Source organism: Mytilus galloprovincialis, chromosome 9, assembly GCF_965363235.1.
Source record: "Mytilus galloprovincialis chromosome 9, xbMytGall1.hap1.1, whole genome shotgun sequence".
Classification (NCBI taxonomy): Eukaryota; Metazoa; Mollusca; class Bivalvia; order Mytilida; family Mytilidae; genus Mytilus; species Mytilus galloprovincialis.
The window spans coordinates 62,810,015-62,939,471 of NC_134846.1; the positions used below are offsets into that span (position 1 = coordinate 62,810,015).

The 129,457-nt window shown below is 31.9% G+C and overlaps 3 protein-coding genes across 4 annotated transcripts; 2 read left to right on the top strand and 1 right to left on the bottom strand.

Annotated features, from left to right (window-relative positions):
• The first annotated feature begins 12,277 nt into the window (after positions 1-12,277).
• On the top strand, positions 12,278-76,330 carry LOC143045567 (transmembrane protein 94-like). Of its 2 annotated transcripts, XM_076218168.1 has the most exons (29): positions 12,278-12,424; positions 18,262-18,491; positions 22,685-22,836; positions 23,545-23,738; positions 23,874-24,025; positions 25,173-25,278; positions 27,586-27,672; positions 27,855-27,968; positions 29,066-29,233; positions 29,794-29,953; positions 31,513-31,565; positions 45,242-45,307; positions 46,867-46,988; positions 48,802-48,895; positions 49,194-49,302; positions 50,679-50,781; positions 51,215-51,376; positions 52,210-52,396; positions 52,839-52,922; positions 53,961-54,434; positions 55,052-55,151; positions 56,524-56,632; positions 57,071-57,245; positions 57,538-57,783; positions 60,350-60,477; positions 65,810-65,907; positions 70,113-70,206; positions 70,981-71,145; positions 74,705-76,330. In XM_076218168.1, exons 1-29 carry the CDS (start codon positions 12,422-12,424, stop codon positions 74,775-74,777), a joined length of 4,008 nt encoding a protein of 1,335 aa, XP_076074283.1. In that variant the 5' UTR covers positions 12,278-12,421; the 3' UTR covers positions 74,778-76,330. The 2 variants fall into 2 exon arrangements, with proteins under 2 accessions (XP_076074283.1, XP_076074284.1); XM_076218169.1 differs by lacking the exon at positions 27,855-27,968.
• A 3,533-nt stretch (positions 76,331-79,863) lies between these two features.
• LOC143045570 (small ribosomal subunit protein uS7m-like) lies at positions 79,864-93,750 on the bottom strand. Its single transcript, XM_076218171.1, has 6 exons — positions 93,640-93,750; positions 86,638-86,799; positions 85,885-85,948; positions 85,166-85,336; positions 84,003-84,140; positions 79,864-80,051 (listed from the first exon to the last, which is right to left on the bottom strand). Exons 1-6 carry the CDS (start codon positions 93,711-93,713, stop codon positions 79,968-79,970), a joined length of 693 nt encoding a protein of 230 aa, XP_076074286.1. The 5' UTR covers positions 93,714-93,750; the 3' UTR covers positions 79,864-79,967.
• Positions 93,751-93,991: 241 nt separating this feature from the next.
• LOC143045571 (serine/threonine-protein kinase/endoribonuclease IRE1-like) lies at positions 93,992-120,050 on the top strand. The gene is made up of 22 exons (XM_076218172.1): positions 93,992-94,147; positions 95,602-95,710; positions 96,567-96,603; positions 97,079-97,224; positions 97,619-97,747; positions 98,777-98,819; positions 99,582-99,643; positions 100,331-100,390; positions 101,874-102,060; positions 104,778-104,859; positions 105,559-105,679; positions 108,051-108,283; positions 108,594-108,723; positions 110,082-110,172; positions 112,509-112,638; positions 113,792-113,951; positions 114,547-114,740; positions 115,477-115,618; positions 117,134-117,261; positions 117,951-118,074; positions 118,490-118,557; positions 119,429-120,050. Exons 1-22 carry the CDS (start codon positions 94,079-94,081, stop codon positions 119,600-119,602), a joined length of 2,619 nt encoding a protein of 872 aa, XP_076074287.1. The 5' UTR covers positions 93,992-94,078; the 3' UTR covers positions 119,603-120,050.
• The last annotated feature ends 9,407 nt before the right edge of the window (positions 120,051-129,457 follow it).

Below are 129,457 nucleotides of genomic sequence, written 5' to 3' on the forward strand. Positions count from 1 at the left end.
CTCTATTTATTCATGAATATTAAAGAATATGAGGTTATCCTCTCTTTTGTTCTCCTCAACTTTATCTTCTAACATTGTAACAATTGTCTTTGTGATAAGTGATGGCAAATTGTCCTTCAACTCATTCACTACTTTATTTTAGGGGACGACCATTTGATATTCTGGGGGGGGGGGGGGGGGCAGGAGGATTTGTTTTTGATTGGTTATTTATTTTTGTAAACTAAGAGGACAGATTATTCATTTTCTGCACTATTGAAGCAAGATTTTTCATTTTCATTAAAGCAAGGGACTGATTATTCATTTTCACAACTATATTTTTGATATTCGAAAACATACAATTTTTTAAATGATTTGTTTATTATAAATAATACATATAGTATAGTCAAGTCATTATGTACCATTAAATTGGAATAACCATCCCCTTCTGCAGAAATGAATCTTTTAAATTCCCAACTGTATATACATGTATTGCATACATACATAGTATTAAAGTTTAGTTATAACTAGGCACTTTTTAATGTATTGGCAAACATATTACGCCGAGCGGAGCGAGGTAAAAATTTTTTTGAAGGGTTTTGGAGCCACTGAAGGCCGAAGAAGCTATAGAACAAATGATGCAAAATAATGCTTTCTGGGTGTTCCGAAGACCATTTCATAATCTGAAAATGAAGTTTTGTTTTAATAATTTTTTGACAATATTTTGGTCTCAAAGCAAAATGTATAAATTCAGTGTAAGACTGAAGTTTCTAGGGACAACATCAAAAGACCAATGTGCATGATAAAGCAAAAATGGAATTCACATAGGTAAGCCTGTGGCTGCTGTTTTTTTTTTTTTAAACTCATGATCAAGTTCATAACAAAATTACTAGATTACAAAAGGAATGTTACACTAACAGAATACAGAAGGGCAATCAATGAACAAAAGACAAATAAATAAGAAACATTGATCCCGAAAAATCAGGGCTATAAGTCTGAGGGAAAACAGAACTTTCTTCTTGCAAGCCCATGAACACAATTTGATATGGAGACAAGCGTTTGGTTTTGAAATTTTCTACATGTAGTTACGGCCCCTGTTAAAATAAAGGTGAGGTAAGGTTTCCTGAGACAATATACCTCAAGTTAAATGAAACCAATTTTCAGACATTTCAAGTATATTTAAATAATATTTATACTTTTGTTATTAAAACATTTGGGAAGTGTTTCCCGATTTTTTTGGGGAAAAAAGATGAAATTATGAAGAATCTGGTGCCATCTCATACTTTCGATTAGACCTGCTGAGTTATTTATTTTCTATACATTGCAAGTCAGGTAATTTATTTTCAAACTACCACAGAACAAACCATTTATTTTTGTGATTATCAAGGCTGAGTTATCTATTTTCAAAATCCTCCTGCCCCCCCCCCCCCCCAGAATATCAAATGGTCGTTCCCTTAGCCCTACTATATTCTCTGCTTGACTATCAAGTTTTATATAACATTTACTCATGATAGTGCGTAATACTGTGATTTTTTTGGTCAAAATCACCCGGCCATTTATGCAAAGCGGTAATCATTTTATACATCTTTTGGGAGGCACCCTTGCATGGCTTACAGTACCACTATATCGTTTGGGAGGCAGGCTTGCATGGCTCAGAGTACCACTATATGCTATCAGTAGACTTCTGTAAAAAGTCATGATCACTATTTGGGACTCTTTGGCATTTTATGTGGAACCACGTCTCACAAAATAAAACAAATTGAAGCCTTATCTGAGCTCGTTACAACTGGCATATTCCTGAATTGATAGTTATTTTCCTTTGTAGAAAATGGAGGATTTTATAATGCTAAACCTCTCACTTGTATGACAGTCACATCAAATTCCATTACCGGTATATTGACAACGATGCGTGAACAAAACAGACATAAGAGGTAAAATTGTCAAAATAGGGGTATAGCAGTCATCAGCGTGTCACAATTTCAATCAGAACAAAAACATACACATATTTAACAAAGAAGCACAAAAAAAGCATATATCAAATTTTTGTATTTTATTTAATTATGTAAAATATCTTTAGCTAGTTAATGGTGATACGAAGAATGTTAAATATTATGACATAAAGGTTGGGTAATTAAAATGGACGTATTTAAAGTGTATGTTGCGTGAAATTTCCCTGAAGAAAACATTGAAATTAACTTATACTTGAATCGGAACCGAGTTGTGAATTCTGAGTTTTTGCTGACTTGAATCCTCAAATTCCTGAACGAGTCCGTATTATAACTGGAATGAGTGTCCCGAGTTCAGAAATATAGATTGAAAACAGAATAAGTTACTAATAAGGTATTTTCGGCCAAATAAAGTATGCTACAGTTACAAGAAATATTGTACATATTTTAGACTACCAAATTAGTAAGTCATGAGTGTGGTTGTTAAATTGATTGATTGATAATTGTTTAACGTTACTTTAAGCACTAATGTGCTATTTCGTGGCAGTCAGTTTTTGTTGATGGAGTACCCGGAAAGAACCACAGATCAGCGGTAGGAAAACTGACAATCCTAGTCAATAAAGATTGGAATTAATTTCACCAGCCTCTTGCCGAATTCGTACTCACAGTACCAGTATTGACAACCTAGTGGCACAGTAGTTCGGCTACTTAGACTCCTTGTCTACCGAGGTCAGTGGTGGTTTCTAAAAGAAGTATAAATGGTCAAATACCAATATGAAGAAGGTGGTGTTTTAAGTAAATCATTTCGGATGTCTCTTAGGGATGCCTGTTCTCAACGAGTTGCCCGGTGGCTCGAATACTTCGGCTTCATCTACCATAATAACTAACTTCGTGGTACCGGTATCCTATCACTCCCTTCTTGTTGGGTTGGGTTGCACTTGGTGGTTGGTTATACATAAGTTACCTTGAATATGACACATTTAGATCATCATACTAATGACTATAACTGCCGTATTCAGTTTGTTTACAAAACTTTTTGGACTTCAAAGACTCTGAACAACATGCACTTTCTAATTTCTAAATGTAAAACCAAAAACTGCAAAAGATGCTAAATTTAACTTTCTTACTAAAATTCTTGATTTTCAAGAGGCTTCGATGATCTGAATTCTTAAGCAACAAATCTCGTCTTAGGATTGGAGTGTAACACTTGCGGATTGCTATTATACGTCGGTCAAAGAAAGAAAGGTTTAATAAACGTATGTGCGGCTAGAGCTAAGACATCAGCAACAATGCTAGCGATATTGTTTGTCAGCATTTTAATCAGCCTGGTCATTCAGTCCTTTCTATGCGAATCCCCATCATCGAAACAAGACGCCGCAAGACTAACAATCCTCATCTTGCAACACCTCTTCATTGAAAAAAGACTTCTGGATTCGACATTTGAGAACTGTGACACCAGAATGATGGCGGTAAAGGAGTTCTGACTAGTTGGTCAGTAGCTTGGTGATCGTGGTTAACTCTTCCTCCTCCACGTAGACGAAGTCATGGTCATCGTCATTAATATGCATCATCTTCTCGCCTTGATGTCTCTATTAATAACCTGCTGCCAATTATACATAAATGGCATTGGATATTCATCACATTTTTACGAAGCTTTATTCACTATCTCTTTGAAAACTTCATTTTCTGTACAGCTGGAAACTTTAATATTATAAGCAACTCTGTTACAAACCCCCATTCAAAACAAAACGAATTTAAAGCTATCATGTTAGATATCGTCAGTCACAGACTTTTCAACCCATTTCACACTGGAAAGATGGAAAGGAGAGGAGATCCCCTTTAAAAGTTTCCTCTGTCAATAAAGGTCTTGGTGCCATCAAGTTGGGCAATCCCCTTCGTCATAGCTCAGATCGCTCGAAAAAATCCTCTCCTTTTTTTAGTCCTTTACCAAACCAATTTTAAATAAAATATTTGATTACAAACACAGTGATGCAGAATATCAATATCGACTACTTCATGTCCTGATTGTACCTACGCTAGTTCCCATAAAACTGACCGTGTTATAACTGGTGATCTAAACATGAAACTGAATGACATGAAGTCGTAGATATTGGTATTCTACAACACTGTATTTGTAACTGAATATTTTATCTGAAACACAACGAATAACTCTCTCAAGCAAAGTTTGCCTTATATGGATTTGGCTTATTTATTTTGGTTATTATATAACTCTTCAATTGTTTCGATTCTCATAAATCCTTGGCTTTCAAAAATTTCGCTTTGAGCGTTCCGGATGAAGGTAAATCCAAAAAGCGCTTCGGAATTTATTTCACGTGTTTTTTTCATTTTTAATATTATAAGCAATGGATTAACACAATGATGACTGCTGTTCCGCAATTTTCAACAGTATAACCCATTATAATTACATGTTTGTTTATTTTCCTCACACATTTGTCAATATAAGGGAATAATATGCGAATGTCATACAAATGAAAAGTTTAGCAGCTTTAAGACCATGTTCATATGAAAATGCCTGTACCAAGTAAAGAATATGAAGAATATAAAGCTCGTTTGATGTGGTTGAGCCTTGATTTTGGCATTTGAAATCTAAATTTACAAAAAATCCGTACACTGAGGAAAATTCAAAACGGAAAGTCCATAGTCAAACACCTCCTTCATTTAACAAGTTCCATACACCTCTAGTGAGAGCTCCACCATTGTGTATACCCACAATTTGGTCAGAATTTGATTTGAGTGTATGCCGTCAGACAGCAGATTGTAGTTCTTTCTGTATCTACGTTGGTCTTGCTTTTAGGTTTATTGGATATAATTTGGTCTTGTGAGAACCGCGGCGCTGTAAACGTCTTTCTATCAAGCAGTTTTAATTGTCTAATATAGTAATCGACTTGATAACACAGTTCTTTGTTTAGGATAATTGCTTGTGTGACAGAGGTTTACCCTTTTATCTTTTCTATGACAAGTGCTGGATAGTGCCCCTTGTTTCCTTCCTTTTTTGATATTATTTCTTGTTCTGATGCCATTATATTTTTTTAACTACAAGGGACGTTTTTGTTGTTTTTGTCTTGTTGTTGTTTTGATCTGTTTTGTATTTATCTTTATTCTTCCCTTCACTGAGTGCTTTGTTAAATGTAGGAACCGAATAATATGGACAGTCAAGAAAAAATATTGTGACATATTTATATCGTGCAAGTAATCTGTTCTTTAATTCTCTGTAGCCTGTTAATATTGATTCTGTATCCTGATAGGGGTAATTTCTTATATATATATACTTTCCCTTTGTCATGATTTCACAAGTGCCAAACCAGTCTAGAATTATTGGATATTTTCTTTTAGTTCTTCCAATTTCGAAGGAGTCTCTTTATATGTTCTTCAGTGGCGGATGTACTTCCGATCCTGGCTACAACGTGGAACAAAGTGGTCCCAGACAGTTTCCTGGAGAACCACTTTGTTCACGCTTAAACCCTTGTTGTCCGTGAAGAGTATGATTTCTTTTGTAAGGCCCTGCCCTTTGAAGAAGTTATAAACCATTTTATATTCTTTGATGATTTTATTCACTGACATGAAGCTCTAGTGGTTACATAGTGTCAAGTTAGGATTTCAAAAATTTAAAATTAAAAAATCCAATATAGCGGCAATATGCCTAGTGTCAATGCGCAGATTCAAAAAAGGTGTCACGCTACTCGAACATTAATTAAACCATATTTTAGTTTTATATACAGTTATTTATGACTTATTGTATGAAAATACTTTACTTATTTGACAAATGAATCACAGAATGCACACTGAAAACGTATCTTTTTTTACTTTTTGCTGGAGCAGAAAAAATCTCGACCATGCCGACCAGAAGTCACGTGAAGTTTGAGCAACAGCTGTAAACTGTCAGGAATACAGAAAACCAGCATACTGTTCTCAACGTTCTGTTCATTGTCATAAAATATAAACTGTTGTTTGTTGGTTGTTATGGTACATTCTGCTGGCATTGTGACATCTGCAAAGCTCTGGAGGAACAGGTGGTGCTGAACGCTGGTAACGCATATTGCTTTTACAGATCTCTTCTCTGGGAATCATTACTTGGACATCATCGTAAAATGTAGATATAACCTGGGCGAAGATATGACTTGGTTTGTCTCTAGTGAGAGCAACCTCTCCTTTCATTGCGTACCTAGAATAGGTTAACATTTTGCTTATATCACTTGGGTCATGGTTGTGTGGCTGGCTAGGAGTTGGATTTTCATTCTGCAATGAAGTAGTAATAGACCATTTACGTCAAGTGCTGGATCGCTTGATGAATTTCCACCATCGTATTGTCTTTCTGGTTTTATGCTTTGATATACATGTACCCCTTGTAGCAAAGTTTGGAACCGTCTTTTTTGCTTTTGATTACTTTCATATATTTTACTTTAATTTGAGTCAAATTAAGAAATTCTATATTATGACTTGATCATATGTTATTGTGATTTTTGTTTTTCTATAGCTGTCTTTTTTACCCATAACATGAGAATCCTTCAATGTTAAACAAACAAAGCATCCCCATTAATAATACTTAAGTAATTTTACAAAATGTATTGATAGTAACTGTTGAGATTAGTTACTGGCTTATTGTGGCACCTCTTTATTTGTTGTATTCCTTTCACATACCGGTGGAATACAACTCCGGTTCATTATTAAAAAAAAAAAAGGAAACAAGAAGCTTTTCCTTTACTTTTAAATAATTTTATATATTGTGACTTTTTTTCTTGTGATTTTTTCCTGTGACTTTTTTTCGTTTACTGTTGGTCAATCTATCTTTGTATTTCCGCACTCAGTCACAACTTTGACTATTACGTGTCGTTGCATGTGTGGCTTATTATCGATAAAAAAAAGAATTATTTTGTTTCAGTTAAATTAGTTATTACGTAATATTGGTGATCAAAAAATGAAAAATAAATGATGACAGTGATTTGATTAAATTCTTTTGCGACTTGTTTCCCTATGTATATTTCTTGATAAAACTATGTACATGTTATGCAGTGTTTTAAACCTTTGTGAAAGAACAGATATAGAAACCTGCTGTAAGACGTCGTCAACTGTTGTACAAAGGAAGTAGGTTCCATTGTACAATTGTATGCGGATAAAATGAGAATATGTAAGATTATTTTATTTTGTTGGATTTATTTATAGTGGTTGGTTTGCTTATTGAAGACCCATTGTGGCCTTCGGTTGTTATCCGCTCTTTGGTCGGGTTGTTCCCCATTTCCATTTTAAATCGATGCTTATGTCTTGTTCTGCTGTCTGATTTAATGAGAAGATATTTAGGGTAGATTGCGAAATGTTGGTGTATAATTGTATAGAAAACCTCTAGTCTAGTTGGTATTCGCCTCAATTGTAATGTAGGCCACTGTAGGTGTTCGAGCATATTTGATATAAAGCTGGTATTGCGGTATCTATTACATTTACAGTATAGCTAGCGTCTGTTCGCTGGACCATCTCAATTTGATTTATTTGATTTTTGCTGTACGGGTCCCAGACACAAGAGCTGCACTCAAGCTTAGTTCTAACTAACGACATGTGGGCACTTTCTTAAATTTGTTTGTTACGTTTTAGAAAATTTAGTTGGGGATTTGCATTTGCTTTTATAGTCTCTACGTGGTCATTCCATTTGAGATCTGATTGGATGGTTATGTCTGTTAATATTTTGTAGCTGTTTCAGTTTGAAGAATGTTACCAAGGATATAGTCATGGTTGACTGGTTTCTTTTTTGTGTGTGTGATTCTTAGTATGGAGCGTTTGTCTGGATGGAACGACATTAACCAGTCATTTTCCCATTGTGGCGCTGAATCTAAGTCCTGTTATAATTTGGATGCATCATCTTTGTTTTTGATGTTTCTATAGATGATGCTGTCATCGGCAAATAACCTTAATTTCTGTGTCATTTTGGTCTCTTGTGGACAGTTGTCTCATTGGCAATCATACCACATCTTTTTTTTTATAATTAGGGTGCTATGTTGTAAGTATTCCGGGAAATCGTTAATATATATGAGGAATAAAATTGAACCAAGGACGGTACATTGTGGCACTCCAGATGTTATCCCGATTTTTTCCGATTGCTCTCCAACCAGCACGACTGTCTGTGTACGTTGGTATAAAAAAAATCACGTATCCATTCCAAGGTATTATTGTTAATGCCGTAGTATTTAACTTATACAGTAACTTTTTGTGTCTGAGCGTTTTGATCGAAATCCATGTTGTAAATCATATAAAATATTGCCAGTTTTTTTTCTCTCAAGATGTTCCATTATTTGCCTAGCTATGATATGCTCGGTTAGTTTGTAAAGTATATATGTGAGTGAAATTGGCCTGTTATTTTTGGCATTGTGTTTGTCTCCTTTTTTGAATGCAGGACAGAACGGTTTGTATGTTTCCACTCTGTGGACATTTTAAGTGTTAATTGACTTTGGAAGATGAGTGTGATGATAGTACTGAGGTGATCTTTCATTTCCTTTAATACCTTTCCATATAGTTCATGTTCTTTGATCTTACTCTTTATTTGCCATCACTTTTTCTTTGATCTTCTTCCGGTAAGCGGCCACCGTCAACTGGTTGACTATTCTGCCTGCCACATTTTTAGAGTGGGCGCATGCAATATTTTTGAAATTTAATAAACAAACAGAATAGGTGCAATTTAATATATATACAGCTGCAATTAAAAACATGTCATTTAAATCTAATGACGAAGCTGAGCCTTGGAAGATTCAAGCTCGGGGCGGAGACAGTAGAGTTGGGCAAGGTGTTTCACTCTCTGATTGTTCTTGGATAGAACGAATGCTTTCGTACAGTTGTTTTACATGATGGTATTCTAAGTGCCTTTTCGTTGTTATTTCTGGAAGGGCGTTCATTTGGTATTAGCTTACTGGATGTATCGACTTTGACAAACTTGTTCTGTAGCTTATACATCATCATAAGCGGCTATGGTTCCTTCGTTCTTGTAGGGTATGCCATTCAAGTTGTTCAAGCATGCTACTAACATATGAGGTGTTATGATATCTGTCAGTAACATACCTTGCTGCACGTCTTTGCACCATGTCCAATCTGTGGATGTCGTTTTGCTGGCATGGGTCCCATGCAGCACTAGCATAAAGTAGGCCTGACGTGAGACATATATGCTTTTTCTTTAATTGACTTGTTTGAGATTTTAACATTTCTTTTTAAGAAACTAATGGTGTTGTTGGCTTTGAAGCAGATGGTGTTTCTCCCATTTAAGATCTGATGAAATACTGCATCCCAGGTATTTTGCTAACGTTACATGTTCGATGTTATGGCCATGCAGTGTGTAATTGTACTTTGATTGATTTCACTTCCTGGAGATGGTGAGTACATTACATTTGTCTGGATGGAACTTCATAAACCATACAGCCAGTTGGCTAAGGCCCTTTTGTAGGTTTGCGGCATCTGCATTGGATGAGATTGTGAAATAAGCAATAGTGTCATCAGTAAAAAGTCGTATGGTTGACTGAATCCCCTGGGGCATGTCGTTTATATAAAACAAAAAATATAGGCTAGGTCCCAGGACGGATTCTTGTAGTACGCCGGACTCTACGGGTATGGAGGTCGATGTTTCACCCTCTACAACTACTGACTGTATTTTATCATTGAGGAAGCTTTTTATCCACTCACTAAGTTTGTTTTACCGGTTATCCCATAAAGCTTCAGTTTGTGAATGAAAAGGCTATGACTAACCTTATCAAATGCCTTGGAGAAGTCTATTATGAGACAATCTGTTCGTTTTCCCAGATCTAAGTTTCTAGTTACATCATCAACAAATTCAGTCAGTTGTGATTCACTTGGTAATCCCTTTGAAACCCATGTTGAAGTGGATACATGATGTTGTGTGTATCTGCATGAGACACGATATGACTAGTTATGATGTGCTCTATTAGTTTACATGCTATGCAAGTGAGAGGAACTGGCCTATAATTTATCGGATCGTATTTCTTCCCGGCTTACTTATACCATGGAAGTATTATATTGACAGGAACTACTACGACCCGACTTCAAACGGTTCATCTGCGATGCCGCGCCCAATTTAAAGACATGTTAATTAACTTGAAACATGGCACTATATTAATACACCAGCGTGTGGCACATTGCGATAAAGTCATGTGTCGGTTGTTTCCGGGGTACGGAAATACACGAAGAAAGCGGATGTTGTCATAAATCCTAAGGAAACAGTTTATACACACGTGTATAGATGAATGTGAACGAGACATACAATCATTAATTCCAAACAAACACTTTGACAATGGATGAATTTGAGACAGATAATATACCCGATGATTTTTTTTCCCTCACATTTTGAAAGTGAGATATATTGTTCGTGTAAATCGGATGATTCGTCACATCTTATCGAATGTAAAAGCAAAGAGTGCAAAATAAAATTTTATCACATACAATGTGTTGGATTGCAAATTGGCAGTTATAGTCTGGGTCCATTATTTACCATATCTGTTGACAAAAAAAGACTATATTGGATTTGTTTTAAAGGGTTGAAGGGTAGAAAAAGCACACCATAAGTTGTGATTGAAAGTTGTTTGTCTTACGTCCAGTGGCATGTATTTCATTCATATTCGGGACTGTATATATTGAAAATTGAGCCGATTTAATCAAGATTTAAAAAAAGACAATTTGATTATAGAGCAATTATTAGACTTACTCCAAATCCAGGGTTGGTATAACACCATGTTAAATAAGGCTTTACGTATATAATTATATATGAAATATCCTGACTGCCAAATATACATCACTGAATTCTGATTTCATGGACATGTATATGTTAAGTGCACTGTAAAACAGTTTCAGTTTACGTTTTTGATATAGACATTAAACCTTGTTTTTTAAGTGCATATATAAAGTATTAGATTTACAGTAGAAGTTGATAACTTTAAGATTTGTCCTTGTGAGAAAACAATACTCGGGTCATAAGACTTTTTTTAAATCTTGGCTAGTATATATATTGGCATAGTCACACATGTTCAAATGATAAAATACTGACCCTGGCTTTATATGATTGGAAAGGTCTTTCAATTGCGGGTAGACATGAAGTTTTTATATTCACAATTAAAAAGATATTAACCAACATATATAAATAGCTACACAACGAAGTGAGATCTCTGTTTTCTTCTGCTGTATTTTGTTGATGTTGGTACTTGTTCGATTAATTTTCGTATTTTAAACTGGAAATTTCTACTTTCCAGGATTATCCAGTACCTTAACTATATAGATTACTCGAAACTTCACAGTATTTATTTTTATCAAATATATTTATTTTTAACCGGCGGTAACCGGAACACACCTTAATTACGATTTAAACTTAACCCACAAACTAATGAAATATTGTCACTCACCACTTCAAAACGTTGTAGTATTCAAAGTTCTCGTCCGATTTTCTTGTTTTGTACATCAGTCGATTTGTTTTGAAAAATTGAATAATTCTGAAAGACCACAGACGAGATTGAAATAAACAAAGGAGTTTTCCGACAGGTATTAGAGATAACCTTTCGCAATAAAAACCACGTGATGATAAGAAGTATGTCTGGTCAGTTTAGGACGGCGGCATCGCACATGGTCACAAAGGGCTATTAACGATAACATACTAATTAGTCAGTTTCCATATCTTTTCTACAGAGCTCCCCGGGTTATAAATAAGTGCTAATAAATCGTTGTAGTTCCTGTCAATATAATACTTCCATGCTTATACACTGGGCAGACGTTTGCTGATTTCCAAATACTCTTGGTGCTTCGCTTGTCTGATATGAGCAGCGGAATATTGTTGTCAAGATTGGTGCTACCATGGTGTGTAGTGCAAGTTCCATCTGATTCGTGAATTTGAATATCCCTTTGTTGGCAGATCGCCCCTGTCTAGTGACACTCCTACTTTCACCCTGTTAGGGAGTGTACACAGCTACCACTGTTTCTTCGAAGCTCTCGATTAGAGCTCCGAACACCGAAGAAATCAATAAATATACACATATTAAACCATTTACGGTAGTTTGAAAACTCATGATAAACTCGGGTTTGAATTCAAATACATGTATTAGAGAGTACCTTCAAACCAACCACCATTACAACTTTTTTGAGTTTCCGAGCTAGTTGTCAACAATTTTTAAAATGTGTTTTAAAAAAAAGGTTACAAGTGAACTTTTCGATTTTTTTTTTACGTTTGCGGTAAATCGGTTCTTTTTCCTTTGGGACGTACGTATTTATTTTTTTGTAAATTTTATTTCGGTATTTAGTTTTATCTTTATTCCATATCAAGATATCCGATTGGACAATGAAAGAACGTTCAACAAATGAAAATGTTTGTCACATCAACAGTTTGGTAAACTCTTCAAAATGGTGTCAAAAAGAAAAATTATATTCAACGAAAATAAATACTAATGATATTGGAATGATGCAGCCCTTTTTAAAGCAAAATAAAGAAGGATGAGAGAATAAACATAAAAATGGTAGCACCATGGATAATATAGTCTTTTTGTATCTTTTTTGCTGGGTTTAAGAAGATATTAGTTTCCTGTTATTCAACACAACAGGTCGGACAGGAATAACCGAATCAAATTGGTGGATTATTCCTCAATTGACGTTTAATCTATCATTTGACATACATTGGTATAGACCAATTGACGTATAATGCAAGTTTTTTGTAATAAATTGCTAGTGCGAGGTACAATGTAGGAGCATCATTTTGCAACTTACAACCTATTTTATCATTTGAGGTAATATGAGGCAGTCATTACCTGTGAAAGGGGACGAAGTCTGTATGAATTATTTTTTTTATTCAAACTTGTTAAAAAAAGAACAGAAATACTGTAACGTTTCCAATTTTGGTTCTGTTTTTAGGGATTTTAGTTGTGAAGTTTATAATGTAATAATAATGTACAAAAATGTAGACTGATAAATATGTTCCGGACCATATGAGTATTTGGACCATACGCGTATGGTCATGACCATATGCATATACTCATATGGTCTGACCGTAAGCGTATGGTCGGACCATATGAGTATATACTCGTTTGGTTATAAACGGGCCGGACCATATAGGTATATTTTTTAATAATATGCATGAGAAAACTTTATAAAATAACAATGATTGCTACATGCAATTGTATTATTTACAATTCAAATAACATTAAATATTGATGCCAAAGTTAGTTTTCATCGCTAATTGTATTCTTGCATGGATGCGTAGAGTGACATTACGTCCACACAGTATCATAGCTTTTCTAGGGTCCTAGTTCAATCCGATGTGTCTACGCTGAAAAAGCTCTAGATCTCCAATATCGTAACATGACTGAAGTACATCATATCACCAGACAACTTTAAAAAATAAACTAGTGTCCTGCTGGTGACGTCATTCATTTTTTTTTTTTTTTAAAGAAAACACGTTTTAAAAATTATGAATATTGCACTGCTAATGCTAATCATATTAAGTTTCAAAAGTAAGCAATTTATTAGACTCTTTATCCTGTCGACTTTTACATCAGGTTATAGTCAAACAGTTGACTTCTTGTGTAACAGTTCATTAAGATATTTTTGGAAGTTATCTTCCAAGGTCGACATTTTGCCATTCACTCGTAATAACATATCGGTAATGAAAAAAAAATGTGTTTACTATAGTTTTGACTAGTGATGAAATTTACTGTGTGAAACTGCTTATTTTATTTTGTTAATCTTGTTATTACTAATTTGTAATGAAAAAATGACCTTTGATAGTGTCCTTTTAATGACGTGACAACTAGACGGGTTATATAAAGAGGTAAGCATAAGTGTACCTGTTAATTACCCCGACCATACGCGTATGGTCGGACCATATGAGTATATACCCATATGGTCATGACCATATGAGTATGGTCCAAATACTCATATGGTCCGGAACATCTATATATTTTATTCAAAGTCTCATGTAAACAAGACCGGAAAAAAGAAGTAGATTTCTGCGCAGATGCAGGGAATTGAAAAAGTCGGAAAAAAAGTTCACGATTTTGAGTTCATTAGCCTGTAGAATGAAAATTTCAGGAATTTTCCCGATTTTTTGGGGGGATTCTTCTAGCGTAATTGGGGACTAGTCTCCATATAATCTACCAATTGGTGGTTATTCTTGACCTGTTCAAATCAGGCTTCTGTTACAATTTAGCATGTTTAGTGATGATGGAAGCGCTAGCGTTGAATGACCTTGACTGGATATACTTCCCTTGCACGGTCTGTTTGGGGACAAGTCACAACCTTTTTATATTCCTGAGAGTGGGGATGGGGGAAGGGGGTTTGAAAAAGATTAATATGGCCTGATGTCATGAAAAACGGAACATAAATAACTCTGCACAAGACATGGTGAAAATGAATGAGTTGAACACAAAATCCAGCAATTAAATGTGTACAATATATATAAAAAGATGTGGTAAAATTGCCAATGAGACAATTTTTTAATTCTAAAGAGACCAAATGACACAGAAATAATTTATTCTCTGTATAGCCTTCATCAGTGAGTAAAACCCATACTGCATAGTTAGCTTTAAAAGGCCCAAATCGAGACTTGTACCGTTGCAAACTTGTACATGTACCACCTGAACTCATACCACTAAAGTCAATTAGTACCTACTTTTACTTGCATCAATGTCAAGTACATGTAGTACATTTGTACCATTGTGAACTCGTACCACTGCAAAATTTGTACCATTATAAAATATATTGATTTGAAAATCTTTTGAAAAATCTTTATTAATTTTCTTATACATGTATCAAATATTTTATACAAAAATTTATTTCAAATCAATATACAAATATACAATTTGCAAATGTTTTTTTTTATGAATTTTTGCTAGACTAAAAATGTCAAGTGGAGGAGGTCAATTTACACTTCCATCTTACAAGAATGTTACAGTTTTCCCATGACTTTATTAATTTTAACGAAGAGGATGGCAATTGTCTTATTTACCCATGAAGTTCATTAACTTTCTAACTGCTCATCAGAGTTTTGAATAATATACATAAATTCATTTTATATTTTCTATATTTCGTCATAAACGATTTAAATTTTTTCGTAACAAGATAATAAATTCTTGAAATTAATAAATATTCTTTTAAGTTGTATTAAACAATAATACAAACCAAAATCTATTAAACGAAACTCATTAAAAATTAAATCAAATAGTTGTTAGTTCAATGTAGTTAAAGTTAAATAAATTATTTATTTGGTCATTGTGATTTCTAATTATATACCTTCAACATGTTCAACAGACTTACAATGTATGAGGTATTGAGTGAAAATTATAATTTATTCTTTATTAAACACCATTTGAATGCATTTAAATGAGTTGGTATGGGTTTGCAATGGTACATGTTTGCAGTGGTTCAAGTTTGCTTTTATAATTATTAGTTTGAGGGCAATTGTACAAGATAACTTTAATTCAAAAAAATTAAATGTAAAACAATTCAAACGAGAATTTTAATCTATGTTTGTAATGATTTAGCTGAATATGTTAAACATATCACATGAAGATCATTCGCAGAAACAAGTAATAGAATTATTTACCAAGAAATTATGAAACCAGATGAAGTACTCTTACAGTCTTATTTAGAAGGTGATGGAAGATGGGAACAGGACTGTCTGATGTCATCCTGATAAATGTAACATTCTCAGTGTACTACAAACATGATACTTCTACACCACAAAGTGCATAATATCTTGGTTGAATAAGTTTATTTATCAAAATTCAAAGCTCAAAGCACTAGTAGTAGTCCAACCAATATTAGACTAAAATTTAACCATTTGGGATCCATGGCAGGGGTTGACACTAACTTCTGTAGGTACTAGCCCGTAGGGCTAGTAAAAATTATATTCAACTAGCCCTGTTCTGTGTCAAGTAGCCCGGTGAGTGGGCCAATGGCCCACGAGTGAGCTGGCCGTAGGCCAGCGAACTTGCTAGGGGGGTCTGGGGGCATGCCCCCCCAGAAATTTTTTGAAATTTAGATGCAAAATCCTGCATTCTGAGGCCTTTTAAGAAGATGTTTTCAGTCGGAAAAATAACTATTTCATACTTGTTTATATCTTCATAAAAAAAAAAAAATTAACACGAAAGAAATGTAACGGCAGGAATTTGATGGATATTTTTTCATAGTGAAATCATGTCCAAATTGCATTAAAAGTCTTGTCTAATACCAAATCAAACTCCGGACAGTGATCGTTTCCGTTCCGGAACAGTTTTCCTTTACTCCATCATTAGTGTAGAGTAGTATTCGGGCCCGTATGCGGATCGGAACTGGAACTGCCGGGGAGTTTGATACCAAATAATTTAATTTACAAAAAATAATAAGACTAGATAGACATTTGTTTTTAAATATACAGTAGGAATCAATGAATTGTTTTAACATTTTTTTTATTGTCATTTTTTAACAAGAGGTCTCATTAACCCCAAGATTGCATCCATTCTCGTTATGGCATAGGTACAATACTTGTTTCAGTTTGTCTTTATGAATAACAAGTTTGAATGTTTTCTCCAGTGTTTTTTTTTTGTCAACATGTATAAAACATTTCACTGTTTTTAATTTCAAATTGCTTGGCCTTCCTTCTAAATGATCTTCTTTCATTATTATAATATCAAACTCTAGAGGGTATTGACCATCACACAAAAAGTCATATAGCTGTTTATATTCACCTTTTTTTTTCCATTTTTGTTTACATCTCTGTTGTCCTGATTTAAATTTCAATTTAAAAATGTGTTATTCTGTCCCAAATTTCACAGAAGACACAATTTCATCAGGCTCTTTTTTGGCTTACAAAAAACTCATCAACTAAAATAATCAAATTAAAAAAAACGATGTTTTTGTTTAATTTTATTTACATAAATAAGTTGACTTGTCTCCTATTATACTTTTGGTTTCTGATGCTGAGTCTTCATGTTCCAACTGATTTGTCTCATGACGAGTTTTAACCCTGTTCTCGTTAATGCATTATGACATGCATACATCCCGGTACGTGCAATGGACGCTTTCTGATACCAATGGCTTAGTCTTGTTATCATCATCACCCCTCAGCTCTCAAAAAGAAGCTAATCACATTTAATATTATTACCGGAAATTTACTTTCGTTTCAGTCCATTGCAACTGTAATGATAAATCCCGAGCAATACGAAAAGAATTATGACGACATGACAAACGCTAATTGTATAAAGACAGAGAAGATCGAAAAGTTTTCATCACCACGTGTACCTTTGGAGTAAAGGAAAATTTCAACAGGGAACCTTTCAATGCTCTATTTTAAGAACGAAAGGACATTTCCAATTTAAACTATTTACGCGACGACTATGTAATAGATAAGGCTAAACTATGCACACGATTTATCAGGATCACTGATGTGATTATTAATAAAATATAATAAAACCAAAATGTATATGCAGTATAATTAATGTTTATTTCAAAACGGGTTATCTTAAAACGTGGTGCATTCTTACTTTATGGGCCGAGTAATCTTAGGCCGAGTTGACTATATATAGCGACTGGTTTACGGTAGAAATTTTACCCTCCAGTATCTATCTGTATGTAAATAAAGGTCGTGGAACCAGTGTAGACAAAATTCGACGAAGTTGTCAGATATGACCGGCGTTTGGACTGTACTTTGCCGAAAGTACAACAGATTGATGTTCAATGACAAATAAATTTACTAGCCCCTCGGGCTACCGCGCCACGGACATTTACTAGCCCGACACAAAAGTTACTAGTCTCGGGCTAGCGGGCTAGCGTTAGTGTCGAACCCTGCATGGTAAAACAACACATTTCATATATTGAAAAAGAGTAGAAAGGAGCAGCCAACTTCACATACAACTGCTTCAGCTTGCTGTTACTGATTTGATGATAGACCTAGACTGGTATCCACCTAAAATAAGAGGATTAAGATACAAACTTGTTTTCTTACAACTACTTAAAATAAAAGATTTGCATAGAAACGACAATGTAAAAATTTCTTACATGAATGACTGAATAAGTCAGAGGCCAAACAAAAAGGTGCTTGTGTTAGGGTTCTTCCTTAAGATTACTAATAGAAGTGTAGGTTTTTTTTTACCTTGACAAGAGACCAGCAATTGAGTTGTGATTTATTACCAAAATTAACCAGTAAAAATTTGAGAGTATGTATTTTTGAGAAATAAAAAAAATGGTAGGAAAAAAGAACTTCAAAAGACACAACCACTTTTTTGGCCTCATATTCATATTAGCTGCATCAGCACACAGACAAAATTTTCATTATCACATCATTATAAGCTGTCAAATTAAGACTTATTTTTTTTAATTTTAGACGGAGCTCGATGATGGTCTCTGTACAGCTGATGCTTTATCTACCTTACATGATGAGTTAGAAAATGAAATCATTAAATATGAAGATAAGCTACATGCTTCAAAAACAACACAGTTACTTAGATGTTTGAATCCTTATGAGGTGAAATCTGCTTTTCACTGTACCAGTATTATAATTCTGAGTTTGTTGTCAGTAGCATTGGTTGTGGCTTTTGGTGCATTCTTATGTAGGTATGTATATAACAATATAAAATTAATGAACTGGGACTTGTCTTACTCGGACTAGTCTGCAATTTAGTAGAAATAGGGTTCGATATATTGTTTTAAAATTGTCAGATAAAGACAGTATTCAAATATTATGTAGCAAGAGCTACATAAACAGTACTTAGAGGCTAAAAAATAATGGAGATTTTTTTCTCTTTTATTTAAATGCTGAAGTACATCTTCAAATGCTGAAGTATATCACAAACAATATATGCTAAATTAGAGTATCAGCTACTAGATTATCATGATTATACACAAAATATGAAATACAGGTAGCAATATTACAATGATACAATTTCACAAAGTTGTAAACTGTTCCAGTCGGTCCAAAGAATTGTCTTTCTTGTAAATATACAAGATTTCTTTTTCTCTTAGTATAAGATTTAGAAAATTAATCATGATTTGTATCTTTTATTTAAAATTTAGATGCGATGTGGTTTAGGGTAAACATCAGAAGCAACATGAACAAAACAAAAATTTCTTAGAGATCAATATCTTGTCAACCCAAACTTGAAATCCATAACCCTTAATCGTCTTTAAAAAAACGTCAGATCTCCACCCTTATTGTCCCTCAATCATATAATTGATTAATATCTGATTCATAATGACAGATACAATGACTTGGGGTTCATCCTAACCCCCTTACATCAGTTTTTTGCAGCGTAAGTCTTTCTCTACGGTAATCTCCAAACCACAAATCAATACTTGTCTCTTTGAAATTCAGAATTATACTGAAAAGTGTTCAGATCCCTAATTCTAAATCATTTATCTATTGGTTTCTCCTAACAAGATGCACTATCTACAACATACAGCCCGTAACAGAGTAGTGATCGAATTCGCGTTTCTTTACCGTCAGAATAAGTTACGTTATCGACAAACTTATTTCAGAAGTGACATAATTTAATTTTCTTCATTGACAAAATATTTCATGTCCAACGTGTAAGTTTTCATTGTTTAATTCGAAGTTTTTTTAACACAGTAAAACATTTTTTATAATCAACCTCGGTCATTGGCATTTTCATTTTAACGGTAAAGGATCAAATACGGGATCTCCGAAATTTCTATCATTTGTTACGAGGAAATCATTATTCAATCGAACATATGTCTTTGTTCATGACACATATTATGAAATACAAAGGAGTTGAAATGATCAAATACTTTCGAACTGACGGAAACAAAAATACATAATCTAGAATGTGTGTTCTGTCATAAATAATGGCTTCGTCGTGCGAAAATCGACGACATCATGTTTCATGTAACTGATCTTAGCTGTAGAAACAGTTGGTGCGACCTCGATAAAATCTTTATCAATTTAATTTAAGCGATAAATATTCATGACTACAATGATAATGAATTTATTATTTATTATTCCCCCGTCGCCTAAAGGCGGGGGCATAAAAATCTGACCAGCGAAGCGGTTATTAAAATATTCTGAGATATATAACTATATACCCCCCCCCCATTTTCCCCTCCTCAAAATCAAATGTTTCGTGCCTTAGCAGATGTGTGTTAGCACTAAGTTGTTCAATTAACGCGGTTAAACAGAAATGTATACACCGTTCTACATGAAAAAAAAAGATTTAAAAACCAAAGTTCCGGCGGGCTTTTTCACGTCCTAAATTTCGAGACCTGACAATCCGGGACATTAAAATTCCACTTTACCAACAAAAAGATAATCCCAGCTTTATTTCTTGATAAAGGGTCTCTGGTAATAATGATACGAAGTTGGAATTAACTCAGGTTTTAGGTTTTAAGAAAAACATACGTGTACATTCTGGATTTCAAAAGTAAGAATTTTTGACAACATATTTGGCCTTGGATAGTGCCTATGTTCAGAAAAGAAGGGCAGATGTTAAACTAAGCTGCCTAATGGAAATCGTCTTGGTTGAGGATCGAAGTCGCCGGATTCAACGTTTGAAGGAGACTAATCAAGGGTAATTTCAGCAGATATGTCGAGATCTGGCAAGTAGCTGAAAAAAGGACTTTTGCAAAATTTTATTTCTGCGTGGCGACCAAACATTTTCAAGAACTCACTGAAAACGATCAAGATTCTATCAAAATTTTGTTCCTATTTAATTATTTGTTTCATTTACACAAGCCTGGTGGGCCGTGGAAGTATAAATGCAAAATGTTCACACTTCTTTGTCAGCTATAGAGTACATTTTTCTTTAGAAATACAGCGTCTAAAATGAATTAATAGTACTCGATATACAATGCAATGAATTATTCCAAACATTTAACAAGTATTCATATCTTCAAAATTTCTGTGAATGAAAATACCAAACTGTATACTATTATTGAGAGGACAGCACTTGTTTAATGAAATACATGGTTTTGTTTGTAGCCAAAACTTCCTAGATCAAAGACATGGGAGTGCGATCCCCTGACACCTGTGTTTAAGCAATGAAAATGTTTCGTTCTAACGATATAGCTTTGATTATACAAATGTAAAGTTTGTTCTCCCCCACATGTACAGCTTCCCCCCGCCAATCCCAATTTTCGTTCTCGTCCCTATTCTTGCCAATGAAAATCTGATGTCAGTTTGCAATGCTAAATATAAGTCATAAAAGTACAAGACCTAATTTAAGACTCGTCAGTGACGCTCGAATCAAGATAATTGAAAAGGTTTTCCTACTGGGTAAAGTTTTTTAGGTGTATTTGGTGTATTTACTTTTGTGATATACAATTGCGTGCAGTCTAACCATCCATGTATAAATGGATATTCAGTTAGAAATGACAAATATTTGTTAAACCATATTTCTTTATCAAAAAGCAGATTGGGTGAATTTCTGTGTGATTTTTATAGTTCGTCTGTTACTGCTTTTGTTTTCATTGATTTTTCCTTTGATCACTTGTTAGGAGAGGGTTGGCATACCACTAAACTAGTTCAACTCCACCACATGCATCTGTGCCTGTCCCAAGTCAGGAATTGTGGTCATAGGTTTGTCTTCGTTATTTTGTGTTGAATGTTTTGTTACATGTACAGTATAGTAATATTCAGGTAAGAGCAGGTAAATTTTACGTATACACATTTATTTATTTGAGACGATTTAGAAATTTTTTTAAAAAAATAAAGGACTTCATTCCTATCAAACACCTTTTTAATTGTTTACCAGTATATTTCTTTTAGTTTTGGGTAAAATTGTAGAGGAAATAATACTATCAAGACGTCCTTCCATAAATATTTTTTTTCTGTTCTGACTTTGACTTTGAAGAAATGACTACTTTTCGCCCAATCGAAATGGTGCATGGACACATTTTGTTTCATATTATTAGAATTATTTTCAATATTATCGGTATTAAACTTGATTATCGACGCATGAAAGTTTGTCAGCATTGTCAATCTTTTTAACGTTAAAGTACCAATAGTATGGTCACTACTCAATTAAGTTTGTCGATAACGTAGCTAATTTTGACGGTAAAGAAACATCAATTCGATCACTTCTCTGTTACAGGCTGTAGGAAATAATTCTGTCCTTGGGAGGGGGGGGGGGGAGGTGATCTTGGCCCCTTCAAATCAATGAATTTTATTATAATGCATTAAGGTTGCAATGATGAACTTAACCACATTTGTTATTCTTATAACAGCTTGCATTGCCTGCATCATATCTATCCTTGTAATGAATAGTTATTATCGTTACATTCCTTTATTACAATGCACTTCACCAAGTTCCCTGTAAACAAGCAACATATTTATTTTGTAGACTTTGTAAGCACAAGATTATAATCATATCTTGTTTATTGATAATTTAGTTGGCTTCTGCTTTGCACATACATGTATATTATAATCAAGATGTTCTTTTAATTTTCATAAATCATGTAGAATTTAAAGTTTTTTCAATGAAATGTATTTACATTCTTAAAATATAACTACCATTGTAAGATTCTAAATATCATAAAACTTAATTGGATATAAAAAAAAAAAGAACTATGGTGGTGTGAAATTGGTTATATATGTGCATACATTTTATTTATATTTTATATTTATATATGTATCCGTACCAGCAACACCAACGCAGTCGGAGTAAAATGAAAGCTAAGAGACAGACTCCAGTCTTTAAAATTAGGTTTTTCCAGTACGCAATATCCAGACAGGATAGCCGGACGTGAAACATCCACATATCATCATTATACTTTATATGATCACTTTTTCCTTTCAGTTCTATAGATAGTTATCCTTTCTGGTGGATAATAGAAGTAGTTGTATGGCTGATAGTACTTGCACTGAATATTATCAACAGCATATGGAACTGTCATATAGAATTAAAGGAAATTATCAATATTGCCAGACTTACTTTAAAAAAGATCAAAGGTAAATATCATAGATGTAAAGGATGTGGTGTTTTAAACAATTACATAAAATCATTACATGTACCGGACAAAAGCTAAGAGCACAAGAGCAGCAGTTTCATCACTGTTCACATATCTAAGGCAATATCTAGATCTATTCCTACTAGATTTTCTACAAAATCATTTCATTAGAGTTGACTTTTCATAAGATGTCTTTTAAGTGTTCAATTTCATTCCAGCAACAATTTGAATACGCACAAGACTGGAGTATTTCATCATTGATATTTTGTATAACATGAAATCGATTTTAATTTCTTTTCCACAAAGACGAATTGAAATATGAATAATGTTTTCAACATTAAATACTTGTATTAGGTTTATTATACATGGAAACATTTTGAAACATGTAAAATATGATGTAATTCGCAACTTTGGATGACCATGTATCATTATAAAATGTATAGCAATGTCTTATATTGGTACCTTCCACTTTAACTTATGAAGATTCAGCTGTGAAAATTTTTCTTGAAGCTTTGTTAATTAAAACATTAGATAAAGAATGTGACTCATTTTTGCCAGGTAGACATGACCCCTTCTTACCATTCACATATGCTCATTTTTACCAATGAAATTTTTGATATTTTTATGGAATGACATAATTTACCCAACTTTTACTAAATATTGAAAGAAAATACTTGTTGAATGATAATTCTATACTTGTTTATTTCAGATTGTTTGAATGCTCCCTCATGGACTATTGATGATTATGTTAACATTCACACCCCTTTGTCACCATGTGTATCACTGCAGTGGACACTCAGAGATAATCAGGTGGTTAATTTACCTGTCCCATTACTGGTAGCTGGTGATGTAATACTATTAAGGCCTGGACATATTGTTCCAGGTAGCTGCAGACAATTAGAGGTAAAATATTCATACATTGCTGTCATCCTTTTTTGTCATTTATTCAATTGTCTGAAAGGAAAAGAATTGTGTATATTATATTTTTATATAACCTATATTGTGAACTATAAACACTAAAAAAGTCTCTATTTATAGGCAGATGGAAAAGAGGTATTATTGAATCAGGGAGAAATGTATTGTTCTACTTCTCAAGAATATTCTGACTACAAAGGAACGCCACACAACTGTAAACCTGTAACTGCTCAAAAATTTGTAATGCTTGAAACAGTATTTCTACAGAATTTGAGGTAATAATGATTTACTAAAAGGAGAAACAATCAATTCTACCTATAAATAATGAAACATCAGAATTTAAATTGGAAGCATCATGTTTTGAGAAGAACGCTTTTAATTATTTTCATTCAATCACTGCTTTTATCAAGGAAATTAACAAAATTATTAAAATGTAACATGTTAACCTACATGAAAATTTAGGAATGATCATTATGTTGTATTTGAGGTTGCTGTAAAGATATGACATCCAAAAATGAGTTAAAAAATATGTTTCAAAATAAATACAAGCGAAGTTTATTTGTAAATGATCAAAAGGAAGATTTGGGGATTTGATTTATTCCATCGAACCACCAAATTCTGGTGCCAAAAAAGTTATTTTCTTTTAGTTTCAACAAAATAACTTTTTATGCCACCACTGTACAGAGGGGCATATAAAGTCTGTCTATTCATACTTTTGTACGTCCTAAAATAGGTTTCTGTTCTCTAATGTTAGTTTGTCTCAACCAAGTTTTATGAAACTTATATACAATGCTTATTACTACAAAACACAGATCAAGTTTGATTTTGGGTACCATCACTTTTTACCATTCTAGAGTTATGCCCCAATCACAATAGAAAAGTTGCTGAATTTTTTTGTTTCCTTTCTCTAAAGAAATATTATGATACTGATGTGCAAGGCTTATTTCCACAAAATACAGGTCAAGTTTGAATTTTGGTGGCCTCATTTTTATTATTCTAGAGTTATGCCCTTTACAAATTTAAAAAATGCAGATTTTTTCTTTGTTATTCTCTTACCTAACTTTGCCTTAACCAAATGTAATGAACTTTATACACAATGCCTATTACTACAAAACTCTGACTAAGTATAACTATGGGTAGTGTCACTTTTACTGTACTTGAGTTTTGTCCCTATATAATGTTTTATGCAAACAGGGCATCATGGGACACAGATGGGACACATTTCATTTTATTTTAGATAAATTGTCAAATGAAGCATTTTATATTTATATTGATAATAATGTAAAATTTGTACATTAATACTTCTGCAATTGATTGAATATTGTTAATGTATGCAAGAAAGAAAATCTGAATAGACTACTTGTCCTTATAATATATTTATGAATTTGTAAGCAGAAATCACTATTTCTTTCTCCATTTTAGAACTATGCTTGAAGATGAGTTTCCAAGACCTGTTACAGTAATAGAAAATGAGAGATATTTAATAGCAAGTCATTTGGTTGAGAGGAGATTAATACCTGTAGTATTTGTAAGCTAATTATGACAAACTGTAAATTCAGAAATGAATGTTGCATTTATTATTGCAATTTTGTAATTTTAGACTAAAATCCGATTTTAATTTTTGCGATATTGAGAAAAATCCTGCCAAATTCATATGAAAAATTTCAAAATGCAAGTATAAAATATTGTGATTATAACCCTGTCGCATTTTTCGTTATAATAAAAACGTAGCAGTAATTTCTGAATTTACAGTACTATGTATATGTGTATGTTAACAAGAAATTATGATTCAATATTTTTTTCTAGAGTTAAGCCTCTTTTAATTTACAATTTTGGCCTAAATATACTTTTGCAACAGTTTGCCATTACAACTCCTTCTGAAACCACTTGTCAGAATTTCATGAAATGTTTTAGATAATGAGAACTTAAAATGCAGTTGCACATATCTGTTCCAGACCATACAAGTATTTGGACCATGCGTGTATGATCCATGATTTTTATTTGAGTCTTTTTTGTCTAGACTTAGAGTTCTCTAGCATTGACTGTAGTCAGCCCTTAGCTTAGTTTGTAGTTCCTAGCTAACAATCAATTTTAATTAGGCATTAAGAGTAAGGTGCATGTGTCTTCTTTATTAGACTTTAATGTATTTCTGTTGCTGGGGCTTAAATTAAAATATTGTTTGTTTGCAGTTTACCGACCGACCCTTGAAAATCCTCCCGACTGTGAAAATTTTATTGCTTTAAATTTGAAGAAATTTTTTTTAATACTTCTATTGACGCGATCCAGAATTTTGGGTCCTTTCCGGAAATGATTTAAAGTCTGGGTCAATTACGCATTTCAAGTTCGGTTTTTCTTAGCTTCCCGTCAAGCGTTCATGTGACCATTTAATGATAAAGCACATGGAAATTGTTTACAGGTATCCATGAAGTCACGGAGGAGTACTTTACGCCGACGTCTCGTGTCAATTTTAAGACAAATAACAAACAAAAAAGTTTATTAGTAAACTGTTTATACAGATTCAGGCACATGTAATGATGTGTGATGATATCATTGACGATGATGCAGCAGATATTCATAACTGACACGATAACCATTCTGTCTCAAACAATCGGGTACAGAATCTGTGGAGCCTGACTTTATGGAACCAATTTCAGTGGTTAAGTAATTCGACAGCAGCTTGAAGTATGGCATATTTTCTACAAATCGTTGTGAAGACGACAAAGATGAAACCACTCCTCCGTGACTTAAATCTTCATGGATATCTGTAAACACGCCTGTACGGAGGAAGGGCTCATTTGAAATGTTAATGGATATAGATCATGCCAAATCAATATGAAGCAACCCTAACTACACAAAGATGTAGAGAAAATGAATGGTTAGCTTGAAAAATAAATATACTCTCTCTATATTAAATCTATCTTCAATTGCAATGAGTATGCTCCTTTAGGATAAGGGGGGCTGCCCCACTCATTGCAATTATTCTCTTTCTTACAATATTAAATATACCCAAACTGTGTGGTCTGTGTGAATTCAATTAAAACATGACCTGAGGAGCTATTCTGCCAATTTTTTTTATGCATTAAAAACATTTCAGTACAGACCATTTACTTTTAATGGGGTGCTATGAATTTCACCCCAAACTTTAGATTTCTTTGGTTTTCATTAAAGCCTGGCAAAAATATAACCTTATCACATATATAATTAAATATTGTTAGAAATATGAAAACAGTCGAATGTCTTAATACTTTTTTTCAAGTTGCCTTTTTTTCAATTGAGGAAGATTCAATGGTTATTTTTTTTTATTAAAAATACTCTTTAATACATTGTCTTATAAATCTTTAATATCTACATTTTTCTGATGAAAAAACATTCTAGTCAAGAAGCATACATGTCTGAATATATTTCTTTAAAACAGTTCTAGTCATAATGACATTCCTTGTTTATAAGTGTTCCAGTATTTAATAATTATACCATATTTTATGTCATAAATTGGATAATGACACTATGTTAAAGTTTCAGTTTTGGTTAAACAGTTTTTTATCTGAAAATGCCTGTTCATTTGATGTTGGTTTTCAGCATGTCCAGTGTTTGTTGTTTTAAAATGTTTTTTTTTTCTTCACAAGAAACTTGGTTTAGTGTAACTGCTTGTTTAAACTGTATTTTGGCTGATAAAATAAAATATTTTTCCTACCTACCGACCCTTCAGTCTGAAGGTACAGTCGGAAAACTGCAAACAAACATATTTTTAAGGTTGGCCTGGTATTATAAAAACATACAAAAGTTAGATAACTCATTACAGACTAGATACTTATGTTGCTTATTCATATTTTTTCAGGCAATAATGTTATTGGTAAACATTCTAAGATACATGTATATGCCTGATCATAGTGGACATTGGACAGAAATGTTTCTGGTTTTACAGGTAATATTCATAGCTCTTTCAAATGTTGTACATTCAGAGATTAATGACATGATTTTTATTAAATGCCAAAAATGGTTGATAACAAAAGTTCATGTTGCCAGTCGTTGTCTACTTTTTTTCCAATTGGATATCACATGATACTTCAGCTTAGTTTTGAGTGATGTATATTTATATTGTTCTAGGTCCATATCATTCTTCCTATGGTACCTGCTTTATATCCTTTGTTATGGAGGATTCTTGACATATATGGTCAAGCCAGAGTATTTTCAGCATCACATACAGCAAAATATACCAAGGTGTGTATTGAGTACATAAATAGATACAAGATTCCTGTTTTTTTTTTAACAAATTTACCCATTAAGTATGGTGTGATAGTCAAGTGTACTGCTTTGACTCATTTTAGGGTTAGAGAGCAACAATTTACACATTGCATATACTGGGCGTATATTAGATTAGGAAAAAATTCTGTAACATGATATGCACAAATATGTATACCTAAGGAACATCTTTTGCTTTGTTCACCTTTGTATTAATTATTTTTCTCTGCTCTTTAGACAAAAATGTTCAAACAGGGCCCTTACAAGTCAGTTTTCTTGTTGTGGCTTAAGGTATAGTTACGCTTTGAAATTCCAATTAGTTCTAGCTAATTGTAGGATAATCCTGTTGCTTCAGTTCCATCACTTGAGAAGGACATATTCTGCAAAATTGCATTGTACAAGCTCTTTCATATACAATTGTTGCCAAATTTTTACGAAAGTTATATCACTGATTTATATTATCAATATCTTGGACAAATTCAAATATCAGTGCTGATCAACTATTTTCAAAAGAGTTTTGCCCATGGAAATATTATTTACATGAAAAATTGCATTCATGTACAATTTCGACAAATTTTTATCAACATGATCAAAGGTTTATATCAGCATGGTCTTGGACTAGTAAAAAATCAGTGCCAATTAACTATTAAGATAGTTCTGCCTTTGGAAATATTAATTAAACAGAAAATTGCATTTTAAGTGCTCTCTCTCATGTGTACAATTCTTGCTAAATTTTTCTGAAATAAATATCAAGATTTATATCTGCGATATCGTTGAAAAGTTTGAAAATCAGTTTAATTGCATCATTAGTGTGCTGAAGCCTATATTTTTTTAGGGACTGATAGGAATTTGTATATCAAATGTTTATATCAGCAATATGTAAGGTCAAGTCAACTATTTTTTTTGAAGTCTACATTTCTCTTAAATATTCATATAAAGTTTTAAATAACAAATTAGATTAATTTGAGTTATTTCCCTTTGACAGTTTTAAAATTTGTGTAAAGATGGAGTCCATTGAAACTATTCTAATTATTTTTTATTAACATGTTATTTTTTTATTTTCTATATTTTGAAAGGTTGATTCCGAGAGTAGTTTTAGTAGTGACAGTACTATATCAGAGGACGACACCAAACTGGATGTAAACTACAATAAAATTCTCAGCTGGTTTTGGTCAATATTACAAGGAGATTGTTCTGTGGTAACCAGGAGAGTTAATATAACACAAGTTCTTGGATCTATTACAGTTAGTACAACTATTATACATTTGATATATCCCTTTGGAATGACAAGCCTTATCTTGTACTCTTTATTTAGATGCCATATTGTGTTAATTGTATTAAGATAAGAAGGGGATCTTGTCCATCTTTGATTGTAAAAAAGAAGAATTGAAGTAGGAAAAGGAGAACTGGAAGCTCAAGTTTTTTTTATAGTTTTTGTTGAGAGCACACTATAAGAGATTGTCTCCAGATTTTGGCAAATCAATGAAATCAAATATCAACAAATGAAAAATCTGCAATCCATAATAGTTGGTATCCACGGAAAAAAATGAATCCACAATAATTACTTTCTCAATTACTTGTGTATACTAATGTACCTATTATTTATTTTTTTCCTTTCTGATGTAGTATATTTACATAAACAGTCTAATCAAGTATACAGTATGTCCCTCTTTATCCTCTTTAGTTGATGCTGCTGAAATAACTGCAAGATATATAAATTAGTTTGAAATCTGATTTAAACTTGAATATGGATATTTCTTCCTCTTTATAATTTATTTTCATTGATGCTTTTTTCCTATTTCAGTCTCTCTGTTGTGTTGATAAAAAAGGAATTTTATCTTGGCCTAATCCTACAGCAGAAAAGGTCTTCTTTCTTTCCTCCAACACAAAGAAACCTGCAGAGGAAAACATTGCAATTAATACAAGCTTTAGTAGTGGTGAAAAATCTAAAATCCAAACATCAGGTTAGTAAAAATACATTACATTTTAGCATGAATAACATAAAACACCTTCATGACTGAAATAATATTCTATTTAAAATCCATTTTAAAATTTCAATGCCCATGCCATTCAATGGACAGTCATTTCATCCTTCTGTCCTTGAAAATCAAAAGATTGAAAAGACTTTATTCAATAGAGCTGCATTTTTGTTTAGTCTGAAACATGACAAAGCTTCTTTGTTGTTGTCTGTTGCTGTGGTCTGTTAACTTTTACAGAAATCTTCTCTAAAAAATCCTGTCTACATTTAACCAAACTTCTCCCCAATCATCTTTGAGGTATCATGTTTAAAAAAATGTCTGATTACCCAAATTTTTACCTATTTCTGTGATATGGCTTACTTAGAAAAAAACTATCATAGATAAATAGACACTTTTATCAGGAATAATGATCAGCAAGGCAAATTCTCCAAAAACTCAAATGACTGAGATCAGCAGAGAACTTGTATTGGAGTAATTGCCCTTTAATGATTATTTTAACCAATTTCACTCATTTATGTAAGAAATGGAATAATAAAAGAGCAATTGAAGTGTTCTAGCTGAATGAACTATATATGAAAGTTTACAGACTCCATAGAGGTTTCCATTATGTTTACAATATGTTCTAGAGAGGGACATATAATGTGGGTCACCTGTACATAAGAAATCCAAAAAAAATGGTATCCAACAAATAATGATGAACCTAAGTACTGTGTTTTGGTGGTATTGCACATAAAAGAACAGATTGTGAAATACAACTATGATTTGAATACTTTATAGTAGAATTTAGAATCTTATATTTATACCCCCGCTTTAAAAAAGAGGGGTATACTGTTTTACCTCTGTCTGTCAGTCCGTCCGTCCATCAGTCCGTCCGTCAGTCAGTCCGTCCCATGAAACTTTCGTCACATTTTTCTCAGAAACTACACATCCACCCTTTCTGTAATTTGGTATCAACATTTATATATGTCAGCCATACCGTGTGATGCGTTTTCAGATTCATCACTCGACAACTTCCTGTTTACCGAACACTTGTCTGATTTTACACATGATAGCCAAGTTGAAAATTTTCGTCACATTTTTCTCAGGAACTACAATACAAGGATTTCTGAAATTTGGTTTCAGGATTTATATAAGTCAGCTATACCGTGTGATGCGTTTTCAGATTCATCACTCGACAACTTCCTGTTTACCGAACACTTGTATGATTTTACACATGATAGCCAAGTTGAAAATTTTTGTCACATTTTTCTCAGGAACTACAATACAAGGATTTCTGAAATTTGGTTTCAGGATTTTTATAAGTCAGCTATACCGTGTGATGCGTTTTCAGATTCATTACTCGACAACTTCCTGTTTACCGAACACTTGCATATTTTTACACTATTAATATTATCCACTTGCGGCGGGGGTATCATCAGTGAGCAGTAGCTCGCAGTTTCACTTGTTATTAATGAAATTTTGTTATAGTTTATCAAATGTTTTATGCATTTACTGGTAATATTCATTTATTTAAAAATTATTTCATCTTTACTGTTTGTTTTTAGCCTATGGATCATTAAGTCATACTGAAGTTCTTGATCTTACTCATCATTCTAAGGTATGTGTTCTATTTTCTTCACATTCTTTAAAAAAAAATTACACTTGATATTTCATGTGATGTACTTCAGTTTTTGTCTCGCCTTGACGGAGTAAAAAAGCGAGACATAGGTATGCTGTTTCTGGCGGCAGCAGCAAACAACGACAATGTATAAGTTTGTGATTAGGTCTAGTTTATGGTGAACAACATGTGGTAGGTCAATCATATTTGGTATGCAGTTGTATAAGCATTGTCACATCTCATTTCCATGGAGATTATTTGGCCCTGCCCCCTCAGTCATGGTCTATTGACTTCGAAACTTTTGCTTATTTTACATGTATGAGTTTGTGTTTAGGTCAGTTTATGGGGAACCACAAGTGGTAGGTCAGTGATATTTGGTATGTAGCTGTGTAAGCATTGGCATATCTCATTTACATTGAGATAATTTGGCTCCGCCCCCTGAGTCATTCGTCTATTGACTTTAAAAACATTTCTGAGTTATCATATACTAGTTTGTGATTAGGTCAGTTCAAGGGGAACCATTAGTGGTAGGCCAATGATAATTGGTATTTAGTTGTATAAGCATTGGCACATCTCATTTCCATGGAGAATATTTGGCCTCACCCCTCAGTCACAGTCTAATGACTGAAACTTATCGTAGTTTACATGTATTAGTTTGTGATCAGATCAGTGGAAGATGTTAAAGTATTGCTATTTTGATTTCAACATTTGCATAATCAAAATTTCAAAAAGGCAAGACATATCTCTGTGATAGCAGTTTATTGGTTTACCTGATCTAATAAGCTGTGTGTGCTATTTCATCACTTGGGATTCATTATAAATGTAATTTATCCTAGTAAAGTTTTGAAAAAAATTGTCCATGAAACTATTTTTCCTATTTTAACCAACATTGATTACAACCACAAAAATTAACTCCAATGAATAGATAAACCTTTTTATACGACAGCAAAATTTGAAAAATTTTTCGTCGTATATTGCTATCACGTCGTCGTCGTCATCGTCGTCGTCCGAATACTTTTAGTTTTCGCACTCTAACTTTAGTAAAAGTGAATGGAAATCTATGAAATTTTAACACAAGGTTTATGACCACAAAAGGAAGGTTGGTATTGATTTTGGGAGTTTTGGTCCCAACATTTTAGGAATTAGGGGCCAAAAAGGGCCCAAATAAGCATTTTCTTGGTTTTCGCACTATAACTTTAGTTTAAGTTAATAGAAATCTATGAAATTTTGACACAAGGTTTATGACCACAAAAGAACGGTTGGGATTGATTTTGGGAGTTTTGGATTCGACAGCTTAGGAATTAGGGGCCAAAAAAGGGCCCAAATAAGCATTATTCTTGGTTTTCGCACAATAACTTTAGTTTAAGTAAATAGAAATCAATGAAATTTAAACACAATGTTAATGACTACAAAAGGAAGGTGTGTATTGATTTTGGGAGTTTAGGTCCCAACAGTTTAGGAATTAGGGGCCAAAAAGGAACCCAAATAAGCATTTTTCTTGGTTTTCGCACCATAACGTTAGTATAAGTAAATAGAAATCTATGAAATTTAAACACAAGGTTTATGACCATAAAAGGAAGTTGGTATTGATTTTGGGAGTTTTGGTCCCAACAGAATAAGGGGCCCAAAGGGTCCAAAATTAAACTTTGTTTGATTTCATCAAAATTGAATAATTGGGGTTCTTTGATATGCCGAATCTAACTGTCATGACTGTGTATGTAGATTCTTAACTTTTGGTCCCGTTTTCAAATTGGTCTACATTAAGGTCCAAAGGGTCCAAAATTAAACTTAGTTTGATTTTGACTAAAAATGAATCAGTTAGGTTCTTTGATATACTGAATCTAAAAATGTACTTAGATTCTTGATTATTGGCCCAGTTTTCAAGTTGGTCAAAATCGGGGTCCAAAATTAAACTTTGTTTGATTTCATCAAAAATTGAATAAATGGGGTTCTTTGATATACCAAATCTAACTGTGTATGTAGATTCTTCATTTTTGGTCCTGTTTTCAAATTGGTCTACACTAAAGTCCAAAGGGTCCAAAATTAAACTTAGTCTGATTTTAACAAAAATTGAAATCTTGGGGTTCTTTGATATGCTGAATCCAAAAATGTACTTAGATTTTTTATTATGGGCCCAGTTTTCAAGTTGGTCCAAATCAGGATCTAAAATTATTATATTAAGTATTGTGCAATAGCAAGTCTTTTCAATTGCACAGTATTGCGCAATGGCAAGAAATATCTAATTGCACAATATTGTGAAATAGCAAATTTTTTTTAAATTAGAGTTATCTTTCTTTGTCCAGAATAGTAAGCAAGAAATATCTAATTGCAAAATATTGTGTAATAGCAAGATTTTTTTTTAATTGGAGTTATCTTTCTTTGTCCAGAATCAACTTAAATCTTTGTTATATACAATATACAATGTATATTCACTTTTTACTACCAACTGATAAATTAAAATAATCTTTACCATTCAGTGATAACAAGCAGTTTTTTTTACATCTTAATATTTTATGATGTATTTAAATGAGTAGTTATTGTTGCAAACTCCATTAGAAATTTTAATTGAGATTAGTTTTGGAATAAGGGAAAGGGGGATGTGATTAAAAAAATTGGGTTCAATTTTTCTCATTTGAAATTTCATAAATAAAAAAGAAAATTTCTTCAAACATTTTTTTGAGAGGATTAATATTCAACAGCATAGTGAATTGCTCTAAGAGAAAACAAAAATTTTAAGTTCATTAGAACACATTCATTCTGTGTCAGAAACCTATGATGTGTCAACTATTTAATCACAATCCAAATTTAGAGCTGAATCCAGCTTGAATGTTGTGTCCATACTTGCCCCAACCGTTCAGGGTTCAACCTCTGCGGTCGTATAAAGCTACGCCCTGCGGAGCATCTGGTTAGTCATATCAGGATCGCAATTCAGGGTTTACTGAATTTTCAGTCCAACCAAAACTATCAGATTACTCATCATAAAAAAAGTTGCCCTTTACTGCTAATTTAGTTTTAGCATTGTTGTCTGATACTGTAAATTAAAAAAGTATTGTGAGTTTTTTTTATTGGGAATAATGCAACAGCATTAGTATCACAATAATATGAATACCTATGGGGATATCTAGTTCATGTATCTGTATGTAGATATTTCATTATTGTCCTCTCTTAAAAAGTTGCAATAATACATGCACACAATAGTTTCTGAATTTATATTATCCTAAAAACTATAAAAGTTGGGCTGAAGTAGAAAAAGAAATTAATTGCATTTTAAGATGTAAAAGATTTACCAAATTTCTGAAACCAAATGACCATTATTGTCAAAATTTAGTATTACTGTTTATTGTCTTGAAAAGGTGATAATAGATATTCAGAAAGTGAAAACAACAAAAACAAGTGTTCAGTAAACAGGAAGTTGTCAAGTGATCAATCTGAAATCGCATCACACCATATAGCTGACTTAGATAAACCCTGAAACCAAATTTCAGAAATCCTTGTATTGTAGTTCCTGAGAAAAATGTGACGAAAAATATTCATGGGACGGACTGACGGACTGACGGACTGACGGAAGGACAGACAGAGGTAAAACAGTATACCCCCCTTTTTTTAAAGCAGGGGTATAACAATCAGCGATACAAGCTACATATTTAAAAGTGATTAAATGAAACAATCAATTGTAAATCTTTAGGAGTTATAGCCCTTAAATGAATTTTATTTCATGATTAATGTTTTTATTACCTTTCAAACTTAAAGAGAAAAAGTGAAAAAACCACCTAGGTTTTCTTGTGGTAGCCCAGTTGACCTTGAGTGTGGGAGGTTGTGTGTTTAATACTCAGACTTGTCAAAACAAAGATTTAAATATTGGTAGTTTCTACTTCATGCTAAGCACCTGGTATTGAGGAGTTAGATAAAAGATTGTTTGACTTGAGTCAGGATCATTTATACTGGTAGGGATATATATGTCTTCCTGCGGCTTGGAATCTTGTGCAAGGGTTTAAATTAGCGGTGGTCCAAGGTCCACTACCTTCCACTTTTGCAATCAGACTTTTGTTTTGGTTACTAGCTACATCTGTCAGACCTTTGGTATAAAATAAAATAAAAATTTACTTTGCCAAAATTTCCAAATGATCTCAATTTTTTTTTCCATCTTTATTATTCATGACAGCGATGTTTATTTTGTTCAACTGCTAGTATTATACTAAAAAATCGCCTACAAGTAATGTGAAAATATGAGTAAAATCGTATCTGACTGACAGAAACAACATTGAAAAACAATGGAGCCATAACCTGAAATGAAGACAATTATAATTCCAGATCAGATTCTGGGTGCGGATAAGGGTAATTCATGGTTTGCCAATAAAATACAATTAAAAAATAATAATTTCAGTCAGGTGACATAATACATCTATATGTATTGTATGATGATGAAATATAAACACTACAATTGAAAACCAAAAGATACATGGAACAAAAAGAAAAAGCAGGATAAAAAATATTTCATACAGAAACTCAAAATTACTTTTAGTTCATAAATTTTCATGTCAAAATCCATTTAAATGTGACATTAATTTTCTTTATTATCATGATCATTAATAAATGTTGATATTACATGTAGATGTTTTTATCATGTTTATAGTGTAAACATATTACTACAATTCCAAGAGGTCATTTCTTATCAATTTTGAAGGTATAGTAAAAATCGGGAAGTTTCTTACTTTGTTTTTACAGAGGAACTAATTTAATAGTGCAACTAGATATGAAACACTTAAACAGCTTTGAATTTGAACTGTTACTTTAATTGTAATGCCTTGAGTGAGCACTTCTTTTCCAAATCTAACCACTTTATTTTTTGAATTCTTAATATACAAGACAATTACACTTATTATTCAACTTGGAATTTAGGTTGTGGACCTTTCAATTTGTAGTGTCAAAGGTCCTGGACCTTCCAGTACCAAATGTTAATTTGAAACCCTGTTGTGAACTAGCACATTAAAGATCTGACTTGCTATGTCTGTCAAGTAAACGGTAGAGTTCATATTCATATGACATTATATTAACATGTTCTCACCTGAATATGCATTAATTTGCCATTGAGCATTAAACAGCCAGACATCATCAATAGATCGTGTACACAAAAAAGTTATTAGCAATACCATACAACTAGATATACAAATATGCTTCAATTAATTTTTTTACCCTTAAATGATGATTTTTGTCAAGCCTGCGATTTCTGTTGCTGAAATTGCAACATAGGGTTAGTGTTTTTTTTTAGTACTCTTAATTTCTCTCTTATTATGAGTAATAGAATAGCTATATTTGAAAAATAACCTCCAATGCAAGTTCCAAATACCACTCAGACAGTTTCCACTTGACCTTGACCTCATTTCATGCATCAGTGAAGAAGGTTAAGTTTTAGTGGTCAAGTCCATATCTGAGATACTGTAAGCAATCGGTCGACTATATTTGGTGTTTGTTATAATTGTAAGGTGTACATGTCCAACTGTCAGGTGTCATCTGACCTTGACCTCATTTTCATGGTTCAGTGGTTAAAGTAAAGTTTTTATGTTATGGTCTGTTTTTCTAATACTGTATTTAAAAGGTCAACGTTTGTGTTTAGCTTAGTCTTTAGGGAACCCCTAACAATAAGTCATTGGTATTTGGTATTCAATTTCATATGCATTTCTCATTTCCATGGAAATTATTTGGTCTTGCACCTGATGTCATGGTTCATTGACTTTGAATGTTTTGCATAGTTTACATTTTTATATGACCGCAAAAATTGAAAAAATTTTGGTCGTATATTGGTATGACGTTGGCTTATAATACCTTATTCTGATTGGCTACACTGCATATTGGTATTTCACTGACTAGGTGAGACATGCACAGAAGTGATAGATATGCATTATAAATATAGAAAATTCAATATTTTAATCAACAAATATTTTATTTTTTTATTTGTATCATATACCCAAGTGCCTGTGGAATATCCCAGCATTTTTACCCATCAAATGTTGTCCGTGCATTAACTCATGAACCGTTCAACCAAAGCTTTAAAAATTTTAATATGTTGTTACTGACAACTAAATGAAGGTCAAGTTCAATAATGGTGATTTTGACTTTTACCGTTCAGGAGTTATGGTTCTTGAAAGATTGAAAAATGGAGTTTCCAGTCGTGTCCGTGCATTTACGCATGAACTGTTCTACCTAAGCTTCCCAAATTTTAATATGTTGTTACTGATGACAAAATGGAGGTCAAGTTCAATAATGACGATTTTGACTTTTACCGTTCAGGAGTTATGGTTCTTGAAAGATTGAAAAATGGTGTTTCCAGTCATGTCCGTGCATTTACGCATGAACTGTTTTACCAAAGCTTCCCAAATTTTAATATGTTGTTACTGATGACAAAATAGAGGTCAAGTTCAATAATGACGATTTTGACTTTTACCGTTCAGGAGTTATGGTTCTTGAAAGATTGAAAAATGGTGGTTCCAGTCGTGTCCGTGCATTTACGCATGAACTGTTTTACCAAAGCTTCCCTAATTTTAATATGTTGTTACTGATGACAAAATAGAGGTCAAGTTCAATAATGACGATTTTGACCTTTACCGTTCAGGAGTTATGGTTCTTGAAAGATTGAAAAATGGTGTTTCCATTCACGTTGTTGCATTTACTCATGAACCATTCAAGCAAAGCTTTTCAAATTTTAAGATGGTGATACTGATGAGAAAATGGAGGTCAAATTTGATATTGACGATTTTCACTTTCACCATTCATCAGTAATGGTTCTTGTGATATTGCCAGGACACAAATAAATATTAATAAATCCGGTTTGCTGTCGTTGTGACAGCCTCTTGTTAATGTTTACATTTTATTTTCTATAGATGTAATACTTTTAATTCAATTTACTATGGATATATAAAATAAACATTATTATTGTAAGAATTTAAATCAATCAGTCATTTCACGGATACATTATTTGGTTTTGATTATTTTAAGTTTTAAATGTCCAAAGTGAAAACAGATATTGTTTTCTTCCTTTATCCATTCAAAACCACAAGGAAATATTAAACTTTCAGTTATTTTTAAGCAATATTTTTATGAGAAGGAATACATATATGATCAAATATCCCAACTAGTTGATAATCAAAACTACAAATATATAGAAATGCATCCTGTTGCTAATGAGAATTTTATTAACATTCAATTAGGGATGGTGATAATTTTCCCTCATATATTGTGTTGTAATAGGTGTTAATTTAGTAACACAGAAACAAAATAAATCTGTTTTAAGATGTGTTAACTTTATGGATTCAATTTTACTAGATACATATGAAGTTACAACATAATACTAGGTACATGTAGCATTAATAATAGGTATATGAACTATAGATATCAAGTATATTTACTACTGATGTACTATAGGTGTTAGGTTCTTGTACTATTAATATTAGGTTCATGTACTATTGATGCACTATTAATATTAGGTATATGTACTATTGATGTACTATTAATATTAGGTTCATGTACTATTGATGTACTATTAATACTAGGTATATGTACCATTGATGTACTATTGGTGTACTATTAATATTAGGTATATGTACTATTGATGTACTATTAATATTAGGTTCATGTACTATTGATGTACTATTAATACTAGGTATATGTACCATTGATGTACTATTGGTGTACTATTAATATTAGGTATATGTACTATTGATGTACTATTAATATTAGGTATATGTACTATTGATGTACTATTGATATTAGTTATATGTACTATTGGTGTACTATTAATATTAGGTATATGTACTATTGATGTACTATTACTTTTATGTTCATGTACTATTGGTGTGCTAAAAACATTAGGTATATGTACTATTGGTGTACTATTTATATTAGATATATGTACTATTGATGTACTATTGATATTAGGTATATGTACTATTAATGTACTATTAATGTACAATGTACTATTAATATTAGGTATATGTACAATAAATATTAGGTTCTTTTACTTTTGATATTATGTACACTGTACATGTACTATTGAAATAAGCTAATTTACTATTGATATAAGTTCATGTTCTGTTGATATTAGGTATATATGAGACGGTCCTATCTGGCGAAGTGTTCTAAGTAGTTCAACTACTGTATCACTAGTCTGTCAACACTGAGTTTGTTAAGTTTGAGCCCCAAAGTGGTAGGTGAATTCTAGTTCAATCTTAATTAACTGGGATGGTCAGTTTTCCTGCCATAAGTCTGTGTTTCACTCAAAGCTCTCAGGCTTCTTTTGTCAATAAAAAACTGAGTGCCATGAAATAACCAGTAGAGCTGAAAGTGGTACCAAACACCAAAAATGAATTAGTCAATCATATTAGGTATATGTATATACTATTGGTTTCAGGAACATGTAGTCTTGATACTGAAAGTACACATACTATTGACATTACGTACATATAATATTGGTACATGTATTACGTATTTATTAGGTATATATGTACTATCTGTATATCAAGAAAGTTACAGATAAATAGAATATCAGATTAATTTGATGTTTTATAACTTTACCAGAGTTATCTGTCTTAGCGCAAACCATTCACAGAAAGGGAAAATTAAAATATTGGCAAGATCATATTTGGTTTTTTTTAAAGGCTATAGTATAGCATTACATAGAATTATCCATTCGTATAAACAATCATATCATGTCAGTAACATTATTTTGAATATATTGTTAATGGATTAAACTTATGTTTTTTAAACGAAAACTGGGTTGCAATGATGAATTTAAAACTGACTGGTCAGAATTATTCTGTAGGTATTAGGGTTTACCTTTTTAACTACTCTATGGTTGGGCTTATTATTGAGAATGGAAACAGTTGTAAACAAAGCTAGATTGAATTCATATTATAATCAAGGAATAAAAACAAGATTACTTATTTTTTTTATCTACTTAGAACATACTTTACACTTGAACACTTACAGCTTTCAAGTCTATGCCAATTATCTTAAAATTAGGGATATTTATGTAATGATTTGTTTGTTAAAACACTTTAAAATGCACATTTAATAGCAGTAATTTCCAGATAAAATGTAAATTCAATAAATGTCTCGCTGACAATAACATGTACTGATGATGCACATTAGAAAGATGTCGGTCACAAACAAGGATGTCTGTACTAAGAATACAGTAATTTTCTATGTCAAAGTACAAGGATGTTACATTTTTTGTAGCTTTCCATAAACTGAGAATGCCCCTTAAAAAAATTAACACACCAGTCTATATTATGCAAACAATTCTTTAATTTCAAAAAGCATCGGAAAGATGTAAAACTGCAACAAAATTCACTGTTCTTTTGCATTTATTATTGACTCATTATTATGCATATTATTCCCTAAAAATATTTGGGTTTGTTAACTTTAAATTATGCTGGCCTTGAACCAAAGCCACTAAAACTTCTAAATTAACATTGAATGACCATTTCTGGATGAGAAGATAAATTCTGTAATGCTGCTCTGGATGCTTTCTTACATGAGATTAATTGTCTAATTATTTTTGGGTTTCCAACCATATGTCCCCATACAAGCCATTAGTCGTTATAAAAAAGGGGGATACTTTTCATTTTGCATTTAAGGTCCATCTTGCTGAAAGATTTGAGTTCTGATAGCTCATTTTAAAAAAAGGGGAGAACATCAAAAATTAAAATAAAAAATATACGGAACTCCAATGAAAATTTAAATAAAAAAATTGTCTTACAATATCTAACGGCAAAATCAAAAGCTCAGACGAATTGAACCAATGGAAAACAACTGTCATATTCCTGACTTGGTTCCATGTCTTGTAAGGGTTTTATCCATTACATTTTGTGAGTGTTATTTCATGTTCCACGATATGATTCTTTTCCCCAAATATATTCTAATATTCAACAGCATTGTTGTATCAAATGACTATTTCATTCTGCAAATTGCTAATGTAATAAGTGGATACAGAATATGTTGTATAATCTTTGTCCTACATACATTGAACTTTAAACAGAATGGTTTTATGAGGAAAACAATACTTGAAAAGTCATTTTTGTATTAGAACATCATCAGTCATAAATATCTTTCAAGATGAGCAGATAAAAATTTATTCTCCTCTGTTGATGAAAGAATTTATTCTCCCCTGTTGATGAAAGAATATGGACCATACCTCTTGACAATGGACCATACCAATCTTGATAATGGAACATACCAAATTTGTGGTTATATAAATTGACAAAATGGACTGTCCCACCATATCTGCACTGTGATCTAATGGAAAAATTAAGTGCAAAGCAAACTTAAACTAGAGTACACTGTACTGGTGTCCCCAACATGGAACAATCCATTTTCTAAAAAATCTGCACTTGTGATAAAATGAACTATTCCTTTGTACTTTACCCAAGTAATTTGTACTGTAGCAAAATAAAAGTGCATATCTTTATACTTTTATATGATATTAAAGGTACTGCCATACTATTATAAGTTCAACACACCATTTGCTAAATAGTCTGAATGTGAATTTAATTATTTGAATGTTAATATCCTTCTAATGGTTTCTATTGATTGTTGATTCTCTATAGAGATATTATAGATAGAATCGATATTTGTGTCAACTGTTAAATAGTGAACTTTGTAAAAAGGTGATTGCATTTAAATAGTTGAAGCTGGTGCATATAGTCATTAACCTGTCTACTGAAAGTATTTATTTACTAGTGCTTAATAACTTATAGCTATAATCTTGATAATGAATGCACACACTTGTTTCCCCTAAAAATTATAAATAATATTTTTGCTATGCAAGTTGTTACATATTATTTAGAAAAAGGATTAATTAATCAGTTTAATTGATTTCTATTTTAAGAAGTTATATTCAAATTTAATTCATCAACTTCTAGCCTAAGTTTAACATCCTTTAACATTAATATCTGTGGAATTTATGTAACAAAAATCATTCATGCAATAAATTTGAAACAAATTGGAAATTTCTCTTATATGTTATGTGAAAATCTATAATTAATTCAAGAGTAAAGAACCTTTTTTTCATAAAACTATGCCAAATTCTCTCAGTATATTGAACTCTTGCTGTTTATTTTTTCATTAATTTAATAGGTTAGTGAACTGGCCTTGATTGACTGTAGTAAACAATCTAATGAACTTTTCTTCAACTTTGTCTTATTAGGACCTTTAGATGAATTTCATTTAATGGGGGTGTTCTTGGGATAGTCCACTTTAATTCAAGTAAATTCTTGTAAAGCAGCAATGCAAATTTAATATAACACTCTGTACTTAAAGCAATCTGATTAAGGTACACAGGGGCGGATCCAGGATTGCCGGTTAGGGGGGCGCAAAGATTTATTTTTGCCGAGCAGAGCGAGGCGAAAATAATTTTTGAGGTAAAATTATTGAAATTTTCTTCTATAGGGGTTATATATAGATATCTCGAACTATTGTGTGGTAAAATTAGCGAGAAATTAAAGTTTCAAGCTGCAACCGCCTTAATTCACACCTGACAAGAATCTACAATCACCGCAATTAACAAGAAATATGTGAGCTTCTATTCATTGAGACTACCCCTATATATTTCCCAGAAAACGGGACAGAAGACAATAAGGATAGAGGCAGACCTCAATGAGGAGTACACAAGCTGACCCTCCATATAAAAAAATCTAGCGAATGTTGTGTCAATGGTTGCTTGGAAAACTGGTGTTACATTCATATCAGTCAATCGAATATCTTCAGGGGGGAAATGCAATAATGACATACTAGTAATAGATTTGTATGCTTCCTAGTGGATCCTCCGGACCAAATATCAAGTGACTGACCGACAGATGGACGGAGAGAGGTAAAATAATATGTCCCTATTCTTCGGAGAACCACCGTGCTATGATGGCAAGATCTCCCAAAAAAATATACAACAATCTACTAACTTACGCACTAAGGGATTTATATTGCATATATGAGTGAGTTTATAAAGCTACAGTTATAAAGCTGCAGCCGTAGTCATGCGAACATTTTATTTTGATTCTGTGTTTCTCTGCAAACCAATCTACAATCAAGACACCAGCACCTGTTGCAAAAAATATCTATATAGAATTGCTAAAAACCTATTATATTTGTCATCAAACGCAGCTCCGCGTTTGACACCTTCCTTTGAAATAATGTATAGAACTTTAATAAATCGTAGTCAGTTGATAAGTAATCACGTTTATTCTGTTAAACTGACTGTTTTATATACTTTGAATGTTAAAAAAGATGGAATGGTCTCTTCTGATACTTAAATAAGTTGAAGACAACCCATGCTTTGAAAATGTTAGGGGGGGCGCACGCCCACCAAGCCCCCGCCTAAATCCGCCCCTGGTACACCCACAAAATATTCAGTATAGTTCAGCTACAATAGGTTATGTCAGCTACAATGGGTTTAATTTTCATGTTATTTTCAGTGAAAAGAAAGAAAAATGTTATTACACATGTACCAATATAAATAGAATATTTTGGAAACTTGAAGTTACATGGTTACTAAAGCTAGTACACAGGGGAAAAAAGAGGTGAACTTTTAAATGGTTAACTTTCAGTGAGTGTTATTTTCACTGAACTTTGAAGCATTACATTTCATGTTAAATATTTTATCATATTGAGGATGTCTCAAATTTGTGTTCATTAAAATTTTCATAAAATTAAAGAATCAATATTCATTTGGTTTTGATGAACCAATTAAAATTGATCATCAGTTACAATTTTTACCAGTTGGACGGCTCAAATATTTCAGGTTGAGTTCAAAATTGCTTAAAGCTCAATTTTTTGTGCTGGATTCCAGCTGCGGTAACAAATTTGGATGTTGTTTGTCATATTCAATGTCACACATTGATAATAGACAACTCCTTAAAAACTATATGTTAAATTTCTACAAAACTTGCATAGATTTCTTTACAGGACATAAATTTGTGAACACACTCAATTAGTTTTTTATCTGAGTGATTTTTTGGGTTTTTCCATACAAGAACTTATACTACATGTAGGTACTTTGCATTTCTGCTTGTGTCATATTTCATCTGCAACTATTTGAAAACATCAAGTTAGACTCTAATAGAGTTCAACCAAACTTGTGCTGATTCTTCTACATCATATGAAGTTGTGTAGCATGTACTCCTATTCTTTTGAATTTTGATCTGTAGGGTGTTTGGTATTTCATAATGTAACAAAAAAGAGACATTAACAATACATTGAGCTGACTCCTTAGTCCTTATAGGAGTTATCCACTTCAATGGAAATTTTACCCATTCTATCAACATTACCATGAACTATTGTAGAATTAGTGATGGACAAGGGACTTATTTTTGATGCCCCACCTACGATAGTAGAGGGGCATTATGTTTTCTGGTCTGTGCGTCTGTTCGTTCGTCTGTCCTGCTTCAGGTTCAATTTTTTGGTCGAGGTAGTTTTTGATGAAGTTGAAGTCCAATCAACCTGAAACTTAGTATACATGTTCCTTATGATAGGATCTTTCTAATTTCATTGCCAAATTAGAGTTCTGACCCCAGTTTCACGGTCCACTGAACATAGAAAATGATAGTGCAAGTGGGGCATCCGTGTACTGGGGACACATTCTTGTTAATTTGTACTTAGATAACTTTAATTTCCATTTTCCATTTTTACAGGATGCCTTTGGGTTACAGTTTGATGATTCAACATGGCTGAAACATATAACATCACTCAAGCCACTGGTAAGTTTGTTATAGAAAGACCTTTTTTTTATGATGGCTCTTTTAATATTAAATCATGCCACACTCTTTTGGGGAATGGTTAGCTCATTTGGTTAATCATAAGTGTCGATGTGTGCTCTTTCCACTTCTGTATAAAACTTTTCAAGAATGTGAGTCTTGAATCAACTGGAATTATAAATTCTTGTGGAAATGCAGTTTCCTGCAAATCTTTAACTCCAAAGTTTTACATCATCATTCTATGGTTAACTTAGGTCAATTCATATAAACCACAACTTTTCCAGTATTTGTATGGCCCACTTTGAGGTATATACAGTCTTGCAGATTATTTTGATGGGTTTAAAATTTTGCAAATTTCTTTGAATAAGACATACAAAATATTTTGGTGGTTATTATTTTGGCAGATTCAAAACTTTTATGCATGTATACTTTTTAATTTGCAGTATTTATTTTAGCCATTTTGTTCTATTTTTTGAAAATAAGCGAAAATTTACACTTTGCAAAATTGACCCTCTATATGGTATGCTGTTTATTTGAATTTGTTTTTGGAGTTAGTCATCTGTAATAATTCTTAAGGATCATTTAACCAACATTTTGTACTAATAAAAAATATACATACACAAAATGTTGACTCAATACAATGCACTGATTCTTGTTATATGAACTTTTACAAGAAAATTCTGAAAACAACCTGTTACATATATTGCTTTTTCATTTATTATATAAAGGCATTCCCTCAGACATTAGAAAAAATGCCTTTAAGAAATAGGTGAAGAAATTGAATTGTAGATCATGTCTGTAAAAGGTCTCTTGTTGATTGATTTCCACAAAGAAGTTCTTAGCCAAAATTATTCACATAATTAAGAAACTGAGACAAATTTAATGTGCATAATTGTTCGATTTACAAATTTATTGATGTTTTAAAAATGGATTAGGAGACATTTCTACTGAGTATCAAATCGGTTTCTTGGAAATAATGACAAATGAATTTTCAATGAGTGACCTTATATAACATATAATCCTTCAGTCTAGTATAGTGCGTCTAACTTGCAGTCTGGTATAGTGCATCTGTTTTACTTTGTCTGGTATCTTTTCCTTGAATAATCAGTCGTGGATCCAAGTCAGGTCATAGAGGATGTATGCACCATCACTGTGTATGCCTCATTCTTCATTGCTGTAAAAAATTATTAAATTAAATGTTTTCATGATAAAGTTTTTGTTTGCCTCTCAACGTTTTGCTGTATGAATTCATTAATTTTCATTAATTGCAACCCTTTCAAAAGTCTGCCTCTGATAATGACCTCTTTATCTTTGACTTACAGCACAAACTTTATACATCAGAGGCATATTTAGGGTGGTGAGGCAGGGTACACAGGCCCCCAGTTTGTTGAAAAAAATTGGTTGATTATATACGGAATCACCTGCATGCCTGGAGAGGGCCCACTCATAGGCACTCATTACCCTTTTTTACCCCAGTTTTGAAGATTCATTTTTGTTTCAACTTTGTGATCAATCAAAAACCCTACATACATTTTGTAATTTTGATTTTAAAACATTTACAGGGATTAAACATATTAGCAAACACTTGTAACAAAAGAACTAGAGACTGGTACACTCAGTTTACTGACCATGTGGCATGTGTGGCATTAGAAAGAGAAGATACTGTGGCAGTAATAAATAGAAGGTAAGATTTATAGACCATGTGTTATGAGTGGCTTTAGAAACAGACGAAACTGTCATTAGTAAATAGAAGGTAGGATTTATAGACCATGTGACATTTGTGCCATTGGAAAGAGCAGATACTGTGGCATTAGTAAATAAAAGGTAAGATTTATAGACCATGTGGCATGTGTGCCATTGGAAAGAGCAGATACTGTGGCAGTGTCAATAGAAGGTAAGATTTATAGACCATGTGACATTTGTGCCATTGGAAAGAGCAGATACTGTGGCATTAGTAAATAAAAGGTAAGATTTATAGACCATGTGGCATGTGTGCCATTGGAAAGAGCAGATACTGTGGCAGTGTCAATAGAAGGTAAGATTTATAGACCATGTGACATTTGAGTCATTGGAAAGAGCAGATACTGTGGCATTAGTAAATAAAAGGTAAGATTTATAGACCATGTGGCATGTGTGGCATTGGAAAGAGCAGATACTATGGCAGTGTCAATAGAAGGTAAGATTTATAGACCATGTGACATTTGTGCCATTGGAAAGAGCAGATACTGTGGCATTAGTAAATAGAAGGTAAGATTTATAGACTATGTGGCATTGGAAAGAACAGATACTGTGGCATTAGTAAATAGAAGGTAAGATTTATAGACCATGTGGCATGTGTGGCATTGAAAAAAGCAGATACTTTGGCAGTGTCAATAGAAAGTAAGATTTATAGACCATGTGACATTTGTGCAATTGGAAAGAGCAGATACTGTGGCATTAGTAAATAAAAGGTAAGATTTATAGACCATGTGGCATGTGTGCCATTGGAAAGAGCAGATACTGTGGCAGTGTCAATAGAAGGTAGGATTTATAGACCATGTGACATTTGTGCCAATGGGAAGAGCAGATACTGTGGCATTAGTAAATAAAAGGTAAGATTTATAGACCATGTGACATGTGTGGCATTGGAAAGAGCAGATACTGTGGCAGTGTCAATAGAAGGTAAGATTTATCGACCATGTGGCATGTGTGGCATTGGAAAGAGCAGATACTGTGGCAGTGTCAATAGAAGGTAAGATTTATAGACCATGTGGCATGTGTGGCATTGGAAAGAGCAGATACTGTGGCAGTGTCAATAGAAGGTAAGATTTATAGACCATGTGGCATGTGTGGCATTGGAAAGAGCAGATACTGTGGCAGTAATAAATAGAAGGTAAGATTTATAGACCATGTGGCATGTGTGGCATTGGAAAGAGCAGATACTGTGGCATTAGTAAATAAAAGGTAAGATTTATAGACCATGTGGCATGTGTGGCATTGGAAAGAGCAGATACTGTGGCAGTGTCAATAGAAGGTAAGATTTATAGACCATGTGACATTTGTGCCATTGGAAAGAGCAGATACTGTGGCATTAGTAAATAGAAGGTAAGATTTATAGACTATGTGGCATGTGTGGCATTGGAAAGAGCAGATACTGTGGCATTAGTAAATAGAAGGTAAGATTTATAGACCATGTGGCATGTGTGCGCCATTGGAAAAAGCAGATACTTTGGCAGTGTCAATAGAAAGTAAGATTTATAGACCATGTGACATTTGTGCAATTGGAAAGAGCAGATACTGTGGCATTAGAAAATAAAAGGTAAGATTTATAGACCATAAGAGTTAGTGAGAAGAATGCTGGAATCTTGTAGAATATATTTGGATCAGCAAGAAACTTTTGTTGACGGATATTTGGCAAACAAAAATCAACATAAAAACACACATTATCCTGCTTAAAACACTAAATACTTTGTGTTGATTTGATATTTATTAATTAATTTCTAATTGTTTCATTATAGGTGCTTGTGTGAATTAGCCAGACAAATAGGATTTACCAAAAAAGCATTAAACATATTTGAACTGGATAGAACATTAGGAATGTACAGACAAGTTGTAAGTTCAATATTTTGTATAATATTATCATGTAAAGCATTCAAGTTCTTATCATGTTTGTATATCCAAAACTATAAAGCTTAAATACAATTTAAAAAAGGGATACATTAGAACAGTGAACGATGTTTGCTTTGATGCCATTTTTTCATAATTGTTAAAAATGTAAATGACATTTTCATAGTATCTAAAAGACAATTTTAATTGTTATAATCTTGTTATACTAAGAATTTAAAGAAATCTGTTCCACAATTCAGATGTTCAATACACCAGCATTAAATATGTATGTTGATGATTTCAGTCAGCTGAAGAATCTGCCAAAGAGAGGGTCAACAGGTCAAAATCCTTTGTTCAGCATAAAATACCTATGCCAAATATGGTATCTGTTGTATTGAAAGATAGCAATTCAGGTAATTAACATTAAATTCAGAGTTACATTTGATTTCTGTCTCACTTGCAACAAATTTTGAAGATGCCTATCAAGCGACCTATGCATTAGCTTTTGCAAAAAGCTTTATAACGATGTCCATGGAAACTTACACTTTTGCATTGTAATTCCCTAAAAATTAAATTCTTATATACTATTAAACGAGAAGACCTCATTTTGGGTGTCGCTTCTCTTCTTTCCACAATAAATTAATCAACACGCCTCTGTGTCCTATAGGTACAGTGCATAGTCGCATTTGTCATCCATTTATATGATTATTCAGATTGAGTTATTTTGGGAGAAAAACGATAAAAAAGGCATCCGGATATGGTCCCGTCATTGGACGAAATTTTAAGTCAGATTAGACTTCCGGTTTGCGTTTTTCTGTATACTTTGAACATACATATCCTACGAATAAAGTGTATTTTCAGAATTTTATCTGCTATCATTTTCAAGTTAACTATCCACGGCGGTCATAGAGTTTATTAAATAGAGAGGGTCTGTATACTATATCAATGACCACCATGGATCGATTAGTAAACTTAGAATTGAAAGTAAATACACTTTATTTATATAGTAATGAATGTTCATAATATACAGATAAGCGTAAGCGCTAAAATTATTCATGTGAACTTTTGATACCTTTTCTGAAATTCTCCAGTCATTAAATCTTTTACATAGTTCATTGATTACAAAAAAAAGAAGATGTGGTATGATTGCTATGTTGCGACAACTCTCCAAAAGAGACCAAAATGACACAGAAATTAACAACTATAGGTCACTGTACGGCCTTCAACAAAGAGCAAAGCCCATACCGCATACCCAGCTTCAAAATGCCCCGAAATGACAATGTAAAACAATGCAAACGAGAAAACTAGCAGCCTTATTTATGTACAAAAAATGAACCGCGGAAAAACAAATATGTAACACATAAACAAACGACAACCACTGAATTACAGGTTCCTTACTTAAATGTTCATAACATTACTAAATGTATGTTCATATTGAAATTGATAGAATTCAAAACCAAAAATAAGGAACTTTGGAAATAAAGGTGGAGGGATGAAAAACAATTATTTTCCTGTCCCCAATAACCTATGACTTATGATACTTTTGCTGAAATTCTCCAGTCATTCAGTATTTTACAAAATTCTTCCAACAACACTTTACATACTTTAAACTACGCTCTGAATGCCCGCGATTTCGCGGGTGTGTTCTAGTGCATTTTAAGGTAAAAGATCTAAGCTGACTATGCCTTGAAATGATCATCAGAATTTAATTTGAGTTACCTCCCTTAATTGCACATTGTTTTACTTTTATCTATACTGAGGTAGATGTAGCTATATAATTCTATTTTAGGAATGAGCCAGGTTCTTTCCCAGGGTACAGCTGATATTTTACTGGATTGTTGCAGTGATTACTGGAATGGGGAGGATGTCAGTACATTTACAGAAAGTGATAGGTATTTGTATTTCCTTTGACTTCCTCTTTTATTAACAAAGAATAACAATTTGGTAAAGCAAGAGACTGACCTGATAGTGAATAAGGAGATAACTGTATTGTATTTAAGCTCCGACCGCATCAATTGCTGAATCGATGATCACATATTAAGTTTACTTTCGACGCGTTAGTGGAACCAGTTAACAGGTATTTGGGACTATGAAGTCCATCATTATTTAAATGTTTTGAATTCTGTATTGTGAGTTATAGAAAATACTTTCAATATTCATACAGTAATCAAAGATAACAAGAATGTTAAAAGAATTGATAGTGGTAGGGTCACTCACAATTGCATTTTACTGCAAATTCCCCTAAAAAACAACAGTATTGCAGCTGTTATAAAGTATCAATAACATTGTAAAGTATTTTATAGCTAATTTATGTCTTGTTTTCAGAAAGAAGATTTTAGATTTTTATCACAGAACAAGCATGGCATCTTACTGCACAGCTTTCAGTTATAGACCACTGACACAACAAATATCAGCCAGTCTAGATGGTGCATTCATTCAGCTTCCACAGAACTGGGCTTGTATGAGTCGAGATATCTCAACATCTGTGTAAGTTTAACTACCATAGGCATAGATAGAGAGGAAAGAGTTTAAAATGTAAAAGCAAATAACCATGATCCTACAATATATGACTCCAAATCCTTTTTCATTATGCTGGGCCTTTTGATATGAATCATATTAATTACTGTGTAGACAACCATAATACTTATGTTGGTAATAATAATGAATCATTTAACTTGTTTGTCATCGGCTATTGATAACAGTGATTTTACCCTCAGAGGCCTTCCAGTTGGGATTTAAATTGAATAAAGGAGTAAAGTACATGCAGGTGCACAAGAAGAAAATAATTCTTTACCCTTTTAATTTTGTTTATATTTCTGTTTTTGTTTTGTTTACCAGATCAACACCTTCATTGTAATAATTCTTTTAAAAAAGGGGATTTTGGAAATGTATGAAAAATGTAACATTATGCCTTTTTGCAGTTGATTCAATCCCTAGTACTGGTAACTGAAAGGACAATTTGATTTAAGTTCAACAAATAGAATCTAAGATGTACTGTAATCATTTTTGTATAGTTAGCACTGGTACATTGTCCTCAGCACCCTTTTTGTCACCAAATTTTGCATCTTATTATACATTAGAAAAGGTTGCTTGACAACTTTTAGGGTATAAGGCTATTATAAAACCATGATACATTCATTAAAAGATGCAAAACATACAAATCATGATTTTATCCAAATGACTTGGAAAAATTGCAATGGCTGCACACTCAAATATTTTAGGCAAACTCATAATACATATATTGGACAAGATAAAATATATGGACTGAAACTTATTCAGTTTATGACAGAAATTGAATGTTTGTAAATGTTTGTTTTCAGAGACTCAGATATCCATATGATGCCTTTTGACTCCACTTCATTATATGAAGATAACAGGGCCTACAGCATGGATTCTCTGTTTGAAACCACCAGTACAGCATCAGTTGATGATGTGAGCGGATGTTGTAATGTACAGTGCAATCAGATATTTATAGGAATGGTTACCATGCAGTATCAGGCCAGACAGGTATATCTGATGAGAGATTGTGTTCAGTATTGTACAATATGTTTTGGAATAGTTATACATCAGAATTATTGTGCATAAAGATTTTTTCCCATTTGAAAAAAAATGATCTGTAAAGACTCAAACCGCCAAATTTAAACCTCCATCAGTGGAATAACAGAAGGTGCGTATCATCATGTACAATGGAAATTAGGTCTTAACAAAAAAAATGCCATTTTAGAATACACTGCATTCTGGGTTATATATTATAAAACTGATTCCAAAAATGTTTATAATTTAAATGTCCTAAACAAAAGAAAATCAAGCAACAATGTGAGTTATTTTTCATTCTAGGATACAAACAATGAAAAAAACATATGATCTCATATAGTCCTTTTGATACTGAAACTGTGAATTTCTGGTCATGAATAATAAAGACAACCTTGTGTATTTTTTTTTGTTGCAGGAATTTGTGCAATTAATTGATAAATTAGAAGTAGCCTGTATTAGATTTGTTCATTTCTCAAATGAGAATGAAGTTAGAAGCAGGGTAAGTGCAGTGAACTTGATAACTACTGTGGATTCATTATTATTCTTTGGATACTAATTTTTGTGGATTTTTGGTTACAATGGAACCGTGAATTTGAATATACAACGAATTACAAATTTTCAAAGGGAATGTATAGAAACATTTCTGAAACCATGAAACTAGATATCCATGAATATGCAAGTTTTCCTTAATCCACGAAATTGCTACAGTACCCACGAAAATAAATGGATCCACAGTACATCATTTTCATCTAATCTGTCCTTATGAAGAAGGTTCCAGTTGTTAAAGATCCACAATATATTATATGTTATAGATGTTCCACATATTTTAAAAGAAGTACTTTAATTCAGTGATTATTGTAATGTTTTTTATTTAATAATATGAAATATGCGAGAGCAACAGCTTTGTAATGATATTATTAGTTACATAGTGTGCTAGTGACCTAATACGGTATATGGAATTTACTGACCCCATATATACTGTATTACGTCACTAGCACACTATGTAACGAATTTATCTTACCGACTGTCTTAACGTGTAAAATTTAGACTAGTGACCTATCAAAATGAGCAAGTCTTCAATACAGTTAGCATTAACATGATGCCAACAATGACAACTTGTTAGATTTAAATGTGTTTTCTGAATTTATTTCACTTTATCATCACTTTCTTCGTCTGTTGAAACCTTTAAGATTTTTTCTCAGTACCTTATATGGAATATAAAGGGACGTAACTCCACTAATAACCGTGTATGGAATAAGCCCCGCCTCCCAACTAACCTAATATGGAATATACACGGTTTCCACGAGGACGCTTTTAACCAATCATATTCCTAGAAATGTATAGGAGGTAAGATAAATACTCATATTCATAATTTCAGTCATAATAATTTTTGAAAATTTTACAGAATCGTTAACTAGATTTCATATTCTTGTCAGAGGTCAAAGATTTACAATAACAAATGCATGCATTACTTGCTGAATTTCTAGAAAGTAGTCAAAGGAATGAAAAGTTCAAATTATAACAATCTCTGTTTCAGGTGTTTTCTGAGAAAATGGGATTAGAGGCAGGATGGAACTGTCATATATCCCTATTATCAGAACAGGAAACCAAATCTCCTTTAGAAACAGCCACCTCACAAACAGAAATAGCTAAGGGGTTTTCCAGACATTCTAGTCGTCATTCCTCTGATGTTGCCAAGGACAAATCATTTACTAGTCTTAAAGCTAAATATAACAAACTACAGCTGAGAAGTCAGAGTGCACCTAGTATAGTCAATCTTAGTTCTTCACAAGTTAGATTTGAAATGAATGAAGCAGTGACCATTTCTGAAAATGGAATACTAGATGAAGTGTCCATTGACGGGAAACAAAAACTGTTATATGGCATTGAATGTCAAGAAGATAGTGATTATTGTTTATCTAATAAAGACAGTGACGGAGAAAGTCGTCATGCATCTAGTTATTTGACAGAAAATACTGAGGACAGTATCACAGGACCTTTAGATAACCGGGTAGGTTGATGTGGTGGGTATATTAACAGATGGTGACTTTGTATTGTTGGGATATTGAGGGAAGTTTACTTAGTTTGGTAGGGATATTGAAGGATGGTTGGGATCTTGAGGGATGATAACTTTGTTTGGTTTGGATATTGAGGTATGGTTACTTGGTATGGTTGGGATATAAACTCTTTAGTTGTTATAAATTTATCTTTCCTTCTTGAATATAAAATGTAATGTTTTGTATATAGTATATAAGTATAAAGCATACAAAATAACTTAAATTATACAGTTGCATGAAACTTTAAATGACCATATCATGACAGGTGTAAATTTTATTAAACAACTTAGCCATTGATTACCTTTTATAACAAACAAAGCTTCTTTCTTATGTTTAATTTCAAGTGGATATCTGCCAGTAATATCTACAGTTAATTATTAGAATTCAATTTACATATAGTTTTTATCTTGACTTCCAAGCGTTTCTACCTGTCCATTATCATGTCTTTCTTACAACATAATCATAATAAAACTTCATCTCGATGCCTTTGTTAGTACATCAATTTCACATATTCAACATTTCATATCATGTTGATATGCCAATTGATATTTAGTAATTTGATTTTTTACAGGCTAAGCTTCCAAGAGGGATAGAGAATATCCGACCACATTTACAGAGCATTGATAATGTTCCTTTACTGGTTAACTTGTTCACAGATTGTACACCAGAAAGTAAGTTACATTGATAATGTTCCTTTATTGGTTAACTTGTTCACAGATTGTACACCAGAAAGTAAGATACATTTACAGAGCATTGATAATGTTCCTTTACTGGTTAACTTGTTCATAGATTGTACACCAGAAAGTAAGTTACATTTACAGAGCACTGATAATGTTCCTTTATTGGTTAACTTGTTCACAGATTGTACACCAGAAAGTAAGATGCATTTACAGAGCATTGATAATGTTCCTTTACTGGTTAACTTGTTCATAGATTGTACACCAGAAAGTAAGTTACATTTACAGAGCATTGGTAATGTTCCTTTATTGGTTAACTTGTTCACAGATTGTACACCAGAAAGTAAGATGCATTTACAGAACATTGATAATGTTCCTTAATTGGTTAACTTGTTCACAGATTGTACACCAGAAAGTAAGATATATGGATGTCTTGTTCTGAGATAGGATTGTTCCCAAACTGAATGCTCTAGAATATTTTTTATGATACATAGGTTTTATATTTATCAAAACATCAATATTCTCTCAGACTCAAAAGCTGATCAGTCTTTCTTGTTTTTGCTAACAGTTAATGGAAGCACTGACCACCATATTTGATTAGAAAACACTTCCAGGCATCTTTTTTCTTCTCAAACACAACAGCTCTTCTTCTGATTTTCTCATGGTAGTATGTTCACAGTGATCCCATCTTAATTCAAACTTATGCCTATAAAATTGGTATTTGCTGCTTTTCTGCAAATGTCTCGACTGTCAGATGTTGAGCATACAATATTTATTCTTGTATTTGTATTTTGTAAATGTCGGCTGGTACCATTTCTGTATAGGAATTTACACCAATAAAATTTTTGATTTGATTTGATTTGATTTACATTGGTTAGATCAGAATTATGTATTATAGAAAGTTGACATGTCTACCTGTTGACTGTTGCTTTGTGAGCTGTCACATTTTAAAATATTTAGACTTGTGCCTTTTCATGAACAAATCAGAATTTTTTTCTTGAACATGTTACTGTCCTCTTCATACAAACATTAGTTAGTTGGATGTTTTAGAACGTTTGAAATACAGATTATTGGGACGATGTACTATTTCTCTGTGATACGTCTGTAGCTATTTTACCTGTGTAGGAAGTATTTATTTTCATATTGCAACCAAATATATTTATTATGACTGAGTTCTTATTAAATTAATGTTAATCAGTGATTAATAACTGTAGTTTAATACTTGTACATTTGTAAATATAAAAGAGTTTAACAGGCAATACCTGGAAGACAAATTCCTTTTTACTAGTTTATATTGTAAAATGACCCAGATAATTTACATAATAATGTGTAAGTACAAACTTATCTGTGTATAATTTATCTACAGCGACAGAAGAAATGATGAGGATCATGCAGGAGAATGATGAAGTAGTTTTATGTGTTGGCAGCTCATTAAATGTAAATAATACTAACATGTTTATGCAGGCTGATTGCAGGTATGCATACCTTAGAACTATTTTTGTATTGGCTTTTCTATGTAGAAAAAGAATATGAATAGAAATCGTTTCAAATAAAATGCTGAACTTGGTTATTCTATGAATATCTGAGTGAAGTTTGAAAATTCCAAAATTGCACTGATTGAAATCAACTCACAAAACGGGAAAAAGTATTCTCTAAAATAAGTTTGTATACAGCAATTTTGAAGTACTTTATTCTCAGTTATTTTCATAGCTTCTTTGCATCAATTAATCAGTTTTTCTGTACTTTCAAAATTGAAATTTTGCTTTGTTATAGACTGATAATCTTTTTCTAGAATTAATGATAGTTAAAGGAGCTAATGAACCTTATTTTATAAAATGACTTCGAAATATAATACAGTTTGTTGTATATAAAATTTTGAAAATTTGCTATTTAGGGAATTGATTTTATTTCAGTTTTTCATTGGAACCTCATTATCCACAAATTTGTGCCAAACAAGCCTTAAATGTGGAGCGATGGTGTGATGACAGATTATCTCCTACACAGTTAGCTAATGTGATGATCAGTATACCATGTCCACTCATGTTTAGACGAGATGATTATATAGGTCTTGTCCAGATTGTCGCTGAGGTCAGTTATTTTTTATGGTATTTACCTCTAATAAAATATTTTTAGCTCACTGTATAAGTCATAAATTTGTTAGCAATAACAGTGAGTATGTTTAAAATATACCAGAATTTGCCAATGGCTGTAGAATAAATGTTCATTTAGAACTGCATTGCTTTCAACTCTGGTCATAAACCTTTACATATTATGCAAGCAGAATTTTTCGTTCAAAGCTTGAAAATTATGGTGTGAATATTGTTTTGTATGTTTTCATTTTACCTTCTTACAATAAAAGATATATATATTTGTTTTTCAGGCCAGAACATTTTTGATGTCACAAAGGAATTGTTTTTATTTGATGTTATGCTACCACCTTTCAATCAGCCTGGCACAGGTTTTGGCCAGTATTGTTCTGTTACCACCAATTTTATCCAGTCAACACCTTTTATGGTTGTTATTTATAGTAGTACCTGCTCTTAGCCTCACTTTGATGGGGAATCCAGTAGACCCTCGGGTGATGAATAATGCTACCAGTAAAAATCCTGAATATATTAGTACACAGGTGAATGTTATTAGAATTCAAGTTTTAATAAGGTGATTCTGTGTTGTTCAACAAAAACACAGTTTTTAACTTAAAAAAGAAATGTATGTATCTGATAATTGTTTTTCTAGATAATACATAGAAAAAAAGAAAAGACAAAAAGACAAAAAATATCATAGATGGGTATCAATGCACCCAATTTAAGCATGAGTTAAGTTCCTTTTTATACGCCCGTCTTTTAGACGGGACGTATTATGGTGTACCGTTGTCCGTCCGTCCGTCCGTTTGTCCGTCCGTCGTCCACACTTCGGACAATAACTCAAAAACACTTTCACCAATTTCCATGAAACTTAAGTGAATTGTTTATATCTATTGACGTAAGCTCCCTTTCGTTTTTTTTTAATTTCAGATTTTAAGTTTTGGATTTATGGGGCTTTATTCATCAAAAAGGGGATATTTTCAACACGTCGGACAATAACTCAAAAAGGCTTTCACCAATGTCCATGAAACTTTGGTGAATTGTTTATATCTATTGATGTAAGCTCCCTTTCAATTTTTATAAATTTCAGATTTTAAGTTTTGGATTAATGGGGCTTTATTCGTAAAAAAAGGGGGATTTTTAACACTTCGGACAATAACTCAAAAAGGCTTTCACCAATGTCCATGAAACTTTGGTGAATTGTTTATATCTATTGATGTAAGCTCCCTTTCAATATTTATAAATTTCAGATTTTAAGTTTTGGATTTATGGGGCTTTATTCATAAAAAAGGGGGATTTTTAACACTTCGGACAATAACTCAAAAAGGCTTTCACCAATGTCCATGAAACTTTGGTGAATTGTTTATATCTATTGATGTAACAAATAATACTTAATAAAATCTGATGAAAACATAAAATTTGTAAAATCTTTAGTTCAATTTAAAACATTAAATTTCTTGTAAAAAATAGGTTCTATGAATGTCATACGTTTGTACTATTATTGAATGGTTGCAATGATGAAAGCACATTAGCAGTCCCTGAGATACTAACTGTTCCCTGAGGCATATATCATTTTATGATAACATTTTTACTATCTAAGCTATGGATAAAAATCAAATACTGTTTTTGCATATAGGATGTTTTACTCTTGTTAAAATTGGTTGCAATTGAAATCACAAATGATACCTTAGCATTGCAGCTTTTTTATAGAGTTCGGTTTCGGTGGAAGGGTTGAGCGCAATAAAAAATGTTATAAAACATAACTAGTCTACAATAGCACATAATAAGTGAACAAGTGACAACATGAAAATCCTAACATGTGACTAAATATTCCTTAAATGTTAAAGGGTGTCATTTTATGAAAAAAATAAGGAAATCAAGTCTCCTAAACATTTATCAATATGATCATCTTGTGAATATTCTAAACAATAAAAAGGTAATAATCATTATCCACCATATTAAGCACCATTTGAACAACTTTTGCATACATCTTTGTATAATTTAGTATGGATTCCTTACTGTGTTCAACAGAATCTAACTATGAGCAATATACCCCAAGAAAATTACCTTCTTTCAAACTACTATAAAATTTGGAAATCAGCCATAGAATTACTAAAACCCATAATCATATATCACTTTCCTTATATTGCATTGAAGACTTCTATGTTATATGCCAATGTTAATGATATTTGTTTTTTATGCTAAATATTGAAAAGCTGAACTAGGTTTAATCATCAGTGTCTTCTTCACTGTAATCACTGTCCTCATCATCAGAAAAATCCTCATTTTCATTCTCAGAAGAGGCCTTCTCATCATCAATGAAATCTTTATCTTCATCATCAATAAAATCCTTACTTTCATCACCTACTTCCTCATTTAGATCATAACTTTCAGTAGAGTCACTTTCACCATCTTCACTTTCCCTGTTATCTTCTTGCTGCTCCTCATTGTCATTGTAGTCTTTTTTGCCATTTTTATACGCCCGTCGTCTTTCAAACAACGGGCGTATCATGTGCTAAAGCGCAGCCCTTTATTATAGACATGTTGGATGTTAACTTTCACAAAATACTTTCATAAATCTGCCAAATGCAGCTTGTCATACTGATGGCTAGACTTGAGAGAATTGTTGTTATCTGAACAATTTTGACTTCTTTTAACCGTGCTTGATTCATCACTACGATCTATCAAGGATCTCTTAATCAGCCTTACTTGTACCACATGTTTCAATTTGGTTACTAAAAAAAAAAAATCAAACCCCATGACAGTCAAGGGAAATAACTCAAACTTGAAATACATCATAATGAAACCTGAATATATATATAATCTAAATTAATCACAGTACAAACTCCTTTGGTAAATCATAAATGTGATAATGACCCAGCAAACATTAGTAAATTTTGTGATAAGTTACAAATAAAAGGTGAAGTTTCATGCAGATAGTAAAAGTGATTTTCTACAGCAATTTGCGGAAAAGTTTTAAACTTTTATATATATTCATGTACATGAAATATAGTTGTTGGAACTAATATGAAAAAGTTTGACCAATATATGCACCATATTCATATTAAGTACTTCTTAAAATGATATTTATTTCTTTATTTTTTTTAGATGGTGCTACAATTCCTGTGTTGTTTTTTGTTACGTTTTGTACCATTCACCTGTATTTCCATACTATGTTTTGGTTTGACCTTGAACTCATTGTGTGACATTTCTTCATGTTCATTATACTCATTCAGGTAATTATTATTACTGGTAGGATAATTAACAGTGAGTTACACAAATATGAAATCAAATAGGTGTGGCATGATTGCCAATGAGACAACTATTCACACAATACCAAAATAATACTGTGTATATCTGATTGTTATTCACTGGATACCAATTTTCCTGGCTTTCAAGTTACAAAATGATATGTTTCACCGTACTTGTCAAGAAAATTATAATTTGTACATATGTGCATGGTATTTGTTAAGTGGTATTTAACATTTAAGTTATCTCCCTTTGTTTAGAATTCTGTTGACTAGCTTAAAGTCATAAGAAACGAGTGACCGGTGAAAAATAATGTTCTTCCAATTCTTGAACCAATGCATACAAACATCATAAACTTAGTCTTCTGTGCAGGAATTTATCATTTTTTTCGTTAAATTTCATATTATCATCAATTTTTTTTTTCAATCGGTCTGTGTTGTGAAAATATGGCAGGTAATTAAAGTTCGTGTTTTGAAGCCGAAGTTTAACGATTTTCACCTGTTTGTCAACAATCGACAAAAATCAACAAAAAAGCATGGAAATTGAGCACGTGTTTAACATGTAAATTCAGATAATAGTTTATTTTAAGGACATCCATGCGTATTGTGATCACCAGATTTTTACGAGATAGGTCACACTGAGGTCATTTTGCATACGGAAAATATGTTGGGGGAATTGCTTCCTGGAAGGAAGGAAGCAATTAAAATAAAGTAAACTTCTTCTAAATATGAATAAATTAAAGAATTTTCTTTACATGTACATAAGTTTTATAATGAAAACTATTCATTGAGTTATAAAAAAACATATGCATTCTTTTTTTAGCTCACCTGGCCCGAAGGGCCAAGTGAGCTTTTCCCATCACTTTGCGTCCGGCGTCTGTCGTCGTCGTCGTCGTCGTCCGTCGTCTGTCGTCCGTCGTCGTTAACTTTTACAAAAATCTTCTCCTCTGAAACTACTGGGCCAAATTGAACCAAACTTGGCCACAATCATCATTGGGGTATCTAGTTTAAAAAATGTGTGGCGTGACCCGGTCAACCAACCAAGATGGCCGCCACAGCTAAAAATAGAACATAGGGGTAAAATGCAGTTTTTGGCTTATAACTCAAAAACCAAAGCATTTAGAGGAAATCTGACATGGGGGTAAATATGTTTATCAGGTCAAGATCTATCTGCCCTGAAATTTTCAGATGAATCAGTCAACCCGTTGTTGGGTTCCTGCCCCTGAATTGGTCATTTTGAGGAAATTTTGCTGTTTTTGGTTATTATCTTGAATATTATTATAGATAGAGATAAACTGTAAACAACAATAATGTTCGGCAAAGTTAGATTTACAAATAGGTCAACATGACCGAAATGGTCAGTTGACCCCTTTAGGAGTTATTGCCCTTTATAGTCAATTTTTAACCATTTTTCATAAATCTAAGTAATCTTTTACAAAAATCTTCTCCTCTGAAACTACTGGGCCAAATTAATCCAAACTTGGCCACAATCATCTTTGGGGTATCTAGTTTAAAAAATGTGTGGCGTGACCCGGTCAACCAACCAAGATGGCCGCCACTGCTAAAAATAGAACATAGGGGTAAAATGCAGTTTTTGGCTTATAACTAAAAAACCAAAGCATTTAGAGGAAATCTGATGTGGGGTAAAAATGTTTATCAGGTCAAGATCTATCTGCCCTGAAATTTCCAGATGAATCGGTCAACCTGTTGTTGGGTTGCTGCCCCTGAATTGGTAATTTTGAGGTAATTTTGCCGTTTTTGGTTATTATCTTGAATATTATTATAGATAGAGATAAACTGTAAACAGCAATAATGTTCAGCAAAATTAGATTTACAAATAAGTCAACATGACCGAAATGGTCAGTTGACCCCTTTAGGAGTTATTGCCCTTTATAGTCAATTTTTAACCATTTTTCGTAAATCTTAGTTATCTTTTACAAAAATCTTCTCCTCTGAAACTACTAGGCCAAATTAATTCAAACTTAACCACAATTATCTTTGAGGTACCTTGTTTGAAAAATGTGTCTGATGACCTGGCCATCCAACCAAGATGGCCACCACGGCTAAAAATAGAACAGGGGTAAAATGTAGTTTTTTGCTTATAACTCTGAAACCAAATCATTTAGAGGAAATCTGACAAGGAGTTAAATTGTTAATCAAGTCAATATATATCTGCCCTGAAATATTCAAATGAATTGGACAACCGGTTGTTGGGTTGCTGCCCTCCAATTGGTAATTTTTAAAGAAATTTTGCTGTTTTTGGTTATTATCTTGAATACTATTATAGATAGCGATAAACTGTAAACAGCAATAATGTTCATCAAAGTAAGATCTACAAATAAGTCCACATGACCTAAATGGTCAATTGACCCCTTAAGGAGTTATTGCCCTTTATAGTCAATTTTTAACAATTTTCATTAATTTGGTAAATTTATGTAAATTTTTACCAAATATTTTTCTCTGTTACTAATGGGCAAAGTTCATTATAGATATAATTGTAAGAAGCAAGAATGTTCAGTAAAGTAAGAACTTCAAACATATCACCATCACCAAAATACAATTTTGTCATGAATCCATTTGTGACTCCTTTGTTTAATATGCACATAGACCAAGGTGAGCGACACAGGCTCTTTAGAGCCTCTAGTTTAATTTGAGGTTTCTTATGACCAAAGTAATATGTAATTTTTCAAATTGAACAAAATCTTTACCTTTTTAGCTCACCTGGCCCGAAGGGCCAAGTGAGCTTTTCCCATCACTTTGCGTCCGGCGTCCGTCGTCCGTCGTCGTCCTGCGTCCGTCGTCGTTAACTTTTACAAAAATCTTCTCCTCTGAAACTACTGGGCCAAATCAAACCAAACTTGACCACAATCATCATTGGGGTATCTAGTTTAAAAAATGTGTGGCGTGACCCGGTCAACCAACCAAGATGGCCACCACGGCTAAAAATAGAACATAGGGGTAAAATGCAGTTTTTGGCTTATAACTCAAAAACCAAAGCATTTAGAGCAAATCTGACATGGGGTAAAAATGTTTATCAGGTCAAGATCTATCTGCCCTGAAATTTTCAGATGAATCGGTCAATCGGTTGTTGGGTTGCTGCCCCTGAATTGGTAATTTTGAAGAAATTTTGCTGTTTTTGGTTATTATCTTGAATATTATTATAGTTAGAGATAAACTGTAAACAGCAATAATGTTCAGCAAAGTAAGATCTACAAATAAGTCAAAATGACCAAAATGGTCAGTTGACCCGTTTAGGAGTTATTGCCCTTTATAGTCAATTTTTAACCATTTTTCGTTAATTAAAGTAATCTTTTACAAAAATCTTCTCCTCTGAAACTACTTGGCCAAATTAATCCAAACTTGGCCACAATCATCTTTGGGGTATGTAGTTTAAAAAATGTGTGGCGTGACCTGGTCAACCAACCAAGATGGCCGCCACAGCTAAAAATAGAACAAAGGGGTAAAATGCAGTTTTTGGCTTATAACTCAAAAACCAAAGCATTTTGAGGAAATCTGACCTGGGATAAAAATGTTTATCAGGTCAAGATCTATCTGCTCTAAAATTTTCAGATGAATCGGTCAATCGGTTGTTGGGTTGCTGCCCCTGAATTGGTAATTTTGAGGAAATTTTGCTGTTTTTGGTTATTATCTTGAATATTATTATAGATAGAGATAAACTGTAAACAGCAATAATGTTCAGCAAAGTAAGATCTACAAATAAGTCAACATGACCAAAATGGTCAGTTGACCCGTTTAGGAGTTATTGCCCTTTATAGTCAATTTTTAACCATTTTTCGTAAATTAAAGTAATCTTTTACAAAAATCTTCTCCTCTGAAACTACTTGGCCAAATTAATCCAAACTTGGCCACAATCATCTTTGGGGTATCTAGTTTAAAAAATGTGTGGCGTGACCTGGTCAACCAACCAAGATGGCCGCCACCGCTTAAAATAGAACATAGGGGTAAAATGCAGTTTTTGGCTTATAACTCAAAAACCAAAGCATTTTGAGGAAATCTGACCTGGGATAAAAATGTTTATCAGGTCAAGATCTATCTGCTCTAAAATTTTCAGATGAATCGGTCAATCGGTTGTTGGGTTGCTGCCCCTGAATTGGTAATTTTGAGGAAATTTTGCTGTTTTTGGTTATTATCTTGAATATTATTATAGATAGAGATAAACTGTAAACAGCAATAATGTTCAGCAAAGTAAGATCTACAAATAAGTCAACATGACCAAAATGGTCAGTTGACCCGTTTAGGAGTTATTGCCCTTTATAGTCAATTTTTAACCATTTTTCGTAAATTAAAGTAATCTTTTACAAAAATCTTCTCCTCTGAAACTACTTGGCCAAATTAATCCAAACTTGGCCACAATCATCTTTGGGGTATCTAGTTTAAAAAATGTGTGGCGTGACCTGGTCAACCAACCAAGATGGCCGCCACCGCTTAAAATAGAACATAGGGGTAAAATGCAGTTTTTGGCTTATAACTCAAAAACCAAAGCATTTTGAGGAAATCTGACATGGGATAAAAATGTTTATCAGGTCAAGAACTATCTGCCCTGAAATTTTCAGATGAATCGGTCAATCGGTTGTTGGGTTGCTGCCCCTGAATTGGTAATTTTGAAGAAATTTTGCTGTTTTTGGTTATTATCTTGAATATTATTATAGTTAGAGATAAACTGTAAACAGCAATAATGTTCAGCAAAGTAAGATCTACAAATAAGTCAACATGACCTAAATGGTCAATTGACCCCTTAAGGAGTTATTGCCCTTTATAGTCAATTTTTAACAATTTTCATTAATTTGGTAAATTTATGTAAATTTTTACCAAATATAGTTCTCTGTTACTAATGGGCAAAGTTCATGATAGATATAATTGTAAGAAGCAAAATCGTTCAGTAAAGTAAGAACTTCAAACACATCACCATCACCAAAATACAATTTTGTCATGAATCCATTTGTGTCCTTTGTTTAATATGCACATAGACCAAGGTGAGCGACACAGGCTCTTTAGAGCCTCTAGTTTTTCTAACAAGCACATTGATTGGATTACTGATATGAATAAAAGAAGATGTAGGGTATTCATCAATGAGCCTTTAGTCCACAGACACCTTCCTAATTTATGTAGCATGTTGCATGATAGGAACTTTTTTTTTTTAAATCTGCAGAATTTATGCAGTATCTTGCATGTTGTGAAATTGAAAGCGTTGGACTATTTTTCTTCTTATTTATTAATATTAGTCCATTCTCTGACTTAAATGAATGACTTATGAAAATTATAGAATACAGGTATGCTAAGAAATGTTTTGTTTTTTCAGTCATCATAATAATTCCACACAGTACTGGTATAATGACTTCTCTGAAAGTTTACCTATTGCTCAAAATGTGTTCCTGTTTTTCTTTGTGTTGTATCTCAGTAAGTATAGACCAAGCTTTAGGTTTTTATACGCCCGTCGTCTTTTAGACAGGACATATTATGGTATACCGTTGTCCGTCCGTCCGTCCGTCCGTCCGTCCGTCGTCAACACTTCGGACAATAACTCAAAAACACTTGCACCAATTTCCATGAAACTTGAGTGAATTGTTTATATCTATTGACATAAGCTCCCTTTCGTTTTTTTTTAATTTCAGATTTTAAGTTTTGGATTTATGGGGCTTTATTCATAAAAAAGGGGGGATTTTCAACACTTCGGACAATAACTCAAAAAGGCTTTCACCAATGTACATGAAACTTTGGTGAATTGTTTATATCTATTGATGTAAGCTCCCTTTCAATTTTTATAAATTTCAGATTTTAAGTTTTGGATTTATGGGGCTTTATTCATAAAAAAAGGTGGATTTTCAACACTTCGGACAATAACTCAAAAAGGCTTTCACCAATGTCCATGAAACTTTGGTGAATTGTTTATATCTATTGATGTAAGCTCCCTTTCAATTTTTATAAATTTCAGATTTTACATTTCCGTGTTATGAATTTTTATGCTTAAAAAAGGGGGGATTTTCCAATTTTGGGACAATAACTAACACTTTCACAAAATTTTATGCAACTTTGATAAATTGTTTATATCTATTGACATAAGCTCCCTGTCCATTTTTATAAATTTTAGATTTTACGTTTTCTTAAGTAATGAGTTTTTATACTTAAAAAAGGGGGATTTTATGAAACTTTGGTGAATATATTAATGTAACATCCCTTTTGATTTGTATATATATTTCTAGTTGATCATATAAATTCATTTAAAGCATAAAAGACAAGTTAAAAGAGCAACGGGCGTATCATGCGCTAAAGCGCAGCCCTTTATTTTAATTAAGGCGAAGTGTATGTAATTAAACTACACAATGGATTTTTTAAAAATTTTTCATGTAGATTCTGCTTGTAAAAATAAATCGGAAAATAAAATTAAAAAAGGGGGTAACCGTTTTCATTTTTGAGATACGAGCTGTTGAAGTTAACAGCATCATACACCAAAATTACAAAGGATATATAGGGAAAATCGTGAAATTCGGCAAGAATTGTTACATTTCCAAGATTTTCTATTATATTAGACAATCGATTTTTTTTTAAATTTATGAGACGATTCTAAAATGTCTGAGGAATCGATTGGTGCAAAGAAAGTCCTTAGCAACCGTGCTACTTTTCAAGCTATACCCTGTTAAAGTTGAATCTTGAGTGTAAAAAAACAAAAAACAACGACAACGTTATTGACGTTGCCGCAACAATTACGACGCTTCATATAGTCCTATACTTGTATGAAATATATATACCATTTCGTTGGAGTTCGTGTTGCTCGGTCTTTAGTTCTTTATGTTATTTTTTGTGTACTATTGTATTGTATTTGTATATTATATTCGGGTGCGTGTGGAGATCGCCAAGCTAGAAAACAGTTGACATTTTCTTCATTATGAACTAGAACTATTTTCGACCTTGGTGCCTTATTTTTTGTTAAAATCTAAATACTTCGACATGTTTTCAAAATCTTTGTTCCCATAAAACTTCATTTCATCAAGGTCTCTTCTCGGAATACCAGCCATCTGTCTGGCACAGGATAACAAATCAATATTTAAGTAAATTTAAGTTGTGTGGTAATTCTTAGTACATTTGGGTAAATTAGTCTTATCTTTGTGCCACATAAGCATCTCTATAATTCAACACATCCCTGAGCCACGACATTATATATTTTATGCATTGCATGCGCTTCTTTTTATCACAATCCAGACCGGCTAGTAACCGTTGTATAACTTTACATGTCTGAAGACTAATATTTGGGTGAAACATTTTTGTATGATTTTTATTTCTGGAAATCACTCTGAAATCTACAACAGTCCATTTCCAAAAGTCGGACTGGACCTTTACTTTTATGTGCATTTGGGATGTACACAAATTGTAACCCGAATAATTCAGTCGTATTATTCAGCTGATGTACGAATGCTACATTTCTCGTGTGGGAGAAAATCGGACATGGAAAGGGCTTGAATTATTCGAGTTACTCAAATTGAAACTCGGGAATATATTTCTAGCTGTTCGGTATTCGCGGAAACAAATGATTGTTTTTCGGCATTACGGTATTGAATCAATAGAGATACCAATTATTTCTTTTAACAAATTTGAATACCAGTCAGTTTATAGGACTTCAGTTTGAAATAGGGGCGGGAATCCATTCATTTTCTCCAATCATTTGGAAGAGGGGAGGGGGGTGGGGTAAACATTGATAGTCAAAAAGCCTTGAAATTATCGATAAAAAACATTGAATGTAAATTATATGAACTCCAAAGTCTCATATTATAAGACTAGTAAACCACAGGCTTCTCAATTCTTGTATGATCATGAACTAGGTGAAAACCTAGAGCTGACCGAGTGCGAGATCCTCATGGATAATCATCGAGGTCGTTAAACACCCCTTGCAGTAAACTTTGGTTAAATTTAAAAAAAATCGAAATGTAATAGTTTGAACACATTTCACCTCTCATTCCACTAAATATTAAATTGCAGTTACAAGTACCACAAAACTTCCCTGACCTCTTTTCTTTAACCATAATAGTGGGAGGAGGGAAGGAGGGATCCAGATCCCGAAATCCCGTGCTTAAAAACACGAAATCCGGCGAGGTCCCGAATTAAAAAAAATTCAAATCCCGACTACCCGAAATTCGGAAATAGAATTCCCAGATCCCAAAAGGGTCAATCCCGAAATCCCAAGCTTAAAAACACCCGATCCCGGAGTTCTGATAAAGGTCCTACCCCCAAACCTCCCCCCCCCCCCCCCCCCGTAATTCTATATTCTATTCATTCATAATCTTGAATTGAGACTTGATACTTCAAAATTACATTCTCTAATTTTGAATGATGCACACAGGTACAATAAAAGAAAACAGATTTCGCTATATATCTCTTCGAAATTGGAAATTGTGAAAGAAGAAATGGCATGTTATATTTTATCTTGCATGTGTACTTTCAATTTCAATATGGTTCTAAATCTAGATTTAGTTTTCCCATAAATTGCGGACGGAATAGAATACACCTGTTTATTTTCTGCACATGTAGAAAAAGTTGAGAGTTGACTGACATAATTTTTACTTATTTTAAGATAAATGTTAGAGTGAGACAATTTTTAAGTTACTGAGTAATTTTTGGGGCATAATTTGTTTATTTTTTGTTTGTTTTCCGTCTTTGTTCTTCCAACTGGTAAGTTTTGCACTAGTGGTCAAATTATTCTCTTGGTATTGTCTGATTTCTTATATGAATATAAATCATGTCCTTAAATTTTCAATTGCACAAAATACGAACATTTCAACGTCCTTTTAATTAAACAATTAAATTCACACGTCTTTCATTAATTATTTGTAACCTATTATAAAACTTTACGTTGAGTACTGTGTTTTTCGTTCTAGACTACGGCTTTTTAAAATGATATTGTTGGGTCAATTCAGGTTTCATTTTAATTAATTTGATATCAATAGAAGAAAAATTGTTACATGTTTATTCGTTTATTTGTTTATAATTTTGTTGTGAGGCGTTTTTTCTTTCTGTTGATATCATAAACACGAAATGCCTTCTCCTACGTGTCTAAAACAAAACAAAAAAACAGTGTTTTTAAGTCAGGCTGCACACAGAACAACGTACAAAATGCTGTGATTTCTAATTGAAGTTATTTAGATAATTTCTATGGATTTAAGACAGCACAGGCGTGCTTGTTGGATTCATTATAGACCGCAGAAAGTAGTTTCTCTTTCGTGTGTCCTTTCTTGGAGTAAGGGAGATAACTTGCGTAACTAACGACGAACGTTTTTAATCCCGTATTCCGCTAGAGGCGTGCAATTACGTACACTTCGCCTTAAGAAACAACTTGAATAAATCAAATTTAACCTGCGTGCATTATAAATACTGGGAATTTAGAAATACTAGAGTAATGTGATGATTTGGTTTTAAATGAATACATTTAAACAAGATATTGTTGATGAAATCTGCTGTTAACAAAATTTGCACCATAATATTTGCTGTGAATAATCTTCCTCAAGATAATTGTTTGATTTTGCCTCCATGTGCTTAAGGTATTCTCATAAAATTGTTATTTTGTATATTTCTGTACCATCTTCAGTATGTTATTTATTTTTTCTGCTTTACAGTATGTACATCAGTAGGTTTTGTTCATTGGTTTGACCACTTATGGCAGAAATCTCCAACAACAAACAAGTTATGGACCTGTGTCATTCCTTTAGTGTAAGTCATTTTGCAATGTTTTTAAGACTTAAGGTAATTGTAGAAATTAATGTGTGCATTTATTTTTTCAAGATTTTAACACTGAACAGAAAAGTGAGATTAATTATTAGGATTTCAGGAAATATTTCATGCAGATGTATAATATATTAGAATGCAAGTTCTTATTTCTGCAATACTCACTTATTCTCATTATTTGCATATAGAAAAACTTCACAATATTTCTGCACAATTAAGTCTGCCTCCGGGTGCGGGAATTTCTCGCTACATTGAAGACCTGTTGGTGACCTTCTGCTGTTGTTTTTTTCTATGGTCGGGTTGTTGTCTCTTTGGCACATTCCCCATTTCCATTCTCAATTTTATTTATTTATTTGTTTGGGTTTAAAGCTACATTCAACAAACTTAGCTATATCATGGCAGTAAGTTTTTATTGGTGGAGAAAATTTGAGCACCAAGTAAAAAAAACACTCACCTACAATGCCAAACACTTTGCATATTATTAACACATTACAATTTTAGATGTTTGCCATTTTCATATTAACCTTTATTATCCAGTGGAGTCTCTTTTTTTTATATTATTCAATGATCTTTTCTTATTTGATTTATTGTTTTAAATGTTCTTGTCCTAAATATCAGTGAGACTAACACCCAAACTTTACCCAAACTTAACACAATTTTTGGGCACTGTTTTGGTGACTACTAAAAACAACCTGTTCTGATAATGACAGGCATACCGGTACATGTGATTGTTTAAAAAATGTATTACTTTATTTTCAGTTTAGTCGGTCAAGTGATTGTTAGTGTCTGTGATATTTTTCTACGAAGTAAGGATCAAAGTCCAATGTCATTTTCTAACATACATCCAGCAGTATATGCTGTAGGATTTAGTTTCCCTCTTGTGATAATTGGTGTAAATGAACTTGTAAAGAAATATGAAATTAAGTAAGTAATTATGATTTAGATATTTTTACAATTATAATTTAGGACAATGTCCAATCAAATTTAAATATAATATATACAGGTTAAATATGCCTATACATATTGTTTGAGGATGTCAATCTTAATATTAAACAAAGCTTGAATGAACATTTATACAAACAGCAAGCAAGCTTACCAAAGTTTTACTCCACAAGCAGTAGGAAATTAGCTGTAAATCTGACTGATTTTGTTCTTTAAAGATTGGATGTTGATTGCAAATATATATATGAAAAAATGAGATGTGGTATGGTTGCCAAATAGAACATTCCACTAAGAACCAAGTGGCCAGGATTTGAACATGTCGCTGTACACTGTATGGCCTGCATCAATAAGGACATTCCATACTATATACTGTGAATTCATTATTATTAGTTAGATACCAATTTTCGTGGATTACGTGGGTACAGGTGAACCACGAAATTAAATGTTCAACAAATGATAATCTTTCTATAGGCGTGTATTCAAACTTTGACAAAACCATGAAATTAAATATCCATAAACAAGTTTTCTATAATCCACGAAAATTGGTACCCCGAAGATAACTGAATCCATAGTAGTTGGCCTTAAAAGATTCCTGTTTAACAAAATATACCAGATGCTCCGCAGGGCGTAGCTTTATACGACCGCAGAGGTTGAACCCTGAACGGTTGGGGCAAGTATGGACACAACATTCAACCTGGATTCAGCTCTAAATTTGGATTGTGATTAAATAGTTGACACAGCATAGGTTTCTGACACAGAATGAATGTGTTCTAATGAACTTAAAATTTTTGTTTTCTCTTAGAGCAATTCACTATGCTGTTGAATATTAATCCTCTCAAAAAAATGTTTGAAGAAATTTTCTTTTTTATTTATGAAATTTCAAATGAGAAAAATTGAACCCAATTTTTTTAATCACATCCCCCTTTCCCTTATTCCAAAACTAATCTCAATTAAAATTTCTAATGGAGTTTGCAACAATAACTACTCATTTAAATACATCATAAAATATTAAGATGTAAAAAAACTGCTTGTTATCACTGAATGGTAAAGATTATTTTAATTTATCAGTTGGTAGTAAAAAGTGAATATACATTGTATATTGTATATAACAAAGATTTAAGTTGATTCTGGACAAAGAAAGATAACTCCAATTAAAAAAAAATCTTGCTATTGCACAATATTTTGCAATTAGATATTTCTTGCTTACTATTCTGGACAAAGAAAGATAACTCTAATTAAAAAAAAATTTGCTATTTCACAATATTGTGCAATCAGATATTTCTTGCCATTGCGCAATACTGTGCAATTGAAAAGACTTGCTATTGCACAATACTTAATATAATAATTTTAGATCCTGATTTGGACCAACTTGAAAACTGGGCCCATAATAAAAAATCTAAGTACATTTTTGGATTCAGCATATCAAAGAACCCCAAGATTTCAATTTTTGTTAAAATCAGACTAAGTTTAATTTTGGACCCTTTGGACTTTAGTGTAGACCAATTTGAAAACAGGACCAAAAATGAAGAATCTACATACACAGTTAGATTTGGTATATCAAAGAACCCCATTTATTCAATTTTTGATAAAATCAAACAAAGTTTAATTTTGGACCCCGATTTGGACCAACTTGAAAACTGGGCCAATAATCAAGAATCTAAGTACATTTTTAGATTCAGCATATCAAAGAACCTAACTGATTCATTTTTTGTCAAAATCAAACTAAGTTTAATTTTGGACCCTTTGGACCTTAATGTAGACCAATTTGAAAACGGGACCAAAAGTTAAGAATCTACATACACAGTCATGACAGTTAGATTCGGCATATCAAAGAACCCCAATTATTCAATTTGGATGAAATCAAACAAAGTTTAATTTTGGACCCTTTGGGCCCCTTATTCTGTTGTGACCAAAACTCCAAAAATCAATACCAACCTTCCTTTTATGGTCATAAACCTTGTGTTTAAATTTCATAGATTTCTATTTACTTATACTAACGTTATGGTGCGAAAACCAAGAAAAATGCTTATTTGGGTCCCTTTTTGGCCCCTAATTCCTAAACTGTTGGGACCTAAACTCCCAAAATCAATACCAACCTTCCTTTTGTAGTCATTAACATTGTGTTTAAATTTCATTGATTTCTATTTACTTAAACTAAAGTTATTGTGCGAAAACCAAGAATAATGCTAATTTGGGCCCTTTTTTGGCCCCTAATTCCTAAACTGTTGAAACCAAAACTCCCAAAATCAATCCCAACCGTTCTTTTGTGGTCATAAACCTTGTGTCAAAATTTCATAGATTTCTATTCACTTAAACTAAAGTTATAGTGCGAAAACCAAGAAAATGCTTATTTGGGCCCTTTTTGGCCCCTAATTCCTAAAATGTTGGGACCAAAACTCCCAAAATCAATACCAATCTTCCTTTTGTGGTCATAAACCTTGTGTTAAAATTTCATAGATTTCCATTCACTTTTACTAAAGTTAGAGTGCGAAAACTAAAAGTATTCGGACGCAGGACGACGACGACGCCGACGCCAACGTGATAGCAATATACGACGAAAAATTTTTCAAATTTTGCGGTCGTATAAAAATTATTCAAAAAAGAAAAAAAAAAAACAACAGCCTAAGTTACTGCTAAAGTATATAATGCCTTCAAATATATTTAGAATTAAGATATACATGTATAACAAATGCACTAATAATTCAAACTTACAAAATTCAGCTTGGCATTTTCACCCTGATGGTTAAATAGACAGAATTTTACAATAAAGATGTACATACTTTTAGCATTATTGCGATGCAATGTTTTGTTAAATATTATACCTAAAAGTTCCAATACTAGTTCTTTTTTAAAGACATTACATTTTGTTTGATAGATACACTATCTTGATCAATATAAAAAATCCATATGCAATGTATTAAATAAATAGCTCTTATATTTGTATTAATTACATGTTTTAACAAATGTTCATGCAATATGATATGAATTGAGCAATTGCATGCAGATTTTCAAGTCAATTCTTTACAGCTACAACTTTTGATAATTATTCAACATTTTTATGAAATAATTGTTACATGTTTCTTTACACAAAAAATGTTTGAATTACAGTAAAATTACTGGTGATTATTTTTAAATAGTTACACTGAAATGTTCTTGACTTTAAAACTGGAATAGAGAATGGAAGCAAGACGTCACCAATCCGACCAAAAACAGAAAACAGTAAAAGGTCACCAATTGGTCTTCAACGCAGCATAAAAATCCTCCACCTGGAGGCAGGCTTCATCTTGCCATTTAACAATAATGTATGCTAGTTCAGCAAAATGAATGCTAGCTGTAGGCTAAACTTCAAAACATACAAATGAACCAAAATTTTAAAAATACACAAGACTAACAAAGGATAGAAGTTCCTAATAGTATTTTTATCTGCAATTTCTTTTTGAGAAAAAATTTCTAATTTACAAAAATGTCCAAAGATAAAGTTTATAGATATAAGTGATGCTTTTAGAGAAAACTGTTTTCAAAACATTTTTTTCTATTTCAGCATTTACACAAGATATCAGAAAAGGACAAGGCTGAACTTTGGAACAAAACTTGGCATGAATTCACCATTCTAATAGAACATGTTTAATTTTATATTATTCATGTTTACAAATTAAGAGATTTTTAACAGGTTTTAATCATAATTATACACCACGCAACGTAGTACGTTGCGGAGGGTTTAATGTTTTTGACCCGTCCGTCCGTTCGTCAGTCCTGTTTCTTGTCATCGCAACTCCTCTCAAACCACACAACAGAATTTCACGAAACCTTTTTAGATGAAAAGGACATACTATGCAGTTGTGCATACTAACAGGAAATTACGATTCAAATTTTTTTCTAGGAGTTACACCCCTTTGAACTTATTTGCTTCAATGTACTACTGCAACAGTTTGTCATCACAACTCCTCTGAAACCACACAACAGAATTTCATGAAACCATTTTAGATAATAAGGACATACTATCTAGATGTGCATATTGACAGGACATTACGATTCAAATTTTTTTCTAGGAGTTATACTCCTTTGAACTTATTTACTTTAATGTACTATTGCAACAGTTTGTCATCGCAACTCCTCTGAAACTACACAACAGAATTTCATGAAACCTTTTAAAATAATAAGGGCATACTATGTAGATGTGCATATCGACAGGAAGTTACGATTCAATTTTTTTTCTAGGAGTTACACCTCTTTGAACTTATTTGCTTTAACAGTTTGTCATCTCAACTCCTCTGAAACCATACAACAGAGTTTCATGAAACTTTGTAGATAATAAGGACATACTATGTAGATGTGCATATTGACAGTAAAATTATTATTCAATATTTTTTCTTGTACAATTTTTTTTCTTACACTTATTTAATTTCTCCAATGACAATGTGGGGACGTGGGGTATGTGAGTGTGCTCACTAAGGTTCTTTAATTTTTACAGACTATGGATATATTGTATGGAAATTTGTCTATTGTTAATGACTCTGGGTTGTCCACTAAATGTTTTGATTTATTTTGTCATTATGTTGCTGTCGAGGTGATGTATATAGTACATTTCTTTTTCATTCAAATTTATATTATGGTAATAACAGTTCAAATCCCAACGCTTTACTTTTAACATGTACATTTATATTCTTATTTGCCATTACAACACCTTTCCAGTATTAAATTAGCTTTTTGTGTCTATATAAACTGAATGACTTCTTTGCATGGTCTAGATTAAGTTGAGACATCTTTAAGTCCACTAAAACAGTTCAACAAAGTTATTTTTTTATTTATAATTTTTCAGAACAAATCTATATTTCATAAATTCAGATGACTTTATTAATAAGCAAAGTAAAATTTAGTTTTACTACTTACAGAAATATATTTGAGCTGTTGTAGCAATGTGATTGTGACTTTTTTGTTGTTTTTTGTTTTTGTTTGATGAAACCACCAGGTGAAGGAAATATGTTGTTCAGTTACTCGAGCTTAAGTCATGGGACAAATTAATATTACATTGTATAAGGTATAAGCAAAATACTCAGAGATATTACAAGTAAAACTGAGCATTCAATGTCTTCTTTGTTTATTTGTGATTGTTTTATATACAAATGACAAATCATAGCTATTAAATTTTTATCTTCATTTTTCATGATTTATTCTTTTAATTTGTGCCTACTCTTTTCAGTCATTCCAATTGAAATAGTGTCAAAAATTAGCATGGTTAACAAGCACTGTTTGTTTTCATAACCCTTATTGGTATGCCAAATTTGTATTATAATATCACAATACTTCTAATACTCGCATTGCATTAAAGAAGCCTCCTCTAAATATATGGGTAGATGTTTTGAAAATAAGTAGTATTCCAAATTTAATATCATGTATGTTTAGACAGAAAGAAAATATCAACATTCAGATTTTTAGAAGGGGTATTGTCCCCTTAAAACTGTATCAATAACCTGATATATATGTTTATCCAAGAAACTTTTGATAAAAAAAAGAGTATTGCTATCACTGTTACAGACTCCTTTGATGTATTTTCATTCTAATTGAATTACCATCAAACAAAAAAAAAGGTTCTGGCATGACCTTGAGTGGCTGGTTGAATTTGTGAACTAAATCAAAGGCATATTCATTATAAAGAAAGTCCACCCATAACAATTCATTGATTCATATAATGTGTTAAACAGAGATTTTAATATCTCTGGAACTTCTCTCCTGATTTGTCTGTTGCACTTTAGCATTAATATAGAAGAAATGAAGGTTTACAATGAAAGCTTTCAATTTCAATGCATTCTAAACTTTCTCTACGGTCTCATTACAGCTTACACATTGTGTAGGAAAAAGTAAAATCACAAAAATACTGAACTCTGAGGAAAATTCAAAACAGATATTCCCTAATCAAATGATAAAACTCATCAAACAAATGAACAACAACCGTCATATTCCTGACTTTAAATGTAGAAAATGGTGGATTGAACCTTGTGTAATAGCTCACAACCATCTCACGTGTGTGGCAGTGACAAAACAAACATAATAGGTAAAATTGAGAAATAGGGATACAGCAGTCATCACCGTGTCACAATCTCAAACAGAACAAAAACAAACAAATATGTAACAAAGAAGCACAAAAAAGGAAATTATTGGATTGATCCAAACTAGCATGCTAGGTTAAACCAGACTTTTGACATTTAGGATGAACCGAACCTTGTGAGTAAGCATGTTGAAAATCAAACTTGGTGTGTACGGGTAGTTCTAATATAAAAGCAGGGTATATTTATATCTCCACATATTATCACTATGAATTTACATGAAATATTTGTCGCTGAACATTAAGTAGTCATCAATTTATTAAACAATACATCATACAGCAAATTGACATTGCAGTTCACACATATAGTTAATCTTTTGCTTATTCTATCTGAGAAATGTAGTTGAACATGAAAACAAAACACTTACTCTTTGAATCATGCAAATGAGGTCACCACTATAACCTGCCAGACAGACATGTCCACTAACTACTATTAAATACACCAAATATAGATGACCTAATGCTTTTAGTTACTGAGAAAATGACCTTACCATGAAATCTCAACACCTGACAATGGTCCCATACTCTACGTATCATTGACTTATTGCTTACAGGTGTATGTTTTGGTTTCTGGTAGATAGCCGTCTCAAAACATGTCTCATTATTTTATATATAACACAAGTTCCTGACATTTATAAATGGACCATGAAAATGAGATTACATTTAGACCTTGCAAGGATCATGTATACCAAATATAGATACCCAGTTACTAGTAAGAAGTGAAAAACCCACATTACAAAAAAACTATTCAGTCTTTTGAAGCAGTCTTTAAACCATGAAAATGAGGTCCAGGATGATGAATATATGAAAGGGAAACTTTGTAAAGAACATACTTGTATATAAAGTACGAAACATCCAGGTTGTCTATCCCCTAATATATAATGGGTTTATTTAAACAGTTTATGCTGCTGCAGCTGAATTGAAATCCCAAGCCTTTCATTCTGTGACTTTCATCACAAACTATAGACCAAATATAAAATCACTTTCTTTCCTCAGATGCAAATCAAAGTTTGATGAAATTTTTTTCGCATAAATTTCGTATAATGGTCAATTTTTTTTTTTCAATCGGTCAGTGTTGTGAAACTATTGGAGGTAATTAAAGTTCGTGTTTTGAAGCCGAAGTTAAACGATTGTCACCTGTTTGTCAACAATCAACTTAAAGCATGGGTATTGAGCACGTGTTTAACATGTACAATCAGATAATAGTTTATTTTTAGGACATCCATGCGTATTGCAATCACCCGATTTTTACGTGATGGGTCATACTGAGATCACTTTGCATATGGAAAATATGTCAGGGAATTGCTTCCTGGAAGGAAGCAAATAAAATAAAGTAAACTTCTTCTAAATATGAACAAATTAAGAATTTTTCTTCCGAAAAAATATATGTACACAAGTTTTATAATGAAAACTATCAATTGAGTTATAAAAAAACATATGCATTATTTTTTTAATTTGAGGTTTCTTATGACTTTAACTTGCTTTTGCAATTGGAAACACAGGCATATATGATAATCACAGATGCGCTAATACAAGAGTTACAGAAATATATCTTGATTCTGCACAAGAATGGTAAAAGATTTCACATAAATCAACCTATTAAAGTATCTGACTATCAAGCAGTCATAAAAACATGAAATTTATTTTGAAAATGTGTAATGGTGCACATATATAACATAAATTTTCCTTTTCCTGTCCTGTAATTTCAAGATATAATTTGGTTGAAAAGCACTAAAAAGTAACAATTATGGGGAGCTAACTCCGCAGTTTACCATCATTCTAACCATGTTATAAATGTAGAGATTTCTTGAAATTACCAGAAAACAAAAAAGAAAAGTCCTAACAAATCTTACTCAGAATGAGGGCAACTTCAAAATAGAAGGTTAGGTCGATGGGTTTTTTTTTGTCCAGGTTTTGATATTCTTCTAAATTGCCAGATTCTTTAAAATACTGACACTTCAAACAGAAATATCCAATATTACAATGTTATTGTGTTGCAGTTTATTTTATTCACACAAATACATCTGCTTATTATGCTGTATGAGTTCTGTTCATTGTTATGTTATTTTGTCCCTGATAGAGTTGTCTACTTGGTAAACATACTATATCTTCTTATTTTCATGATTCATATAACAATGATTTTATTCCTGTCAAGTTTGGTTCTAACTGGGCCTTTGGTATATAAACAGACTAGACAATACAAATAGATCAAATGAAACAATTAAGCAAACCAATACCAAAATACAGCCTCTTTTTTCTGTTGTTATATAGCATTATACTACATTTGTTCGGTTATATATGTACAAAAGAACAAGGGAAAGAATTTTATTTTAATTTGAACTACACTAAAATTGTTGCAATTCAAAATATGTTAGAGTATTTTATGATCAACAGTATTTTGTGAAAAATAATTCTACACTCATAAAATAGGAAAGACTAATAATTTGCTAAGATTAACAGCAAAAATAGTGTTTCTGTTGGTAAACAATGCCTTGGAAATCAGTGTTGGCAGATTTTCTTGAGACAGAGTCACTTAATAATAACAGTTGTTGCAATGGAAAAGGGCAAATGAATGATTGACAAATAAGAAAATGTGATATAATACAACCATACTCTTTTATTGTTCTGGGTTTTTATAACCCAAAAGCACACTATGACATGGGAAACATACTAACAAAAATAAAGGTTCTATTGACAGTTTTCACTTGCTCCATCTAAAATGAGAATATGCTCTGTTAGCTTGACACTCTCGATGTAGATTCTGTTTCTTCCTGATTGCAACACCCTGAAATATACAAAGATACTTTGTACAGGTATATCTATTCTATAAACATAACTAGAGGCTCTCAAGAGCCTGTGTCGCTCACCTTGGTCTATGTGCATATTAAACAATGGACACAGATAAATTCATGACATAATTGTGCTTTGGTGATGGTGATGTGTTTGTAGATCTTACTTTACTGAACATTCTTGTTGCTACAATTATCTTTATCTATAATGAACTTGGCCCAGTAATTACAGTGGAAAATATTTTCTAAAAATTTACAAAAATTTATGAAAAATGCTAAAAATTAACTATAAAGGGCAATAACTCCTTAAGGGGTCAATTGACTATTTATGGTCATGTTGACTTATTTGTAAATCTAACTTTGCTGAACATTTTTGCAGTTTACAGTTTATCTCTATCTATAATAATATTCAAGATAATATCCAAAAACAGCAAAAATTCCCTAAAATTACCAATTCAGGGGCAGCAACCAAACAACGGGTTGTCGGATTCATCTAAAAATTTGAGGGCAAAAAGATCTGGACCTGATTAACAATTTTTTAATGTCAGATTTGCTCTAAGTGCTTTGGTCTTTGAGTTATAAGCCAAAAACTGCATTTTACCCCTATGTTCTATTTTTAGCCATGGCGGCCATCTTGGTTGGTTGGCCGGGTCACGCCACACATTTCTTAAACTAGATACCCCAATGATGATTGTGGCCAAGTTTGGTTTAATTTGCCCCAGTAGTTTCAGAGGAGACGATTTTTGTAAAAGATTACTAAGATTTACGAAAAAATGGTTAAAATTTGACTATAAAGGGCAATAACTCCTAAAGGGGTCAGCTGACTATTTCCTTTGCATTGACGTATTTGTAAATCTTACTTTGCTGAACATTATTGCTGTTTACAGTTTATCTCTATCTATAATAATATTCAAGATAATAACCAAAAACAGCAAAATTTCCTTAAAAATACCAATTCAGGGGCAGCAACCCAACAACAGGTTCTCCGATTCATATGAAAATTTCAGGACAGATAGATCTTGACCTGATAAACACTTTTAACCCTTGTCAGATTGGCTCTAAATGCTTTGGTTTTTGAGTTATAAGCCAAAAACTGCATTTTACCCGTATGTTCTATTTTTAGCCATGGCGGCCATCTTGGTTGGTTGGGCGGGTCACGCCACACATTTTTTAAACTAGATACCCCAAAGATGACTGTGGCCAAGTTTGGATTAATTTGGCACAGTAGTTTCAGAGGAGAAGATTTTTGTAAAAGATTTCTAAGATTTACGAAAAATGGTTAAAAATTGACTATAAAGGTCAATAACTCCTAAAGGGGTCAACTGACCATTTTGGTCCTGTTGACTTATTTGTAAAGCTAACTTTGCTGAACATTATTGCTGTTTGCAGTTTATCTCTATCTATAATAATATTCAAGATAATAACCAAAAACAGCAAAAATTCCCTAAAATTACCAATTCAGGGGCAGCAACCCAACAACGGGTTGTCGGATTCATCTGAAAATTTGAGGGCAGAAAGATCTTGACCTGATAAACAATTTTACCCCATGTCAGATTTGCTCTAAATGCTTTGGTTTTTGAGTTGTAAGCTTAAAACTGCATTTTACCCCTATGTTCTATTTTTAGCCATGGCGGCCATCTTGGTTGGTTGGCCGGGTCACGCCACACATTTTTTAAACTAGATACCCCAAAGATGACTGTGGCCAAGTTTGGATTAATTTGGCACAGTAGTTTCAGAGGAGAAGATTTTTGTAAAAGATTTCTAAGATTTACGAAAAATGGTTAAAAATTGACTATAAAGGTCAATAACTCCTAAAGGGGTCAACTGACCATTTTGGTCCTGTTGACTTATTTGTAAAGCTAACTTTGCTGAACATTATTGCTGTTTGCAGTTTATCTCTATCTATAATAATATTCAAGATAATAACCAAAAACAGCAAAAATTCCCTAAAATTACCAATTCAGGGGCAGCAACCCAACAACGGGTTGTCGGATTCATCTGAAAATTTGAGGGCAGAAAGATCTTGACCTGATAAACAATTTTACCCCATGTCAGATTTGCTCTAAATGCTTTGGTTTTTGAGTTATAAGCTAAAAACTGCATTTTACCCCTATGTTCTATTTTTAGCCATGGCGGCCATCTTGGTTGGTTGGCCGGGTCACGCCACACATTTTTTAAACTAGATACCCCAATGATGATTGTGGCCAAGTTTGGATTAATTTGGCCCAGTAGTTTCAGAGGAGAAGATTTTTGTAAAAGTTAACGACGACGGACGACGACGACGGACGACGGACGCCAAGTGATGGGAAAAGCTCACTTGGCCCTTCGGGCCAGGTGAGCTAAAAATGTCTTTGAAAAGAGGTTTGTTTTTTGCAAACATCTATACAGTAATATTGAATGCAATAATCAGCTAAACATTAGACTGAGACAGTCATGACAGTTAGTACTTTGTTTTTTTTTTAAATTATATATGATGCTGAAAATAACCCATCACAATATATATATGATTTTCTGAAGAAAAAAAAGTATATTTATTGTAAACCTATTTGGAAGGAATTCTAAACTAGTGTAACGAAATGGGGGTCCCTTGAAATGGAACTTGTTTTCCCTAAAATTGTGTGATGATGTTGTTAAAACCTTACCATTAATTGACTATTTCTTGTGTAACTATGTTTGTCAACTTTTTATTATTCTTGTCTATGTTTTTACAATCAGAACAGCTGTGAATTGTTTACTTCAAATGACGTACAACACAATGACGTCATAACCTATTTTTGTTATGACGTGGGCTCTGGATTTGGTAATTCCGGTGAATGGTAAACAAATCGGTAGATTGGTTTACCTAAGTATAAATACGGTGGAGAAAACAGAAAAGACTTCAGTACGACTTTACCCTGGGCAAGTAACTGACACGCTAATTCCAAGCGATTTAAATATATACATGTACCGAAACCATTTACCAGACTAAGTAGTAACCAGACTACTTCCGTATAATGTGGGCTTGTTAATTCCTTAACAAGTTGCATTTAGAGAATAACTTCTCGAGAGAAACGTTATCTTTTCACATTGAATTTGATTTACCATTTGCCGATAACCAAACTAAACTTTCGAGGTATTTATAGGATATTTCCGCTATCCATTTTCTTTACGATATTCTAATTAAGTAAGGTATTTATTTGTTAGACTAGAATACTGTTAAATTATATACTATTTGTATGAATTGTAGATATTTAACGCATCTTAAAGTTAATACAAGTTGATTTTATTTAACGAGTCTGTTATTCTTACAAAAACCTAAACAGAACCAAACTAAGATCTACCAGAATACCACTAAGTACCACAAAACCTATACAGAACCAACCTTAGATCTACCGGAATACTGTAAAGTACCACGATACCAGAGTACCACGCTACCAAAGAAGGGTCGCCAGTAATAACTTTAGTTCATATATACTTATACATTGTTATAAAACACATTCTTATAGCAACACACTAAGGGTTACACATTTATAGTTTAACACCAAAGCCTGACCGCTCGGTTTTCGTTACACTAGTAACTACCCCCCCCCCCCCCCCCAAAAAAAAAAACAAAAAAAGAGAAAGCCTGACATCTCTTTTGAAAAACATTTTAATCTGAGTTGTTTTTGTAACTAAAGGCATTCAAGCCAATCTAAGGTAACCACATAGGTACAGGATGTTGATGAGAGTTGAGTGTGAAATGCATCTACCACATGAAGCTTGAAAAAAAAACATGTTCAAATTTTATGGGGTAGACAGAACCAACACAATCTGATACCCCTCCTTTCAATGCAGGGGTACAATAAGGAAATAAACAATACAGGATTTATTGAAAATTAAACTGAATAACTTTATTGTTTTTCTTATTTATGACATGGCTACCAATTTTTAATCAAGTTGGAAATAAGCAAAACAACAACAAATTGAACCTCATTTCTGGAAGCATCAATAATTTCCAGGGATAACCTTTTCCACATTCTTATCCTCTTGTCTTTCTCTTCAGCAGCAGTAATTAAAAACTTCATAGACTTAAAAGATTGTGTATTGCCTTCACATGGACAAGGTACCTGTGAAAAATTAAAAAGTACAAATATTTGACGTATGTGGATTACACCCTTAATATACTAATCAACTAAAATCTTGTCAACTACTGACCCTGGATACAAAAACCTGTAACAATTTTGTAGAACTTTTGCATTCAATCCTCTTAACATCTGTGAGAGAAAAATCCACTAGTTTCAATGGGATAAAATTTCTACATTTCTTTTGGGTATATTTTATGTATAATGTATGATGGTGAAAATAACTGACCACAATTATTAAAGTATGAATTGTTTCTTGTAGAAACAGACTAAATTTTTACAACACTTTATGCATTGATAATCTAAGGATCCATTCAGGAAAACTTTTAAAAAAAAATTAATGTCCAATTATTCTAAAAATAACTTGGTATTCTAAATATAACTTGGTTACATTATATACTCTCTTGAAAATTGTGATAAAATAAAATTGAGAATGGAAATGGGGAATGTGTCAAAGAGACAACAACCCGACCAAATAAAAAACAACACATGCTTTTGCTATTGAATGTCATCACTTAAAATGTTGTAAATTCATGGTTTTCATATGGACATATATTTTTATTTAATAAGTACAACAGAATTTGTATTTGTATGGTTAAACTGTATTTAAAATTAAATTAAAAAAAAAAAAACCCTCTCAAACTTCATTTACAGCAAACATAATAAGTACTGTCATGCTATTTTTAATTATATATTCAGAGCTCATTCTCTTTCATAAGTAACACCTTCTACATATTTTCATACTTTTAAGGTAAAGTTTTGTATTTCAAAAAGGAAGGTAGTGATTTTACATCCTCTTTTCAGAATGAAATCATGCACTATTGTGTTTGTTTTTTTTTTTATCATCCTTGAGAAAGTTTTTTTTTCTATGCCATTTCTTCTAAAATAACAACTCCTTTGACTTAAGTTTTTTTTAAAGGTTCAGTTCTAATGTATTATGTATTATACTATGTCTGTAGTGTTGCTACTGTAACTGGAACAATGGATACTCCAATATAAAGATTGTTTACCTTATATTTAAAACCTCCATGTACTTTTGTTCTTGTATACAAGACAGGTTTACAATTTTCATAGGCTTGATGAAATATTTTAACAGGGTCAAGTTCTATTTTCTCCTTTTCCTCTTGTGTTGGAGCTCTGTGGTATCTTTCTATTTGTTTTCTCTTAATATTGGCAAAAGTCTGAAAAATAAGTAACTAAGGGATATGATTTCATAATGAATATAATAAATTTGCAATAAGTATATTTTTTCCATATTCAGAAAATTAACACCATAGATATAACTTTAATATCGAATAATTTAAAGTCTGAAAAGTAGTAAAATCATGTATTTATTCAAAGCATATCAAATATCAATGTTTAATAAAAATTACATTATCACAACTTATTAGAAAACTTAACTATTGATTACAGCAATATATGTTTCCTCCATACAAACTGGGAAGGACACCAACTGAGGCAATAGCTCATACAAACATTTCAGTCAATACATGAAATGTTATACCTCTGAAAGGACATTTCGTTTTCTTATTATAAACAATAGAACAACTTTCATTAGTAAAGTGTATCTAATTTCATTCAAAATTGGTGTAAAAAACTTCTGAAGCTACAATAACAATTAACATGGATATAATTTTATGTGTTTTTCAGGGATTGCACAGATTTTCTTCTCTTTTGTCCAAAAATAATGGTATCTGATAAGTCTGATATACACTACCATGAGTTTTACCTGATCTATTACACTTCTTGCCACATCTTTCTTCCCATCTCTCATAATTATATTTATGAATTTCCTGAAATGATTATACATGTAGTGAGTTTTAATAATTAATTGTCCCGTTTTCTATATATTATACCTCACATGCAGTAGTACTTGATTCATAATAAACAATCCCAGTGAAAAAAATGTGTACATAATTCTTATGCATATCTAAAACTTGGCTGTTATGAATCAAAAAAGATTTTGCTACACTTGTATCAATTTTCTCTACTGTACCAAACAGAAATCAGATTTATTAATCTTGAAAATATCTCTTAAATTGTGAAGCTTGAGCTTTACTGTTAAAGTCTTTTCACTAGCTGCGATCAGCATGATTTCTTTGATTACTGTTACATGTATGTGTATCTTCTGGTATTTTCTGTGATTGTGGAAAAGTCTGGTGAGGAATGAAACACTTATATTTCAATTTTAATATTATACATTTTGTCATGCTAGGACCTTTCAATGCTTGTTGTACAGTATGGGTTTTGCTCATTGTTGAAGGTTGAAGTGACATATAATTGCTAATATCTGTGTCATTTGTGTCATTTGATTTCTGATGGATAGTTGTCTTATTACCAATTATACCACTTCTCTGTATTTTATAGATGTAATTTTATTCTGATGTACAAATGTAATTTATTTTCAAAGTATATTTAGTGACTAATTTTTCTGCTACAGAAAAAGTATGATAATCCTGGCTCCTTTAAAACATTTACTTACTGTACAGCCTGGTCACCCATAATTGTTTCTTCAGTTCGAGCAGCCTTAACTGGCCGATGCCTTCTGGTATCAAATTCATCTAATGGTTTTGACAACTCTTCTTTTTCTACAATAGGATCTATAAAATCTTTGGCATATCTGGAGAGATTTGATTGTGTAAATCTGAAAACATAAAAGCATTCTCTTCATTGTCTTGTAATTATTCATGTCCATTCGTACAACAGTTGGGTTTTCTCTTTTGAATCATTTTACAATTTTCTAATCCTGGACCTTTTATAGCTTACTCATAATTAGTATTGCTCATTGTTGAGGTCTTTACTGTAACCAAAATGTATGCACCATACAGAAGCATAAGATTTCTGGCAAATATGCATATGTTCCGGACCATATAAGTATTTGGACCATACGCGTATGGTCATGACCATGTGCGTATACTCATATGGTCGGACCATATAAGTATAATACTCGAATAGTTATTAACGGACCGGACCATATGAGTATTTGGACCATATAGGTATTTTTTTTTAAATTACATTATAAAAGTTTCAATAATACAAAAACTTTATCGAAAAAACAATGATGGTTACATGACAATGTATAATTTTTTATTTCAAATACTACGTAAAAATTAAATATTGATGCCATAGTTAGTTTTTATCGCTAATAACATTCTTGCATGTAGGCTTGGGTGACATTTACTTCGACATGGTATCATAGATTTTTTGCATTTGCAAGTCTTGGTTGTGCATGATCCTTTTCATTTACACCTTTTGTTTACGAGTGAAAAGTTGGCCTTTTTGTAGCTGCTTACAGTGATACCAAGGTCTCGGGCCATTTTGATATTTCTACGGTGTTTTTAAGAAGCTCTAGATCTCAAATATCGTAACATCATTGTAATACACCATATTTACAAGACAACTTATATAAACTATGTTATTTTCCAGTGATTCTTGTGTGACAGTTTATTAAGAAATTTTTGGAATTTATTTCTTTAAGTCGACATATTGCCGTTCACTCGTAATAACAAATCGGTAATGACCATCGGTAATGACCATCGGTATAAAATGTGTTTATTATAGGTTTGACAAGGAAGTCAAATTAACTATATGTGAAACTTCTCATTTTTATTTAGCTAATATTTTTATTATAATATAATAATAAAATTACCTATATGATAGCTAGTGTCTTTTTAATGAACGATCATAGCATATAAAGAGTTTAGAAGTATTAAAAGTAAACTGTAACAGGGTGTTAATCACCCCGACCATACGCGTACGGTCGGACCGTACGCGTATGGTCGGACCATATGAGTATATACCCATATGGTCATGACCATACGCGTATGGTCCAAATACTCATATGGTCCGGAACACATACATTTCATCAAACTTATAAATTACCTCATTTCTGTCTATATCTGATTACCAAAAAGTATGAAAATTAGTTGAAAGGAAGAAAAAATGAGCTAACCAGGTAGCATACATGTACATGATTATATTGACCTATGAACCATGAAAATGAAGTCAAAAACAGATAAACCTGCCAGACAGAAATGTACACCTTACAATCATTCCATGCAACAGATATAGTTGACATATTGCTTATACAATGTATACGTAGTATCTGAGAAGCAGATTTTAGCCACAAACTTAAAATTCACCAATGAACCATAAAATTAAGTTCAATTACAGGTAAGACCTGCCAGACAGACAAAAACACATTACAATCATTCCATACACCAAATATAGCGTACCTTTTACTGATTAAAAATTGTCCATGAACACAAAAAATACTTAAAATGCAGCAATGAACAACAAAAATGAGGTCAAGATCATATATGGAACATGTCAGACTGGTGTATATACCTTACAATCATTTCATTCACCAAATATATAGTTAACCAACTCCTTTTTAAAAACAGACAAAATAAAACAACAACAGTCACTGTTCCATGAAATGAGGTCCAGGTCAGGATATCTTCGTCTGACGGACATTTAGAACATCTAAGGAACCCAATTACCATATCACCATATAAAGTTATCTATGAATAAGTGAGAAATTTATTAAACCATGAAATGAGGTCAAGACCAATAAACACTACAGACAAAAATATAATAATATAAGGAATCTATAAGGCATGAAGTCTCCAAATTTTTTTTTCTCTTGAATATAAAGCTTTATTCCAATAGTTAAGGTCGCTGTTGTTCGCAAATAGTAATCCCCTTTGCACCTACCTCAATTTGATTTTAAAGAATGAGTTAAACTGGTTGCCCCATAATGTAAATCAACATAAACAAGGCCATCAAACAATTGTTTCTTAGTGCGACTTTATAACAAGCATTGTGATGTAGGAAAAGCATGGAAAAGTATGGTGATTGTCAAAGTTTTTGTACGTCATACGAATACGTACATGTATTATGCATGCTTTTCAATTGAAATTGTGACTTCACAATGCATTCTTAAGGTTCATCATAACAAACTGACAAATATGGCTGTATTTGGCTAAGTATTCAGTATAGTGTTGTTAGTGTGTGACAACATGTATGGTTTTAAAAGTAGCTGTTTCAATCTTCATAACATGATTTTCTGAAAGGAGAATGATTCTAGTTTAGGGTTTTACATGTAAAAAGATAGTTATTTAGTCAGAAAACATAAAATTAGACCTAAATAGCATGTTGGACAGAGGTTATGTTGGACGTAACAGGACATTGAAAAATTGAATATTTTCCTTTTATATGAAGGCCTAGTTAATAAATATATCAATTTTTCTCTGACAGTTCATAAGATCTTCAATTAAAGTATATCATTTTGTTAAATTTTTCAAAAACTAACTTATAAGTTGGAAAAAATCTTAAAATATGTCGGACAAACGGGGACATTTTTGGATGAGAATTTGTTCCATTTGCATCATTGAAAGTCAAAAACAAAATCAAAACTATGCTGTTTATACTAATATCTACAGCTGGTGTTCCTCAGCAAGAGGTAAAATGGTTCATTATTAAATAAATGGATAAAACAAAACCATAAAAAACTGTTGGACAAACATAGGACAGATAATATTCCCTGTCGGACAAACATTGGACAGAATTCATTAATTTACTGATCCTAATGGGAATTTAAAAATGGGCACCTCTTAAGAAGAGACTAGGAAGGGTCTGAGAACTATTTTTTAGTTTATGTGGACTTGTTAGTTGTTAACAAGGTTCTTTTTACTTTTAAAAAGCTGTTACGTCCGACATTAGAAGATTTTGTCCTACGGTTCGTCCAACAGAAAATTAATGGACTCTTGTTACGTCCTAATTTTCAAAATTATGTCAAATTTAGACTGTCAACAGTTTAAAACCTCTTTATTTTTCATTTATATGGTAGTATTTAAGGTTAAGTAATTGTCAAAGTAGAAGCGAAATTGATTCTGTGACTTGTGGTAGCCATTTTAGAGAATATCTTGGATGTTGGACGTAACATTTTTTTGGACAAATGTTGGATGTAACTTCCATCTCTTGGTTGGACAGAAAGAGTGTTCACCCCTTCAATGTCGTTGACCTCAAGTAAAAAGGAACAGTTGACAGCAATACCGTATGCACATCGCGATTGTCGTAAAATTTGTTGTCATAAACATTAAAAAAAACTTAAACTGAGTTGGCAACTTGCAAATGAAAATTGAAATTTTCGCCCGTAACGGTTGGACAGATTTTTCAAGAGTAAACTTTAATGACAATTCCTGAAAAAAATAAAACTTTCTGCTGTAACTTCATGATGAATTATCACATTTTAGTTAATAAGCTCAAGCCTCAAGATATTTTGTGCATTTAATTGCCCTCTATTGTTACATAACTTATATTTCATTTTCACATAGGAAGAAGACAGAAAATGTTAGTCCAACAACATGACCATTTAAAATTGTTTTTAATCCTGATTTTTCGATGATTTTTCATGTTTTAGTGTCCTTAACCTTGCCAACCCTATTGTTTTACCTGAAAATCCTTTTTACCTAGTTGCCATTCATACAAAAAGGTTAATAAAACAATTTTGATTTTAGGTCATTCGACCATGTCACAAAATAAGCATGCAAAAAATAGGGAATTCAACACTTCATTTATAAAATACTTTATTCAACAATAAACTTTTCATATGAGACTGTTTATATTATCTCTTCATCATGCAGTGAATTGATTAGCTACCTGCATTAAAACTCAAAATAATTTAAAATATGAAAAAAATGCATTTTTCTGGGACACCCATTGAAACAGCACTTTACTGAATACTTAGCCATTTACATGTAAAAAATCATTCTGAGTACAGACTTACCTGTCCAGTTGGAAAAGTTTTTATGCCTGGCATCCACTAAATATATAAAAGTTAAATGCATTTTGTGTTACAGAAAGATAAAATCTCTTTTCGATTTTGATGGGCATTTTTTTCCCCTTCATGCATCATTGTGCATAAGGTGTGAAAATTAACTAAGTTGTGGTACAATTTTGAGATGCTCCTTCAGGTAAACACTGGTTTGTATTGGATTGATTGTCCTTAATTGACATGGACAATAGGATCCTCACAACTATAGGTGAGATAAAGAATTTATCTGAGTGGACAGTATCAAAGTAATACACCTTTTCGCTAATCCCCGCTACCCAGGCCTACAACAATCACTTTTCCATTTTGGCGTCAGATATTTTGTTTTATGATGGCAAAATTTCATGGGAACCTGTGTAGTACAAATGTATCCAGTAATGGCTGACAAATAGCGATAAGGTGTATTCAGGTGTTTGTTTATTCTAATCTTACACCTTCTGCAGAAAGGCGTCACTCAAGGTAATCTGATAGTTCCTAAGCCAAAAGCTGAACTATTTAAGAAATCCTTTGCTTATTCTGGATCAGTATTATAGAATGGACTACCACACACAATGCATAAAGCTCAAAACACTTTTACTTTTAAGCAAAGTATCAAGAAATACCTAACACAACCCTGATAAGAAATTTTTGCTACAATGTATTTGTATATTTTTTATTTTTTATTTTCATTTGATTTTTTGACTACATGTATACATCTTAAACCAGGGGCGGATCCAGGATTTCCAGTTAGGGGGGGGGGCGCAAAGTTTTATGTTCGCCGAGCGGAGCGAGGCGAAAAATATTTGGAGGTTTTTTTTAGGTAAAACTATTGAAATATTCTTCTAAAGGGGTGAACTTTAGATATCTCGAACTATTGTGTGGTAAAATTAGCGAGAAATTAAAGTTTCAAGCTGAAACCGCCTTAATCCACACCTGACAACAATCTACAGATAGACGGGCGGACAGACGGACGCAAAGTGAGACGAGACAGATCACAATTGCTCACCTGACCAATATAATTTTCAAACGAAAATTTCTACTTTTACCAGCGATTTTTAATTGTCCTTTCATACCAATTGATTTTTACTTTTATGATTTTCGGAGGTCGTGCCAGACTTCACTGTGTTCGCCACAAACAACTAAAACCAGAATGAGATGCATTTACGCAGTTATATTTATTTTCTTGGGATCCCAAGCATACAGTAATACATTACAGAATTCGGCTAAATGTTTAGGTTGCAAGTGAGAAATAAATATAGACACAGAGAAACAAATTAATAAACTAACCTTTCGCTTGAAACAGTATTTCTATCTTTCATTACGCCGGGATATTATAAAAGAATCTCACTGTTTTCTTGACCGTGTCATGATGAAATTGTGAAAGTGAGTAAGGGATGTTTTGGAACTTCGATTATCAAACAAATTGATTATAAAAACCGCAAATACAATGTAACATTTGTTTTTACTTTAACTGCTAAAAACCTATTATATTTGTCATCAAACGCAGCTCCGCGTTTGACACCTTCCTTTGAAGTTATTTATAGAACTTTAATAAAGCGTAGGTCAGTTGATTAGTAATAACATTGATTCTGTTAAACTGACTGTTTTATATACTTTGAATGTTAAAAAAGATTGAATGGTCTCTTCTGATACTTAAATATGTTGAAGTCACCCATGCTTTGCAAATTTTAGGGGGGGTGCACGCCCGCCACGCCCCCGCCTAAATCCGCCCCTGTAAACAGCATTATATCTTATGTTAATAACAATACATTGAACTACATGAGTGTAAATTAACTATGTGTAAATATCTGTTTTGATTGTATTGTAATTTGTATGTGAGGGCCTCAGGGAAGATTAGTTTATTGTAACTAACTGAGTTTACCCTCTTTAAATAAAGAATTTATTATTATTATTATTATATAAAGAAGAAAAAAAATGCCCATCAAAAACCAAAAAAGATTTTATCTTTCGATTATAAAAACACAAAATGCATTAAACTTTTATATATCTAGTGGATGCTAGGCCATAAAACTTTCCAAACAGCAAAGGGGGGATATGACCTTTATCAGGACGAAAGGATCGGGTGCTTTTAAGCTCAGGATTTTGAGATTTTCCCTTTCGGGATCTAGGAATTCTTCTTTCGATTTTAGGGATGTCGGGATATAAATTTATTTAAATTCGGGACCTCTGGATTTTGGTTTTTAAGCATTGTTAAGCCCAGGATTTCGGGATCAGTACCCCTCCTAACCCCCTCCAGCATATGTAAGTCTATACACAGAGTAGTTTTTGAGTTGAAATATGGCCATATTTGTCCATTTGTTATGATGAACCTTAATAGTACAAAACCCACAAGACGAGTATACAATGAATTCGAAAGATGTCGGTCTCGCTTTCAGCATGTTCAGCGACTTCTATCAAGGAGAGAAAACTATGATGGAGTACAATTTTGCTAGACATATAGGCATAATGTGAAGAGCAGGAAATCCTTGTTTATGTGTTTTTATGGAGTCTAGTATGGCTAGTTAACCTAGTCAATAACCTAGAGTTGTGCCAGTGGTGGTCATGACATTTTGCCTGAAAAATCACAAACAATTTTTCTATCAACCAAATATATCTGTCAACAGGTTAATGATAGATAAAACAAATTTCTACATTCCAAAAAGTACTAACGAAAGAAATCTTGCATGATTAATGGGATTATTCAAAAAGTATTGAAATAAAAGTTTTCCTTTGCAAAGTGCCATAGTTATCTAAGGAAAGTCAAAAGAAGTTCCGAAGTTTCTTCTTTTCCGGTAAATAAAGCAGCAAATGTATTTGGCTAATCAGAAATAGTTTCGTCGCAATATAAAATTTTTATTAAATATTTAAGTAAAAAATAAAAAATTTCGACTAATTATCATTCAAAAATATTTATTTCAAACATAAAATGTACCTAAAATAATTATATAATGTAGAATGAAAAAACTTATCAAATAGACTATCATTTCGAAGCTCTTGGACGTTTCCCATAATTAACAAGAAAAGCTGAAGAATGAAAACATTGAGGGTTTCCCCACGCCACGCTTTGTTTACCCTTTTAATATGAGTTGATTTTGAGAAATGAGAAACCATGTCGAAAATTAGTACAACAATTCTTCTATTTTGTCTGCAAATAACTCTGTTAACGCCTGTTTGTAAGGTAATAACAGATGTCATAACAAGAGCCTTGAAGAGGCTGGAAAATATGATGAAATTATTCAAAGATAAAAGCTACAACATCTACAACCAATAGCATATAAGCATATAAACTGGTTACGTAAAGTTGGTGCATCACTGAAACTCTGTCGTTCTTTTTACCCAGATAAACATGATAGACCTATACACCTTATCGCAAATCCCAGTTGACCTGGCCGCTTGAACTTTTGAAGCATGCAACAATCACTTTTTCATTGTGGCGTCAGATATTTTGTATTGTGACGTCAAAATTTTACGGGAACCTGTGTGATATCCAGTAATGGCAGACAAATAGCGATAAGTTGTATACATGGTATGCAATACATGCACATGCTAACAGACTTTAATACTATACACCTTATCGCTATTTGGAAAGTTGCGCTGGTTGACCCGAGAATCTGCGCCGCTTGAACTTTTGACATCATACAACAATCACAAATCCATTATGGCTTCAGATATTTTAATTGTGCCTTCAAAATTTGACAAGGGTCCTTTGTGATGGCTAACAAACTAGTGAAAGGTGCAAGCATTATTAAAAGACTGGGGATAACCCGCCTATTGGAGAACTCTATTTCCCAAATGAGTATCAAACCCTCATTAAAGTAATCATCTAGGTGTTAAAAACAAAATTTTGTAACTGAATTTTATGGACTTTTTTTTAGCACTGTCAAACATGTCATATGATTACTCAAATGAGGAATTGTTCCTCATTTAGGGAAATGGTTCCTCATTTGGAGGGTCGTCCTCAGCCAGATTAAACAAGACATGAAACACAGAAAACAAATTGATTAGCTCTGATAAAGTTAACACAAACCATACATGTATATAAGTAAACAATTAGGGTACTGATCCATGGGAATAATTTAGCATGCTGCACACACAATTATACATGCAGAAAAACAAAATAACATACATCATGTGGTAGATGCATGTCTGAGTGGGTCATTGCATTAAGGAACTATGTGTATTATAATATCATTGCATGAAGTCAACTAGGGTCTACAGTAAGGACCCAAAAAAAATTCTTACAGATTCATATTTTAAAAATAAGAAAATGTGGTATGATTGCCAATGAGACAACTCTTCTCAAATGCTTATTACTACAAAACACAAATCAAGTTTGAATTTGGGTGGCATCACTTCTACCTTTCAAGAGTAATGTGCCTTTACAATGGGAAAAATTGCTGAATTTTTGTTTCTTTTCACTAACTTAAGTTTATCTTAACCAAATGTTAAGAATCTTATACACAAAGCTTATTACCACAAAACACAGATGATGTTTGAATTTTGGTGGTGTCACTTTTATGTTTCTAGATTTATGCCCCTTTACAAATGTAAAAAAAGTTCTGTACCCAAGATAATTTTTAATTGATTTACTGTTTTATGATTACATATTATGAAACTATATTTATTTTACAGGCCAACTTTTTATCTTTACATGATTCATTGATGTTTGTGTCTACACTTGATGGTACGTTGCATGCTGTCAGTAAAACAACAGGAAAAACACAGTGGACATTACAAGAAGGTATAATGTATATTGATACTGTATAGCAGGTTATTTTCGCAAGGTGTCAATTTTTGCTCATTTTTGCGGAGAGAACAAAATTGCCAAAATAAATGCAGCCATATTATAAGTGTTCATGCATAGGTATTGATAAAAGTTTTAAATCCATCAAAATAATAACCGCTAAAATATTTTGTATACCTCATTCAATGAAAATCGTGAATTTTACATCCGCGAAAATAACCAGCTATAGGGTATAAGATATTTAGAAAAAAGCTGTCTTGTCTGGTTACCAACTAATGGTCTTCTTGTAGTGTAGGAATATCTAGGCATTTTAAACCTCAATTCAAAGGTCATGTCTCTTTAATTTGATTTCTCTGTTCCCAATGATAACCTTTGTCAAAATGTTTTAATGTATACAATGTGACATGTAACATATGTTACAATAGTGGGATTTACCTTGGGTCTGATTTTCACTTCATTCACAAAGGTTTGACAAAACATTTGTAACACATGTTACAATGTAAGGTTCTAAAACATGTCTGATTTTACTTCATTTACAATCAAGACATTAAAACTTGTAAATCTACCAAAACATGTAGTGATTTAGCTATTTTTTTTGTTCTGTAATATGTTTATGTTTTTATTAAGGAAATCATGTTAAATTTACTATGCATAATAATGATATTCTGGAGTATTTTTTGAAAAAAAAGACCAAATTATTTTCTGTAAATCTTTTAAATATTTCCTTCACTAATATATGAAATTCTTTCCATGATACAAATTTGTAGGAAAAATCTTTCTAAAGATTGAGGGACACACAGAGATCAAAAATTTGTTAATTTATGTTTTATTATTATGGTTTTATATTTTGCAGAACCAGTTATAAAGGTGCCAGTTGAGGTCACAGCAGGGTAAGTGAAATCAGTCAAAACTGCTTAAATTTGTAAGCTTCTTTAGATTTGCATCACTTAATTACATTCAATGTAATTGAATATCAGACATAATTAAAATTTTCCTCCTTAACATAAGGTCAAATAGCTCACGGCTTGTCTTACTGTCTTTTTGTTGTAAATTATATACACTCAAACTTGCTCTTCAACCTTATTGGTGTATCTTATTATCTTATACTTCTAAAAGTTTTCCTAACTATATATATATATATATATATATATATACAGAATTTATCATATTTTGAAGAATTGGTAAAGACATTTTTTTGTGAATTTCATAGTAACAGCGGGTTGTCTTTCAAGAAGTCTTAATCATTTCATATGTTAGGCTTCTCAAACAGTTGTTGACATCTTTCTTTCTTTTTTTGCATGTAACATTTCTATAATGATTGTATAGAGAACAATTTTAATATTACTGTTTATAATCATATTTAAGGAAACTTAGTTTCTTACCTGACCCCAAAGATGGAAGTTTGTATGCATTAGGAGATGGCATGAATGGGATAAAGAAGTTACCTTTTACAATACCACAGCTTGTTTCAGCATCACCTTGTAAAAGTAACGAAGGAATCTTATATACAGGTATTCAAATTATTACACAAACAAAGTTACCTTTGACAATACCACAGCTTGTTTCAGCATTACCTTGTAAAAGTAACGAAGGAATCTTATATACAGGTATTCAAATTATTACACAAACATTTTGCTTGAAAATAGTAAGTAGAAAATAAATACTGTTCCTTAGATTATCAGAATTCTAACAGACTGAATATCTGCAAAAAATGTATATTTTAAACACCATTACTTGACAAAGGAATAATTGAAACCCTTACTGTATACCCATTTAGGATGAACTTGACTGTAAAATAAAGGGGAAGCAACTCTATGTTAACAGTTTTTCAGTTTTAACTTTTAAATTTTTTACCAAAGTGATTTAAAAAAGAATCAGTATATTGAATTACTCTTTCTTATTTAGGACACAAAAAGGATGTATGGATAGCTGTAGACCCTGTCACAGGAGAAAAGATTCGTACTTTATCTATGGATGGTACACAGAAAGTCTGTCCATCTGATGCTGAAAATGTCATATATATTGGAAGATCAGGTAGGTTGTTTCAAAATAAATACTAAATAAACAGTTCACAAAACTAAATACAAAAAAATCATTGAAAAATACTACTCATCTCATTTGGTTTATAACTTGGAAATAAATTAATATGAAGATACATTTAAAATAACTTTAAAAAGATTTCTTTTTCACGATTTTAGGAGCTAGATAATGACTCGTATAAATCTCCCTTTTGGACCAATTAAAAAAATACAGATAGAGATGAATTTTACAGGAATGTGGGTGCTTCTTTGATAGTTAAGTTGAGACCTGCCTTCATATTATAAAAAAATAAAGTATTTCTGGCCTCAGAGAAATTTGTATACGCCTGTCAAAATTTTGACGGGACGTATTATGGTATACAAATGTCTGGCGTTCATTCGTCTGTCCGTCCGTCCGTCTATCAGGATTTTAGAGGTATTGCGGGGGCTGGTTTTTCACATGTTGCGCCATATCTCATAAACGATTCAAAATTATTGCTTAAAACTTTACACACTTCTTAGTTATATTAATCTAAAGATCTACATACTTTTTGGTGATGATTCAAAATTTTATTTTAGAGTTATTGAGTTTTTTGTAAAAAAAGGTTTTTTTCACATGTCAAACCGTATCTCAGAAACTATTTATGATTATTGCATAAAACTTCTCACACAAGACGAAGGGTGTATCATGTGCTCATGGCGCAGCTGTTTATTAATTAAGTTATCACACTACCATGTATCTTATTAAAAGATATGAAAACAGGCCTTCGGCTTTTGTCTGCTCTATGGTCGTTTTGTTGTCTCTTTGACACATTCCCCACTTCCATTCTCAATTTTATTAAGTATGGATCTCTATTTTTAAATTAGATGGCAATAAAAAAAATATTTTGTTTCCCTTATTTTTCTCTATTCTTTATTTTTTTGCCCTTTTTTCTCACATTTGACCTACTTTTCCCTTTTTGTTAACCTCATCCTGCCTCTCATTCAGTTTGATCTGTTAATGTATAGCTATAAATGATTTACATGTTATTTTAATCACTTTCAGAGTATACAATTACTATGTTTGACAGTAAAACTGGACATAAAAGGTAAGGATAAGTTAAGCATAAAATTTGTCATATTTAATTGATAATTACAGATTTTTTTTACTTATATTGATAAAATATATTAAATTCAAATAGTGAATTAAGGCCTTTAAGAATCCTGTCGATAGAGTCTAATAAAATGGATGCCTTGGTATATAAAAAAGAAGATGTGGTATGATTGCCAATTATGCAGGGTTGTCAATTAATGCAACATTACATGTATTAAAAAAATAAAATACCAGTTAATGACAACAACACTCCAAGAGTCTGCAGACTATTAAAGTGTTGTCATATATTGATATGGCAATTAAAGTATACCATGAAAATATCATTGGTTGCAGATTTTAGCTAAGAACATTGAACAGGAAAACAAATGAAAGCATGAAAGCTAAGACTACTGAAATGTTTTTAATCATTAAGTACTTTCTGTAATCTTGAGCAGGACAGAAAGTACTTGATGTCTGTGATACGTCCTATATTGACTCTGATAAAGAAAAATGACTTGTGGAAAATTTAAAATCAGTTGTGGAAATTTTTTTAAAAGATGCTCGGCTATATTAAATTACCTATAAATAATACCAATATAAGTTACAAGTCAGTGACATCAATACAGCTACAAATAGATTCAAATAATAAAAAAAATCAGGATGGTTTTCCAAATACAGTTAATTAAGGTATTCTAAGTGTTTAGTTTTAATTCTCTTTGCATACTTGATTTGACTGATCAAGTGAGTTTTCTCATCACTATGTTTTTCTTCTTTTCAGGTGGAATGCCACATTTACAGATTATTCTACAAACGTAGCAAACAAGGATAGTAAAGATTATGGTATGAAGTGTTATCAGTAAAATCAACTTACTGTGGATTAATATATTTTTGTGGGTACCAACTTTCGTGGATTAAGAAAAGCTTGCATTTTCAAAGATATTTGATTTCATCGTTTTGCCAATTTCTGCATATAAAGCCTATAGAATATTTGTTATTAGTTGAACATTTGAATTTGTGGTTCATCTGTAGCCACGAAAATTGGTACCTGACAAACATTAATGAATCCACAGTATTAGTTATTTTGGTAGTTTTCATGCATTCAAATGGCATTTCTCTTTAATGTGTCAGCTAAATTATTCCAAATTCATAACCACATAGAGTGAAAAGGCTTTTCTTACGCATCCTAAAATAAAGTCAAACTCTTAGTCATTTTTATGACAGGAATTACATTTGACTGTCTGTTAGGATTGAGCATATTATGTCATTGACTGTTTGAATTTGATGTCGTGCATTACTTTATCACATTAGAAAGTATATCTTAACCTGTTATAATGTTTAAAAATCATGTGAAAGTAAAATAATTAAAACTGTGAAATAACCACAATGTGGTCAGCCACTGACATTGTAAATCAATAATACCAATGACAGCAAGGTGTATCATATTTTAATGAATAGTCACATCCATATATGATTTTCATTTTATGTGTTTTCATATTTCATTCTCATGAAAGTTTTATATATTTTCAGATTTCAAACATTTATCATCCAGTTCAAATGGAATGAGTGTAACCCTAGATTCCAAATCTGGTAAATTTCCTTAAATTGATATTTTACGTTGATTTCAAGAGGATTTTTATTCTAATTTTTTTTATACAACTGGTCGTAGATTGGTATGATGTGGCGTCGGCGCCGTTGTCCGAAGACATTTGGTTTTCACACTATAACTTGAGTATAAGTAAATAGAAATCTATGAAATTTAAACACAAGGTTTATGACCATAAAAGGAAGGTTGGGATTGATTTTGGGGATTTCGGTCCCAACAGTTTAGGAATTAGGGGCCAAAAAGGGCCCAAATAGGCATTTATTTTGGTTTTCGCTCAATAACTTTAGTATAAGAAAACAGAAATCTATTAAATTTTAATATAAGGTTTATGACCAAAAGGAAGGTTGGGATTGATTTTGGTAGTTTTGGTACAAACAGTTTAAGAATTAGGGACCCAAAAAAGTCCCAAATAAGCATTTTTCTTGGCTTTTGCACAATAACTTTAGTATAAGTAAATAGAAATCTATGAAATTTTAACACAAGGTTTATGACCACAAAAGGGAGGTTGGGATTGATTTTGGGAGTTTTGGTCCCAACAGTTTAAGAATTAGGGGCCAAAAGGGTCCAAAATTAAACTTTGTTTGATTTCATAAAAAAAATGAATTATTTTGGTTCTTTGATATGCCAATCTAACCGTGTATTTAGATTCTTAATTTTTGGTCCTGTTATCAAATTGGTCTACATTCATGACATTAAGGTCCAAAGGGTCCAAAATTAAACTTAGTTTGATTTTAACAAAAATTGAATTCTTGGTGTTCTTTGATATGCTGAATCTAAACATGTACTTAGACTTTTGATTATGGGCCCAGTTTTCAAGTTGATCCAAATCGGGGTCCAAAATTAAACTTTGTTTGATTTCAACAAAAATTAAATATATGGGTTTCTTCAATATGCTGAATCTAACCATGTATTTAGATTTTTAATATTTGGGCCCGGTTATCAAATTGGTCCACATTGAGGTCCAAAGGGTCTAAAATTGAACATTATTTGATTTCATCAAAAATTGAATTCTTGGGGTTCTTTGATATGCTGAATCTAACCATGTATTTAGATTTTGGATATTGGACCATAATAGGTACATGTCCAATTTATAAAAATTTTAAGTTTTTAAGTTTAAGTTCTTAGACCACATTCATTCTGTGTCAGAAACCTATGTTATGTCAACTATTTAATCACAATCCAAATTCAGAGCTGTATCAAGCTTGAATGTTGTGTCCATACTTGCCCCAACTGTTCAGGGTTCAACCTCTGTGGTCATATAAAGCTGCGCCCTGCAGAGCATCTGGTTAAATGATAAAATATAAACGTATAAAAATAGTGATTAATGTGATTTCAGGAATAGCTGCAAAATTTACTTGATTTTCATTTAATATTTATAAAATAAGACTTATTGTATACTTCTATATGTTGGGAAACATTCATACATATAACACATGTGTAATTATATTTTATATTTCTCTTTTACAGGTGAAATCAAGTGGTTAAATAATTATAATTCTCCAGTAGTTGCTATGTATTCCTTATCTCCAGATGGTCTTCAGAAAATACCTTTCTATACCTTTGCTCCAGAGACATTGGAACATTTAACAGGGAAACTCACCTCTAGGTTATGGAAGGAAAAGTTTTTAAAACATGGAGATCAGGAAGTATTCTAGTAAGCGAATTATGAGAATGTGATGGATTTGTATTTTCACCAAAGCAGCAATTTTATATATATATATATATGTAGGACTCAAATCTATGATGGGTTCCAAATCAATGGCAGATTCCTTATCTGTGGTAAATATGACGTCATGCCATTCCAAATCTATGGCAGATTTTTTAAACCCTTATCTATGGGAAGGTTTATAATTTCCTAATCTATGGCGGTTTTTTGTTGTTTCCAAATCTATGGCAGATTTTGTGCAAACGTTGAACAAGGCAGTACATGTACAAGTAATGACTTGTCTTAAATAACTTCAATGTACGACAACCGGAGCATGTCTATAAACATTTGTGAAATAATCATTCCCTAATGGTCAACCAAATTGTAATGTCAACCATAAAATAGTGTAGAAGTGATATACATAATACAGAAATCAGGATTAATATGATCCTCCCCAGAAAAATAAGCATTTCTTAATCTGTGCATGCTACCGGTTTAATCCATTTATTAAAACAACTAGTAAAAAGGAATTCCATTGACAAACAAGACAGCAGTTAAAAAAAAAATTAAACAGTTTGACTTTTCACATAATATTTATTTTAGCGTTAATTAATCTGTTTTAACTGGTGACGATTTAAGTCAAGGTGGTATCCTGTAATTTCATTTTCTAAGTTTAAATACTTTGCCATGCAGCCATGGATGCTAAAATACTAATATACAATGTAACATGCAGCCGTAGATGCTAAAATATCAATATACAATGTAACATGCAGCTGTTGATGCTAAAATATCAATATACAATGTAACTCCATTCCAAAATATCCCCTACTTAAAACAGCTGTTCCTTTCTTCATTGCGGGATTCGGATGGTGCATTACATAATTATTGTCCCTTCTATGGATAAAAGATAACATCTTTCTTTAAACCATCATCTAATTGTTCTAGAGGGAAAACACTTTTTAACACAGGACATCAGAAATGTTTGGAAGGCCAACAACTTTGCTGAAGTCGGCGACAACTAATATGGCGTATTTTTTATTGTGGAAAATAACGTAATTCTAAAATCTGCCATAGATTTGATTTGTTTGGTGTTTGTTACGTCATATTTACCATAGATTAGGAATTTTCCATAGATTTGGAACCCGCCATAGATTTGAGTCCTACATATATACACATTCTAACATGATTTTACAAAATTATTGGCAGCAAAAAATGAGATGGTAAAATCTATTTGTTATTCAAATATAACTATAAGATTTTAATATAAAATTAATGGAGTTGATAATTCTAAGCTGTATTTCTTGTGTCCAATTCTTTTGTCATAATAAAACTTGTTTCAACTTTTCAATATTACTAAGGGGCCTAGGTGGCCAAGTTGTCTAAGTTGTGCAATACTGAATCATTAGCCAGTCTACACTGAAGTTGTGAGATAAATTCCCAAAAGGGGCAGGTGCACTCGACTCAAATCTTGATTGACTAGGACTGTCAGTTTTATACCAAAGGTGGTAGTACTCTCTGGGCACTCCAGTATCCTCCACCAATAAAAACTGACCACCACCAAATAGCACAATACTGTTGAAAGTGGCTAATATCACCAATCAGTCAGTCAAATATGACTCTGATAGATTCTCTAAAACGATTGTTTACATTTCTTTTTCATTCATCTCCAAGCACTTCTGCTTATAGAAATACATTGTTACCAGGGCTTCCAAAAAATATTTGAGCCAGCCGGACATTTCATATCTGATCCCGATTTTAATCCCTGAAGACTAAGTCACAAAAGGCAATTATGGTAATCAGATGGCAATTCCAATGATTGACATTACATTAAAATAACTTTACTTTGATATGATATGAATTTGATGTTCGGATGTAACTGTTAAATTGGCAGTGCATCATTCAAAGTGTGCACATCATCGTGCTCATATCTGCCTTAGACTTTATTTGTGGAAAATGACATTGTCAAAAACTTTACTTTCATTTTCACATTGTTCTAACCAGATGTTGACTTGACAATGGTAAAACATGGACCATAAACGGATACGTCAAATCTGTGTACGTTTACAAAGCACGACTGAGAGCCACATTATTTCTTCAACAAAATACTTGAAATGAATGTTAGATACAGGTATCAATGATAATTTTAGCATTTTTGAAGAAATGTAGCACACTTGTTCTAGTTCATACGATGTAGTTCTGACGATTTTTCATTTAAAACCTTTTTAAATTTTTCATCAAATCATGTTGATAAACTAATTTCTAATAATTTTAATCTTTTGGACTAAATCAATTAGATACAAACCGCTGAAATGTAAGAAAATAATTGTGAATAAACCGATCAATTTATACGATGTCCGGTACTGAACATAGTTCACCTGTCACCTGAACAGGTAGATTTCAGCTGTCCAACTACTAATTAGCCTTGATTAAAATTAGAAAGTATTGAAGTAGGGGTTGTTTTGATAGTAATTAATCATCATGTCACATTTATGACCGGAAATGTGTTGATGTTAAAGGCAAAAGGTTGGGTCAAAAAGATCGTGAATTATGTAAAAATGACCGAAAAAGCCTTGAAAACTAATAAGTGTATAACCGTTTCATGCTTTGCCCAGCCGGACTTTTACCGGACATTATACAAATGACCGGAAGATATGACCGTTTTGGAAGCCCTGATTGTTACTTATAATTAGTGATGATTAATATATATTGTGATTATTTATTTTCAGCCCTACATTATATGTTGGAGAATATGAACATGGATTTTATGCCTTAGGATCTCTAGTGGATGAGACAACTGTAGCAGTTGCAGTAAGTTTGAAATTATGTCCCCTGAATAGTTTTTTTTCAAATATTCATTTAGAAAGTTTTGCATGCATATTTGTATTAGTGGTAAGGAATAGTACATGTTTGTTATTACTTGACACTTGAAATAGAAACAAGAGAACAAATTAAACAGGTGGAATTATCAACAACAACAATGCTTTATTTTAAGAGGGTTCACAGTTAGCTATATAACTAATCTTCCCTGAGTCCCTTATCAATGCTTAGAAAAGGAAGCTATTGTAGACAAAAGATGACAAAAGCAAAAAACAATTATTTTTATCCTTTTTGTGTCATCTATTGTGGATGTGTTTTTAGGAACTTCAGACATATAACTCGAATAAAATATTATTTTTGAAAGTGATTGAATCTAAATCTAGCCTAAAATATGAAAATATAAAAAAACCATTTGAAGTGTTTTAAAGGTTGAGAAGTGTGGTAAACTCAAACATGTGTATATCAAAATTGTGTATCCCACTTGCTTATTTGTTATTATATTAATTCCAATTTCAAACACATCAAAACTGTATGCATAGGTTGGGAGAGGTGTTTTAAAGAAGTGTTGACATCAGATCCGACTAGTTTCAAGAATATAAAAAAGGTTGAGGTCATAAAAAAAAATTGTCAGTAAACACCAAAACTAGAAAATATTAAAATAATTCTCTACCTTTTTCATTGATATTTCAGCCAAAAAATCAAGGACCATTACTTCTTGAGGGACCAAAGTTACCTCCAAAGAAAGGGTCCAGTCGTGAGGAAACTTCTACAGCCTCAACCAAACGCAGAGAACACTCTTACATGATGTTAGGTGAGAAGTAAACTCAAATATAAGTATGTGTCAGCTTTACCTTTTTAGCTCACCTGGCCTAAAAGGCCATGTGAGCTTTTCTCATCACTTGGCGTCCGTCGTCGTCGTCGTCGTTAACAATTTTTCAAACATCTTCTCCTCTGAAACTACTGAATGGATTTGTAGTTTTTTTTAGATTATCCTGCACAAAGTGTGTGCTTCGATTTTTGATCCGTCAAAAAACATTGCCGCCGTTACTTAAAATAGAACATAGGGGTCAAATGCAGTTTTTGGCTTATATCTCAAAAACGAAAGCATTTAGAGCAAATCTGACACGGGGTAAAAATGTTCATTAGGGTAAGATCTATCAGCCCTGAAATTTTCAGATGAATCAAACAAACCATTGTTGGGTTGCTGCCACTTAATTGGTAATTTTAAGGAAATTTTGCAGTTTTTGGTCATTATCTTGAATATTATTATAGATAAAGATAAACTGTAAACAGCAAAAATGATCAGCAAAGTAAGATCTACAAATAAGTTAATATGACCAAAATTGTCAATTGACCCCTTAAGGGGTTATTGTCCTTTAATGACAATTTTTCACAATTTGTTCATCACATTTGCTAACTTTAAAAAATCTTCTCCTCTGAAACTACTGAATGGATTTGGATGAAACTTAGCGTGATTGTTCCTTAGATTATCCTGCACAAAGTGTGTGCTTCGATTTTTGATCCGTCAAAAAACATGGCCGCTGTTACTTAAAATAGAACATAGGGGTCAAATGCAGTTTTTGGCTTATATCTCAAAAACGAAAGCATTTAGAGCAAATCTGACAGGGGGTAAAAATGTTCATTAGGTCAAGATCTATCAGCCCTGAAATTTTCAGATAAATCAAACAAACCATTGTTGGGTTGCTGCCACTTAATTGGTAATTTTAAGGAAATTTTGCAGTTTTTGGTCATTATCTTGAATATTATTATAGATAAAGATAAACTGTAAACAGCAAAAATGATCAGCAAAGTAAGATCTACAAATAAGTTAAAATGACCTAAATTGTCAATTGACCCCTTAAGGGGTTATTGTCCTTTAATGACAATTTTTCACAATTTGTTCATCATATTTGCTAACTTTAAAAAATCTTCTCCTCTAAAACTACTTAACCAAATTCAATCAAACTTCAACTGAATGATCAGTAGGGTGTATAAAATAAAGTTTGTGCTTTATTTTTTATTTCGTCAAAAAACATGGCCGTCATGGCTAAAAATAGAACACAGGGTAAAATGCAGTTTTTGGCTTATATCTCAAAAACTCCAGCATTTAGAGCAAATAAGACAAGAAGTTAAAGTATTTATTAGGTCAAGGTCTACCTGTCCTGAAATTTTCAGCCGAATTGGGTAACTGGTTTTTCAGGTATAATGCCCCTGAATTGATGATTTTAAAGAAATTTTGCAGTTTTTGGTTATTATCTTGAATATTATTATAGATACAGATAAACTGTTAATAGCAAAAATGTTAAGCAAAGTAAGATCTACAAATAAGTCAATTTGACCAAAATTGTCAATTGACCCCTTAAGGAGTTATTGCCCTTTAAAGACTTTTTTCACAATTTGTTCATCATGTTGACTTACTTTAAAAAATCTTCTCCTTTGAAACTGCTGTATCAATTTCAGCCAAACTTAGGCTAAATGAGTTACAGAGTATCTAGTATAAATTTTATATTTCATTTCCTTGTATATCAGAAACATAGCTCCTATGGCTAAAATAGAACATAGGAGAAAATGATTTTTTTTTTGCTTTTGAAGAAAATAGGACGATTCAAAGAACATTTAAATAAATTGAAAAGCCAAAATAATCATTGATGAGAAAAAATTAAGGTGAGCGATTCAGGCTCTGGAGAGCCTCTTGTTTCTGACACAGATCCACATGTCAGAAAGGTTCATTAATAAAATCTAAGACCTGCTGAAACATGGTTACACTGTAAGAGTTCTAGATCAGATATTAATAAATAATATAAATGAGATACTAGATTAACAATACCCAATTAAATGATAGGAGGAGGTATTTTAATACTTTATTTTGATTAAATATTTTTGCCTATGATGGCTTTTTGATCTCTCATCTGTGTGTCTGTCTATTAATTCTTCCGTTTGATGTCCCTCATCAGGTTAAAATTTTGGTTGAAAGTAGTTTACTATGATGTTGTTGTCACATCAACTTGAAACTTAGTAAACATGTATTTGATGCATACTTTAAAAAAAGTCAACTTAGGGTTTTTTAAACTGCATATTGAAATAAGATTAAGTGAAAGGGGCATGGAGTTTTTTGGAAAATTTCTTCTTTTAGAATATCTTGAATGGATGAAAGAAAATAAAAAAAATGTTTTCTATTGTAGGTCACCATGAGATTCCAGAAGAATCTAGCAACAAAATGTCACCTGCATTAGCAATAACTGACAAATCAAATAATGTGATCTTTCCAAATATTGACCCTGTTCCGGAACCTATAAAACCTAACATTACCACAACAGCTGACCAAGGGATATATCAATATATTGATGTCAAGGTTGTTAGTTCGGCAGCAGTCCTAATCATCACTGTTCTCATGGCATTCTATATGTTTACAAGGGTAAGTCAAGGTTGTTAGTTCGGCAGCAGTCCTAATCATCACTGTTCTTATGGCATTCTATATGTTCACAAGGGTAAGTTACAAGACATTGGGTTGAAACTACTCTTTAAATGGTTCAATCATTTTTAGGGTAGTATTTTACAATTTATAATTTGTACAAAAAAGACAAGAAACATAATAAAGTATATTCTTCAATGTATTGATGGTTAGACAGACTGATAGAATTTTGTATAATCTGTCTGTGATGCTTAATTTCTTAATAGTCTTATGAATTCTAAAGATTTGAAGTATTTAAACTTATCTTTTGCAGAGAACAGAACAGTCTATTAAGATATTACTACAGAAACAATTAGAAGAACAAAAGTTAATGAGCCAAGAGCAAAAATCTGCTCAGACATCAATGCATAAAAGTGGAAGTTCTTCATCTGATTTATATGATGGTAAGTATACTGTACATTAATTATTTGTGTAGGAAACAATAATCTTTCAAACAATTGTACACAAAAGTCATAAGATTTACTTCATATTTATACATACCTGTCAACCTGTGACAATGAAAATGCAGGTCATGACCTGCATTGAAGAATCAAATCTCAGGTCATAACGCGTACGAACTTTTTCGAGCTGAATTTCAGTATTTATGGTACATTTTCTTATAATGTATATCAAAGATACCAAAACATCAATGCATGTTCACTTGGTTAAGTCATTTTAAATCTTATTTATTATTATTTCATTGCACTTTTAAAGATTTTTATAAATTTGTGTAACACAGTCTTATGTTCTTTACTTTTTGTCATCATTTAAAATTTATTTCTCAAATGTAATTTTAAAATGAGACTACTGGCTATGTAGCCTTTAAACATACCATGTAGAGGTGTTACATCTATGAACATTCTTGATTGATAAGGAAATTAGACTATGATAAAATATAGTAATACAGTTAAAGTAAAAAATAATTTTCAACTTTTTTTTAAAAATTGTACAAAGGTATAAAAATAATGAAAAGTTATTTTTCAATATGTATTTGAATTTTATATTTTTATGATTTAGTCTTTTTCACCCATAAAACGTTAATATAAGGAATAATTTTGAATGGTGACAAATAAGGGGAAGTAACTCTAGTTCAAATATGTTTGTAAACCAGTAGTGCAATTTATTTACGACCTAAAGCTAAGGTAATTGGTGTTAATTAACAGTGTGTTTGACACCAAAGCTGTCAAGTGGTGAAGCCATGCACTTAATGGGTCACTTAATTTGACAGTTTACATAGCTAGATGAACTGCCTGTTCATGGAAGAATTACGAATTTGCCGGTATTTCAAAGGAATATTACTTATGAAAATCAATCTCAAGGCTAAGAAATACGGGTGAAATCGGGTCATTTTCGGAATTCCCGGGTTATTTCAATGACCCGGCGGGTGTCCCTGGTGATCCCTCAGAATTGTGAAAATCTCGGGTCACAACCGCAGAATACGGGTCAGTTGACAGGTATGTTTATATGATTGTAATTTCATTAAATATTTAAAATTATTGGTGTATGATATGTTGTTGTTTTGAAATATGAGACAAAAAGTGGAAATTATGCTGCTTTATAAGCAGATGTGGTATGATTGCCAATGAAAAAAATTATCCAAGAGCCCAAAAGAAGTTGATGTAAGTAAGCACTAAAGGCAACAGAATGGACTTTAACAATGAACAAGAAGAATCTATATAGTGATCAACTAAATGCCCCAATCTTAATTCTACTGTCAATATTTAAAGTCAATAACTATTAATGATATATTATTTACTTCCAGCTGTACCAGATGGACATGTACAGGTTGGTAAAATAGTTTATAATCCTAAGGCAGTACTTGGCCATGGTTGTGAAGGAACATTTGTTTATAAGTAAGTCAGTTACAATCTAAACATATTATAATCTATCAGCCATATTTTATTTTGTTCATTACACATTATATAACCTTATTGAAATAATAATATTTCACTAAACAATTCAAAATTTGGTGACTATGTGGAACGCATCTATCCCATCAAATTGGAGATAAAGGATACTACAGATACAGTTAAGTCGGCCTCATATCTTGACTTACATCTAGAAATTGACAATGAGGGTCGGTTGAAAACAAAACTTTACGACAAAAGAGATGATTTCAGCTTTCCAATTGTGAACTTTCCATTTCTAAGTAGCAACATTAGAGCAGCACCTGCATACGTGGTATATATCTCCCAATTGATACGATATTCCCGTGCTTGCATTTCCTATCATGATTTTCTTGATAGAGGGTTACTGCTCACAAGGAAGCTCTTAAACCCAGAGTTCCAAATGGTGAAGTTGAAATCATCCCTTCGTAAATTTTACAGACGCCATCATGAGTTGGTTGACCGTTATGGAATAACCGTTTTACAAATGATATCGGATATGTTCTTTACGTCGTAACTACAATCCCCTTCCATTTCATGAATGTGACCTACCGAATTAGACTATTTACCGGATTTGTAATCACAAAAGCAACACGACGGGTGCCACATGTGGAGCAGGATCTGCTTACCCTTCCGGAGCACCTGATATCACCCCTAGTTTTTGGTGGGGTTCGTGTTGTTTATTCTTTAGTTTTCTATGTTGTGTCATGTGTACTATTGTTTTTCTGTTTGTCTTTTTCATTTTTAGCCATGGCGTTGTCAGTTTGTTTTAGATTTATGAGTTTGACTGTCCCTTTGGTATCTTTTGTCCCTCTTTTATAATAAAGGCACCAACTAACACAATTCTTCATCTGTAATATTCTAATATTTGGTAATATAACCAAAAATGTGATTATTTATAAATATATATAAAAATTAACTTTACATGAATTCTATATAGAAATATTAACTTTACATGAATTCTATATAGAAACATTAACTTTACATGAATTCTATATAGAAATATTAACTTTACATGAATTCTATATAGAAACATTAACTTTACATGAATTCTATATTGAAACATTAACTTTACATGAATTCTATATAGAAATATTAACTTTACATGAATTCTATATAGAAACATTAACTTTACATGAATTCTATATAGAAATATTAACTTTACATGAATTATATATAGAAACATTAACTTTACATGAATTCTATATAGAAACATTAACTTTACATGAATTCTATATAGAAACATTAACTTTACATGAATTCTATATAGAAACATTAACTTAACTTGAATTCTATATAGAAACATTAACTTTATAAGAATTCTATATAGAAATATTAACTTTACATGAATTCTATATAGAAACATTAACTTAACTTGAATTCTATATAGAAACATTACCTTTATAAGAATTCTATATAGAAACATTAACTTTACATGAATTCTATATTGAAACATTAACTTAACTTGAATTCTATATAGAAACATTACCTTTATAAGAATTCTATATAGAAATATTAACTTTACATGAATTCTATATAGAAACATTAACTTAACTTGAATTCTATATAGAAACATTACCTTTATAAGAATTCTATATAGAAACATTAACTTTACATGAATTCTATATAGAAACATTAACTTAACTTGAATTCTATATAGAAACATTACCTTTATAAGAATTCTATATAGAAACATTAACTTTACATGAATTCTATACAGAAACATTAACTTTACATGAATTCTATATAGAAACATTAACTTAACTTGAATTATACATGAATTCTATATAGAAACATTAACTTTATAAGAATTCTATATAGAAATATTAACTTTACATGAATTCTATATAGAAACATTAACTTAACTTGAATTCTATATAGAAACATTACCTTTATAAGAATTCTATATAGAAACATTAACTTTACATGAATTCTATATAGAAACATTAACTTAACTTGAATTCTATATAGAAACATTACCTTTATAAGAATTCTATATAGAAACATTAACTTTACATGAATTCTATACAGAAACATTAACTTTACATGAATTCTATATAGAAACATTAACTTAACTTGAATTATACATGAATTCTATATAGAAAAATAAACTTTACATGAATTATATATAATTCTCTGTATTCTGTCATATTTGTCATATATGTATATATGTATTATGCTAAAGCAATGTTGTTGCTAATGCGATACAGATTCATTCATTCATTCATATATATAGAAAAATTAACTTTATATGAGTTATATATAGAAAATTTATTTTATGTAAATAAAATAAAATATTTCAGAGGAAGATTTGAGAACAGACCTTGTGCTGTAAAGAGGTTGTTACCAGAATGTTTTACATTTGCTGACAGAGAAGTAGAGCTGTTGAGAGAATCTGACCAACATGCACATGTCATTAGATATTTTTGTATGGTAGGTGTAAAGGAACTTAACATGTTTATAAACATTGATTGATTTACTTTATAAGTTTCAGGAAAGGATATGCTATATTGTCCATGTAAAATTCTAAAACCTACATCCAGGCCTTAACATGAATCGATATGTATAGGTTTCATATCAAGTTAGAATGGGATATAACTTGACATTAACTCGAGTTATTTAATTTAAATATCCTGACAAATGAGTCTTTGGTGAGTTTATTATTTCAATGGAAATTCTGTAAAATCATCTTATGATACTGGATAAGCCAATCAAATTAACACAGATTTTCGTATCACTTTTCCTTATCACATCCCATGTAGTGTGATGCAGGAAATATCTTATCACACAAAAAATAGAGAACAGGCCACAACCATAAGAGGAATATGTTTCTCTAAATTTTACATCCCCTTCATCAAAGTCATGCAAAAAAAAACACACTAAGAAACACGAAATTTAAACTTCCCCAAGACAAATTTCATAGGTTGAAAGGCAAATAGTGATATAGAACATTTTCTTAAGATCATTTCACAATAGACATAACAAAGCACAAGTATATAACATAGATATAAAGACAAAGCATTCATTATATGTTCTTTGTACTTAATAAAATTGAGAATGGAGATGGGGAATGTGTCAAAAATCATACAAGACTAACAAAGGCCATTGAATAGTTTTTAGCTAAAGATCGCATGAAATGCAAACAAAACCCTATGGGACTGACTTATATCTAAATGTTCCAAGGCTTATCGCTACCTTTTTTGATACACAAAATATAGTGCATTGATCATTACATTCTATACATCCTATCCATGAAATTTATCAAGGTAATATATGCTCAGATACTTAAGGCACGAAATGATGTTACACTTATGAAGAAAATTACATAACTTTTGCAAGAGAAGGAATCTAATATCTGTTCTAAAAATAGAATAATGTCATTGTTAACATCATCTTTGAAAAATTTGGAGTTTCTTTGTCTAGAATTGCTGTTAAATCAACTAGATCTACAACCAAAGCAATAAATACTTTTACTTCAAACTGATAAATTAAAGCAATATTTACCGTTCAGTGCTTGTAAGCACTTTGATTATTTATGTTTTACCAAACATACCATTATTAATGACACTTTGTATATTTTGTGTAGGAATCAGATAACCAGTTTAGATACATAGCCTTAGAGTTATGTGTAGCTACACTTCAGGATTATGTTGAAGGAAAAAGTCAGTATTCCAGAACATTTGATTCTCTACAACTGTTACACCAAGCTGCATCAGGAATAGCTCATCTACATTCTTTGGGAATTGGTGAGTTAATATTTGAAAACAATAAAAAGTTACCTTCTCTTCTTAAGATAATCTGGTACTAGGTCAAGTAAGAGCAACAGAGAGAAGTAAATCAAGCTTAAAAGTTATGCAAATTTGGAAAATAATTGTTTCTAATGGCTTTGTTGTGTATAAAAAGCATAGAAATAGCATATAAGGTTTGAAGTTAGCATACATGAACAAGAAACCTGTCTACTTTGATGGTATCCCTTATTTCATATAATAAGAATAGTAACTAAACATAAAAAGCAGTTTAAGTGTAATAACAAGATTTAAAGCCAACGAACCAATAGAACGAGAACAACAATGGCCCACCTTATGGGAAATAACTCTTTGAGAAATTACTAAATCCAAACTCAAAGTCTGTAATATTAAAATAGACTATTGCACTACATAAAAAACCAAAGGATTATTTACAAAGCAAATCAAAAGCAACATGAGACCTGTTGTACAGATAACCATGGTAAGATTTAAAAATTGTGGTCATAAGCTGTCACATTGGATTATTAATATGTACAAACTTGTATGCATTTTTATCAAATTTGAAACTTATGTTAAATGTACTATCTACTTTCAGTTCATCGAGATATAAAACCACATAATGTACTAATTTCACAGCCTGACACAGGAGGAAATGTTAAAGCTCTTATATCAGATTTTGGTTTATGTAAAAAGTTGACAGCAGGAAGAATCTCATTTTCACGAAGGTCAGGAGCAGCGGGAACAGAAGGATGGATAGCACCAGAAATGCTAGATGAAGATAAAAGAACAGTATGTAAACTCTACTTACAATTACTTGTTTATTGATTAATGAAATATCAATGTGACTGTTAACTTCTGCAGCCACTAAGGAACAACAAAAGTTAAGCATATGGTTTTCGGTTCTGAGTGGGAGGCTACCTCGAAAAGAATAGCCTGATTTACAGTCTTACAAAGTTATGAATGAATTCAACACCAACTATCAAAGACTTGAAACATAACATCATAGATATATAGTTGATAACACATATAAAATTTGTGATAGAAATGGGCCTCCTTGAGGAGTAATTTTAACCTTGTGAATGATTCATGTGCATAAGGTTATGTAAGCAACTATTCTGTATCTGTTAATGGGACTAATAGAAAAGAAAGAATATGGTTTACTCTTATTTTATGACATAAAATCACTACAAGGATATGTAAAAAATAAGCAAAAGCGAAGAAATAGCATTTTAATTGCTGTTAATATTTGTTATATTGGCTCAGAAGGGTTTTGAGTATGGCCATCATATTTTACAATGCGAAAAAGATAACGGGGTTTTAATCACCATAATTTAAACTTGCATTTTGAAATTTTTTTATATGAATTAAACAGGATTTTTCACAATATCACTGAAATTAAAAATTGCCCTTAAGTCTAAAATGACCAAATTGCAATAATAAATGCATGCAATTATTTCTGAATTTACAGTTATTAATTTAAGTGTGTTTTTAGTGTTCACATGATGTCATACTTTGTGTTTTTCAGACATGTGCAGTAGACATGTTTTCTTTTGGGTGTGTGATATATTATGTTTTAACAAGGGGAAAGCATCCATTTGGTGATTCACTCAGAAGACAATCAAATATCCTGGAAGGAGACTACAGCCTGCAAAGTCTTCCCATGACAGGTATGTTCAGAGATAAAGGGTTTCGAGTATTAGTTTTCCAGCAGTATTTCTCTTTACATATATATTGTGAAAAAGTTGAAATGTTTTGTCACTTAAATATCATGTTTATTTATTTTCTTTGTAAATAATATGAGATTTAATTGCATCTGCCTAGTACTTTCACATTTTTACAAAGAGAAGTTTAATGCAAAAGTGACAAAATTATGCATTTTATCCAAATATTTTTTATGCAAACAAAAAAATTATTCTACATTAAAACTAATTTACACTAGCATCCAGCCTGCATACCTGTCAACTGACCCTTATTCTGCGGGTGTGACCCGAGATTTTCACAATTCTGAGGGATCACCAGGGACACCCGCCGGGTCATTGAATAACCCGGGTATTCCGAAAATGACCTGTTTTCACCCGTATTCCTTAGCCTTGAGATTGATTTCATAAGTAATATTCCTTTGAAATACCGGCAAATTTTTAATTTTTCCATGAATAGGAAGTTCATCTAGCTGTGCAAACTGTCAAATTAAGTGACCCTTTAAATGCATGGCTTCACTTGACTGCTTTGGTGTCAAACACACTGTTAATTAACACCAGTTACCTTAGCTTTAGGTCGTAAAAAGTTGCACTGTTGTTTTACAAACATATTTCAACTAGAGTTACTTCCCCTTTTTGTCACCATTCAAAATTATTCCTTATATTTACGTTTTTTGGGTGAAAAAGATTAAATCTTGAAAAAATGAAATAAATTCAAATACATATTGAAATATAACTTTTCATTTTTTTTATACCTTTATACAATTTAAAAAAAAAAGTTGAAAAGTATTTTGTTCATCTATACTTCCTTGAACTGTTTTACTTTATTTTATTATAGTCTAATTTCAATTAAAGAAAATTACGAAGTGTTTTAAGGCTGAGTAGCCTCTTGAACATTATAAAATTACTTTTGAAAAATATATCCTAGTATTTGATGTTTGAGGATGAATTACATCATCACAATAAGTAAAGAACATAAGACTGTGTTACACAAAAGTATAAAAATCTTTCAAAAGTGCAATAAAATAATAACTAATAAGATTTAAAATTACTTAACCAACATGACCAAGTGGACATGCATTGACATTTTGGTAACTGATTTAGATTATAAGAAAAATGTACCCAAAATACTGAAATTCAGCTCGAAAAAGTTTTGTATGTGTTGTGACCTGAGATTTGATTCTTCAATGCAGGTCATGACCTGCATTTTCATCGTCACAGGTTGACAGGTATGAGCCTGTCATTGCCAGCATTTCTAAGTGAACGTTCACATATAATGCAAGCTAACAGGTATGATAGGTTGTAATATTTCGAAATGAAATCTATTTTGGCATTTATTTATTCAATAAGTGCTGATTTTTAATTAAGTTTATATGGTTAAAATCTTAACAATTATAGATCACCATTGTAGAATAAACATGACTTTTAAGTGTTTTTTGTTAGTGAAAAGTAATGACAGACTGATTCATATTCATTTTATTTCAGATTTTTATGTAAGAAGAGATTTGATTGACAGACTTTTATGTTTTGAACCATCAAAAAGATTATGTGCAAAAGCTATTTTGAAACATCCCCTGTTTTGGAGTAGAGAAAGACAAATGGCATTTTTTCAGGTATTGATTTCTATCTTCATGTGAGACCAATTATAATTTAGCTTATTTGACATTGTGTATATAAAATTGTAATTTACAATTATTTTTTTTAATTTGGTGTTAACATAACTGGTATGAATAGAAAAATGCGGCTTGTACAGAGCATCAAATGGCACATCAGTCTGAAGAGATTTATTTGGTTTGGATGATGAATGTATACCAAATTTTTGTAAATAATGAAATATTGATTACTTAGAGAATTATTAATTACAGAAATTAGCTGTTTTGATTTAATGCACTTGCAGATAGTTCTTTTACATTCAAAACTTATTATATAAAATTGCTGTTTATGATTTAAAGATTTAAAGTTAAAGATTTAATATATCATTGTAAGAAGCTTTTGATAAAAAAGTATGATTGTATTTTATCAGATTCTTTTTCATGTTGAAGTAATTTTACAAAATTTGTTGCAAACAGTGTATTGATATTATAGTGAATTAATCTAATTTTGTTTTCAAATTTATTTTCTCAGTTCAAAGTTTACAGGTTTTTTAAAATATATATAAAGGGAGACTATTCAATTTCAAAAATTGACATTAAAACCTACACTGTACTATTTGCTTCATTTAAATAACAAAATTATGCTAGAAAAGATGTTAGAAAGTAAAGGACTTTTAAAAAAAGGAACATGAATATTTATTTTTTGACAGGATGTGAGTGATAGAATAGAGAAAGAAACTGTTGATAGTGAAGTACTCATTTGTTTAGAGGAAAAAGGTTTGGAAGTTGTTAAGTTTGACTGGAGAAAGCATATCAGTGAGGAATTACAGAATGGTAAATACTGGCAATTAAAAATAAGTTTTAGAAAAAGTATAATAGAGACTTTGTTTAATTTATCCTTATATACAAATTATATTTAAAATTCAGGAAGAGAATTTTTAAGATACTTTTGGTGTAAATAGATATACTTGAAAACAGTCTTATTTTTTTTTATATAAGATTAGGTTTTTTCCCCATTGTCATTATTTTAAACTTGCGTTAGGTTAACTTGACCTGTAAGTGCTAAAGACTTGTATTTGAATATATTATGATGCTTTGACAAGTTGTATATTTTAGATAAGTAAAGTTCAAACAATGAAAGAAAACATAAAGAAACAAAAGTTGGCATTGAAGTGAAATTATCTATATTCAAAAGATATCTCATACTAATGATTTATTTGAGTATTACACTGCTAGTCTATCTTTGTAGATCTCAGAAAATTTAGAACATACAAAGGAGAAAACATTAGAGATTTGTTGAGAGCCATGAGAAACAAAGTAAGGAATTCAATTATTTTTTTGTTGGGAAGTATTATGATAGGATTTTTCTGTTCTATAATCAGTATATCACAGTAACATAATTATCATTTATCTCACATCATTGCCACAAATGTTTTATCATTCCAGGGCAATGAAACCAGCAATAAACAGAATGATGACCTGCCAGGAATAATTCCTAGTTAGATTTTTTGAAATTTGAAATATTTATGACTGGAGATTTCTTAAGTTTGAAATTCTAATGTAACATTATATATTAAGATCACACTTGTAAAATGAAACATTTCTTAAAACATCAATGTTTTGTCATTGAATTGTTGCAAACCCAAGAGTTTTTTTAATGCCAAAGGATTTGTTATCAGGCATTTTCTTTTTTTATTCTGTAATAACTAAAGCAATGAGGGCATTAGATATTACACTTGACTGTCCTTTTGTCTGTCTTTCTAGTTCAATCTGTCCATCTGTCCATTTTCTTTTCCACACTTATACTTATGTTGACTCATGCAAATTTGAAAAAACTCATTTGCAATGCTAATAACCAACACTCGCAAACAGAGTTGGAAATTGGTCAGTGAGTCTCATACCATTCTAGAGTTATGACCCCTTTATAACTTAATAAATTGCATTTTTTCTTTTTCCACACTCTTACTTTAGTTTTCCTCTTCCAAATTTTATTAAACTCATACACAATGCTTAGAACTCAAACAAGCAGACAGAGTTCAAATTTTGGTTCCTCTTTTAAATTGGAAAATTGCATAGCTTGAGTGTGGACATTTGTGTCCTTAGACACATTCTTCTTTGAATTCTGCATATTGTCTAAAGTGGTCATTTGATTATTATGAATCAATTTTATTATTTTTATTTATTTCAGAAACATCACTACAGAGAGTTGCCTGAAGATTTAAAGAGATCTCTTGGTGCTATTCCTGACCAGTTTGTACAATATTTCACCTCCCGTTTTCCTAAGTTGTTAATACATACCTATAATGCCTTACGTTGTTGTCAATATGAACGCATCTTTCAGCAATATTACTATATTGAATAAAGATTCATTCTATTTTTTTAAAATACATTTTGTGAAAAGACTTATTTTTAATCTTGTTGAAATATGAATTGTTAAAATATCAAATTATAAATCACAAAATCACAAAATCATGGTTGTATGATTTCATTTAAAGAAAGTTTATATGATGCTTATTTAATGTCTCATGGTTTTCATATTTTTGTTCAATGTAATAAATACAACTCATTAAATTTCATGTTTTCACGGTTTTTATTCATGACAATTTTTGTTTTTATAAGTTTTAAACTTTCAGCTTAATCATGGGAAAACTAATACTTTTTTCCTAGTATCCATATCTATTTACTTTTAAGAAATGCAATCATGAAATATTGCTTAACAATGAGATTATTACATCGATTTCAGAATGTATAAAGAAGATAGTAATAAAAATTATATATTATCAATGAATAGATGGTAGCTTAAAGAAATTTAAATTGGACAAATGTTATACCAGCTCTAATTTAGAATTGAAATTTTGTAGAGAAAATAATTATCTTAATTTTAGAATCTTTTTACAGTCAAATTAATGTCTCATTATCATCATAGATAATTTGCCATTTAAGATAATTATGAACTTTTTCTTGTATAAGAAGCAAAACAGGGAATTTTTGGGTCAGAATTTAATGCATGATACCAAAATAAAGACTGTATATTAAAGAAAGTTTGATAGCTTAAAACAAATCAAATTCTTTTTCTTTTCAAAGCCTTTTTACTTCGTTACGGTTCTTTACATATAAACTCTAGTTTAAATTACCTATAGTCAGTCTATAGATTGACTTTACAACTTTTATTTGAGTTGTTAAGTGTAATATGTTCCCAAAGTGTGTCATAAGGATTCATATAATTGCATAATGTTTCTTAAAATACTGTGATAATTTGCTCTTATCAAAATATGTATCTTTTAACTATAACAATCATGATCTTGGAAAAATTTGTTATACTTGCCTTAATTTTAATACATGTATCATATATTGACTTTTGCTTTTGAGGTTCCATTTTTTTTTGGTCACTCAGTTACTGTGGATTCACTATTATTTGTAGGATATCAATTTTTGTTATTTTTATAGGCAAAGGCAAACCACAAATTAAATGTTCAACAGCCTACAAATTTTTAACTGCCAGTATGCAAACTTTTGTAAAACCACAAAAATGCAATGTTTCCTCAATCCAGGAATGTTAATAAATCCTCAGAATTAGACACTGTTGATTATTAATATAATTTCTTAGTCTTGCCTCCAACAACTCTGTCAGGAACAATGTTGATGATTGCAAGGTGACTTATATTTCAACTCGACTTTCCTATGGAAGACAATTTTCTTTTTAGATTGGCTGTTTATATTGAGACCTTGTCTGCAAGGAAGTATCACTTGGTCTAAGCATCATTTTAACACTTCAGTAGTCCAGTTTAGGATAAGGTCTTGTTTCATCCTAACTTTGTATTACAAGTCAACAAAATGTGTATGTAAATTCGTTGAAAGTAGTATATGTCATGTTATCTTGACCTTACATACACCCTTTATTGGTCAGATTAAGTATTTAGGTTGAAGTTTTTACAGTAGTTTCAATATTGGCGACAGGTTAAGAATAATTGGTGTATGGATGTTTTTAGTTGTGTATATTGGGAAAGAAAGATACTATGTATCAGAGGTTCTTGAAAATTTGATATAATACAGTGTGATGAGTTTTCACATCCATTGCTCATCAATTTCCCGTTAATTGAATATTTATAACGGTGGTAGCATCAGTGATCAATAGCTCAAGGTACATCTTGGTTGTTTCTGTTTTTAATGTTGCCTAAGTAATCTTTTGATATTATGTGTAAGTTTCATCAATAATCATGTTTATATCTGTTACTTGCACGAGATGGACATTACAACAGATATTGTCTCTTTAGTGAAGCTCTAGGCTGAAAAATTAAAAAGTTTATTGAACAGCAGGCAAAACTGTAAATTTTTCTCTAACTAAAGTAACTGGTTTGAGGTGCTCCTCCTAAATATCTGTTGTACATTAGCTTTTTTTTTTTGTATTTTTTTTATGATTAGGTTTTTATATTTGAAATGTATATATTGTTTTATGTTACAAATTTACTACAAAATGTAAATTATGAACTATGAAATAAGATTTTGACGTAGATGTTTGCATATTCTAATGTAATTTATTTGTTATTTGCAGATTAGATTAATATATTATTATCATTATTATTTATTGAAGTATTGTTCATTTATTTGTTATGTTATTATACCCACACTGCTTTGGTGTATTTACTCATTATGCAATATTTGCATGTCTAATAGATAAGGTCTGTGTCTATGAATCAAATGTGTGATATGAATCCTCAAAATGCACATTTTACATCACAGAATCATATCTAGTAAATAAATTCTAAAACTTGGTTGTTTTACAGTTAAACATCATATTTAAAAATGGCTTATAAGAAAGTTCTAAGATTCATTGAATGGTGATGGTTCCTTGCTATCCTGTGATTGTACATCTTTGTTTGGCATATTTTGTGTTATGTTTACCATTCATTGTTATTTATCATTATAATTTTTGTTTTATTTCAATTATTACTTGATTTACATTATCACTGCCTTTAGAGTCAGTTATTGTATCTTGCATCCCTGTAAACATTCTCAAATGTCATGAACTCTTATGTCTTTTTGTTTTCAAAGTAAACTGAACAAAATTCTATGATTGTTTGAGAAAGTATATTTAACAATTAACATTACATGACATTTTCATCAAAATGTACACATAGTCATATTTGTAATTCTTTTACATAATCATGTCATTGTTTCATATAAAAACATTCCTATATTTTGTTACATGCAGATGAAGAATAAAAGTCTATTGAAATGAAACTGGTTATTTCTGTCAATATCTATTTATAAATTTTTATGCCCCATTAATGGGCATTATATTTTCTGGTCTGTTTGTGTCGCTTCAGGTTAAAGTTTTTGGTCGAGGTAGTTTTTGATTAAGTTGAAGTCCAATCAACTTGAAACTTAGTAAACATGTTTCCTATGATATGATCTTTCTAACTTTAATGCAAAATTAGAGATTTTATCCCATTTTCACGGTCCACTGAACATAGAAAATGATAGTGTGGATGGGGCATAAGCGTACTTTGGACACATTCTTGTTAATGGATGATTCTATGCAATCTCCATCTATAACTAAAGCCCCACTCCAAAAAAAAAAAGGAGCACACGCTGAAATATCTCGTCTGCTTTACTAACCATTGATTAAAGTCTTAAAGAAAATGGGGTCAAGGTTAGATGATACAAGCCAAAAGACCTGTATACATTCATTACATACACCAAATATAGTTACCTATTGCTTACAGTACTTGAAATAGTTATCAAAAGTACCAGGATTATAAAATAGACCAAATCAGAAAAACCTAACATTGACCAATGAACCATGAAAATGAGATTAAGGGCAGATGGAACCTTCAGACTGACATGTATCCCTTTCAATCATTCTATATAATCCACCACATATAGTTGAACTACTGCATATAGTATCGATACAGACCTAATCACGTACTTCAACCTTGATCATTGATCCATGAAATAAGTTAGAAGTCAGGTGAACCCTTGTACGATGAACATATAGACATTGCAAGGAACCCATAAACCAAAAGAAGTTATTCTATATTCTATTACTAATAGTATGTGAGAAATTCACATGACAAAAAAAATGAAATTTTTATTCAAGCAGTCACTAAACCAGGAAAAGGAGGTCAAGGACAATGAACATACGAGTATGACAGACCAAACTTTTAAAGATACGGTATGAAGCATTAAGGTCTTGCACCTTCAAAATTATAAAACTTTACACAAATATTTAACCGCCACCAGATAGTATTTTGTTGTCTTCCCATACTACAACCATTGTCACAGTATGCCTGACTGTACTACCCAGTTACAAAACCCCAAACTGATTGGCACATGTAAATTTCATTGATTTCAGACTAAATTATCAGAGTATTTTTTTCTCAGGAACATTTGAAATGTGCATCACATATTCCATTTGCAGATGAATCTAATTTCTATAATGAAAATACTGGTATAATATAAGCTTATTATTTATGTGAGATTGAAGAACACAGTCAGACTCTAGAGCAATGATTTATGTAATTCCATCATTGTAGCCACAGTAAAATAGTCCAATAATTCCAGTTTGAAAAGTTGAGACTATTTCAGCATTCATATCAATTTATATGTAGACCTTATTTGGTGATTTTTTTGTTTGTTTGTTGAAGTATTCTGTACCTACTTAAGTCTTTATTTACCAATACCTCACAAAGGGTAAATATCAACATACAAGGGAAATAACTGATGATTTCTGCTTTGGTGGTTTGTTTGTATATCTTTTTTTATGATCACTTTCACCAGTTGTAGTTTCACTTTAGTATACATTCTGCCAAAAACTATGAGTGTGACTTCTGTGCAGATTCTTCTTATTCAAAGTAAATGCATTTATTCAGACTCAATCAACCCTGTGTTATTTGTTATACAATTCATGAACCTTAACATGCTTAACTTTTGACCTTGATTGACTTGGTCTCCCAATCACCAAGAATAGTTATTATCATACCTTTGAAGAATGAACTGATATTTCAAGCCCCACTTTGTTTCTACGATTGCCCCAATGTTATATTTATTAACCAAGATATTAAGAAGTACTTATTTGCTCATCATCACAAGCTATTTTCATTGAACAATGGATGTGAATTCAGGATCATTCTGTTCCATGAAGGATTTTGAAAAGTGAACAAATATAATTTATTAGGTCTCTCGAAGAGAGTTGTCTCATTGGCTGTCATACCACATTGTCTTTTTTTTTTATTATTCACTCTTTTCAAAATTACAGTACTAATGTACTTGTGGAAATCAATAGTATAAATGTATAAAGCTTTTTATAACGAAAGTTTATTTCCACATTTAAAATGTGATAATTTAAGCACCATTTGTTTCGAATTCAAAATAATTGTACAGCTCCCAGAATAAATACGTTCACATGTTACAATTATTATAAAACCATACAAATACATCAAACCATGTTGCAAAATAATCACATTGACTAGATTAATAAAATTAACGGTACCAATTTTCTTGCACCAGATGCGCATTTCGACAATACATGTCTCTTCAGTGATGCTCGTGGCCAAAATATTTGAAATCCAAAGCTTATATAAAAGATGAAGAGCTATAATCCAAAAGGTCCAAAAAGTGTAGCCAAATCCGAGAAAGGAATCAGAGCTTTGCATGAGGGAGATACATTCCTTAATTTATAATAATTTCTATCATTTTGTAACAGTAAAATTTAATAACACAAAAAAATCCGTATTTTCATGCCAGTACCGAAGTACTGGCTACTGGGGTGGTGATACCCTCGGGGAATAATAGTCCACCAGCAGAGGCATCGACCCAGTGGTAGTAATAAAATTAACGGTACCAATTTTCTTGCACCAGATGCGCATTTCGACAATACATGTCTCTTCAGTGATGCTCGTGGCCAAAATATTTGAAATCCAAAGCTTATATAAAAGATGAAGAGCTATAATCCAAAAGGTCCAAAAAGTATAGCCAAATCCGAGAAAGGAATCAGAGCTTTGCATGAGGGAGATACATTCCTTAATTTATAATAATTTCTATCATTTTGTAACAGTAAAATTTAATAACACAAAAAAATCCGTATTTTCATGCCAGTACCGAAGCACTGGCTACTGGGGTGGTGATACCCTCGGGGACTAATAGTCCACCAGCAGAGGCATCGACCCAGTGGTAGTAATAAAATTAACGGTACCAATTTTCTTGCACCAGATGCGCATTTCGACAATACATGTCTCTTCAGTGATGCTCGTGGACAAAATATTTGAAATCCAAAGCTTATATAAAAGATGAAGAGCTATAATCCAAAAGGTCCAAAAAGTATAGCCAAATGACATAAAAGGGTATATAAAAAATAATTTCAAACTTAAGATCATCCTAAGTTTATAGAAGATACAATGAATTACTATAGTAACAGACACAATCAAAGTGTACACATAGTCATATTTGTAATTCTTTTACATAGTCATGTCATTGTTTCATATAAAAACATTCCTATATTTTGTTACATGCAGATGAAGAATAAAATTCTGTTGAAATGAAACTGGTTATTTTTATAAATTTTAAATTGATGGTTCTATGCAATCTACATCTATAACTGAAGCCCCACTCTAAACAATAAAAAAAAAACAAGAGAGCACAGTATGATGCCTGCTTAACTGACCATTGATTAAAGTCTTAAAGAAAATTGGTTCAAGGTTAGATGATACAAGCCAGAAAGACCTGTATACATTCATTCCATACACCAAATATAGTTGACAAATTGCTTACAGTACTTGAAAAAGAGACAAAATCATGAAAACTTAACATTGACCAATGAACCATGAAAATGAGATCAAGGGCAGATGGAACCTGTCAGACTGACATGTACCCCTTACAATCATTCTGTACACCACATATAGTTGACTTACTGCTTATAGTATCTGAGAAACATACCTAATCATGTACTTCAACCTTGATCATTGATCCATGAAATAAGTTATAGTCAGGTGAATCCTTGTACGACTAACATGCAGACATTGCAAGGAACCCTTCCAAACCCATATATCAAAAATGGTTATTTTATTTCTCATAATAAGTGAGAAATTCACATGATGAAATTTTTTTAAAATTCAAGCAGTCATTAAACCATGAAAAGGAGGTCAAGGACAATGGACATATGAGTACAACAGACCAAACATTTTAACATAAGGTAAGAAGCATCAAGGTCTTACACCTTCAAAATAATAAAACTTTACATAAATAGTTTACACCATCGCCAACAGATAGAAATGCCTATTTCTGGTCTCCCATACTACTACCTTCTTACAGAATGCAAGACAATACTACCCAGTTACAAATCCCAAATTAGCACATGTAAATTTCATTGATTTCAGACGAAATAGTCAGAATTTTTTCTTTTCTGGAACCTTTAGAATATGCATTGCATATTCCATTTGCAGATGAATCTAATTTCTATAATGAAAATTCTGGTATAATATTGGCTTATTATCTATTTGAGATTAAATAACAGTCAGAATTCTGGGGCCCTTTATAGCTTGCTGTTTAGTGTGAGCTAAAGCTCTGTGTTGAAGGCCGTACATTGACCTATAATTGTTTACTTTTTTAAATTGTTACTTGGATGGAGAGTTGTCTCATACCACATCTATATCTATCTAGAGCAATGAAATATGTATTTCATCTTTCATGCCACAGTAAAATGAATCATTATAGTGCAATAATTCCTGTTTGGAAAGTCAAGACTATTTCAGCATTCATATTGATTCATTTGTAGACCTTATTTGGTGATTATTTTTGTTTTGTTAAAGTATCCTGTACCTACTTTTGTCTTTATTTACCCAAATCGCACATGATAACTTAACCAGTTGTAGTTTCTATATAGTATAGATTCTGCAAAAACACAAAACATAGACTTACAATTCTGTTCACTTTCTTCTTATCCATAGTAAATGCATTTATTCAGACTCAATCAACCCTGTTTTATTTATCATACAATTCATCAACCTCACTGAACTTTTGACCTTGATTCATTTGGTCACCCAATCACCAAGAACAGATAATCATACCTATGAAGAATGAACTGATATTTCAAGTCCCACTCTGCTTTTACGATTGTCCCAATGTTATATAAGCTATTAACCTTAACCAAGATATTAAGAAGTACTTATTTGCTCATCATAAGCAATTTCTATTGAACAAAGATTATAGGATTCAGAATCATTTTTTTCCATAAAGGATTTTCAGAATTTAGTTCATTTGGTCTCTGGTAGAGAGTTGTCTCATTGGCAGTCATACAACATTTTCTTTATCCACTCCAATACTACAATTCTAGTGTACTTGTGGCAATCAATAATATAAACAAAAGCTTTTTATAACAAAGTTTATTTCCACATTTAAAATGTGACAATTTAAGCACCATTTGTTTCGAATTCAAAATAATTGTACAGCTCCCAGAATAAATACGCTCACATGTTACAATTATTATAAAACCATACAAATACATCAAACCATGTTGCAAAATAATCACATTGACTAGATTAAAATTCGTTATCAACAAACATTGTACATTTTGCACATGTGAAATATTAATGAAAGCTTGTAAAATAACAAAAATAATTGGTCCTTTAAAAATTAAAAAAACAACCTGTCACATTTATGAAAACGGTTACCATAACAACTATAGTAAGAAAACAAAAAGTGACATTTTGACTTGAAATTAAATTCACTACTACACAAATCTGTCACATTGTGAAAACCCCCCATTTGAAAATCTTTTAAATTAAAAAATCAGAATCTTATATTTTATTAATGGCCATTGAACAGGTTGTAAAAATTCACTGCAATCATTGATAACAAGAGGTTTGCATCAATATACATTGAAAAGTTAAAAAAAAATCACTAGAACATGTCCAAATTGAAATTTGAAAAAGGATTTATTTAGCTTCATGTGTACATTTGATTATTACACTTTTGTAAATATGAGGATTTTATCAAAATTTACAAAGCCCATCCAAATCTTCCGCCAAGGAACAAATATAATGAAAAGTTTTCTAACATTGAATGTCTTTCCAAAAAAATAAAATAAAAATTGAAAATAAATGTATATAAATTGTTTCTCGTTATTGTGTTTTAATGAATTATAATAATAAAAAACACATTGTAATAAAAGACTGCTTCTTAACATTCTGAAACTTTGAAAGTCGTCAGAAACATGCTTAATCTGGTGTTACTCTTTTAAAGAATATAAACATGACAAAAATTTTTTCAAAACAAAAACATGAGAAAGAAAACATATACATGTAGTTTAGATAATTTAATTATCTTAAACCATGTTTATATCCATACTCATGGATTACCTGTACCTGGAACATGGAAGAACTAAATATGAAACAACAACTTCACGAACTTCACAATAACATCCAAACTCAAACATAACACTGCAAACAAAACATGAAAACAATCCAAAGTACACACTTACAAATAAAACAAAATAATAAAAAACTTTGGAATAAATTATAAGTCAGACTTGTGCTAGAATACAATTTCAAACATTGTAGACTGCAAACAAAATTTGAATATGGTATTTCTCATCACACATGTACAGTATTGTGTTCCCTGCATAATTTGGTCATTATTTTTCTATATCACCACATGTGAACAAATAGGGGGATTAGAAGGGTAGAATGTACATCCATATATTGTTACTTATTTCTCTGTGTAACAGAAAATACAATTTGTCTTGTACAATGTAGAAAGATGATTTTTACAAGTATTATCTAATTGGTACATGTAAATATGTATAAATATATGTTTATAGAAGTTAAAGCTGAAAACCATTAAGAGAACTAGGTGAAATTTTCATATATTTGGAAGTTACAATATCAAAACAGTATTTCTACAAACAATGATTACTGTCATGTACTGTGATGTACATGTGTTCTTCAGATCTTACAAAGTGTGTTCAAACTGTTCACCAAATTGTTTTCTCTCATACAAAGTCATAAGTTTGACTTATTTTTGCACAAGATAAGATTGTTTTATTCCTATATAAATACATTGCATGTCTATGTCATGTGTATTACTAGAATATAATAATTTAAAATAAATAATTGTATTTCCTCGAAAATCAAATGTTTTCAAATGAAACCATACTATAATAAAATAAGTACACTTCATCATGTTCATTCCACAAAAAATGGCATCCCCATATACACTCATT

Coding starts and splice junctions, on each gene's coding strand:
- LOC143045570 (XM_076218171.1), bottom strand. CDS start 93,713: ATGGCACTTTGCAAAGGAAAACTTTTATTTCAATACTTTTTGAATAAT. Junction 85,337..85,884: donor CAAGAAGTGTAATAGATCAG/GTAAAACTCATG, acceptor CTTATTTTTCAG/ACTTTTGCCAATATTAAGAG. Junction 80,052..84,002: donor TTGATGCTTCCAGAAATGAG/GTTCAATTTGTT, acceptor TGTATATTTCAG/GGTGTTGCAATCAGGAAGAA.
- LOC143045567 (XM_076218168.1), top strand. Junction 18,492..22,684: donor TTTGGTGCATTCTTATGTAG/GTATGTATATAA, acceptor TTTTCCTTTCAG/TTCTATAGATAGTTATCCTT. Junction 54,435..55,051: donor CAGGACCTTTAGATAACCGG/GTAGGTTGATGT, acceptor GATTTTTTACAG/GCTAAGCTTCCAAGAGGGAT.
- LOC143045571 (XM_076218172.1), top strand. CDS start 94,079: ATGTCGAAAATTAGTACAACAATTCTTCTATTTTGTCTGCAAATAACT. Junction 108,284..108,593: donor CATTCTATATGTTTACAAGG/GTAAGTCAAGGT, acceptor TATCTTTTGCAG/AGAACAGAACAGTCTATTAA. Junction 112,639..113,791: donor TCATTAGATATTTTTGTATG/GTAGGTGTAAAG, acceptor TATTTTGTGTAG/GAATCAGATAACCAGTTTAG.